Source organism: Zalophus californianus, chromosome 8, assembly GCF_009762305.2.
Source record: "Zalophus californianus isolate mZalCal1 chromosome 8, mZalCal1.pri.v2, whole genome shotgun sequence".
NCBI classification, from domain to species: Eukaryota; Metazoa; Chordata; class Mammalia; order Carnivora; family Otariidae; genus Zalophus; species Zalophus californianus.
The window spans coordinates 112109332-112252357 of record NC_045602.1 but is presented as its reverse complement, the minus strand read 5'-3'; the positions used below and the strand labels follow the sequence as shown (position 1 = coordinate 112252357).

The 143026-nt window shown below is 47.1% G+C and overlaps 3 protein-coding genes and 1 long non-coding RNA gene across 7 annotated transcripts; 3 read left to right on the top strand and 1 right to left on the bottom strand.

Moving 5' to 3' along the window:
* The first annotated feature begins 27450 nt into the window (after positions 1 to 27450).
* On the top strand, positions 27451 to 49113 carry LOC113937760. The gene is made up of 3 exons (XR_003524708.2): positions 27451 to 27576; positions 34803 to 35023; positions 45247 to 49113. It is a non-coding gene; the product is annotated as an uncharacterized LOC113937760 (long non-coding RNA).
* An 11729-nt stretch (positions 49114 to 60842) lies between these two features.
* PSMF1 (proteasome inhibitor subunit 1) lies at positions 60843 to 105718 on the top strand. Of its 3 annotated transcripts, none has more exons than XM_027622231.2 (8): positions 60843 to 60995; positions 62635 to 62778; positions 69655 to 69807; positions 72028 to 72110; positions 83236 to 83421; positions 102044 to 102097; positions 102777 to 102935; positions 103465 to 105718. In XM_027622231.2, the coding sequence occupies exons 1-8, from the start codon at positions 60990 to 60992 to the stop codon at positions 103514 to 103516; spliced, it is 837 nt and encodes a 278-aa protein (XP_027478032.1). In that variant the 5' UTR covers positions 60843 to 60989; the 3' UTR covers positions 103517 to 105718. The 3 variants fall into 3 exon arrangements, with proteins under 3 accessions (XP_027478032.1, XP_027478033.1, XP_027478034.1); XM_027622232.1 differs by lacking the exon at positions 60843 to 60995 and adding an exon at positions 62377 to 62530; XM_027622233.1 differs by lacking the exon at positions 60843 to 60995 and having other exon boundaries at positions 62648 to 62778; positions 69659 to 69807.
* A 9936-nt stretch (positions 105719 to 115654) lies between these two features.
* On the bottom strand, positions 115655 to 121170 carry TMEM74B (transmembrane protein 74B). Of its 2 annotated transcripts, none has more exons than XM_027623079.1 (2): positions 121066 to 121170; positions 115655 to 117097 (listed from the first exon to the last, which is right to left on the bottom strand). In XM_027623079.1, the coding sequence occupies exon 2, from the start codon at positions 117054 to 117056 to the stop codon at positions 116355 to 116357; it is 702 nt and encodes a 233-aa protein (XP_027478880.1). In that variant the 5' UTR covers positions 117057 to 117097; positions 121066 to 121170; the 3' UTR covers positions 115655 to 116354. The 2 variants fall into 2 exon arrangements, with proteins under 2 accessions (XP_027478880.1, XP_027478881.1); XM_027623080.1 differs by lacking the exon at positions 121066 to 121170 and adding an exon at positions 120820 to 120897.
* Positions 121171 to 122163: 993 nt separating this feature from the next.
* On the top strand, positions 122164 to 140253 carry C8H20orf202 (chromosome 8 C20orf202 homolog). Its single transcript, XM_027623021.1, has 3 exons — positions 122164 to 123757; positions 134706 to 134821; positions 138876 to 140253. The coding sequence occupies exons 1-3, from the start codon at positions 123658 to 123660 to the stop codon at positions 139107 to 139109; spliced, it is 450 nt and encodes a 149-aa protein (XP_027478822.1). The 5' UTR covers positions 122164 to 123657; the 3' UTR covers positions 139110 to 140253.
* The last annotated feature ends 2773 nt before the right edge of the window (positions 140254 to 143026 follow it).

The window sequence follows — 143026 nt, the reverse complement described above, 5'->3', positions numbered from 1 at the left end:
TCTGTGGAGCATTCTCTCTTCTCCCGAATTATCTTATCTGTAGGTCTTTGTCTTCGAAGTGATTCTCCAGATAATTTTCTGCCTGTGGGTGAGGAGAGGGCATAAGACCACCCAATGATATTCTGGAACCAAACCAGCAAATGCAACTAAGGATCTCACCTTCTCTGGGCCCTATCTGCTCTTAGAGCCTCTTTGGTTCTCCCTTTGCTGGCCTGGTTGGGACAGGGGCTATTGGCAGACTGGGCAGAATAGGAGTCAGGGACCTGGGACCTGGAGGTTTGGTGCTCCCTGTATGGACTTCCAGACCAACCCCCTGTTCCATCCCCGTCGCACTAACACCTTCTGTGATAGCTGGTATTTGCCACTTTTGAGCCTTTCAGGCAAATCAGCTTGTTTCTTTTTGCATCTATCCACCCACAGAGCACTTTGGTTTGATGCTATTCCTCTCTGCTAAGCCACTGGCCGTTTCTTCATCTACTTCCTTTCTCTGTAAACTGTGGTTCAGGGTTATAATATCTCTCAGTTTTCTTAAAGACAGAGTTTGTGTTTCCGTTTCTTGTTTTAGGGAGATTTTTTTCACAAGAGAGGGGAGGAGAAATGCCTTTTGTTTGCCATCTTAAAAATACCATTTCATTAGTGTTTCAGATGGGAAAAGCACCCTTATATGGAGCAGAAGTGTGTCAGCAATGAGGGCTTCCTGACTCTCACTGGACAGCTTGTGCTATAAGCCAGACGGCTTTGTGTTCTGCTTTTACAAAGGTGTTTGATTCACTTAATAAAACAGCAAATCACATACTAAGGAAAATACAGAGAAGTCATTGTGGGCCAGGCACAGGGAAAGGCAGTGCAGGAGGCCCTGGCAAAAGACCCCAGAAGGAAAAGAGGGGTGATGGCACAAAGCCAGTCGGTCTCTGCAGTGGCAGAAGCACCACTGTCCCCACAGCTTGCCCCTCCTTACCTGCGGGTCACTGCTCAGACATCACGTCCTCAGAGAGACTCGCGCCTACCCATCACTCACTACCTATGAACTCTGTTTCGGCTGTCCCCATCTGACTGCCGGCTGATGGGCTTCTATTGACTCACTCATCTTCAGTGTCTTTCTAGAATGTGAGCTCCATGGCGGGAGGGAGTTTTTCTTTTACCCTTCTATACGCCCAGCACCTAGTACAGTGCCTGGTACATTAGTAGAGGCTCAATAAAACGTTTTTAAATGAACGGATGCACAAAGGAAGGAGTGTGTGAGCGCTCAGGTTTCTACAAGAAGGCAGGAGTCCTGAGGAGAGGTGGAAGCCGAGGTGGGGTAAGAGAGCCTTGCAGGCCCAGGCAGTGGGCTTGAGTTGCCAACCATGGTGGGTCCCATTCTTGAGGAACCATAGCTGCTTCCCTTCTAATAATTCCCTCCATGGAGGTCAGGGGGCTATGAGAAAGGGAAAGAACACAAGGTCCCTTTATTCGGGGGAGTGGATTCCATCCCGAGACAAATTGTTACCTCCAAGGCCATCAGCCACCCAGCCAGCCTATCAACATGGCCTCCCTCTCAAGGATGTGGGCACAGGCCTGGCCAGAGCTGAAATTGCCCTGGAAACTATTCTTCCCTTTAATTAACAGGGAGAGCAACCAAGCCTCCTAATGGAGTGGGGTATGGAGTGGGGGTAGGGTCAACTTCATAAAGTCCCCAAAGCATCAAGGCCTCCTTGTTTATTTCCCCGAAAATGTTCCCCTTTCCCCAGAACAGGGTGGGGGCCTAGTGGGCCGCAGGCAGGGAAAAAGCTTTAACCTCCAGCCTGCTCAGCTCAGCATGTCACAGTTTGACTTGCATTTTTTTAATAATTGCAAACTTAATGAAAAAATAACCTCACCCCAAAACACAGCGGGGACTCATGGCCAGTAGTTGGTGGGGGCCCCCGGCAGCTGTGAGGACAAGACGCAAAGGGTAGAGGAGCCACTGGAAGACAGCGGATGCCCTTCATCTGGAGACTCTCTCTCTCCAGAGCCAGGCTTGGCTCCCCATTGCCTTTGGTATCATGCCCAACTGTCTCGGCCTAGCTCTTAGAGCTGATTTTCTGCAGGTCTTACGTGAAGGACTCTGGGACCTGGAGGGGAGAGGACATGGTCAGGTAGCGTGCTGTGTGAGAGCTGATGCAGGTAGTGGCACGGATGGGTTGGGATGAGTTCTGAGAATGTTGGAGGGAAGTAAGAAGATGGTCTTCCTACAATCTGAGGCCCTGGCTGGGTATGCCCCACGTGTCCGGCACGTGGAAACAGGCATTGTGATTATCCCTTTTTACGTCCCAGGCCTGGAACCCAAGCCTGTCTGGCTTTTAACTTACACGTTACCTGGCTTTTAACTTACACATAAGTGAGGTGGGGATTGAAATCAGCACAACTACTAGCAACAGCCATGGATGGCAGGCCTGCTCAGTTCCAGACACTGTGCTGAGTCCTTTGCTCTTTTTATCTTTATGATAACTCTCTGGGGTAGGTGGTGTACTTGGCCCATTTTACAAATGAGGGAAAGAGTGTTGGTCCAAAGTTTTGCAGTCAGGAAATGTCCTGTGCTCTTATCCTCTGCGCATCATACTCTGCAGTGAGTGGGGTCTGAAATGAGTTTTGTGAGCTCAAGAGCAGAGACTTTGTCTTCTTCGCTTGTGGGTCCCCAGGGCTGAGGACAGAGTTTAGGATATAGTGAATGTTCAATAAATGGTTGTGGAGTGAATAAATGAAGGTATATGGACCTAGAGGTAATTTCCAAAGAAACCACCCCATTCTCCCTTCCCCATTCCAGATGACCTCCATTTACCTGGAAGTGAACAATGTGTAAAGGGGCTCCAGAAGCTGGGATGAGAAATAGGACTTGATTTAAAGGACAGTAGGGAGACACAGTAGGTTCTTGTGAAAGGGAGTTCCAAATGATGGGGGTGACTTTTTTCCTGTGCTTCCATGAATTCCAAGGGTTAGTCAAGGTCAATGAAACTTTGCATAGAAAGTCAGGTTATCTCCAGGGGTCTGTGTGTATTGAGGGCAGAGATGGGGACTTCTTAGGGCTTGTGGGTCCCAAAATTGTCATGCTTTTTGGATTGGTGGCTGAGAGTGCCAGGATTGAGCCAGCCAGGCTCCTCGGCTTGCCCTGTAAATTCCCATGATCCTGGGGCAAGAACACCAAAACACGTATGTCCACAGCCAGCCTCTAGCGTCAGCATATCACAAATCCATCGAACAATGGATTCTTTGAAACTTTTAACCCTGGAGCCTTGGAGGCTCAGAAACACCCACCTCAGACTCTGAGACAATAGAAACTTTCCGAACTAGAATAATAGTAGGAGTGAAATATTTATTGAGTGCTTGCTATGCTCCAAGCAGTTTAAATATTAATTCATTTGGTCCTTGCAACCGTTCCATGAGGTAGTAACTGTCATGCTCCCACCTTTGCACATGTGGAAATCGAGGCACCAGAAGTTCGTATAACTGGCCCAAGGTCATCCAGTTAATAGGGGTGGGGCTGCCAGTAGATGAATCCAGGCCATCTGACTCCAGAGGACACTGCCCTGCTTCAGACGCGAATATCACTGAGGCTCAGAATCACAGGAAGTTACATGGGCAGGATATTAGAGACACTGAATCATAAAATCAGAGCACTTTAGAACCCATCGTTGTTGACTTGTCAAATTCTGCACTCATAAAATCCAGGCATCTTAGAATTATGGAATTCTAAACTCTTGGGGGTTCAAGTCAGAGAAGTTTGGATTCTGGGATATTAGACCTACAGGAAGGTTAGCAACCCAAGGTCCTTCCTTTCCTATGGCAGCCAGGGAAACTGAGGCCCACAGGGAGGAAGGGAGGTATTCAGTAGAGACAGAGACTGGAGGACTGGGTGCTGGCTTTTGGCGAGAGAAATTTGAAGGAACAAAGAAAGGCCCCAGGTGGGCAGGGATCTGTTTGTGAAGAGCAGTCAGTGGGTTTAATGCGGCCAAGAAACTTGCTCACATTATGCTACCCTGTAGGTTTCTGCCTCCTCTCTTCCCCTCCGATGCTTTCCTCGGAACCTGCCCTTGCCAGGCTCTGTATCCTGTTTATACTGCCAACAAATTGAATTTTCAGAAGTTAGCTTCCTAGAAACCAGCTTAATACATTGGAGGTTTTCTTTGCTTGCACCCTGTTTCTTGGTGAGATGCCTGCTCTCCAGGAGCCCAGAGGGAGCCCATAGAGGTTTGGTACACTCACATCAGCAACCCAGAAGGGAGGGGGATAGGAACCACGGAGCAGGTACGCGGGGGCACGGACAGACCCAGGAGCAGGAAGAGAGATGGAGTGTCCCAAGGCAGGACGTGACAGGGGCTCCATGCTTCTCAGACCACACCTGGGAATGTCTGTCCTAAGTGGGGGTCCTTGATCTCTCAGAGACATCAGCCAATGGGATTTGTTCAGACAAGGGCTGGGGAGAGATGGGAAGCGCATGCACTGTAGGTCTTTAGCCTGGAGCAGATGGGCAGGAGGCAGGAAACTTAGCTTCCCAGGTGCCGCCCCCCTTAAAGGCAGAGGAAAGGTCAGTGGAAGCCTCAGGGGCAAACCTATAACTGAAGGATGGAACTACTGGAGAAGATTTGGCTTCCATCAAAAGCAGTTGTTCTCGGGGATCCTGGGTGCCTCAGTTGGTTAAGTGTCAGACTCTTGATTTCAGCTCAAGTCATGATCTCAGGGTTGCGAGATTGAACCCCGTGTTGAGCCCTTCCATAGGTGTGGAGCCCGCTTGAGGATTCTCTCTCTCTCCCTCTGCCCCTGCCTCCCTCTCTAAAAAAAAAAAAAGAAAGAAGAAAAATAAAAAACAGTGGGTCTTGAAATACAGTCTGGAATCCCTGGGGTCCCATGACCAATCCAGGGGGTCTCCAGGTGACATTATCATATTTCATAATAATACTAAGACATCATGTACATTTTCACTCCCAATAGGATTTTCCAAAGTTGATATGACATGTGATAGCGCCTTCACTCTGAAAACAATGAAAAAAATTAATGCGAAAAAAATTCATGATGAGCAAAATGTCAAAATTTTAAATAAAGACAAGATCAATATTGTTAATTTTTCCTTTTGCCTCAGGCTCCCATGTGGATTTTTCAAAATATTATTTTAAAATATTTATTTCGATTACTGAGATTTGGGGGTTCCCCTCCAAATGTATCCTCATTTAGCTCTCCCTAATCCTGGCTCTGGATGTAATCAACACGAATAGAAGCTCTTTGGGGTCCTCAACAGTTTTTAAGGGTGTAGAGTGATCCAGAGACCAAAATGTTTGAGAATCCCTGGTCAATGGGACCACATTACTTCAGTTCGAACTACCCAACAGTGAAAGAGATTATATTTTGAGGCACTGAGTTCTCATGACAAGGTGTGTGCAAACAGATGGAAAGAATCAGGCATGGAGAAAAGGGACAAGTGTCCAGCATCTCTCGTCTGGATGCCTCCAGCAGCTGTTCGTGGGCCTCCTGTTGCCCCATCACCCCCAGTGGCCAAAGAATCTTCTCATTTCCAAACCTGACGTCTCCGGATGGTTTCCCATCACACTCTGAGCAAGAACCAAATTCTTTTCTATGGTCAGTGTGGCCCCAGCCCATCTCCCATTCCAGGCCCTGAGGGGCCTCTAGCTCCAAGCTCCACACCGGCCTCTTTCCAGTTCCTCAACATGCCAAATCCTTTCCCACCTCAGGGCTTTTGCACATGATGTTCCCTTCCTGGGAATACCCTTCTCTTCACTCTTTTGGTAACCATTCCTTTCATCCTCTCCAGTTTGGTTGTCACTTCTTCAGGGGGAGCCTATCCTGACCACCCCATCGAAAGCAGGATTTCTCTAGCATCATCTCTCAACCTCGTTTGTTTCCTTCACAGACATCATCACCATCTGTTTTATCTTTATTTGTTGGCATGGATGGTTGACATCCCTTCTTCCCATGAGACCATGAGCTCCTCCAGGGCAAGAAGCCTGACTGTCCTGACGGTGGGTCCCAGCATCTGACATAGCACCTGGCATGGCGAAGGCCCTTGAGAAATATTTATTGAGCAAATAAACCAATTCATCATGAATGAATGAATGAGTAAATGAATAAATGACGAACAGTTGCCTGGGCACTCACCAGGAAGCCCAAGGCAACACAGATGGCTGGAAACATCAGTAATCAACGCTGGATGGTGTCTGATGAAGCCTTAAGTGTTATGTGTTTGTCCACCACCCACGAGCCCTAATCAAGTGGGAGGAGAGTGACTGGACTGGCTGGAACCTGGATGAGTTGAAGAATGAATACAAACCTCTGGGTCTTTGCTAAGGCAGTTGCCCTTGCCTGGATGCCATCCTATCTTTCTCTGATGATTCATATTTTATTCAACGTCAGGGCTAAGCTCAAATAGTCCTATCTCCTGAGGCTCTTCCCTGACTCCCCTTCCATCAGAATAAATCACTCCTTGCTCTGAGTGTTCTTTTGTTAGGATGACAACGCTTGTCTATTACCCTGATTTGGAAACATTAGCTTATAGATGTCCTGATAGCCTAGATATCATTGTCCCATTTTAGAGATGAAAAAAGTAAAGGCCAGGGAAGAGTTTACATTTTAGTAGAGGAGACTCACTCTAGGCCAGAAAAACAGATCCATATTACATTGGAGGTGATAAGAGCTATGGTAAAAAATCTTGTAGGGGAAGCGGATAAGGGAAGCCTCTCTTCCCTACTGATAAGATCAGTAGCTGTAGGTTCAGATTCCAGCTAAATTTCAGTTAACTGTTATCCCAGCATTTAGGTAGCCTTTACTTGCAGGATGTCAGCCCCATGGGGGCAGGGACCGTGTCTGTTTATTCACTGTCTGCCCCAGCACCTAGAACAGTGCCCAGCACACAGTAGGTGCTCAGTATTGGTGCAGGGTGAATGAAGGGCTCTCTGTGCACCGGGCATTATACATGTACTATGTCACCTCATCTCATTGGTCAGTGAGGATTATCACCTGAGTTTTATGAATAAAGCAGCTGGGACGACAGCAAAATTAAAGACTAACACACCCACGAACACGCAGCTAGCAAGTGGTGGATTCAGAGCTGGACCCTGATTCAGGGCAGTCTGTCCTACATCTTGGCCATGACCTCACACGGTCTTACTCCGCGTGCTGTGTGGCCAGGGCATGTCCCTCCTCTCTGAGCCTCAGTTTAGCTTCTAAATAGTACCCTTGACACCGGGTTTCCATGAAAGTTCAAACCCTGCAGGGCTCCTAGGCCCCCATCTGGCGCTCACTCACACCTCTGCTCAGGTGGCCCATTTTCCTCTGATATCGTATCAGCCATCACGATACAAAAGGGCAGAGAATCAAAGTTTCCAAGCGGACAAACCTCCTATGATTTCTGGAAGGTCTGGGGAAACTTGATCGGTTATGGAGGTTGCAGAGAAGAAGGTCTGGGGGTGAAGTGTAAAAGCGGGTGCCCCTGCCTATGCGAGTTGATTCATAAACTGCCTTCCTCATCTCTTAGGAGGGGTTGCATAGCAACTAGTGTTTGGGGGGAACCCCGAGGCTCAGGCACTATGCTAAGAGCTCTGCAGCACCACTTGTTGATTCCTCCCAGCCCCATTATACAGTTGGCGCCACTGAGGCCCAGGAAGTGAAGGGACTCGTCCAAGAAACAGAGTCAAGTGAGGGCCCCAAAGCCAGCACCCCCAATCACTGTAACCAATCACCATGGAACTAGGGAGGGCCAGAAGACAAGGGCAGGAAGAAGGCGGGAATGTTCCAGAGACCCAGGACAGGGCTGCCCAGCTTTGCTCAGGCCAGTGCCCCACCCTCTGCTTCTGGCCTTCCTTTCCATCTCCCACCCCGCCACTGCCAGGGTTCCTGCACCGTCTTCCCTGTTTAGGAGTTCTGGAACTCCCGCCCCAAATGCCTGTTATCTTCCCTTGGTTCTTGAGATCCCAGTTCAGAGCCTCATTCAGGAGAGTTCTCAGGCCAGAGGGAGGGAGGGAGGGCGGGAGGGTGGGAATGGGGAACACAAAACTGGGATGACATACAAAGGATTTGCAGTAAAACCTCAGCTGATCCCACAGGAGCTCTGGAGCTGAGATGGCCCCTCGGAGTTGTCCCCAGCTGAGGGGTGGAGCCGAGTATTTGTACTGCACATCAACCAGGGACCTCCCCTGGGAAAGGCTGTGTCTTTGGGCAGGCAATTCCCTGCAGCTGAAGACAGTTCCCAGCTGGAAGCCATCAGCAGCCGAAATTCCCATCAGGGGGAGTGGGTGGCCGACTGGGATCCGGGCAGAGCCCCTGGCATCCACTCCACCTGCCCACCATCATCTGGCAGCAAGGATTGTACCTTTAGCAGGTTCCACCGACGGCACTGTTTACCTTTCAGGCACCTCCCGACACATACACATACAAATGTACAAACTGAGGCTCAGTGAAATGAAGAGCTTGCCCAGAGTTGCATGCCTGGAGAATGCTGCAGTTGGGATTCTAACCCAACCCAAGTAGGACCCCGGGATCTTCCCATTGCCCCTTTTAAGAATTCCTTCCTTTAACCCAACTCAGCTCTGGATCCCTGGAGTCCAAGTTCCTGCGCCTAAGGAGCTTATAGTCCAGTGGGGAAGCCAAGCAATCTAATGTCTTGCAGTAAGTATCGTGAGGAGAGGTGACCTGGGCAAGGGCAGTGCCGGGTAGGGGGGATGGCAATTTCTGCCCAGGGAGCCAGGGAAAGGAGGCAAGTTCAGCCAAGTAGAGAGGGGCCGGCCACAGGGACCTACATGACAAGCCCTGCCCCTCCAGGAATATTTGCAAGGTGAATGAATGCAGGCATAGATGAATGGAAGGTTGGATGAATGGATGGATGGAAAATGGATGGATGGAAAAATGGATGCCTGCTAGAAGAGGGTGGATTGAAAGATCCAGACAGGAGGCAGGGAGACCAGGGAGGAGTCTAGAGCAACTGTCCAGGGGGAGAGAGTGGGACGTAATTCTGCAGGGAACATGGAGCTGGAGCAATGAGAGAGAAATCGGACGTGAATCCTACAGGATTCTACCGGCACCATCTCTCAAAATTCCATCCATGTCTTCACCTCCATGCCCTGCGTGTATCCCTTTCTTTCCCCTCTGTATCTCCCCCTCCTGCTCATTTCCCCTGGCTGCCCCAGCCCTGCTTCCTCTGGGAAGTCTCCCTGACACCGTGGTTCTCCCTTACCCCGAGACATCACTTCCCATTGCCCTCACAGTTTAATCTTCCATTCGGAGAGGGCTGTGTGCAAATCCCTGCTCTGCAGCTCCTGACATCACGACTATGGGGAACCACTGAACACCCCGGAGCAGGGGTGTGATGTGATGAAGGTGGAGCCGCACACCCGGCTCAGGTAGGGTCTCTCTGCCCCCATATCACCCACTCATTAGCCCTCTGAAGGCAGCACCTGACCGTAAAAATCAAGGCATGGAGCTCGGATAATTGGAAACAGGAACAACATCTCTGGGGATGGTCCCTGAATTCTCACGGAGCAGAGTATGCAAGCCCTCACAGAGAGGCTTGCAAAAGTCCTCAATTAAAGATACCATCAGAACAAAAATTCTCTGACACAAAAGGGTTTGAACACCATCAGAACCCCAAATCCAGGGAACCAGGCCTCCCCAAATGTGCAGCACAAAACCACATGAGGCCTGAGGACGACAAGGCCCGATCCTTCACGTGCTGCCCACGCGAGCAATGCTATCCTGCCACTAACAGGCACTGGGCTTGTATCAGTTGACCCCTCCGGTTGTGGGCAAACCTCTTGTGCAAAAAGGGGATTTGCTGGACCAGAGAGCCCAGGCTGGAACTTCAGATGGGGCAGGGTCTAAGGACCCCAATGATATCATTGGAAGTTTCTCTCCATTTTTCTGCTCAGCATCCTTCAGAGTTGGCTTCATGGCCAGGGTCCCCGTGGAGGCAAGATGGCAGCATCAGGCCACCCACCCACCCTGAACCAATCTCTGTGGCCAAGGAGTACAACACCCTGATTGGCTAAGGCCTAGGGAGTGTCCCCTAGGTGGCACTGACCAAAGAGCGGGAAAAGGTTCTCCAAACAGAAACTGAAGGGGGAATGAATTCTGGGGTAGTAAGCAACGAATGTCTACCCACTGTGTTTGAGGCAGCTATTGTTTGCTATGCCAATTTATGGAGGAGGAACCAGACTCAGAAAGGTGAAATCATGCTCACAGTTAGGAAGGGGCAAAGGCTGACTTCGAGCCCAGCTCCGTTGGGCACCAGAGTTCAAACTCTGAAGTGCTTCCCAGGCAACATCTGCTCGAACTCGGACTTGGTGCAGCATAACTACGAGGAGGATGCCATTCCCAGGACGCCTTCCGGGACACCCTCTCGGACAGCCTGACACTTGGCAGCATGGACTTTAATTAAAATCACGCTCAGAGCAAACTCATCTGGGACTATCTGGGGAGATAGAAAGCAGCCTGTGTGCATGACCTCACATCAGCTGGGCCTGGAGGAAGAAAACACTCCGACCTCACAGGGCTTCGTGGGGGTTATTCTGAATAATGGGAAGTAACATTTATTAAGCACTTTCTTCACGGCAGGCATGATTCTAGGTCCTTTGTGTGTCTTCTTCAATCTTTTCAGCAGCCCTGTGAGGTTGGTGCTGTTATTAATCCCCACTGTGGTTGTATGGAAACTGGGGCACCACGTGGCCTTAGCTCAGAGGAAGTGCTCAGTCAGTGCTGCTGTTTATCATTAGCATCAGAGGATCTTTAAGCCTCGGATTCTGTGGGTCTCTCCAGGACTCAATTTCCCCATCCCCAGCTCTTGCCATGTCTCAGAAACCACTGTTTCTACCACGTCGTGGAACCAGCACATTCTATTCCCTTTCTTTTCCCTTCTTCTCGCTGCACTCAGAGAAACAAAGGCCAGAGTTTGGAAAAGGCTCATCCTGTACTTAGACTTATGGGATTACACTTTAGTGACCGGGGGGGCTGTCCATTTAGGTGCCAAAGACAGCAGGGTTCTAGGAATATTGCTGACTTTGGAGCCAGCTAGATCTGAATTCTAATCTTGATACTCCTACCACAGATTGTGAGGTGAAAAATGCCTCCAGGAGTTGTGCAATGTACAACCTTCACAACTTTATGTGGTGACCCAGCCAAATGTCCCTGTCTGTAAAATAAGAAGTATGGGGGCTATCTCAAAGAGCTGCTGAAAAAAATGGAATGAGACAACGTTTGTAAAGTGTTTAGCATAAAGCCTACATAAAGTAGGTGCTCAAAAATAAAGATAATTATAACATTGCATGAAATTGTCTAAGGTCACAAAGGCAGAGCTCAGATTCAAGCCTAAGTCTGATAGCGAGCAAACTAATACTTTTGGTTACGTACTTGTCATCACATGACAAAAAGCCTGAAAGGAATGGAATGAATGATTTACTTATCTCTGTTATAGTCCAAGGTACACAATTGATACCAGATAGATCTTGGATAACCCAAGTTGTGTTGGAAGGACAAATAGATGGGGGTGTGTGTGGATGGATGAAAAGGATGGATGGACAGACAATGAATGAATGGGGAGTAGATGGATGCGTAGGTGGAAGGATGGATGGATGCTAGATTATTGGCTGAGGGAAGGGCAAATTGGTAGATGGTTAGATGGAAGGATGGATGTGTGGATAAGTGGGCAGATACTTGAATGCTTGGTTGGGTAAATGAGTGGGTCAATGGAAGAATGGGTAGGTAGCTAGAAGGGAAGATGCTAGAATATGCTGAGATAAGCACAGGCAGCAAGTATCTCTTGCCTTCTGGCTACCTCCCCTGAGTTGTCTTTTCCAGTGGAAAATTGAAAATCATGGGCCCTGGGAAGACATTTCCCTGTGTGGTCTGTTAATAGAGGCCCAGAAAGGCCAGCCAAGGCTGAAAGCTCACCCCCTACCAGGACCCTGTTATTAGCCATGCTCCCCTACCCTGGCCCTTGGGTGGAAGTATGGGCTGGTGGCCACTGAGGAGCTGGGCCCACCCAGGCCCCTCATTAAGCCTTATTAAGCCCTCAGAGTGGGAGGAAGAAGGGGAGGGGACATTTCTCCCAAAGGTCAGCAGTGGGAAAAAGAAGGTACAGATGTACTCTGGGGTGGTCGTCTACTCTTGAGCCGTGAGGAATGTGGAAGTTTCCTTGGGCCAACCTGCTCCAACTCCATCTTGCAGGCTGGGAAACCAAGGCCCACACAGGAGAGAAGAGGGACACGCCCAGAAGTCAAGACGGAGCCACACTCAAACTGAGGTCTCCCGACTCACAGACTGTAGCCTAGCCTTGCCCTGAAATCTGCAGCCTTAAGATTGACATTGGAGATGGAAAGGAATTGGCATGAGTGGGGCTCCTACATATGCTAAGCCCCTGGGCCAAGCATTTCCTGTTCATGAAGCCCCCGGTCTCCTCTGTGTCCCCACTGGTAAAATGGAAACTACTTGTCCTTTCATTGATTCAACAAGTGCTCATTAAATATCTACTCTGGCCAAACACTGATGTAGGTGCCAAGAATACGGTGTTAACTAGCTAAACAACGTTTCCACCCTCACGGAGCTTACGTTCTAGGAGGGGATGGAGATAATAAACAAGCAGATAAATAAAATGTACTATGAAGACAATCAAATAGGGATATGAGGGTCCACGGGGTGGCTCAGTCAGTTAAGCGTCTGACTCTTGATTTCAGCTCAGGTCGTGATCTCAGGGTTGTGGAATCGAGCCTCGCATGGGACTCTGCACTGGATGTGGAGCCTGCTTAAGATTCTCTCTCCCTCTCCCCCTGCCCCTACTCCTATCTAAAAAAAAATTAGGGATATGAGATGTAGAGTAATGGAAAGAACATTTTTTTGGATGGGATGGTTGGGGAGGCAGGGCCTGTCTGAGAAGTTGCCCATGGCCAAGGTAGTCAAGTGTCTATAAAATCCATGCTCCCCTTTGCTGGTATATGGTTGGAGTTGCCCAGGCAGGGCTAACATTTCCCACCCCTCTCTGCATCCAGGGGTGGCCATCCCTGCCAATGAGATGGGAGTGGAAGTGGTAAGTGCTCCTTCCAAACCTAGGCTTTCAGATGTGGATGAGCTTCCCCCATGCTTTCCTTTTCCCCTGGCTGAAAGCAAGGGACAAAAAGGCTCTGGGATGGAAGAGCCTGGATCCCTGCATCACCACATGGAGGAGAGCCACATTGCTCTGACACAACCACTACGTAAGTAAGAAATACACTCTTAGTGTACTGGAGCCATTGCACATTTCAGGGTCTTTTTGTTACAGCACTTTAGCCTAACTGAGGGCATACGGTGAAATTTGAACTGAGACCCTAAAGACCACGTGGCAAAATGGGTTAGGGTATCACAGACTGGGAAAATGGCAAGTGGAAAACTCTCAAGGCAGGACTGGATATCAGTGTGGCAAGAGTGAATGAAGAGGTGAAATGTGCAGGCAGTGGCCTCAGTCAGGAGTCCAGATTTTAGGGGACGCCACTGTGGGTGGGACCATAAGCAAGGGAGAGATAGAAAATGGTGCCCATTTTTTTTAAAGATTTTATTATTTATTTGACAGAGAGAGGGAGAAAGAGTGTACAAGCAGGGGGAGCAGCAGAGGGAGTGGGAGAAGCAGGCTCTCTGTTGAGCAGGGAGCCTGATGCGGGGGTCCATCCCAGGACCCTGGGATCATGACCTGAGCCAAAGGCAGACACTTCACCGACTGAGCGACTGGGGTGCCCTTGGTGTGCATTTTGAAAAAGATATCCCTGGCTGAAGTGCAGAGATGAGCTGGAGGGAGGCAGGAGTGGACCTGGGAGCAGACAGAGGCTGAGGCAGTCATGGCAGATGATGGGGGCCTGGATGTGGCTGGGGGCAAGAGAGAGGGAGTCAAAGGAATTGATTTAGTGTACATTTTGGAGGACTTGCTGATGGGTTGGTTGTGGAGGGCAAAATAAATTAAATAACCCACAAGCCAGTAAACAAAATCTAATGCAGAAGCCAATATGTATTAATAGACACTTAGAGGGTATTTTTCCAGCTCACAACCTCCTCTCCTGAGAACCTCCCACCCATGGGAACTCTGCTTAGTTCATCATCTGGCCCCTCCCCCTGTTGCTGAATAGATCAGAGTTGAGCTCATAATTGGGGCTCAGCCAATCAGATACCAGGGCTCTGTCCTTGATTGAGACCCTGGGGAGATGTGTCTAGTTGCTGAGGAAGAATGCTCCCCATCCACCCATCTCAGAGGAAAGGAAGCATGTAGCTGCAAATAGTCAATCCCCCTCCACCCTGGCTGAATTGCCACCAGCCAAGCATGGACTGGCTACCTTGCGCAGACCCTTGGCCTGGCAGTGCAAGAATGGGTCCAGACTTCTGGACCCCAGGCTGGAAGGCATGACCACTGGGTTCTGTCCATGTGTGGACAGAGGGAAGGGTGATGGAGCTTCTGTTACCCTGTTTGTCAAGTGGCTTTCCGTGGTAGATTGTATTTTCCAAAAATGGCCACAATATTTCTTTTCCCACATGCTTTTCAAGAACCCTGCCACTCTCCTCCACCAAGAGGCAGCGTCTGTCTGGCCGGCCTGCAGGTCCTAGAGCCTACCTGGGTTCTTTCCCCTTGGTTTCTTCATCTGTAGCATGAGGATGACAGTAATAGTACCTCCCTCCTATTGTTCTGTCCGGATCACAGGAGTTAACTCACCTAAGCACTTAGAACGGTGCTGGGCACGTGATAAATGTGAGCTGATTTTAAAGTAGGGGCAACAGCTACAGAGCCCTTGACCAGTGCATGGGCTAGGCACCCAACTGGTACTTGGTAAATGGTCAGGATCTCTCTTCACTTGCTTACTCCGCAACTTGTATCATCACCCAACATGGGATTTATCTGCTTATGTGATTATTGTCCCCTTCCTCCACCAGGAGGTGAGCAGCATAAGGACAGGGATTCTGTCTGCTTTCTTCCCTGCTTTATCCCCAGTGCCCAGCACATAGTAGGTGCTCAGTGAATATTTGTTGACTGAATGCATTCCTAATCTAATTTTTAGTTCTGTGCTTGGCTCCAAGCAGGTGTTCAAGAAATGCTCGTCCTCCTCACCCCTGCCAGCTTCTCCATCCTGCCAGCCCCTTTTCCACCTGCTCTAGGAAGCCCTCCAGGGCCTCACAGCACCCACTGATGGCCCCGTGGCTCTAGGGTCTTAGCTGCCCCCGACCAAGTTCTCCACTGGCCTCCTCAGCCCACCTCTCACGTGCTTTGCCCTATCTGTTGAGCAAATGCTCTCCTTCTTCCCCAGCCCTCCTACCCAGCATGTGGCATGCCCGAATGTGGGGACTAGAACCAGCCCAGAGAGGAACCCCAGCCTCCCTGTCCCCCCCATGCCCCAGGCCAGGCACACTCTTGCCCCTGGACAGACTGCGACGATTTTCCACATTGCTGAGGCCAGATGCCACTGGACCCTCCCCGCCCCCGCCCCCCCAGCTGCAGGGCCTGCCATCCCACTAGGGCCAGAGCCATCCCCCATGCGTGATTCCAACATCTGTAATACTTTCCCTTCTCCTGTGGACCTCCTCCTCCAAATTCCTCCAGCTTCATTATTAGTATATATAAAAAATAAAAAAATTAAGCTGTCTTAATCATTTTCCATATTAGCTGACAGCCGGCTCCCATATGCCTGGGAATAAGACCATTTCTCCTGAGCCCCCCTCTGCTTTTCCAAAATAACTAACCCCGAACAAGGCCCAGTTGTCAAAAACCCTCCGTGTTGGAGACTCGACAGCCCTGTCTCCTCGGGGTCCTGTCTGGCTGGTGTGGCCTGCGTCAGAACAAAGGATGGAGGTTCTCTCATGTCCCCAACAAGCACAGACCTCAGGGCTGGGCTGCTCGGGGTTCAAGTCGGCATGACCACTCAGCAGCTGGAAGCCTCCATTTTTGCTTTGTCTGTTTTGTCCAGCCCAGAAAAGGAAAGGGTGCGAATTCTGGAGCAGACAGCTTGGCGTTCCAACTCCAGCTTCACCATTTTCCAGCTGTGCAACCTCTGGCAATCCAGTTAACCTCTCTGAGCCTCAGTTTCCTCTTCTGTAAAACCACAGGAATGATAACAGCAGCTTCTCAGTGTTGTGATGAGGGGTCAAGATGACTATGATGACAACAGTTATGCTCCTAACAGTTACTAGCCATACATCTTCTGCCATCTGCCAGGCACGGAGCCGGGCTCCTACCGGCATCCCTGCATGCAGTCTACACAACAACCCGCCTTACAGACAGGGAACAGAGAGGCTGAGAGAGTGCAAATCTTCCCCGGAGACCACACAGCAGGGAAATGGAGGATCTGGATTCTAAGGCAGGCATCCTGACCCCAGCCCCTACATCTTCTGGTCCTCTCCCAGGGCTGGCCCTCTGTAGATGCTCCCTGACCGCTTGACCCCCTCCCACCCAGCTTCGCCTTGTCTTTCTCTCTCTTGTCCTTCAACCTGAGCACCAGGGATTGACAGCTCTGCTGTACCTTGTCTCGCTCCCCTCCCCTCCGTCCCTGCCCCTTCACTGCTAGGCTGTGGGCATCAGGAGGGTGGGTAGGGGCCCGGACCCATGGGCGGCTAACTCAGGAAGGGACAGCTCCACTCAGGCCACTCATCAGCATCCCCTGGGGGTGCTTAAAAGCATGGAGACCCATGCCCCATCCTTGGGGTTGAAGAGCAGGATGTTCTGGGTTGAACTTGCACTGAAAGAGAAGTCCCAAGCCAGAAGGTGATATACTGTTTTTCCTACCTCAAGCTTGAAAATCATTTTTGTTTTTGCTCACGATGAACCAGACTGCTTTTTTTCTTGACAAAAAATATGATGAGTCAGTTCATAATAGAAGCCCCCAGTATAGCTCCTAGAATGTATCCAAAATAGCTCAGACAGAAGTTGGCTACAATATTAGAATAGTCATATTGATATTGACATGTCATAAAGACTTCCAATATTTCTTCTACACCCTTGATCCACAGCCCCGTGGTTCTAGTTTCTCCACATGAAGAATTCTTTCTGAGCCAGGTACTTTGCATATATAATTCTTCATCCTTCCTACAGCCCCATGAGGGAGGTCTCATTTATCTCCATTTTACAGATGAGGAAATCAAGGTTTGAGGTGGTTAAATAGATGATCTGTAAGAGTCGTACCTGGATTGAACCCAAATCCCAGAGCTGCAGTTATGTTCTTGCTAACACAGCCTCTGCATGGTTCTCCAGGAGGCCCCTGGTCCCCCCAGGAAACTACCCCATCCCACGGTCCTGACCCTTATTTGTGTGAACCCTCCCTCCTGAGCCAGGCTGGCCTCCGCCTGGAGAGGCAACATCGTGCCCGGCTGCCTGGGCTCAAATCCCAGCTCAGCCACTCACTCACCATGACAACTCCGACAAGTCCTGTACCTCCTCAGCTTCTACTTCCGCCTTCGTTCAGTAGAAATACCGTCTCCCACCTTTTAGAACTGTTCTATGGATTGAAGCCATTGAAGTGGCTAGAATTGTTTTACTTCTAGGTCCCTATGTGGGGCAGGTAGAGTAGGTGCTCAAACTTGGAACAACAAAGACAAGAGACGGGAAAGAAATATGACAAAATGTTGGCAATAGATCCCTCCGGGGATGTGATTATGGGTGATCCTGTCTTCTTTGTGATTTTTTTTTCCCCAGACTCTCAGGCTGAAAGAATATTATACGGTTTCCCTTATGCGGTGACGCCATGAGCTATGAGATTCACTGTCAACTGAATAGCATTTTTTTCAGAGGGAAGAAGGAAATGCGACCATATGGAATTGTAAGACTTCTCCCAGTTTTAGAAAAGTTCGAGTCTATGGAGGAAGGTGTCCTAGAATCAAGGAAATACATGTGTAACCAAGTAATCAAAGTGGGGGTGGTCTGCAGGGGAGGATAAAGTTTATTTTTAAAAGAAGAGAATACATCACTTTCCAGAACCCTGGCACGTCAGCTTAATCCCACCAGCACACACCTGACTCACTTGAGCCCCATCCCTGTGCTACTAACCCAGCATCTCTGGGCTGGGACCTGGGGATCTGTGTTTTGTGCTAACAGGGCAGATCCTGGGAACTGTGTTGGAAAAAAATCTCCCCTTCCTCCACTTTCTGTCTCCATCTTATAGATGGGAAATCTGAGGCCCCTGAGAGGAGTCATTAAGACCCTCTTGCATGAATGGTACTAGCAGCCAATCCCCCCCACCCCAAAGGGTCTTTCTCACCCCCTGTCCCCAGTCCTACCTTCCCCCCCCCCGCCCCCCGCAACCACCACCACCATTGCTCTGCCTTGAGCTATTTCTTCCCTTCTCCCTAAGGGAGTGTCCCCTGTTCTTCATTAGGAGACTCTGGGTATTTTTGTCTCTTTGAGTACAGTATTCTATTGCCAGCAAATAATTTTAAATAGAAAAAACATGCCCCCAATTAAACTGGAAAACAGAAAATAAATAGGGAAGGAGTGAGTTGAGCATCTGCCTGCTCTCTTGATGAGGAGAGTGGGCCCTGAGCCTTCTTTCCCACATCTCTGAAATGGGATCACAGCATCTACCTCCCGGGTGCAGTGCGGACCAGATGAGAAATGCACGCAACACTTTTCTGCACAGAGCATCTGTGCTCATCCCCCAGGTTTACCAGTTGCTTGCTCTTTGGATTTTGAGATGAGCAGGTGAGGAAAACATCAAGGGACGCAAAGTCCTCCACTTGACGTTCCCCAATCATTATGTAGAGTCCTCTTGTTTTTCATTTTTATGGGAAGGAGCTTAGAAAATGTGCTATTGGTATCTAACCCCAAATTTACATACATAATTAGGGTCTGACTGCGTTCAGAGAAGGACCTTGCCTGCTGATGCCTGCACGATTATATCCTTCAGTCTAGAGTGGCTTACATTTATATCTATTTAAATAGCCATTTCCCAATCAAGAGCCATTTTAAAACATGCCATCAAGAGGTCAACTGTTCACAGCTCAGAGTGACCTTCCAAAAGCCTAACACAGACCCCATGTTCCTCCAGCTCCAAAACTTTCCAACACTCCCCACTGTCTACAAAGCATAGCTAACACCCTCGGCCTCAGAACCTCAGAGCACCCCCAGGACAGCCTCAGAGCCCCCACCCCACCCCCATGAAGGGTTTCAAATTTCAGGTTTTACCTTCCTCCCATCCCCTGCCCTCCCACCACACAGAGCTGCCCCTCAGCCCCAGACAGACATCCCGCCCTTTCTTCCCCCAGGTGGGAGTCAGGGGCGGAGTTAGGGGTAATCATAGGCTTTACTCAGCTGCACTTTTGTTGCTGGTCAGAGTGAGAGCCTCCCTTGTTTTATTATTTGTCTCTTTCATGTCCCATCCCTGCTATCATCTTCCCACACCTTGGCACCCCCTGTAACACACCTGGTAAATGTCACTAAATATGCACATGTCCTTGGAGAACACATGATGTCGTGTTCTGTGTGTATGTTTTTAATTTACATAAATGCTATTAATATCATTGTTTCTTGTCTTTTCCACTCAATACTGTTTTAAGATCTAGTCTCCATGTATGGTGCTTCTAACTCCTAATAGTCTGCCACAGTGAGCCTCCTCCAAGCTGGACCCGCCTCTCCCCTTGGGGTTGGAAGCCTGCAATACCACTAACTCCAGGAAATAAACCTCTGGACACTTGTCATGCGAAAGAACTTAACAGCTTCTGCTTATCACATAAGCCAGTCACTGTTTAGTGACAAGTGGCAGCTGGTTTATTTTTTTTTTTTAAAGATTTTGTTTATTTATTTGACAGAGAGAGAGACAGCGAGAGAGGGAACACAAGCAGGTGGAGTGGGAGAGGGAGAATCGGGCTTCCCGCTGACCAGGGAGCCCGATGCGATGCGGGGCTCGATCCCAGGACCCTGGGATCATGACCTGAGCCGAAGGCAGACAATTAACGACTGAGCCACCCAGGCGCCCCGCAAGCTGGTTTAAACAGTAAGGACGAAGAGCGTACATTTAGATGTTCGTTAGCGGCCGCTGCTAATTAAATGCCACTTTCTGTCCATCTTAGCAACTCCACACCCCCAGCCTCCCGCCTGTAGCAGCTCCAGGGAAAGCGTGCCTGTAATAGTCAGGGGTGGCTGCCGCTACAGTCTTTGCCCATTTCCTTGATGGGGGGCCCTGGTTTGGTCCTGTCTTCAGCTCCCTCCCCAGATGCACCTGTTTCAGAGGACGTGGGCTCCAGGCTCAGGAGGTGAACATTGGTTGAAGGCAGTGTTTCTCAACCTTTTTTTTTTTTTTTAATTTTTGTCCTCCTCAGGAGGCTTTTAGACATATTTCCTCCTAATTGTGCCCCATGACATTTTAATACGACAAATATACCATGTATATGTTCGTGCCCTTTAGAGGACCACAAGCCACTGTAGCGTCTGTGATGTTTTTCAATCACCTCCACCAAATTTTCACCCTCTTGGGGGAGATATTGCCCTGATGGGGACTGTATCAGCTGGGGCAATTTTCCTGGCCTGTGATTGGCTAGAACATGGGCAGGTGAGGTCAATGTAGAAAATAGATGTGAGATCCACAACGGAAGAAACAGTTCCTTTTCCACCTTTGATCTTATCATGGCTGGGTGTGATGCCTGGATCTGCAGCAACTATCTTGTGACTGTGAGGACAAGGTTGATGTGCTTCAGGTGGCCAAATAGGACACCAGAACCTAGACCATCAATCATATCACTGAACAAAGGAACCATCCCTGATGATGCCCTAGCCATGAACTCCCTGTTATGTGAGGTAGTACATCTTCTCTTGTTCAAGCCTGTCCAGCTGTTTTGTTGTTGGTTTTGCTTTATTTTGTAATTGCAGCCGAAGGCATCCTAACAGATTTCTGTTCTCTTTACCATAAATTCTAGTGAATATCCAGAGGCAGAAGCTCACTGACATTGATGGGCCAAGAACCCATCCCCAAACTCACCATGTAGCAGGCTTGAGTCCTGTAGGTAGGAAGGGGTTAACCACACTTGGACCTAGAGTGGGGAATGTTCCTCAGAGGGAGAACAGGAAGGTGTTTCCCAAAGGGCTCATGAATGCTGAGAGGGTTCCACACCCACACTGCCCCTTCTTCATGAAGTACCCTCTGGTGCCCCAGCCCTGCTCCCATCCCCCAGCCCCCATATTCGTCTTAATGCAGCTCACAGCTGTTTCCCCTGGAAGCTCTCCCCAAGGCCCAGTTGAAGTTATCCCTTCTCCTCTAGTGGTGTCTCATGGGGCATTTGGCCTTGGGGTACCAAGGAAGAAGAGGACAAGATTCCCATCCTCAAGGATGTCACAGTCCAGGAGAGGAAGCAAGACTCACAGGCATTCATTCAATACACATTTATTAGGACCTTCTCCACGCCAGTTCTCAAGGTACAGAGATCAGTAAGATATTCCTTCTCAAAGAAAGAGGAAGTTCCCCAGGGACAGACAGAGAAAGAACAAATAAGGAAAATGTATAATGAGGTGCAGAAGCCACCCCCACTGATTGCTCTGATTAGGAAGAAATGACAAGATGCCTTAGACAGTCTTGGCCCCAAGGGGTGCACTGGTTGTGTAGATACCAGGCAACATGGCACCATTTCCTAGGGGTGGGGGCAGGGCAGGTGCAGTGGATGCCTTTGCAGCCTGACTGAGGCCCCCCTTCGCCTCACCCCGGGTTTGCAGAGCTCCTGCACAGGGCCCTGCTTGCATAAGGAAACCTGGATCTTCTGGAAAGGAGATTGGGAGGAGCCAACACCTGACGTGGTGGGGATCTGAGCAGGCAAACACTAAGAGTTTGGGGCGGAGGAGTTGTTTATTAGGAACCAACATTTGTGGAAGAAAGGGAGGAGAAGAAGGACCAAGCAGCAGGCCCAATACAGCCTTGGGCAGCCCAGCGAGGAAGTCAGGAGAAAGAATTGCCCTTCGGTGTGCCCCAAAAGGGGCCCAAGTGTCTAGATCTTTAGTCCCACCCTGCTCATCCAGCAGGTGATGGCTGTGCCAGGGAGGCATGACCTCCATCAAAGCTGCCGACCCTGAAGGGGTGACACTGAAGTCTCCCTGTGGGTCCCTCAGGCTCAGCCTCAGTTCTGAGAGCCACCATTCTCAGGGCCCCTTCTTTGTTGCACACCACACTAACCAGTACAATTAGGGAGACCCGTTCTGGGGGCCCAGTGTGGCCCAAACTAAGGTCTAGAGAAACCCCCAGAACAGGCAAGTGGTTTTGCATGTTTTTTTTTTTTTTTTTCAAATGTGAAGCTAAATCTTTAAGTTTGAGACCGACTGAGAAACCTCGGATAGAAAACAGTACTGAACAAGGAAAGCAGACAGGGTGCACGGAATTCTTGCTCATTGCCCGCCACGGTCACAAAGAATGGGCAGAACTTCGTGTGTTCATGTGGAAGACTCCACCATTTTTTGTCTCACAGCAAAGGGCATGGATCCAGGAAAAGGTGAGAAATTAGGAACAATAGTGTAATTGCCATGACACACAGATGTTTTCTAGGACACGCCAACCCTTCCAACTTCAGCCCATGACCCTTCCTCGCTGGCCCACCATGCTCAGTGCCCATCCTCCAACCTTCAGTCCTTTACAGCTTTTCAGTCTTTTGAATACACGACCCCCTCTTGCCTCAAATACTCCTTTCCCTCCCTGACTTCTATTGCAGCTGACATGTCGCTTCCTCAGAGAGCCCTGCGCCTCTGCAAACAGATTTGCATGGACATAGGCTTTGCCTCCAGGAGGTAGTGATTCCAGACACAAGCGTGGATGGGCGAGCCCGTGAACCCAATCTAACCCCAGCCCCGCCTCTCACTGCTGTGAGACCCTCGGAAAGTCTGGTCTCCTCATTCCTCCTTTTTCTCTTCTGCCAACAGTCGGTAAGAACCCCCATCTGGATCAGTTAGGAATGCTTGCAGCTGCAAACAGCAGAAGCCCCAACCAATAGTTGCTTAAACAATATCTCACAAACAAGAAGCCTGAAAGCAGGAAGCACCAAGGCCGGCTTCCTGGCACAGTCGTGTGACGAAGGACCCAAGTGCTCCTACGTTCTCTCTCTCTCTCCCCTCCTTCCCTTCTCCCTCCCCATCTCCCTCATCCCGCTACATCCACTGTGCCATTAATTATTTGCCTTTTGTCCAAAAACTTGTTGCCTTGTGATCTAAAGGTGAGCTCCAAGCATCACGTTCATGTTCAAAGCTAGAAGAAAGCTTTGAAAGGTGAGATGCCCTCTCTGGACCCGGCTCACGTGCCTGTCTCTTTTATCTGGAAACGATGTCTTTCTGGGAACCCTCCCAGCTGCTTCCCCTTACATCCCACTGGGCAGTCATGTGCCACATTGCCACCCCAGCAGGCAAGGAAAGGGGGAATGCCAGTAGGAGGCGTCTATCTTCAGCCTCCCCGGTGGGAGGGAGCAAAGGGGAAGAGATAAGAATTGGCTCCTGGATAATTAACCTGCAGTGTCTCCCTTTCTACTTCATGGAGTGTTTGTGAAAACTTACTTCGCTGGGAGCACCCTGAAGGCCACAGCGTGTCAGACTAATGACATGCAAAAGACAGCAATCTGTCTTTATTGTTATTTATAACCTGTTAAAATAAATCGATATTGGAAGAGATCGATAATACTTCGCATTTAACTACAGACTTTTCTAAGGGGAGGAGAGAAGCAAACAGTAAGCACAGCCCAGATCCCAGAACCATGGCGATGCCTCACCTGCAAGTCCATCTCCTCCCTGGCACCTCTTCAATCCAGCTGAAACAGCCTCGCCAAACCACCCAGGATCTCCTTGCTGCCAGATCCTGTGCTCCTTTTCCTAGCCTTATATTTATTTGAATCCCCCGCAGCATCCGTGATATTTCATTTGACCAGTTGGCCACTCCCTCCTCCGTAGGATCCTAGCTGCTCCTCCAGCTGGCAGACCGACTCAGGTCTCACACCTGTGCTCTTCTCTTTCTTCCCCCACCCCGCCCACCCATCCCCAGGCTTCTCAAATCTTTGGGTGCATCGGCATCACCGGAAGCACTTGTTGATGCACAGATGACCGGGTCTCACCCTCATGGTCTGTGATGAAACCTGAATATCTATATTTCTTTTTTTTTTTTTTAATTTTATTTATTTACTTGAGAGAGAGAGAGCACATGAGAGGGGGGAGGGTCAGAGGGAGAGACAGACTCCCTGTTGAGCAGGGAGCCCAATGCGGGACTCGATCCCGGGACTCCAGGATCATGACCTGAGCCAAAGGCAGTCGCTTAACTGACTGAGCCACCCAGGCACCCTGTATTTCTTTTTTTTATTATGTTCAATTAGCCAATGTATAATACATCATTAGTTTTTGATGTAGTGTCCAACGATTCATTAGTTGCGTATAACACCCAGTGCTGAGTATCTGTATTTCTAACAAATTTCAGGTGATGTGATGCTGCTGGCCCTGGGATCGCACCCAGAGAACCACTCACAGTCTCAACCAGTGTTCAGGGCCCTGGCTCTCAGCGTTGGCTGCATGTTGGAATCACCAAGGAAGCCTTAAAATGCTGACGCCTGGGCCCCATCCCCCAGAGATTGAACCGTCTGCATTATATCCTGGGCAGTTTATAAACCTCCACAGGTGCTTCCAATGTGCACCTGAAGTTGTGAGCCACTGGTTTGAATACTACCCGCATGCTGACGACTCCTAAATTCATTTCCCTTTCCTAGACTTGGCCTTGAGTTCCTGCCCAATTAGTCACTCAGTATCTCCACCTGGCTGACACACGGCATCTCAGCCTGGAAACATCAAAAGTTGGAAGTCTGGATCTTTGTTTCCAAACGTGCTTCTTCTCTATCTTTCCCCTCTCAACAGACAGCAACTACACCCCTCTAGTTGCTCAGGCTACAAACCTTGGAGTTTACCTTGACTTCTGTCTCCCCGTCCAGTCCCACGTATAATCCTTCAGCATATCCTGCTGGGCCCACATCCACAACACAGCCCCCAATTCTCCTCTCCACCTGCACTGCTAATACCTGGCCCCGGACGCCATCCTCCCTGGCTGGCCCCCGTCGCATCCTGACCTTCCCCCTGCTTCCACTCTGTGCTCACCTATCAATGCCCTCTCCACAGAGTGGCCAGAATCATCTCGGCAAATCATAAACCAGACCATAGTACGTCTCTATTTAAAGTCCAGCAAAATGTCTCCTCACCCTGGCATGAAATCTCAACTCCGGCTTCCTTCTCAAACTGATCGATTCCACTCTCTCCCTGGCTTAGGGGCTCCAACCATCCTGGCCTGCCTTCTCTCAAACGCACCCCATTCTTTCTTGCATTTGCTCTTCTACTCACTTGGACATCTGCATCCCTGGGTCTCGGCGCGGCCAGCGACTTCTCACCTTCCTGTCTAAGTGTCACCTCCCCCCAAACAATAACCCTGTGTCCCCTGTTTTTCTTTATTGCACTCCATACCCTTCTTAGTACCTATGAGTCTGCAATTATTAGATTTATGTATTTACTGGTTTATTGAATTTCCCACTAGACTGTGAGCTTCTTGAGGGCAGGAACTGCATCTGTCATGTTCACAACTGGGGCCTCATGAGCCCGGAAGAGGGAGGGAGACATGATGGGTGTCCAAGACATATTTGAGAAGGGAGGAGAGAGAGAAATGGGAGAAGAAAGAAGGTCTGGGGATACTCAGAGCCCATGAACTACCCACCACACTGGCCTTGCTTCTGCCAGAATCTGCTGACAGATTACATCTCAAGTCTCCAGCTTGGAAGCTCAGAACTGCTTCTACTAGAGAGAATGTGCAGGCAGCTGAACCAAAGTGTGAAAATGTCTATAAGTTCCTCGGCAATCACAGTTTTGTTACTCCTTTAGCCCTGGTGTGGGCACAGACCCAGGCCCCAAGGGGATGTTCAGTAAATGTTTCACGAATGATTTGAATAGCATTTACCTGAAAGAATTCCAAGATAGTCTTGTCTCAGTTTCCCCATTAAAGGGGGCAAGCAGTTCTGATACCCCCTTCCACAGAGCTGCTGCTAACCTAAGGACTCCATCCTAGAAGAAAAGACTGGCAGTCACCTGAGCTTGATGGGGGTCATTAGCTGCCCTTGCTGCATCCGCAGCCCTCAGTTTCCCAGGCGACCCCAGTGGACCAGCCTGTCCCAGCAACCGGTGCATATGTTCAGTTATGAGTACTCTACAGAAGGATGTCTAACTAACTGCCTTTGCTAGCACATAGTTAATCCCCCAGGGGGCTTCCTCTAATTAAAACCAAAACTGAAATTATAACTGTGCCAAAGCATATGCACATGGTGCCACTTAAAAGGGACAGATTTACAAGGTGTTAACAATTCCAGAGGCAGCCCTGCTTCAACATCAGGTGCTACAAATCATCAAAATTGGAACCAAACGAATCACTGGGGCTCGAGATACAACATCCAGTGAGGGCTGCTGGGTAGTTCTAAGAAATTTATGAGGATTATTTGAAACACACTAAATAATATTCCTGCCACAGGGCCTTTGCACTTATGATGTATACTTAAAGATTATGGCATTTAATCCATTGCATTTTTGTCCTGACACTCAAATTATCTCATCTTTGGCCAATAAAAAACACTTTAAGTTGGATCTTGAGTCCTTTGGACATCTCTGCACTAGTCTTTATATCTAGCAACATTTCTATGTAGTATGACAAAATATTCCAGGCTTTTCTTACTCTCAGACTCCAAACTCTTTCTCCAAAGAGTCCTGGTTTCTTTTAATAGGAAATGATATTTCAAGACCATGATCTGGATGCTAAGGATGTTCATCGCTAGTGGGCTGGTCATTATTTCTAGGCCTCGTTAGTGGACAGAGCTACAACATAGTATGTAAAATAATTCGTGAGTACTTTCGAACTCAGAACTCAGGTTGTTTAACTTCTTTCCAATGTATGTGTATCTTTTCTCTCACCCACAGAATTGTAGTTCTCAGCGTCTTGGGGGATAATAGCAGTAGTCCACAATTAGTCATTTGCTTGATCCCATGCTAAACACACAGCAATCTTAGGTTAATAATGCTAACACTGTCATCATTAACTATAATCACTAAGAGTAGATTACAATTTTTTGCATAAACACTCATATTCCCCTCCCCATTTTAAAGTTTACATTATCAGATACAAAAGCCAGATACTGAAGTCAATACTATATTTCTTTCTTCCAAGAAACATCCAGTCTTAGTTCCGCAAATAAGTATCATTAATGCTCTCCACTAGTTTTTTGTTTTGTTTTGTTTTGTTTTTGACATCTCTCTATTCATTTTTGTTGTCCCAGGCTCATTTTCTAATGGATTCTTCAGGAAAGGCTCATGGAAACAATGTTGTCAGAGTTCTTGCATGTTGAGAACACTCTGTGCCCTTTGTGTTTGAAAGTTGGTTTTAATGGATACAAAAACTTCTGTCATCATTTTCTTGCCTCCAGTATTCTAAATTCATTGTACTGTTTCCTTCTACTGTAAAGTAGTGCTTTCAAAAAAAAAATCTGATGACAATCCAATGTTCTTTCTTTATGCAAGGGCTCTTTTTGCCTGGATACCCTTTATTTTTCTTTAAAGTAATTTTACTGGACTATATCTTGGTCAATCGAGGTCAATGTTGTCAGGTATGTGGTGTTCTCTTTCAATACATAATTTCAAATTTGTTTCTTGCTTCAAGAAGGCTTTCTTGAGTTGTGGTTTTTATTGTTTATTCTGTTTTTTTTTTTTTCCCCTTTGATTCTTTTAGGTATTCCTGTTATCCATATAATGTATCTTCTTGGCCTACCAATATCTGTCACTGTCTCTTGAGGTGGTTTTTTTTTTTAATGTTTGTCTTCAATTCTTTTTTATTGTTTAAGAACTTTCTCCATTTCCACTTTCTCTTTCTCTTAAAGTATTATTTATTGTGCTGATTCACTCTACCCTAGTTTATTTTAATGGTGTTCTTTTTATTTCTAAATACAATTTCCGAGTTTTTCCTCAAGTCTTTTAGCTCGACTGGAAGTAATACATTGCAGCTCTAGTCTACTTTATGAAGGCTTTCAGCATCTGTAGGGATATTATTGTCCACATTCTTTTGTTTTTCCAATAACTTAGGTATGGGATTTGACCTTGATACTTTTCTGAGCCTCAATTTTATGTTAAATTAGTTTAAAGGGGGACATTTAGAATGCATGCACTGTTTGGGGGAAGCTTTTAGAGCTTCCTCTTTTGCTGTTTTTATGCAATGTCCCAAAATACCGTGGCTTGCTTTCTGAGATACTTGGGTTCTCATCCCCTCCCCCACTCAAGTCAAGGCCTTTCTTCTTCATCTGTATCATCTCAATCCTGCTCAATTTTCTATACCTGTTGGCTTTGGGGTTTCTCCTACTTTCAAGTCGGCCAGAAACAGGTTGCTTTCCTCAGCTTCCTCCAGCACAGACTTGATATCCCACAGATTTTGTGGCTGTCGATGGTTTCCCCACAGTGTGCTTATGCTTGGAGTTGAAGGGAATTTTGTTACTTAGTTTTACTATAAATGTTACCTATGGATTATGGTTTGCTATCCACCTATCTGCTCTGTTTTTATGCCAGGGTTGGGGGGTGGTTAAGAAGATCCAAACACTAGGCATCTATCATTGCTGCTATCTTTCCAGAATTTTCCAGGACATTTTTAATTTAGATTTTAATTTAGTTTTTAATTTAGATCAAATTCAAATCTGAGTATTTAATGCGAGGCTATAAGGTAAGACATCAAAAACAGGGGACAGTACTAGTAGAGTGCTGCTGTTAGTGGTGGGGTTAATGTCTTTGAACACAGAATTTTAAATATTTAAGTAGTTGTCAACATTTAACAATAGTAAGATTTCAAACACAAAGTCAGATTTCTGGCTTCTCTGGAAAACCTGCAAGTTTGAGGGGCACCTGGGTGGCTCAGTCGGTTGAGTGTCTGCCTTTGGCTCAGGTCATGACCCCAAGGTCCTGGGATCAAGCCTTGCATAGGGCTCCCTGCTCAGTGGGGAGCCTGCTTCTCCCTCTCCCTCTGCCTGCTTGTGCTTACTCTCTCTCTCTCACTCTGTCTCTCAAATAAAATAAAATAAAATAAAATAAAATAAATCTGAAGTTCTGGATACACTGGGCCTACATTTCAACATGGCAACAGTGGGCTGGACTGCAGAGTGGGGACCCCATTCAGGGGGTGTGTGTGCTCACCAGGGGGCCACAGCCCAATTCCAGCTGGCTTTGCTTTGTATTATCTGCTTGGCCCTATAGGTTTTTGAATTTGCAACCCCTGAACTATGGGGACTCTGGGTATATTAACTTCCTGATAACGAAGTACCACGAACTGGGTGGCCAGCTTAGAACAATAAATATTTGTGGCCTCGCAGTTCTGAAAAGCAAGGCATCAGTAGGGTCATGCTCCCTCTGAAGGTGTCAGGGTAAGATCTGTTCCAGTCTTCTCTTTTGGATTCTGGTAGTTACCTGGCTTGTGGCAGCAAATTCCAGTCTTCACACAGTGTTCCACCCATGTGCATGTCTGGGTCCAAATTGCCCCCTTTTATAAGGACACTGGTCATATTAGATTAGGGCCCACCCTACTCTAGCACCACCCCGTCCTAACCTGACTACATCTGCAACAATCCTACTTCCAGATAAGTTCACCTTCTGAAATACTTAGGGTTAGGACTTCAACATAGGATTTTGTAGGGTGGGAGGGGGGTAGTAGGGGGGTAGACATATAATTCAAGCCATAACACTGAGGCCTCAGGAAAAACTCAAACCGAAGCCCATGCCTTTCCAAGTATCTGCAAGAGAAACACATTTGTACTGAGAGGGATAACACACTGACTTTCTTCAAGGCAGTTTTAGGGTCCCTAATCAGCCTGTTGCTAAACCACATGGGGAGAAATCTCCAAATGAAACTGGCGAGGGAAGAAGAGCAGGCAGACATGAGCAGCCCCCTTTTCCAAAGAAGTCTGAGCCCACACCAGCCCACAATGCAAAATAACCTCACTTTACTTACTTTCCTTACATACAGAGACTGGCCCCTTGAGTCAAAGCCAGAAAGGCATGGGATCCAGTCAAGGTCACACAGAGAGATGGGGAAAGCTGGACCCTCCTGGATCCAATTCACAGTCCAGAGACATCACGTAATATGAATCAGCTTCGAAGTATGAATTCTAGAAGGGAGCTGTGGCAGGCGCATTCCTAGACGGACCCATGACCTTGTCAATGTTTGTTTCAAACAATTCCCTCTCTCCCAAGTTGAGCGCCCAGCTGAACTGCCTAGATGTGCCCTTGACTGCAGTGGGATGCAATGCCAAGGTACTGTATCACCACGGTGTGGTTTGGGCCAGATCCACCAACATCTGCATTTTTATCGATTCCATATTTTTCTTTAGATTCCTGTTTTTTCTTTACACAAATAAATATCTTAAAATGTATTTACTTAAGGAAATATTAAAAATAAAAAATAAAATAATAAGAAATCAGATCACACCTCTAAGTCAGAAAGGCAGTATCTATCTCTTTCTATGACTAGCAGAGACCTGTAAAAACAAACGCTCTGAAAACTAAACAACATTATTAAACCCTTGCCCAATCCTCTTGCCTGTCTGAAAAGCTCAGACCTGAGTTCGTTCTTTGTTAAAAGATTAGCAAGTATTGCAGAGGAGTTGACGAGTACTGGTGCCTGAGTATTGGTGCCTAACAGAGTATTGGCGCCTAACTGAGACTTTGTCCTCAAAGTTATTAGGACTGATGAAGAACTGGAAGTGGAATAACACTCTCCCTGGGTGATTCAGTGCTTTTCAGAGTCCTGAGTCCTGCCTAGGGCACCTTGGGTCCACCCATGGTGCTTCATCCACACTTGAGGGAACACTGACACCATGGGGAAAGACCTGGAAGAATTCTTGGTTGCCATTAAGTCTCTTCCCTGTACCGGTGAGCAGTTGGTGCGTAAGAGCCACACCAAAGCTCGGTGGCTTGAAACATTTATTATTGTATCTCATGCATCTGTGGGTCAGCTGGGACTCTGTTCGTTTTGGCTGGGCTTGACCATGTGACTGTGGGCTGGCTGGGACTTGGCTCAAGGCTGGGCTTGGCCAGGGCACATTAGCTGGGGCAGCACAGCCCCACGTTTCTCACTTTACCCCTGTGGGAGCCCAGATGCTTCCTCATCCTCATCGTGATGGCAAAAACACAAGGCAGCAGGTGGAAGCGTGAGAGGCTTCATAAAACTCAGGCACACTGTCATTTCTGCCTCACTTTATTGACCAAAACAAGTCACCTGGCTGAGTGCAGCATTACCTCTTTTGTGGGAGGAACTGCAAAGGACGTAGATACAGGGAGAGGTAAAAAACTGGGACCAGCAATGCATTCTCCCACAGTAATGCAACTGCATTGTTTTACAAATTTCTCTATTTGTAAGACAATGACATTGGACTATATTAGCTTTTCAGCTCTTTCACCCTAAGGGACTCTTTTTATTTTTCTTCTACAAGGTCCAAATTGTGAAAGATTTTTATGTCTGTTGTAAACTGCCTTTATTAAGGTATAATTTCTTTTAGGCTTTTTGAAATAGTACTATCTTCTGGGACATCAGTTTTGAAAACACTGGATTAGATACCCTTTAAGTATCTAACATTCCACATATCCAAGAGTCTGCAAATTTATTAAGCAATTATTCTAAGATTCTATGCTTTTAAAATATTCAAGATGCTAGTATTTTTTGTTATATACGTCTAGGATTCAACAGTTGGCCAATGAAACTACATTTCCAAAGAATCTGTGTTTATACTTCTAAGAGTCTCTGAATTTGCTTCCAAGATTCAAAGACTATGTATGCTGATACTAATACATCTTAGGATTTTAAATGAAGGATTTTTCCCCTGCACTATCATACTCTTTGTCCTATTTCCTCATATCAGATAAAGTCTGTTTTAGTGAATGGTCCACGTGCACTTGAAAAGAATGTGCATTATGCTGTTTTGGGGTAGAGTATTCTGTAAATATCAATTAGATGCTATTGTTTGATGGTGTTGTTCAGTTCTGTCTTCTTGCTAATTTTGTCTGCTAATTCTATTGATTACTGAGAGAGGAGTATCGAATTCTTCAACAATAATTGTGAATTTGTCTATTTCACCTTTCAGTTCTGTCAATTTTCATTTCCTATGTATATTTTGAAAGCTTCATTTATTTATTTGAGAGAAAGAGCACAAGCCGGTGAGGAGAGGTGTGCAGAGGGAGAGGGAGAGAGAATCTCAAGCAGACTCTGTGCAGAGTGTGGAGCCAGACATCGGGCTCCATCTCAAAACCCTGAGATCACAATCTGAGTCAAAACCGTGAGTTGGACGCTTAACCAACTGCACCACCCAGGCACTCCTCACTTCCTATATTATAAAGTTCTTTCTTTTAGGTGCTTACACACTTTAGGATTGTTTTGTCTTCCTTAGCAAATAGACCCATTTATCATTATTTAATGTTTCTCTTTCTCCCTAGTGATTTGCTTTGCTCTGCAGTTCTCTTTGACATAATATAGTTACTCCAGCTTTCTTGTGATTATTGTTGCCACGGTATATCATTTTTCATCCTTTCAAATTTAACCTACCCCTGTCACTATATTTGCAATGAGTTACTTATTAGACATCATATAGTTGGGTCATGTTTGGGTGTTTAATCTATTTTGGCCATCTCTGACTTTTGTTTGGTATGTTTAGACCATTTATGTTCAGTGTATTTATTGATAGGTTTGGACTTACACCTACCATTTTATTGTTTGTTTTCTATTTGTTTCCTCTATTTTTCATTCCATATTTCTTCCTTTTCTGACTACTTTTTGGGTTATTTGAATGTTTTCCATATTCCATTTTAACCTATCTATTGTGCTTTTATTGTATTTCTTTGTATGGTTCTTTTTAGTGGCTGTTCTATTGATTGCAACATATATACTTACTTGTCACCATCTATTTAGACCCAATATTTTATCACATCAAATGGAATATAGATACCTTTCCATTTATATGACTGTTTACCCTTCTTCCTTTATGTTACAGTTGTCTTGTACATCACATCTACATACATTGAAATTTCTAACAGACAATGATCAGGCAAATTTTCACTGTTACATGTCCATATATTTTAAAGAACTCAAGAGGAAAAAAAATAGTTCATTATTTTTACCCAGATATTTACCATTTATGACCCATTATTACCATTTATGTTGCTCTTTGTTCCTGATCTTTTAAATTCCCTTCTGTTTGAAGAACTTCCTTTAGTAGTTCTCTTAAAGCAGCTTTGATGGCTATGAATTCTCTGGTTTTTTGTGTTTTTTTTCACCTGAGAATGTCTTTATTTCACTTTCATTCCTGGACGATATTTTTGCTGGATATAGAACTCTGCATTGACAGTTCTTTTGTTTCAGCACCTTAAATGTCTTCTTCCACTTTCTTCTCACCTCCATGGCTTTTGATGTAAAATCTGCAGCCAAACTGTGGGGGGAAAGTATTATAGGGGGTGTCAGTTAATAAAAATAGTGTGTTATTTTTCTGGATTTTATATTGCTTGTGGTATTTATCAGCTTTTTAAAATTTGTGATTTATTTTCATTTTCTTCTCTCATTCTAAAGAAATATTCACATTCCTACCTAAATGTATATTCATAATTTTCTCTTCTTTTTCTTAAGGAGGGTCACCCAAAATGGTAAAAGCTTTAGACCTCACCCAGACTAGATTGAGCCCTGCTTCCACTCTCCTCCTGCACACTTCACCTCTTCAAGGACATGTCAGGGTCAAAAAAAAGACAGGAGTTGGCTGAGTCCTAGCCAGATCCCTCCTTCTTATCATAGTACAGGAAAATTCTTCAGGAGGTGCCTAGAGAGACGGGTTACCTCTCATTAATTCCCACAGGTCAGAGAATTGAGCTGAATCAGGCACCTGAAGGTGGCACAAGTGAAGCATCAAAAGCCGAGAGTCCTGGCTAAAAATCAGAATGAAGAGGGCATAGCAGGGGCAGAGAGCATGGCTGTAGGACTAGATGTTCCCTCCCATGCTGGGATTATATAAGCCCCTCCAGGATTTAGACAAACCCAACAGGGAAGAACATTAAACTGACTGAGATTTCAACCTCAGTCTCTATTCCTCCTCCTTCTCCTCTCTCATGTCTGCCCAGCCATCTAGGTTTTCCTGCTATTTCTCCCATGACAGGCCAAGCACATTCCAGCCTGGCCCCAGGGCCTTTGCTCTTCCCATTCCCTCACCCAGATGGACCCTTCTTCCCTGGTTCTTCATGGGCCTCACTCCCTCATGTCTTCCAGGTCTCTGCATAAAGGCTGCTTTGTCAGGACATGTTCTCTGACCACCCTGTATAAAAAAACACTCTTTCTCCATCACTACCTATCCCTTACCTGTGCTTGATCTTTTTTCAGAGCATTTATCACCACTTTTGACATTCTATCATATATTTATTTGTTAATTTGTTTTTCATCTGTCTCTTCCACTAGAATATAACTTAACCTCCATAGTGGCAGAGATTTTTATCTGACATGTCATGGTTATATTCCTACCACCTAAAAAAAAAAAAAAAAGGAAAAGAAAAGAGAAAATACTTGGTACATAGAGGCTCTTGATAGACATTTGCTGAATGAATTAACTAATCAATTAAGTGTCTGCTAGTTGTAGGAATGGAAGCTGATAAATTTAAGTTTGTGTAAGGAAAAATAGTTATATTTACTGGAATTTGTACCTGGCTCATCTATGCTTAGTGCTAAGATAGATTGGCTTTTTAAGAGTCTTTCTGTGTATAAGATTCTATAATCTGCCCTGTATTTGTTTACAAATTTCTATAATCTGTGATTCTCTGTGTCTGAGTCAAGGATCCTGGAAATCCTCGCGTTGGTGGCTCTGGACAGCTCACCCTGAAATATAAAGCCAGATCTTAATGACTGCAAGATGTACAGGAGAAGCTGAGGGCACCCAGCCTGATTTCACACAGCAGTTCCAGCTTGGAGGGATAATTGGAAAGATTATCACCAGGAAATTGTTTACAGGACAAGCAAGCTCCAGACATAGCCATCACCACCCCCAGCTCCTGCTGGTTTGTATTTCACATAAGTGGTTTTCTGAGCAGAGAAAAGGGTAGAACCCAGCCTAGTTTGGTGGGTTTCTGTAGCTCCAGGGACAAAAAGGGGGTACCCACAGAGGTCAAGGATATCCAGGCCATCACAGGAGGGGAAAAGATACTGAGATCTTGGGTGGCCCTACAAAGCAGTTGGATGGTTCTGGTTCAGGATCAGCACACCCATATGCCCACAGGGACCAGGCAGGTAACCTAAACAAGCAAAGACAGCTAGATGGGAGCCTAGGCAGACAGGACATCCATATCCCTTTTCAAAAGGGCAGCTCGGACCAGTTTTTGCCCAACAGACATGCTAGTGTAACCAGATTTTCTGATTTCTCATTAAAAACCAGAAATCCAAATTTGTATTGGAAATCTCCTAATTTTAAATGTTGCAGAATCAAAAAATTTTAAAGCACTATTTTCTAGTTAATATTTCCACGTAAAAAACCACTCCAAATTTCGTGACGTAAAGCAACCATTTTATTATGTCCGTGGGTTCTCTGTGTCAGACATCTGGACAGGGCACAGTGGGGATAGCTTACTCTGCTCCATGGTGTCCAGGGCTTCAGCTGGGAAGACTCACATGGCTGGGGCTAGAATCATCTGGGGGCTTCTCTGCTCACATATCTGGTGCTTGGGCTGGGATGATTCAGAGGCCGGGCTCAGCTGGGATTGTCCACTGGAGTGCCTACACATGGCTTCTCCATGTGGCCTGGGCTTCTCCCATCATGTGGCTGGTTCGAGTATCCAGAGAGGGAGCACTGCAAATCCAGACAGTGAGCACTGCAGGAGAACCAGGCAGAAGGGATCTAGCCTCTAGTCCCATAGGGTCACTTCTACCATACTCTACTGGGCAAAGCAGCCACAGACCCACCCAGATTCAAGGGGCAGGACACACAGACCCCCAACTCTAGGTGGGAGGAGAGTCAAAGAGTTTGCAGGCATTTATAAAAGCACCACGCACTGTGTGGCCATGCCAGATGGGTCTGCAGGCTGGATTTGACCAGCACATTGCCAGCAGCCTGACCCAGAACACATTCTCAGCATGGCTGAAGCATTTGCTTCCTCACTGACCCAAAGCCTCAGCCATTTGCCCTTTCTCTTCCTCTCTGGAAGGTCTTTCTTTAAGTCCTTGGACCTAGAAGGCTGATCCTACTCTTTTTCTAGGCAATATGACATAAGAGCCTCTGGTGGGCCCAAGTGCTCCCAAGGGGGAAATATCTTCCTTTCTGATCACCCTCTGAAAGGTAATCCCAGGGGAACTGCACAGAAATGGGTATGCAATGAAGAAGCAAACATGGACTTCCTGCCAAGCACTGTACACTTGGCCTCTTTACAGCCATTCTTTTTTTTAAAAAAAGATTTTATTTATTTATTTATTTTTGCGGGGGAGAGGCAGAGAGCAAGGGAATCTCAAGACTCCCCGCTGAGCATGGAACCTAATGCGGGGCTCCATCTCACAAGCCTGATGACCTGAGTTGGACGGACGCTTAACCAACTGAGCCACCCAGGCACCCCTTTTTGCATCCATTCTTTCATGTAATACTCACAATGAGCTTGCAAAGCAACTGCTCCCATTTAAGAGATGAGCAAACTGAGTTTCGCAGAAAGTACAGAACTTGCCCAGAGTCACTCAGGCAAGTCAGTGTGTTCACACTAGATGGAGCCATGGGGTTGACTCTGAAGCAAAGAAGTGTGGGGCAAAGGAAGACCAGCCTGCTTAGAGTGGAGGAGGAGGGTTAGAGAGGAAGGGGGTAGGCCAAGTAGGGCCAGATTTTGAAGAGCCTTGTGAGCCCCACAAAGAACCCTCAACTTGATGAGTTGGGCAGTAGGGAGCCATTCAAGGGTCTTGAGTTGAGGGGTGACTATACTGATTAAGGCCAGTGACGATGCACTGTCCTGTCTGTAATTCCTTACAGAGTGTTTTATTTTGCAGATCTTCTTTTCCATGAATTTCCTCATTTGATTCCCACCCATGTGGTTAGGCTCCCTGTTTGCCAAATAAGTAAGCAAAGTAAGGGTCTCTGAAATTACAATATGCCAAAAGTATGAGCAGCAAAGCCAACTGGAATGCAGGCCACCCCAGTCAGTGGGGCAGTGGGGACTGCCTGGTAACAGGGGGCAGGGGACAGCTGCCATTCTGGCCCCCTAGCATCACTCCCCCTCACTCCATCTTTTCCTTGTGGGATCTTTCCCTCCCGCCTCCAACTCTAAAAGATTTTAGTGGACTGTCAGTTTTACGGTCCTCTAGGGGGTAAGCACAAGGCCAGCCTGGCCAATCAGAGTACTTCTCAGGGATTACCATGGATGCTAGTGGAAAGACAGTCTCAGTATTTTCTTGAAGGTTGCCAACGGTGGGGCTCATGTAAGCCCAGAGCCTCAGGCAACCAGCTTTACTGGCATATGGGGAATTCCCCCTTGAGAATGAAGCCAGCAGAGAGGACAGCCGGGCTGAGAGGCAGAGGGAGAGAGACCACCCCTGTGGCACCAGTGAGAGCCCCCAGATCCAGCGAAGCCTGACTCCCAATTGTGAGAGCCACTCTGATTTTCTCTTCTGTCGCTTGCACCCAAAGCAGCCCTGACACACAAATTTAGGGGTAAGACAGACTTGGGTTCTCTTTCTCTGTTTCTTCACCTGTGAAATGGGAATAATCAAAATACCAAATTTACAGTTTCTGGAGTTAAATATACTTCATAAACTATGAGGGAGCAAAAAAAAAAAGGAAAGAAAAGAAAAGAAAAAGAGACAAGAAGACAAGGGAAAATTATGATGAAAAGGAATAAAAATTACTGCCATCTGCAAATGCTACAATTATTCTCACAGAATAAGAGAGTTCAGTGAAGTTGCTGGATAGCTGATCAAGATTCACACATCGATAGTGTCTCGATATACCATCAGAGACAAATTTTATTTTATTTTATCTTACGTATTTTTTTAAGATTTTATTTATTTATTTGTCAGAGAGAGAGCACAAAAGCAGGGCGAGCAGCAGGCAGAGGGAGAAGCAGACTCCCTGCTGAGCAGGGAGCCCGATGTGGGGCTCGATCCCAGGACCCTGGGATCATGACCTGAGCTGAAGGCAGATGCTTAACCGACCGAGCCACCCAGGTGTCCCAGTGACAACTTTTATAATATATATTTTTTAAAAGACTTCGTTCACTCTAGCCACAAAAATCTCTAAGATTGCCAGGAATAAATCTAACAGGAGATGTACAAAAACTCTATGGAGAAACTTATAAATCTGTAGAGGAAACACACAATGGTCTATATAAGTGCTGAAATGTACCAAATTCACAGATGGGAAGGCTCAGTGTGATATGTGATAAATATGGCGATTCCTTCCCCAGTTTAATTTATAAGTGTAATGCAATTTTAGTTAAAATCCCAACAGAGTTTTTCACTAAACTTGACAATTAGATGGTAAAATCCATGTTGGGGAATAAAAGACCAGAAATGCTAAGCCTAAAAATGTAGGACTTGTCCTTTAAGACATCAAGATGCATTCACTCTAAGGTTACAGTAATGAAACCATGAAACACCAAATACAGGTTCATTGAATGTCTTTCTGGATTAGCAAACAATCCAAATCAGGCAGTATTTTAAAATAGGGAGGCTACTTCCAGAATGACAGAGTGGACACTGGGCTTTTTTGTTCCCAAAGCTCTCTCTGCAAGACGATTATTCTTCCTGTGCCATTGACATCAGGCCTAGCCATGTGACTTACTTTCGCCGATAAGATGTGATCTTGAATGATGTAATGCCACTTCTGAGCAGAAGCTTTAAAAGCCATCCCATATTTCCAGTGTGGGTATTTCCCTCTTCCACCAAAGCAGCATAACCCAAATAGGGTCACTGGTTCCCAAAAGGAAGACCACGAGGCCAGAACTGCAGCCAATCCTGGAATGTAGGATGGGGGAGAAATAGACATTTATTGTTGTAAGCCAGAGAGATTTGAGGTTTGTTTGTTACCTCAGCATAATTTAGAGAAGCTGACTAATACAGAAATATAACCTAATGGGTTGATAAAATACTGCAATTTTTATCCTTTGTCAGAGTATAAATGGCCAATTTTTGTAATTAGTACATTGACGCTTTACATTGGTTTCTCATTGTTCTGCTAAATAGGAGCATTCCTCAAATTATTCACAAGGATGTATATAGTTAAAAGCATTTTTTAAAAAACAAGTTTGGGGAAATGCTGTAAGCCACTGTCTTCCCAGATGAGATCCATCCTTCATATTAGCATATTAAAGACTGCAAAATCCTGCAGGAGAGAAAACTTTACTAACTCAGTGTTTCCCCACATCATTTGGTGATAGAACCCTTAGTCTGACTTTTAACATATCATGAGAGTTTGGGATAAGGTTTTTCTCAAAATGATTTTCTCTCTTTGCTGTTACGTATTTAACACTAGGTGCTTTATATGCATTATATCATTTACATCTCTTAACCTCTGTGAGAGAGGCATCATTATTCCCATTTTATAGCTGACAAAATGAAGGTTCAAAGAGATAAACTGACTTGCTCAGAGAACACACAGTAAAAATAATAGGGAAGCTAGGGCTTGAATTCAAGTCTGGCAACAAAGACTGAGCTCTCAACCCACCTGATTTTCTCTTGCCTCCAAAATCACCTCCTGGCTTCTGAAGCTAACGCTGAAGGGCCCTTATCAGCTCTGATACCTACCCAATCCAATCTAAATCTTCATTTTGACCTGACCACACCTTCTCATGCTCTGTGTACCTCCTGCCTGACTATTCCTTTCTCACTCAGGGCCTTCCTTCCTGCTACCATCCTTACACCTCTTCTCCATCCTTTAGCTTTCTTTAAGGTTTAGCTCATGACCCCTCCTCCAAGAAGCCTTCCTTGACTACTTCTCTCCACAATGAATTCTCTCTGACTTTATATGAATAGGTGGTAAAGCAGAACATTTCCCTGGGATGCAAATTCTCAGCCACCCCCTCAGACCTACTGAATCAAAAACTCTGAGGATAGGACCCAGCTATCTTGGTTTTAACAAGCTATCCCGGTAAGATTGCTGATTCACTTCGAAGTTGGAGAACCACTGGTCTAAGCCGACTATGTTGGTTTTTTTTTTTCCTTCTGACAAACAATTAGCTTAGGAAAAGACACTGGACAAAATTCTGGACAAAGATGTGAGGGGAATGGGGTTTCTAGGAACTACCCTCATTCTTAATAAGAAACATAGGATGAACTGTTGTACCCATTAACAGGCTTTTGGTTTCAAGCAATAGAAAATTCAGCTAGCAGGGGCTTAAATGAAAGGGGTTTTATTCTCATTTTCAAAAATTCTAGAGATAGGGCGCCTGGGTGGCTCAGTTGGTTAAGCGACTGCCTTCGGCTCAGGTCATGATCCTGGAGTCCCGGGATCGAGTCCCGCATCGGACTCCCTGCTCAGCAGGGAGTCTGCTTCTCCCTCTGACCCTCTGACCCTCTTCCCTCTTCCCTCTCGTGCTCTCTATCTCTCACTCTCTCTCTCAAATAAATTTCAAAAATCTTAAAAAAAAAATTCTAGAGATAGACAGGGGGCTAGCATTGGTTTGATGGTTCAGCAAGATGTGTTATTCTCTTGGCATGTCTCTCTGAACACAGAATGGCTGCCACAACTCAAGTGTCACATCATAATCAGGTGGGAGGAAGAAGTGGGGAAGGCCGTTGAAGCAATGTGTGTCCCTTTTACCAGGACAGTAGAGGCTTCGTGTTTGTCTCATTGGCTAGAACTGGCCACATGCGCCCCTCTGGCAGCAAGGGAGGCTGGGAAAGTAGGTGTTTCGTTTTTCCAAGCTCTATAATGAAGGCTTATAGGGGACGAGCAAATCCACATTGTCTTCTAGCTAAGTTGAGTTCTAGCTTCCTGACAGGAAGCGTTACCAGCTTCTTCCTCAGTAGTTGGGGGATTAATAAAATGGTTCAGGGTCAGCTCACAAACGAAATGAGGCTCCACCACAGTTGGTATGGATTTTTCCAACACGTCTTTCCTCTTCTCTTCTCTTAACTGTCTTCTTGCTTTTTATAGAATCGTTCCTACTGGAATATCAGAGGGAGAGGCCTTTAGAATGTTCCAAAAGATGAGAAAAGGTAGAGCCATTTAGGTTCAGTGAGGGAGACTGGTCTGTCACTTCCATGCTGCCATTTCCATGCTGTGTGACCTTGGGCAGGTCACTCCACCTCTCTGAGCCTCAGTTTCTATATCTGTGAAATGGAGCTAATGAGAGCCTCTACCTCCCTCTGGGGAGGTTATGAGGATGAAATGAGGTCAACTATATAAAGCAACAAGCTCAGTGCCTGGTACTAAGGTAGGTGCTTAGTGAACTGGTGCCTGTTATTATCATTATCAATCATTTCAGCACATGCCTGTTGTGGAGTAGAAGAGGTTGCCGTTTAGACATCAGGGCATGGAAAATTAGTGGACGGTCCTCTGATTACTCCTCCTTGGACAAAATGCCAAACTAAATTCTCATTAGCATGTCAGTCAATTCGCATGTCAGGGAGCTTCATAGAAGCCTGGAAGCGATACCCTTGAGTGTAGGGGGGAAAAATGCCTCCCCGACCTTTATCAGAAGCTCAAGCCTAGTGGGGGAGGGGAGGTCGGTGGCTGTCCTCCCTCTCAGGACGGAGGTGGCCAGCATTCCGAGCTGCCCTCCGCACTTCCTGACATTTGTGGTTTAATCAAGCCCCATTAATCCCTCCCAGTTTCAAAGCCCGGCACACAGGAACCACAAACTCCCACAGCCTCTGACGGGAATCGTGTGGCTAAAGCCAAGGGGAACTCTTTGAAAGGTAATTAGTGTCCTTTGAATCCAGGGCCCTTTGATTTTGCTTCCTGGCTTTAAACGGTCGCAGGAGATTTTGCAGCATGGGGGAAAACAAAAAGGCAGCAGCAAGAGCTCCTGATGCCGGGCCTTCTGCTGCCTCTGGAGTCCCATGTCGCACAAGCAGCCTGAAAGAGGACACTTGCAGACATGGCCAAGGGTGGCTGAGTTGTTGAGTGGTACCAGGAGCCATTCACTCATTCATTCATTCATTCATTCGGGCTCACACACTGTGCCAGGCACCATGTTAAACACAGGATGCACGGTTTTCCCTCCTTTGTTCATTTACTTGTATCTCTGTGGCAGACACCGAGTTCCGGCCTGGGGCTATACGCTTATTGTCCAGCAGGAGAGACAGACAATAAACAAGTCAGTAAATAAAAATAATTGCCTATGAGAATAAAGTACCAATAAAGAACTAAATAAGCTGTGTGTTCATTGAGAGCAGAGCGGAGGGAGCGGCTTTACGATGGGTAGTAAAGGCAGGCAGGCCATGCTGAAGAGAAAACAGTACCAGTGGGCACCGTGACACCAGGGACCCAGTTATGTAATACAGGGCTGTAGGGTATGATGTATTGGTAAAGGTGCGTGCTGGTTGCCATGGCAACCCATGGGCCCGTGATCTGCTCTGTTTGAGGAAAGCTTACAGAAGCTTTCCTAAGGAAAGAAGTCAGTACAGGCTAGGTAGTGCTGTTATTGCAGCTCCGGAGTCCTAAACCGCAAGGCAGACTTTTTGTTTTTTACTCAACACATCTAAAAATGGCATGCCTGCGGCTTTGCTCACACCACCGTCCTCACTCCAGGGTCTAGTTGCCGTGGCAGAGGGAAGACACAGTTCTGGAAAGTCTTGAACCTGCTGTTAAATGCTCCAGCCTGGAAAAGACATGTGTTGTGTGTACCCACAACTCATTGACCAGATCTTGTCACATGGCTCCAACCCAATCACAAGGGGGCCAAGAAGTACCATCCCACATCGTATCCAGGACAACCAAGCGGGTCTGGTGAGTAGTGTTAGGGACAACTTCAGTGGGTAGCTGTGGACTAAGCCTTGTGGCAGAGTAGCAGGACGTGCAAATGGCAGACAGAGGGAACAGAATGTGCAAATGCACAGGGGCCTAAAATAATCTGGAGTGTTCAGGTAGCTAGGGCACTGGCAGGGCTGGAGATAGAGGAGGAAACGTGGTCACAAAACCCTATGTGATGAGTATTGTTATTGTCTCTAGTTTCGAGATGAGAGAATTGAGGACACAGCAGATGAGTGGTGGGGTTGGTAGTTAAAACCAGCTGGTCCAGTGGTGCCTGAGTGGCTCAGTCAGTTAAGCATCTGACTGTTGGTTTCAGCTCAGGTCATGATCTCAGTGTTCTGGGATTGAGCCCCCTACCGTGCTTAGCTCAGAGTCTGCTTGTCCCTCTCCCTCTGCTCCTCCCCCTGCTTTCTCTTGTGCTCTTTCTCCCGCAAATAAAATTTTAAAAAATCTTTAAAAAAACTTAAAAAAAAAAGCTGGTCTGATCTCAAGGTCTGAACGCTTCATCTCTCCACCATCTTGTCTTTAAGGTAGGCAGTGCCAGATTACAAAAGATCTTCAATGCCAAACTAAGGAGACTGGTCTCCACAGGCAAGGTGGTAACATTTACACGGTGTAGTGATCATAGTTGTTTAAAAGACATATATGTGGGGGGCCTGGGTTGTTCAATCAGTTGAGCGTCTGACTCTCAGGTCATGACCTCGGGGTTGTGAGATAGAGTCGGGCTCCATGCTGGGCGTGGAGCCTGCTTAAGATTCTCTCTCTCCTTCTACCCCTTGCCCACTCATGTGCACACTGTCTCTCTCTCTCAAAAAAATAAAATAAAGTACATATATGTTATGTTCATTTTAAATATACAGAAATATTCTTCTCTCCTAATAAGAAATGTGCTCCCCTTGATTCTTCTTAAAATGAGAGGCTCTCTTAAGGTATCTGCTCTTTGCCCTCTTTTAATATAGAGGAGGTTGCAGCGAAGTATTTCTCTACAGTAAGGACACAAGCCAAGGATTATTATTCTTTTAAAGATTTATTTATTTATTTTTGAGAGAGAGAGAGAGAGAGAGAGAGAGAGAGGGAGAGAAAGAGTGTGAGCAGGGGAAGGGAAAGAATCTCAAGCAGACTCCCTGCTGAGTGCAGAGCTGATGTGGGGCTGGATCTCACAACCCTGAGATCACGACCTGAGCCAAAATCAAGAGCCAGACACTTAACCGACTGAGCCACCCAGGCACCCCAGGTCAAGGATTATTATTAATCATCACTAAAGCCCAGTTTCCCTGTCATAGATCAATAAAGGATGGTGAGAAATGTGGTAAGCTAGAAAGAATCCTGCCCCATGCAAAGAGGGAAGTTATTATTCACCACCATCCTGTTGTTACACATGTGGGGGACAATTTAGATATTTTAGATATTTTGTGAAATCTCCAAATTTAAAAATATTGACATAAAGCATGGTGCAAGCCTAAGAAAATACATTTATAGATCAGTATGCTCATGAGAGCATGAGTTTGCATCTTCCGCATGGTAGCCAGCCTCCAAGATGGCCCCGGGGATCCCACCTCCTGGTATTTACTCTCTTGTGTCATCTTTCCTACACTGAATCAGGGCCAGTCTGTTTGATCCATAGAATATGGCAGAGGTCACAATTTGTGGCTTCTGAATCCAGCCCATAAAGGCATTGAGATTCTACCTTGTTCTCTCGATCTTGTTCTCCTCTTTGGGGATAGCAGCTATCATGCGTGAAAACACTCAAGCTATCCTGGGTTGCCCATGTAAAGCAGAACTGAGTCCTCCAGCATATAACCAGAACCAACTGGCCAGCCACACAAGTGAACCTTCTTGGATGAGAATCCTTCAGCCCCAGTCAAGGCTTCGGATGAGTGCAGCCCCAGCCAATACCTAACTGGAACCTCCAGAAAGACCCAGAGCCAAAACCATGGGCCAGAATCACGTGGCCAAGCTGCTCCCAGATTCCTGACCCATAGAAACCACGAGAGATAATAAAAGATTACTGTAGTGTTAATCCAGGGGTTGACAAACTTTTTCTGTAAAAAGCCAAAGAGTAAGTATTTTAGTCTGTGTGACCCATATACATCGTCTCTATGTAAACTATTCAACTCTGCAGAAGCAGCCATAGAGCATATGTAAATGAATGAGTGTGGCTGTGTTCTGATAAAACTTTATTTACCAAAACAAGCAATGGGCCAAATTTGGCCTGAGGACTAAGGACTGAGGTTTGCATACCTCTGTCTTAAGCCAATTTGTTTTGTGATTTGTTGTGCCATAATATGTAATTAACCAGTTCCCTGAATTTGTGAATTACCTGAATACTTCACATTTTAGGTAAAGCACACTGTTGGTGATTTGGAGGCTGGATTAAAAAGAAGCTCCTGGCAGGGGAGAAATGGTCCCAGGAAGAGCTGATGATCTCAGGCTTAGGTAAGAAGATGTACGGACCCACGTGATAACATAGATGTCTTTTGTTCTTCCTGCCAATCAACATCGCAAGAAGATGTTAAAGCCATAATGCAGACCATTCCCTTTAATTCTCCCTGTACTGTCTAGTACTGACCTTGAACTAGCTCAAAAATGAGCAGATGGGTCCTCCCCAGTGCTGTGAGGAGCATGCAGAACCAGCACAGGGCAAGCTCCTAAGCTGGTAACAAGGATGCCAATGCCAATGGTGCCATGAGCCCCAAATAAAGAAGCTTTCTGTGAAGACAAGGAACACTATCAGTCACCCAGTCTCTCTGCCCCTTCCATGTGCCCTCAGCAGACTGTTCCTCACAGCCCCCTGAAGACCCAATTCCTGCCCTGCTGGGTTGTAAGGTTGCAGCTGGGCCAGGCACCGCCTGGGAGAGACCTGACCCGAGTGGAATAGGGCAGCAGGGGAGCGAGATGCTCGGGAGCTGGTGCAGGCTGGGGGTCAGGGAGGGGTAGAATCAAGGACAGAGAAATAAAGAAGAGAGGAGAAAGAGAAGGAAAGGGGAGGGAAGAGAGAATCAAATCTAGGAAAAGCTAGATACAAAGGTCAAACAATGTCATCAGACTCTGGCCTCTCTCTTGGTCCATCCGTGTGGATCCCCTTCTCCAGCAACCTAGGTAGTTTTGGGTTCCAGAGCCACACAAAGGAGAGACAGTCTCCAGCAATCCCAGCTGCAGTTTCGGGACTCACTCGAATTGGCTCTCAGGTCACATGCCCACATGCCCAAACCAATCACTGGGGCCCTAAGTCAGTTTGGCGTAGGTCCAGAGCCCCACGCCCAACCCTCCTGGAGTGAAGACAATCAGGGCGTTTGCCAGGAGAAAGGGGAATGACTGCTGGGAAGATAAATGCTCCCTTAGAGTTTGCTGAACAGTCAAAACTTCCTGATCCCTTCCTCGTGCAAAAGGGGAGATCAGGCTGAGAGAGGAAAGAGGCGCCTGTACTTGCAGTTTGTCAGGGGTGTTATGGGCTGAATGTTCGTGTCCCCCGCCCCAAATCCACATGTGAAGCCCTACCCCCTAATGTGATGGTATTAGGAATGGGGCTTTTGTGGGGGAGGTGGTAATTAGGTTCAGATGAAGTCATGAGGGGGAAGCCCCCATGATGGGATTAGTGTTCTGGCCGGAAGAGGAGAAGAACAGAGTCCTGTCTCTGCCATGTGAGGACACAGAAAGAAGGCAGCCCTCTGCAAACCAAGAAGCGAGTCCTCCCCAGACACTGATCTGCCAGCACCTTGACCTTGGACTTGCCAGCATCCAGAACTGTGAGAAATAAATGTTTGCTATTATAGCCCCCTGGACTAGGGTATTTGTTTGGTGATAGCAGCCCAAGCACACTGAGACAGTGACAAAGTCTGGGCATGGTTCTTGGCCTTACCCTCTGGCAACTGCCTCCTGAGGGGCAAGGCCGGAGAAGCCAGACCCCGAGGGAGTTGATGGGGTTCTAAGGCCACCAGGGAAGATTTCCAGAGTGGGTGGGGGGATTGTGGAGGTCTTGGAGCAAGGGCTCAAAGTGTGGGCAGAGTCTCTCGGAGGAGCAGGGAGGAGGCCATGGAACAGTTCTCCCTTTGAGGACCCAACAGTCGGGTGGGGGAGTAAGACAGGTGGATGGTGGTTGCCACAGAATGTGATCAGGACATTGTAGGAGAAAGCACCGTAGGGGAGGGTGGGGGTCCAAGCACAGCCTCTTGGCCAGAGTGGGGAGGTGGTGGAGGTTTCCTGGTGGCAGTGATGTTTGAGATGAATTTTGCAAGTTGAGCTAAGAAGAGAGAGAAGGCCTTTTGTGGTGATGAAATCATGGACAAAAACACAGAAGCACAATAGCTTGGGATACAGTCGTAGAACAGAAATAACGGGATGTGCCAAAGAGATGTAGGTGATGAGGCTGGGATGTCAGCAGGCTCAGATGTTGACCAGAGCCCCGACATTATTCCTTCACTCTGGGGGCACGGGGACAGAGGAGGGCAGGGGAGGATTGTAAGATGGGCGGTGGCCATTCATAAATATGCAAGTGGCCTTGATCTTGGGAGGGCTGGGGGTGGCACAAGGGTATAAATGAGGACTTCTGGTGAGAGGGGGCAGGGGCCACTCAACTCAAACCATCTTGGCCCAAAGCGCTGTTTGGGAAGAATCTTGCAGCTACTCACACTATCAGTCCAAACTGTGTGAAACATCTGTGGGGAGGGGACCGTTGTAACTTGGCTTTTTCTTTCTGCAAGACAGTTGGGCAATATGAACTAAAGCCTAAAACCTAGAAATTCCACTTCTGGGAATTTTCCCTAAGAAAAGCAGTAAAGATGAGGGCAAAGATTTAGCTTCGAGGATGTTCATTGCAACACTGTTTATAGGGAAATAACTGGAAATGATCCAAATGTCCAACACCAAGAGCTGCCCTATCGAGTGACTGGAAGTCTGACGATGGGCTGTGCTTTGGTCATTTGCTCTGCTGCTGTGGTCAGAATTGACAATTTCCAGATGCCTGTCCCTGGGCCAAGGCGGCTCTGTGAAAAGTGGCTGCTGGTGGATGGCAAAATCAGAAACACGGAGACAACAGCAAGATGTCCATCAAACTTTGTTTTTTCTGTAACATTGTCTCCTCTCTACCTCTTTGGCTTGAGGATGATAATGAACGTTCACTTTTTTCTTTTTTCTAAACTTCACCGAAAGTCTAATTAACAGGGACATAAACAAATGGGGGCTTATTTTTTTCACACTAAAAGAAGTCTGGAGATAGAGGCCACTGGGCAAGTGTCAGTGCTCTCACAGTGCGAAGCAGGGAGGAGTCTCTGTGATTCTCTCGCGCTTCGCTTCACGCTCCCGAGAAGGCTGCCTCTGGTCTTGGTAGGAAGCGTAAGGATGAGATACTACCAATGACATTTTCCCTTTTACAGGAAAGCAAAAGCTTACCTAAACATTTCCTGAGGACCACTTCTGTCTTATTGGCTAAACTAGGTCATGGGACTGCCCTTAGCTGCAAGGGAAATACGAAATCTGCCAAAAGGAAATGGGGTTACCGTGTTGATGAATTGCCTGGGACTGAATACATGACCCCTTCAAACAAAACCAAGAAGGAAGGGGTGGGGGGCAGGCTAGAAGTAATAAGAGGGCAGCTCAGCCATGCCTGCCACATTTGATGGGAAGAGAGTTGGCAGCCCTAGATCCGTGCCGCCTCGTTTTCGGAAAGTGGAATTTACTGGTCCTCGAAATGCTGAACACTGGGAACCTTTGGAACAAAGGACTGGTTTTCAAACCAGATTCCTTTGTGGCCCGGAGTTACTTAGGGGCTGCTGTTAGGGCAAGAACATGGCAAGAAGGGGTGAAAGTAGCTCTACATCTTCCTTCAACCCAAGAGCTGCCATTTTATCTGAGCATAATACAAGCATCCATGTAAAGTTCCACTTGGTGTACATGTGTCTACATGTGTTTATCTGTACATATGTATGTATATGTAAAAATGTGTGTTTATCTTTATGCATGTATATATAAGCATTTAGATAGATGGATGGATAGGTTGATTGATTGATTGATTGATAGATCTAGAAAGATACATAGCAATGGTATGATCTTAAGAGGGCTGGAGGTGGCAGACTGGTGACCACTAGAGCCCAAGTCAGTGTTTAAAATCTCTTTGACTTTATGGGGCGCCTGCGTGGCTTAAGCGTCCGCCTTCGGCTTGGGTCATGGTCCCAGGGTCCTGGGATCGAGCCCCACATCGGGCTCCCTGCTCGGCGGGAAGCCTACTTCTCCCTCTCCCATTCCCCCTGCTTATGTTCCCTCTCTCGCTGTCTCTCTTTCTCTGTCAAAAAAAAATAAAATAAAATCTCTTTGACTTTTGAATGTCTTTACACTGGCTGCAAACTCTGTATTACTCTACAGATTCAAACATTTCCTGACATTTTTAAATATCATAATTCCCATATTTATATTAATCTTCATATAAATTAATTCACCCAACTCACACATTTATATTGATTTTAATGTCACTCGAGTCACACATTTTTATTAATTTTAGTGCCATCCAATTCACATTTATATTAACTGTCCAGGCGCCTGTGCATTCCATCCGGGACCCCCCTCCAACACACCGGGGCGGTAACAGTGGCTCTCTCTGGGTCATGGGTCATTTTTAATTTTTCCTTTTTCCTGGTCTGGCCTGTCTAATTTTGCTAAAATAAACAGACATGGCTTTTGTAATAAGGGGGAAAGACGCCATTTTAATTAAAAAATAATAACAATGTGGCCTGTGATCCTGAGGGCTGTTTGGGCCGCGCTCCACAGGCTCCCACTGAGCCTGGCTCTTCTGGGCTGTGCCTGCCTCTGCTCAACCTCAACAGTGTCGCCAAGAGAGAGACTGGGGTCCCGGCCTCGCCCTGTCAGTGAGGTTTTCCGCAGGGGTGTGAGCAGGAGTGGGGGGCTGGACAACCTCCGAAGAATGGGCCCCTCCTGGAAGACCTTAGAAAGCCAGTCGGGGTCTGAGGCCCTTTCAAACGCTGAACTCCAGTGCGGGGACACAGTTCCTGCAAATGCCAACGGCTTCGTGATGGCTGAGCCTGTTGATAGATATACTGCTTCCCACTAATGTGGCATTATCACCACACAGTTCCACCCTCAGCTCCTGCAAACCACCAGGACCCCATCTGGTTTAAATCTCTTCTCATTACAACCTAAAAAAAAAAAAATTAAAGCTGAAATCTAAGCCACCACTTTGACACTCTGTATCTCATCCTCCTTTCTTCCTTGGCTTTTCTTGGTCCTCCTCTCTTGCTCTTTTTCTCAACCAGGCACATGAATTTAGAAACTGCCCAACCCATTTTACAGATGAGGACACTGAGGCCCAGGGTGGAGCAGTGACTCTATCACACAACTTCTTACCGACCTGGCAAGCAGCTGGAGGCCCCCAGTTTCCTTACCTGCAAGGCAGGATGGTGCTGACACACACACCCCCCACCGCCTTCCCCCTTCACCTGCGAGGGGAGACCCTACCCTGTTAGAAGATACTATTGTTACTGTCTTTCCAGTCCTTCCTCCCAAATAAATTGTGGATGATGCTACAATTAGAAATCAGGGGAAGCAAGTTCTAGGAAGAGCTAATTCGGCCAACCACCAACTAGAAGCCCTGGAAGGAGAGAGGCAGCAGCCTTGAGATGAGCCCTTCCTGCTCCCCCATTCTGTGAACTGCTTGTCTGGGTGTGTTGTCCTTTTTGAAACTGGTTCATCTTTTTCTTCACGAATGGAGGCACTCTTTATACGTTCCAGTGAGCAAGTCTTTTGTTGGTTGTTCATAAAGCAAATATAGCTTCTCTTGCTCTGTGGCTTACCTTCTCACTTTCTTAGTAGTATCTTTGGATGAAAGACATTCCCAAATTTAATAAAGCCCAATTTATCACTATTTTTCATTATGGTTAGTATTTTTCTGAAGTGTTTGAAGAAACCTAGCCTAACCCAAGCTTGTGAGGATATTTACCTATTGTTTTATTTATCATTTTAATTTTCACATTTGATTTCATAAACCACTTGGAATTTTTTGTATGATGTTAAGAATCAATATTTCATTTTCTTCCCCAGCTCCATATTCAGTTGACCTACCGCCATTTATTGAAAAGTACATGTCTTTGGGGCGCCTGGGCGGCTCAGTCGTTGAGCATCTGCCTTCGGCTCGGGTCATGATCTCAGGGTCCTGGGATCGAGCCCCACATCAGGCTCCCTGCTCTGCGGGAGGCCTGCTTCTCCCTCTCCCGCTCCCCCTGCTTGTGTTCCCTCTCTCGCTGTGTCTCTTGCTCTCAAATAAAATCTTTAAAAAAAAGAGAGAGAGAAGAAAAGCACATGTATTTATAGTATACCCTGTATTCCACTGTCACTTCTGTCCTGAATCAAGTATCACATATGTGTGGGTCTGTTTCCAGCCTCCACTCATTCCATTGGTCTCTTTCTACTAAAACTATGTTGTTCTGATTTCTGGTCCCATAATACATTAACATAATACGTCCTGATACCTGCTAGAGTAAATTTTCCTTTCTTCTTCAAGACTTTATTGGTTACTCATGGCTGTTTGGATTTTCATGTAAATTTTAGTATGAGCTTGACACTTTTCACTAATAATAATAATAATAAAGGAAAGAAAGAAAGATTTCTTGGAATTTTGATTGAGATTGCATTGCATTTGTAGATCATGCTGAACACACATGAACATGGATTCTACCCATTTTAGGAATGAGAAAATTGAATTTCATTTTAGTAATGAAGTGTGACCCAGGCATTTCTGAAACAAGGATGATCACAAGCCCTGGAGGGGACATACTGTCAGGAATAACTCTTGCGGGGGGTGACTGGAAACTTGGCAAGAGTAGTCCTACGCTCAGTTTGGGAAGAGAAACAGCATTGGCCAGAGGAAGGAACACTGAGGGCAGAGGAAGATGGACTTTCCAGGTCCCTGTGCCTCCACAGAGCAGGAAGCAGCGCCTTTGGCTCATCACCTGCCCCCCTGAGGCTCAGTTCTCTAACTTTGTGGAGCTGATGAACCTAGTCTAACCTTATAGTGTTGGTTTGCAGTTCAAGCGAGATCATGGGGGTGTTCATTCATTCATTCATCCACTCACTCAACAAATGGGTATATTGAATTCCAACTGTACGTTAGGAGTGCCAGGTGAATTAGACGAATCATCCGCTCACTTAGAGGGGGGAAAGAGACAAAATAATGAGGTGATAAAAAAAAATCATAGTAATGATCAAGGGTTATAATTGCCTTGTGGTGGGTGGGGCAGCAGCTTTAGAAAAAGATTTGAGAATGCTTTATAAAGGGGCGGCACACACTTGAGAATCATTCTTATTCTGCTCCCCTCCCCCATTTTTTCTTCTCTAACAAGTAGAGGTCAAAGTAAGACAAATTATAGTTAATTTTGCCCCCAACCCACTACGTTTGGTAAAAAAAAAAAAATTTGTAAGATAAAAACAGCTAATGTTTCATGAGCTTACCCTGTGTCTGGCACTGTTCTAACATTTTTTTATTAAGAGATAATTCACATTAAAAGATACTCACATAATCACATAAAATTCACCTTTTTAAAAAGTGTACAATTCAGTGGTTTATGCAACGATTGGCACAACCTAATTCCAGAGCATTTTTATCACCCTAAAAAACCCCCATCACCATGAGTGAACCCTAATGTGAACTCTGGCCTTTGGGTGATAATGTTGTGACAGCGTAGCTTCACTGATTGTGACAAATGTACCACTCTGGTGTGGGGTTTTGAAAGAGGAGGAGGCTGCATTTATGCCGGGGAATGGGGCACATGGGCAATCTCTGTACCTTCTGCACAGTTTTGCTGTGAGCCTAAAACTGCTCTAAAAAATAAAGCCTATTTTGTAAAAGGGAAAAAAAGAAACCCCATCCCCATTAGCAGTCACTCCCTCACTCCCTACTGCCCCTCTTCCCAGCCTCTGGCAACTACTCGTCTGTTCTCTGTTTCTAAGGATTTGACTATTCTGGACAATTCTTATAAATTGAATACAATATATGCCTTTTCAGTCTGGCTTTTTTCACCTAACATTTTCAAGGTTCATTCGTGTGATCTAATGTATTAGTACTTCATTCTTTTTTGGTGGCTGAATAACATTCTGTTGGATGGATATAACACATTTTGTTTATCCATTTATCAGTTGATAGACATTTGGGTTGTTTCCACTTTGGGGTTATTGTGAATACTACCGCTATGGACACTCATGTACAAGTTTTAGTGTGAATATGTTTTCGGTTCCTTTGAGTATATACCTAGGATTGGAATTCATGGATTACATGGTAACTCTACATTTAACTTTTTGAAGAACTACCAAATTACTTTGTAAAGGGGTGACATCATTTTACATTCCCACCAGCAATGTATGAGAGTTTTAATTTCTTTACATTTTTTGCCATCAATTGTTACTGTCCACTTTTTTATTTGACCCATCCTAATGGGTGTGAAGTGCTATCTCATTGTGGCTTTGATTTGCATTGCCTTGATGACTAATGGATGTTGAGCATCTTTTCATGTGTTTATTTGTATATGTTCTTTGGAAAAATGTCTATGCAAGTCCTTTGGCCATTTTTAAATTGAGCTATGTGGGTTTTTTTTATTGTTCAGTTATAAAAGTCCTGTATATGTTCTGGATAATATAACCATACCAGACAAATGATTTGCGAATATTTTCTACCATTTTGTGAGTGGTCTTTTCACTTTCTTGGTAGTGTTTTTGAATTACAAAAGTTTTAAATTTTTGCTTTGGCTTCTTGTGCTTTAGATGTCACATCTAAGAAATCAACTTACTCCTAAATTTTTTTCTAAGACTTTTCTAGGGCTAGTTCTTAGATTTAAGCCTTTGATCTGTTTTTAGTTCATTAATATATATGGATCGAGATAGAGATCCACCTCCATTCTACCTGGATATTCTGTTGTCCCGGTACCATTTGTTGAAAAAACTCTTCTTTCCCCCCTTGAATTATCTTGGCACCTTTGTCAAAAATCAATTGCCCATAAATATATGGCTTTATTTCTGGTCTCTGAATTCTACTCTAGTGATCCATATGCCTGTCCTCACACCAGTACCACACAGTTTTTATTGCATTGTAGATTTTGAAACAGGGAAGTGTGGACCCTCCAATATTGTCCTTACTTTCAAGATTATTTTTACTATTCTGGGTCCCTTGCATTTCCATATAATTTTAGGATCAGCTTACCAATATCTTCAAAATCATCAGCTGGGAAAATTTTGATAGGGACTGCAATCAATCTGTAGATCAATTGGGGGAGTATTACCAATATTATATCTTCTAATATACGAACACAGGATGTCTTTCCATTTATTTCGATCTTTAATTTCTTTCAATGATGTCTTCTCATTTTCAGTGTACAAGTATTTCTTGAAGGTCAGATTTGCTAACAACAAATTCCCTCAGGCTTTGTTTATCTGGGAATGTCTTAATTTTTCTTTCATTTTTTTAAAAGGTTGTTTTTATTTATTTGAGAGAGAGAGAGAGAAAGTGAGAGTGGGGAGGGGCAGAGGGAGAGGGTGAGAGAGAATCTCAAGGAGACTCATGAGTGAGGAGCCCAAGGCAGGGACCCTGAGATCACGACCTGAGTTGAAATCAAGAGTTGGGCGCTCAACTGACTGAGCCACCCAGGCACCCCCTCTCTTTCACTTTTTAAGGATAGTTTTGCTGGATGTAGAATGCTTGATTGACAGTCTTTTTTTCCCAGTGCTTTTAATATCTCATCTCACTGCCTTCTGAGCTCATTGGTTTCTAAGGAGAAATCAGCTGTGAACTTGTTGAGGATCCTTGTCCCTGATGAGTCACTTCTCTTTAGCTGTTTTGATTCTTGCTTTGTCTTTGACCTTCAGCAGTTTGATTATGATGTGTCTAGGTGTGGATCTCTAAGTTCATCCTACTTGGAATTTGTTGAGCCCCTTGGATGTTTAGATTCATGTTTTTCATCAAATTATTTCTTCAAATATTCTGACTCTCTCTCTCCTTTCCTTCTTGGATGCGTGTTATGCACACAATGTTATGCTTGATGATGTGCCATAAGTCTCTGAGGCTCTGTTCATTTTTCTCCATTCTTCAGACTGCATCATCTCAGTTGACCTGACTCCAAGTTCGGTGATTCTTTTCCTACTGACTGTCATTTGCTGAGTCCCTCTTGTGAATTTTTCATTTCCGTGATTGTACTTTTCAACTCCAAAATTTCCATTTGGCTCTATTTATATAATTTCTCTCTCTTATAATTCTCTATTTGGTGAGACATCATTCTTACTTACCTTTACTTCTTTCCACATGGCTTCCTTTGGCTCTTCGAATGTATTTAAAATAGTGTATTTAAAGTCTTTGTCTGGGCTTCAAGCCTGTTGTCTGGGCTTTGTTGAGGACAGTTTCCATTGTTTTTCTCCTGGATAGGGACCATGGTTTCTTATTTCTTTCCATGTCTCATAATTTTTTTGTTGAAAAAATGGGACATTTTACGTGCCATAATGTGGTGACTCTGGAAGTCAGATTCTCTCTATCCCCAGGGTTTGTTGTTGCTGCTGTTTGTTCTAGTGACTTCTGAGTGAATTCTCTAAAGTCTGTATTCTTTTGCATGCGGGACTGAAATCCCTGTTCAGTTACCTTAGTGGTCAGCAAATGGTTGGGCAGAGATGACCTTAAGCGCCAAGAATGGGTAAGTCTCCCAGTCTTTGCTGAGGGGCAGTCTGTGCATGTTGGGGCATGCTCCCAGCGCTCAGGCCAAGCGCTGGATAACTCTGCCTTCGCCTTTACTTCCTGCTTGTGCCCAGGCCTAAGGCTAGCCAGAAGGGAGAGCTTAGGACTTTCTCAGATATTTCCTACACAGTTGCACAGTCCTAGGTGCACGGAGCCCTACACATACATACGCATGTCCTTCCAGATTCCCAGGAATATGTCAGAGCTTTTTACATCCCCCTATGGACACTCCATTCCTCAGCTTTTCTTTTTAAGCCTTTTGGTTAGCCCAGGTAAGCCTTTTGTTTCCTGCCAAATGTTATCCACCACCTCAGGCTGCCCCAAAGTTAAACAATTGCCTCTAAATGGTTTTTGTCAAATGCCCCCAGGAGGAAAAGCTTTTTGCTTTTTCAGGGTCAGGTCAGATAAAGACAGCCTTGCAAGTGGAGTCTTCCAGGGAACCATAAGACAGGACAAATAACGACAATCCTCTGGGAATGAGGCTTTGAAGGAGATCCTGTGGCTGCCAGGCTGCTGGATCCTAACTAAGTCTACCATGGGGTTGGGGGTGGGGAGAGGGGGAAGAAAGGTCACTTCTTAATAAGATTTAGCCACTTTCCTTGAATAAATGCTTCCTTGATTGCTGTGAGCCTTTGATTAATTTCAAGAATTCTGAAAATGTTGATTCTGATAATTTTTGCCCATGTTGTCAGTGCTTTTATAGAAGAGAGAATTTTCAGAAGCCCGACACTACCACTTTTACTTTTCTAAACCTTTTGCAGATAGCACCTAATTTAATTTTGGCCACAACTATGAGGTAAGTATTGTTATTATCATTACTTTTATTTTATGTGTGAGGAATCTGAGGCACAGAGAGGTGAAGGGACTTGCTCAAGGGCACACAGCCAACAACTCGTGAAGCCAGGATTTTAGGTGACCCCTTTCTGACCTCAACTCTAGCCTCCCCCCTCCCTTCCTAGGCTCTGGACACACATGTTGGGCACACTCCCACCTCAGGGCCTTTGCACTTACTGTCCCATCTGTCTGGGACTTCCTCCTAGCTCGCTTGCTCACCTCCTCCAGGTCTTTGCTCAAATGTCTCTTGTCAGGGAGATCTTCTGCGTCCTCCCACGGCAAAATATGCCTGCCTCACTCCTATCCCCTTTTTCTCCTCATTTCACTTGTCTCCTTAGGACAGACAATTTTGTTACATAAGCCAATAAATTGGTTTTTTTTTTTTTTTTTTGTCCAAACCAGTTTGCACTGGGTTTTCCTTCCTTTGCACACCAAGCATCCTAAGTACTGCGTCCCTGATGAAGACTTGACAGTGAAACCCTCTGAAGACAGGGGCCCCTCCCTTAGCTCCACCAAAGGACTTGGCAGAAAGCTGGGTGCATGGGAGGCCCTGACCCAGAGCAGAACAACCTGCCTTGCAGCTGTCACAGGTATGCTCCAAGAGGACAGCTGTGTGCAGGACAGCAGCTAGGCCGTGGGTAGGCAGAGGGAAAACGTTGATTCTGATGAGCTGGCCTGGGCCTCATCCTTCCCAGTTTTGCCAACCTGGAGTTTGACCCAGCAATTGGAAAACATCTTTTTTTTTTTTCCTTGTTAAAGTCCAGCCAGGGCCGGCCCTTTCTACCAGGCTTGTGAGCAAGGTGGAAACTATGGTGGTTCTGGCCAGGCTGAGGTTTGCATGTCAGAGGCTGGACTGTATCCCTGCCACATCCCTGGCCGTCAGTGTCCCTGACTGCCATACTCATGCCACCTGCTCACCAGGCCATTCCCAGAGTTGCTCTGGCCTGGCCAGCTGGGCAGCCGTGGAGCACCCCACGGAGCGGAGAGACTGGGAGGTGGCATTCAGAAGTCAGCAGATCCAGCCCTCCTGGGGAGATGGACAGACAGGTCAGCAAGGGGAGGCTCGGGTCACACAGGTGTTCAACAGCATCACAGGGCTTGCGAGGCCAGACCGACCAGGGTTTTAACCCAGTTTCCATTCACTGGGCAAGTGCGACCAACTTTGTGAGCCTGGGTCCCCTCATCAGAGGTTACAGTGGTCTGTTCTGTATCGAGCTGTGAGGAGAATGAACTGAGGGTCTGATCCACCCCACGCATGAGGCCCCATCTAGACTGAACTCCACCAGCTTGTGTCACCTACACGACAACCCTGAGAGGCCAGACAGTGAGTGACCCCATTTTACAGATGAGGACACTGATCCCAGAAGAGCTGAGAAGCGCTGCACTTGCCAGGATGAGAAACTGGGCCTGGAATGTCTGGGCCAAAATGGGCCGCAGAGAAAGGAGTAGATCCTCCCGCGGTCTGATTCTCGCCCTGTTCATTGTCTTTGAGCTATTTTGCTCCTCTTTAGTGAGTAACTCATCAGCATGCAAACTCTGTCTTGTCTGGTAGAATTCACTTCCCTCCCTTTTGTGGAGAAACTAGCTTTGCCTCCATTTCTAATTCACTTCTTTTAGTCCATACGAATTTGTGCCTTTTTGATTTTTTCTTTGAACCGGTTCTAACATCTGTCTGATTCCCTCATTGTTTAACAAGTAAAATAAAGTCTTTAACACATGTTCCCTTCCAGATATGTATGAAAATCAGGATTTTACCTTTTTCTGAAAAGGACCTTTAACAGGGCTGTAGAAATCAATGCCAGATCCTTCTGGCAATAGTCCTGTAAATCGACCTTCCCATTGCCCCTTGCTTACCTCCAGTGCTCAGGATTCAGTGCTGCCATGGGCATTTTCTAGATGATGCTCCTATGGGACACTACTTATTACCCTTCACTTTACAAATGAGGAAATTAGGGCTCAGAGAGGCAGAGCAACCTAGCCCAGGTTACACAGCTAAAGCCAACCCTTTCTTCCTCTGAAGCTGTGTGTGTGTGTGTGTGTGTGTGTGTGTGTGTGTGTGTGTGTGTGTGTGTGTCCTGCCTACTTGACTACATTGTAACTCCAGCTCCAGGTGGAGTCCAAAGAATACATTTGGAAATGGCCCGGTGTGTGTTGGGGGTCCAGGTGGTGCTGGGGTTGAAAAGCAGGTTCCAGAGGCCTTGGCAGGTCGCTCAGTCTCAAGGGAACGAAGCTGCGGCATTATAGTTGGTGGTGTCTTTGACTCCTCCAAACCCGAAAGAATGGCCCAGGCCTCTGCCCCTTCTGACATCTCCCTACTAAGAAACGTGCCCAAAGTCAAACCACTTGTAAGTGCTAGAGCCAGGACTTGAACCCAAGAAGTCTGACCTTGCACGCTGAGGTCTTCAACATCTGGACAGAAACCCAAGTTTGTTCTTCTCAGCTTTGTCACCCTGGGCACGTTATTGAACTCCGCTGAGCTCCTCAACCTCTCACCAAGTAGTTAAGAAAATGGAATTGGAGAACATAAGCCGATGCCAGACACATGGTAAATTCTCAATAAATAGCAGCTGCTTTCTAAGGGTTCATTAGCTCAAATGATGAGCCACCGCTTAGGAGCCCCCGCCCTGGGCCAGGCGCCATGGGAGGTACTTTAGTGACATCATCCCCAGGAATCTTCTGGACAACGCCGCTGGAGACACCATTATAATCCCTACTTGACAATTTGATAAGTCATCTGCCCCAAGTTGCACAGGGAGTAAGCACTGGGACTGAGATATAAACCCAGGTTACCTGACTCCAAGGTCTAGACACTTGTCCATCTGTGCATTTGTTCATTTATTCGTTGATTCAACAAATACTTATTGGGAACCACTAGGTATACCAAGCACTATTCTAAGAGCTGGAGGGGTGGCAATGAACCAAACAGATGCCATCCCTGCACTCATGAAGCTAATGCTCTAGTTAGGGGAGCAATAGGCAAAGCTTCTGGCCTCTCAAGATGAGGCTGGTCACCCCTGCCATCTGCCACACCAGGTGGGGCAAGGGCCTGATGGGACTTTGGGGCTGGGACTAGACGTGGCTGAGGTGGGGGGCAGGGGAGAGGATCAGGACCAAGTCTGAGAAAGGATGGATACAAAGATGTCTTCGAGAAGGAGAATGGCCTCAGAAAGGAGCAGAGCAGACCCTCTGACCGCTGGGACTGGGGTTCCCCGAGGACAGTCTCCCCTTGGGGTCAACAGTGCACAGAGCTACAAGCAGGCATTTCCGTGCGTGAAAATTCTGACCACACTGAGGACACAGCCTGCTGTGGGGTCCCCAGTCTAAGGCTCCCCTGAACCTACCCTTAGAAAGAGGACAAGGGAGATAAGCCCCTCCTCACCCTGCCTGGCTTCCCTAGGTGGGCATTTGGGTGGGCCCGGGCGCCCTCTTGTGGCTTCTCTTGTCTCTGCATGGGCCCCCCTCGTGTCCCTGTGGTTGGAGAGGCTTCCCATGCTTAGACCATTTCTCTGTCCCCAGCCTAAACCCTTTCCCCTCCCTGTTCCTTCCCTCCTTCCCAGGCTCCAACTGAAGTCTGAAAAACTCAGTCACAGCTCTCTCACTTTCTCCTGTGCAGACCTCAGAACCTTGAGATTCTCCTGCAAACCCCTTCAATGCTATCTCGGGGCACAGCCATGTGGCGATGTAGTGTATAGACATACTATGGGGTTCAAATCCTGACTGCATCACTTAGGAGCAATTGTACAACCTTACTGTGCCTTACTCTTCTCACTTTAAAAATGAGGGTCATAATAGTTTCTACCTTAAAGAGTTATGGGAATTAAGTAAGATAGTATTGGTCAATTTGTCTGTCAAAGCCTCAATACCATCCCCATCCTGCCTGCCTTTTTCCAGAATGCCTTGTCGGCAGGATTCCCCGGGTTAGATCCAGGCAATGGGAGGCAGCAGAAGCACCTTATTGCTTCTCCAATAGCCGTGGATCCAGAGTTTCTTTTCAGTTTTGCAGCCTCTGCAGATTTTCCCCTGAATACTGCCTTAGGACAAGAGGCAGCTGTGATCATTGCTGGTGCTCTCCTGCAGTTCCTGCAACTCTCTGAAAGCTAGAGGCAGCTTTCCCTAATCTTTACATTGCAACCCATCCGATGGGTTCCCGTACTGAACACTATTAATGATGGAGGGCTTCCTGGAGGAGGTGAGGTTGTTAGAATGACGCTAGGCCAAAAAAGCAGAAGGCTTCCAGTGCTGAATAATTCCATCTCAGTGCCCATTTGGGCCCTGCCCCTCCGCTCACCTCCTCACAGTTTCCAGGGAGACAGTTTCCAGGGAGCTTGGAATCCTCACATTGCTGTCACTTGGCAACCAGGAGTTGGTGGCTGCAGCCACCTCCCATGTTCCTTTCAACATCCTGGGCCCTCACCCTTACCTCTGGCATGGGCTCTGCACTGCCCAGGTAGCGAGGGCCCAGCTGGGGAAGCCCCTTCTACCTGCTTCCTTTCTCAGCCAATCACAGGCCTCACAGGGACAAGTGAGACTCCTGTTGATGGTGGTAAGTGGCCAGAAAGTGCTGGGTGGACCAGGGGCAGGACACAGACAACCCTCTGACCCCAGAGGACCCTCTCTTTTATTCTCATCCATGGAGGACCCTGGAGTTCATGGGTGGACGGAACACAGTACTGGCCCAAAGGGCACACAGCCTAGTGCGAGGAACAGAGCTTACCTCATTCTCGTGATACACAGGTGCTGGAAACTACGCCATGCTGCCCGCTGGGCCACAGACTAGCAAGGCGCGGCTCACCCTTGGGGGTGGGGGTGGGGGAGCTGCGGAATAGCAGAGGCCATGGTGTCCACTTCACTCCTTAGCAGTCATTTCTAAGCACCAAAGGCCACTTCCTCTAAACTCGGCAATTCTCTACCTGAGGGCTTTTCATGCCCCCGGAAGCAGCCCTCAACCAGGGAGTGAGTGCAAAAAACCACCTTAATTCTCTCATCCTCAGTTGGGACAAGTCTGGGAAATGTGTCTCCCAGAGTTGCTGGTCAGGGCTGAGCCCAGGTGCCCAGAGGTACCTGGCTTGATCACATAACATCTACTGGTCACTTCCTAGTCTCCCTTCCCTCACCCTCTTGCTGCTATTTCCTGGAATCAGCTCCCAAATAAACCACTCAAATCCCTGTCTCGTGTTGGCTTCTGAGGGAAGACTAATGCAGGGATGATGATGTATTATAGGGAACCAAAGTTCTGTGAGACTCAAGCTATAATTGTATGCAAAGCAGTGACTGAACCAAGGGAAGGGTGGGGGAGCTCTCTGCCCAGGTGCAGGCAATGAGGGGGTGTCTTGGCTGTAAAAAAGTTAAAAGCAGTAATAAAACTGGCCAGTCTGCTTTTTATTATAAACCAGCCATTCTGTTAAGCTTCAATTATAAAATTCTCCTCCCCATTGAGGCGATGTCCCGTGCCTGCTCCTTGGCACCCCACTAATGCCAACTGCACTGCTCCCCTTGCTGTCCCGTGCCTGCTCCTTGGCACCCCACTAATGCCAACTGCACTGAGGACAGAGAAATTGTGGGCAGAGGAGATGGGGGAAGGTCTCACTCAGGAGGCAGCACTGATCCCTTCATCACACAGGACTAGCCGCATTTCACACCTTCATGACTTTGCGTGGGCCAGTCCCTTCTACGGGAATACTTTTGTGCCTCATTTCCCTCCCACTCTTCCATTACGGTTCAGTGCCGTTGGGCATCCCTCCCTGACTCCTAGCCTGAATTAGATGCCGCCTCTGGGCTTGCACGGACCTCCAAGTGCCCCTATGTCATCCCGTTCTGCGGATGGTAAGTCTGTGGCTCAGAACAAGGTGGCCTCTCCTCGCGACCTAATTTAACATCCGGTCTGTGGCGCTCCCTCCAGCTACCTGGAAAAAAGAGATTTCCGCTTTAAAGAGCCCCGCCCCGCCGGCGAGCGGCCTGCTGGAACCTTTAAGTGCCCCGCTCCAGTTTCCAGCCGGCGCATTCGCGCTACTGAGCCGGCGCTTGGAGCTACTTCCGACGGCCGCGCTCCGCCCCCGGGCGTCTCCATTTTGGCCGCAGGTGGGGACTAGGCCTGGGCGGGCGGAGTAGCGGAGGGTAGTCCTCCGCAGTCGCAGGGCCCAGTCGGCTCACGGCACTGTCTCCCTTCCTTCCTCCGCCCGCAGGAGCCGGGGGCGCCCATGGCGGGCTTGGAGGTACTGTACGCGTCGGCGGCGCCGGCCATCACCTGCGCGCAGGACGCGCTCATCTGCTTTCTGCACTGGGAGGTGGTGACGCACGGCTACTACGTCTTGGGTGTCGGCGACCAGGTACTCCAGAGAGCCGGCCCGGGGCCGGGGTGGTGGGGGTGAGGTGTCTTCTGCCCGGATCCAGGGACCGGAGCTCCGGGCCAGAGCGCCTGACGCTCCCCCGCCCGCGTCCCGGCCCTGGGGCTCCTGGCACCTTCGGTTTGGTGTGCGGGTCGGGGAGCTGCTCTGCTGGCCAGGCCCAGCGCCCCTCACAACACAGCTGGGGCAACATGATTTGGAAACCCAAGGACAGAAGCTCGCTTCAGCACAGCCTCGCAGTCTCCCAGGCCAGGATCGTGTGGACCTGACCCTGAGACGGGAGCGCTCCCCGTGAGCACTTCTCACCTGCCTGAACTCCGCCGAGCTCCTTCCCACACAGCGGCGAGGGTGGTACTCAATATTGTATTCGGGCCTCCACCGGATAATCTGAATCCAAGCACGCTTATACGGGTGATCTTTGATCTGTTCAGCCGCCCTCAGGGACCCTTTCATTACTCCTCAGCACGGGCCCAGAGAGCACACACACCTTTCACCTTTTACTGAAGGGCCCAGTGCAGCCCACTCACCGCTGTCATCCCCAGCTCAGGTTCTGGGAAACAGCCACTATGCCGCACCCCCCTCCCCACAGGTACACCCCTGCACCCTGGATCTGAGAGCCAGGTAAGGTTACCTCCCCAACTGCTGCCCCTACAGGGTCAGCCCCTATAGGGTCAGCCCCTCCCGCTCTCCCATCCTCAGGCTGTGCTTCTTAGAGCGGGGGACCTTGTCGTCACACCCACAGAGCCCCAGGACTACTGGGCCCTGCCTACTGCGTAATTCTTTGGGAGAGCCTTTGGTCATCTTCCCTGCCCTGTCCCTGTGACTGTCACCCTTTACATCATCCTGCACATTAGCTTCCTGGGAGAACTGGGCCTGGCCCCCTTTCTGCCCCTTCAGTTCTCTTCTACTTCATCAGAGAAAATATCCTCCCAGCCACACACCCCACATACACATGGGATTCCCAGCCTGACCCTCACTGTTGCCTTCTGACCCTCAACCTACATCAGCTCTGGGGAGTAGGGCATCTCACCCCTTGAATCTCTTGTGATGAGATTTTAACCTTACTCTCATTTCTAAGTGCTTCAGTTCTAACTTCCTAATCCTTAGTTTCTCAGACGTACATCCAGCGTCTTAAGTTTTCCTCTCCTGACACAGAGCTTTTTTTTTTTTTTTTTAAACTTATTTATTTATTTATTTATTTATTCATGAGAGACAGAGAGACAGAGAGAGAGAGGCAGAGGGAGAAACAGGCTCCCAAGGAGCAGGGAGCCCGATGCGGGACTCGATCCCAGGACCCTGGGATCATGACCTGAGCTGAAGGCAGACGCTCAACCATCTGAGCCACCCAGGCGCCCTTTTTTTTTTTTTTTTTTAAAGATTTTATTTACTTATTTGATAGACAGAGACAGCGAGAGAGGGAACACAAGCAGAGGGAGTGGGAGAGGGAGAAGCAGGCCTCCCGCTGAGCAGGGAGCCCGATGCGGGGCTCGATCCCAGGACCCTGGGACCACGACCTGAGCCGAAGGCAGACGCTTAACGACTGAGCCACCCAGGCACCCCCTGACACAGAGCTTTAAGGATCCCTCCTCAAACACAGTTTACACATCCCGAGCCCTGAGAGCCAGGCACTCCCTTCCATTCCCTGCTGCCCCATTCCTTTGTCCTTTAGAGCAGTGAGCAAGACCACCACCTCCTCTCACACTTAATGCCCACCAACAGGAGTCACGTCAGGACAAGAGCTGTCATGGATGTCTGGCTCTTCCCCCCACCCCCTCCGTCCCAGACCTCAAGTATCTCACAGGAACCCCAGCTACACCCTTAGCATCCCCCATCCCCACCCCTCTCCAGGCTCACACATACTTGTTCCCTCATGTGGAATCTAGGACTGGATATAAGGCTGGAAAAGAAGGGGACTCACATACACACCTGGAGGCAGGAACCACATTTTCCTCCTGGATAGCTCTGTTCTTGGCCTTTCTGTCCATCCTGCAGTACATTCCACTTACCCTGCCTTTCAGCATCTCAGGCCTTGGAATCCGGTACAGATGGGGTCTCCACCCACGAGTATTGGGCTCCCGCTCCAGTGTATAGTGTCCCCGACAGAAACTTTATGTTTCCTCACTTGCCCCACTTCACCTTTCCAGTCCTGAATGACTCTTTCACTTGCCCCTGTCATTTCATTTCAGCTTTGCCTGGGACGTCCAGGAAGCTGATGTGTAGAATGGCGTGGAGTGCAGTGGAATTGGAGACGGGAGGAAGACTTACTTGGTCCAAGGGCCTCGTCTGTGGGCCCTCAGTTACCCCCGCTCCTTGCCCTGTCCGTCAGATCTAATGTGTCTGCCCTGTTCTCTGCCCCTCCTCATGGACCTCACCTTGTTTACTCCCAGCTGGCTATTTCTGCTCTGACACAGTCAGACTCTCTCGCCCAGAACAGGAACTTGTTACCGAGGGCCTGTGCCACTCCCTCTCTTCTCCTCGCTTCGCAGGACATACCACCACTACATACAGATCTGCTCTCACCACTCGTCCCTTCACACACCTCTCCGCAGCTCTGAATTCTGACAGTTTAGGGACATCAGTTCATATAGGTCATTGCCTCCTTTGGCATCATCCCCTTGCCAAATACTCTAGGCCCCGGTTTTTCAGGTGAAATGTGCAGAAGGAATACAATCTCACTTTAATACAGGTTTAAAAAGAAAAAAAAGATCCTTGCCTGATTCCTAAAGGTCCATCTAATTCCACTCTTCGTGGTGCCACCTGTTGAGATCATGCAGGCCAGAAAAAGATGCCGGCCCCAGACGTCACGCAGGAGGCCAGGGAGAATGGGGGGGGAGGATTTTGAAACGCACTGCCCACTGTCCACGTGTCCGCCCCAGCGCTGAATCACGCATGCCCTCTGGGGCCGGGTGTTTGTACTGCTCTGTGGTGTGTCTTTTTGCTTCTGTGCCCTTCCGCTGAAGTGCTACTCAAGCCCGGGTTGCGCTTGTCCTCCGCTGACTTATGCTGCTGAGTCAACTTCCATGGGAGTAGAAGCCCTTTAGAAAGGCATCTATTAGTTTATTTAAGAGAGGGTTTAATTTTCTGGCCTGGGACCCACAGACTCCGCTGAGACCAAGAGTGTTTGCCACGCTCAGAGGATGTTTATGTTGCCTCTCCAGCCACCTCCTTGTAGGGCTGATAAGGAGAGAGGAAGGTCCCAAAAGTGTATGCTTCATCATACGGTATATTGACAGTTAAATAGAAAGCTAAATAGTCTGTTTTTCTCCTTGGTTTTATCTCCTGTCGTGCAGGGCAGTTGTGTATGTAAAACTCGGTTAGAAGAGCAGTGAGGCCACTGGCTTCAATAAAAATCCAACATTTGAATTTGGATTACTTTTTTGGAGTTAGTACCATTCCTCCTAAGAGCTTTACGGAGGTGTCAAGTGGGTTAGGTGGCAAGGGGTTAGAGATGGCTATAGGTAACAGGTTCGGGAATTTTCTTTTCTTTCGTAGGAATCTAAAGGTTATGACAAAAGAGAGGAAATGCCCCAAATGATCTCTTTGTGTTTCTTTGAGTGCATTTTAGCCCAGAGACCCGGGGATGAACTCATGGCCACTGAGGAATGCTTCTAGCTCCAGGATGTTGCCTAAGTGGACAACTATCCTTATTTTCTTGGGGCCAGTCTAGTGGATCTGGCTGGGAAAAACCTCCAGCCATAGACCAAGCAGCCAGAAGCTCTGAATGCCAAACCCAGCTCTGCATCTGACTTACTGTGACCTTAGGCAATTCTCAGCCCCTCTGAGGCCTTAAATTTTTCATCTGAGGGTATTAAACTACACAGCCATATGCTTTGGCTACTTTCCAGTTGCAGCTTTCTGGGGGGCCTGATATTTGATGTCAGGGCCAAAACACAGTTGAAATGCCAAATCTGGCCTGATATCACCAGGGCCAGTCCCTCTTGGTCCCACCTCTTTTCCCCATATCAGGGCAGCCCTTGGGCTTGGACCATCAGTTCCCCTGCAACAAGAGGTATCAGCCTCATCAGACCCCAGGGTTCTCTCTTGCCCTAGAAGCCAGAGTCTGTGGAAGAGTGAGCAGACCAAATTACCATATTCCAAGAAAAAATTATGGTGGGTTAAATGCTGTATGTGGAGGATATACATATAAATTCAAAAGCCTCTGACAGAGCAAAGATAAAGGCACGTTATCAAAATCTTAGCTTCCAAAGTAAACCTTAAATCCACTAAACCTGTTACAGGAAATGTACCCAGTTGGAGGTGAGGGATTGTTTCTCTTTCTCACTTGGCAGACTGGTTTGATTCGTTTCATTTTTGTTTTTCGTCACTCTCCTTTCTTTGCTTCAGGCTTGTGAGTTTCCTTGTCATCCAGCCAGCTTTTAAACCATGCCAGTTGCAACATCTTGAATTGTGTTTGGGACCACTTCCCCCGTTGGATTCCTGAGCACCAAGCGGGTGACCAAACAGGAGAGACCCACGATTCTTTGCTCTTGGCCTCCCATTGTCCTTGATGTGTGTAAGGGCTGCAGTGCTGGACCTTTGTCTTTGCTATTGTTCTTCATCTTTGCTCCAGTTCCTCCCACCATATTCTTCTGAGTGCAGAGCTTCCCAATCCACTTGTTCCGTGTTTAGCCATATAAATCGGTATCTATGAAAAAATATATAGATTACTTTTGTGTGTTTTAAAAAAATTTTTACATAAATGGTACCAGGCTGTGAATTTTCATTTTTTCTTAGCTTCTGTTAAGTTTTTTATGTATATATAAATTTTTTTTTAAGTAGGCTCCAAGCGCAACACAGGGCTTGAACTCATGACCCTGAGATCAAGAGATCAAGACCTGAGCTGAAATCAGGAGTTGGGCACCCAATAGACTAAGCCATGCAAGCGCCCCTTAAGTTATTTTTTTAAGTTATATTTTAAGTTTTATTTTTTACCTTTATCTGTGATGCTACAATTTGATCCAGTTTGTTCCTTCTAACTCCTATGTAGTATTCCACTGTGAGCATATTTTTTCATTTCACCTTCATGTTGGTGTTCATGACAAGGTTGTGATGAAGATCCCTTGTGAGGTCCCCTGTGCCTTTGAGCACAGAGTTTCCTCCAGGAATGGAGGTTTGGGGTCACAGGGTGTCTGTCCACTTACTTCGGTGCACACCACATGCTGCCAGACGGCTTTCCAGAGGGTTTACAGCAGTGCAAGTGGCCACCTGCAGTGTCTGAGGGTCCCCATTGCCCCCACACCCGCATGAACAAAAATGGAGAAATGGGTAATACTGGTGTGATGGGTGTAACGTGGAACCTCATCGTTTCAACCTGCACTTGTCTGAGTGTTGGTAAAGTTGAACAGCCCCCTATATACTGTTACCTGCTCTTTCTTTTGCTTGTTCATATCTTTTGCCAGTTTTTCAAGTGGGTTCCCAATTTTTATTGTTCATTTTCCAGGCATTCCCTTAATGTGCTAGTCACTCATTCTTTTTCATCTGTAGCCATGGCAAACATCTTGTAGCCTGTGGCTGCCTGTTAATGTTGCCATGTCTGTTGTTGAACAGAAGCTTCCAATTTGGAACAGTCTCAAAGACAATCCTTTTCTTCTTTTGTGGATCTTAAGAAATCTTTCCCCACCTAGAAATCACTCTGTTACTTTTTCCTATAGTTGAAAACTGATTTCTCAAACTTGAGTGTGTAGAAGGAAAGCCCTAGGATTGTTTAAAAGGAAAAAGAAGACCTCACACCTCACAGTCATGCATTTTTACACCCACCAGGAGGGCAAAAATATTTAAAATTGGACAGTGACAATGTTGCTGACCACATGGAACTACAAGGACTCTCATACAGTGTTGGTGGAATCCGTACCTCTTTGGAAGGCAGTTTGACTTTATCTTACAAATTAAAAGTTCTTTTCCCACACATAGGCTATAGAAATGCATCCCCCTGTGTACCAGCAGATGTATACACAAATGTTCATAGCAGCGGCGCTTATAACAGCGGGCCTGTACACAGTCCACATAGGCATCAGCAAGTGAGCGTGTGCCTGGCAGTGTGCTCGAACACCACCCCCCCATATAGTTGTGAACTGTGCTGCACGGAGCGCCGTGTAGTGCACCGTACATGGTTAAATGTGTTGACACAGTGAAATCTCACAATAACTGACAAAAAAGGAAGCGATAAAGGTGATGCCATTTATATAAGTTCAAACACATGTGAAGCAATATATTTTTGGGGTTGTGTGAATAGTAATACAGCAATAAGGAAAAGTAAAGACATTTTAAAAAATACAGAGAAGCGATTACCCATGAGGGGAATAAGAGAGATTCATTAGGAGTACCCTACTTGAGGCTTTGGCAGTGGCGGTGTTCTCTTAAGCAGGTGGCACATAGGTGTCCACTGATGTTTTATCTTGTACATATGCTCCATTTTGTGTGTATGAAAATTGTTCATCATTTCTGTGAAACCACTACAGTAGTCTGGAAGGGAGTACGCTGGAATCTTTATTTTTAGTCAACACTTCAGTGATCCTCTTGCAGATGGTCCAGGTTCTGAACTTAGAAAAACACCGTCTTAGAATTTCACAGTATCCCTTCAGGCGATTGGCAAGGAAATTCTTATCGAACCAAGGCTGCAGATTCTGGACAGGTTCCAGTACTGTGTCACGAAGACAGTCAGCTACAAGGGAGGGAGCACTGGAGCCGGAGTCCAGAGACTAGGTCCCAGACCTCTAACTTGGACATTTTCTTTCTCTTGACCTCCATGTCCTCATCTGTGAAATGAGGAAGTGGGATTAGATTATCCGCAAGGTCCTTCATAGCTCAATGTGTTGAGCTATGAAGATCTTCCTCCTCTCAACCCTGGTGTCTTCTCAGCCAGGTCCCAATGATAAGAAATCAGAACTGCTGCCGGCCGAATGGAATAGCAATAAAGACCTGTATGCCCTCCGGTATGAGTCTAAGGACGGGTCCAGAAAGCTCCTTGTGAAGGCTGTCACCGTGGAGAATAGCATGATCATTAATGTGCTGGTGAGTCTCAGGGACGTGTTGGCATCTGCTGGTGGGAGTGGACATTGGGATCACCTTTGTGCAGCCCGTTTAACAGTACAGATCAAGAGCCTTAAATGTTTATGAGGACTTCACCCAGTGACCCTACTTTTGGAACCAAGACAGGAGTCCTCCATATAGAAAAGCTTTGTGCTCAAAGCTGTTCACCTTCTGGTATTATCAAGGGAGGGACTTCATCACAGGGGAATAATTACGTAATTTAGGGTAAATCCTTTCGGTGACAACAGGGTTGGAAAGAAGCTTACTGTAGGCCAAGGGGCTATTTTAGTTCTTTAGATAAGCCTAGCTCCCTGCTATCCTGGCGCCCTTACAGTTCTCATTTCCAGGGATGGAAAACTCTTCCCCGCACCGTGGACTGCCTCACACACACCCTCCTCCCTTCAGCCCCTGCTGATTCCTTCTCATTTTTCACTTCCTCAAAAAGTATAGTCCTGACTACCTACTCTCACCTGTCAGAAAAATCTAAATTATGCCTCCCTACATTCATCATTTTACTTCTTTGCTGGTCCTTACCACAATTATGTACTTAGTGGTCCTTTGGTTTGATGTTTGTCTTCTGCCACTGGACTGTAAGCACCCCAAGGGCAAGGACTCTCTTGTTACGTTTGCCCTGGTTGTCCCTGTGTGCTCATATAAAAGTCGCATGCAGTCTGTATCGCACTGTACCTGGCTGTTTTCACTCAATATCTTTTGGAGGTCTTTACATGGGAATGCATATAGATATACCTTATTCGTTTTAACTACTATGTAGTATTCTGTAATACCGTAATTTATCCCTTTCTGGTTTTTTTCCCTTTATTTAAATTCAGTTTAGTTAACATATACTGTATTATTAGTTTCAAGGGTAGAATTCAGTGGTTTATCACTTGTATATAACAGTCAGTGCTCATTACATCACGTGCCCTCCTTAATGCCCATCACCCAGTTACCCCATCCGCCCACCGACCTCCCCTCCAGCAACCCTCAGTTTGTTCCCTAGAGTTAAGAGTTCTTATGGTTTGCCTCCCTCTCTGCTTTTATCTTATTTTTCCTTCTCTTTCCTTGTGTTCATCTTCCCCCTTTCCGTTTTGACGAACATTTACATCTTGTATCAGAGTTCTTAGTTATAAATAACAGAATTCCCTCAAGTTAGTTAAACAGATTTGGTTTATTAAAAGAACTGGGATAGCCATTGAATTGTTGGAAGGGCTAGAGAAACAGGTTCAAGGCAGGGCTTTCAAGACAGTGCCTCAAAACCACACCATGGAAACCGCTGCTGCTGCCACCACTCAGGCATGAGGTGCTGGCTTAGGCTGCAGGCCCTGGAGCCCCTTCTCATGAGCCGTTGATGCCTCTGCTGCTACCCTCGTCAGCAAGATGTCTGCCCCTTGCTGGGCCTGCTTTTCCATGTTGCCCACCTCCCAAGTCAGAGACGTGTGGCCATTTGGCACCTCAGTGACATGCCCGTGCCCAGACTACAAAAGAGCCTGGGAAGTAGGTTTACTGGGCTCTGCCTGAGAAAGGCAGTATTTCTAAATCAGAGCAGTCCCCAAGCATCAGAAGGTTATTTCGCTAAATCAGTCAGAGAAAGACAAGTATCATATGATCTCACTGATAGGAGGAATTCTTAATCTCAGGAAACAAACTGAGGGTTGCTGGAGTGGTGGGGGGGCGGTGGGAGGGATGGGGTGGCTGGGTGATGGATATTGGGGAGGGTATGTGCTATGGTGAGCACTGTGAATTGTGTGAGACTGATGAATCACAGACCTGTACCTCTGAAACAAATAATACATTTTATATTAAAAAAAAAAAGTAGGAAGAGAAAAATGAAGGGGGGAAATCGGAGGGGGAGACGAACCATGAGAGACTATGGACTATGAGAAACAAACAGGGTTTTAGAGGGGAGGGGGGTGGGGGGATGGGTTAGCTCGGTGATGGGTATTAAAGAGGGCATGTATTGCATGGAGCACTGGGTGTTATGCAAATAATGAATCACAGAACACTACGTCAAAAAGTAATGATGTATGGTGACTAACATAATAAAATTAAGTCTTAAAAAAAAAAGGGTATTTTGCATATTATAGACATTCCCGGTGTGTTTCTTTGTGCATGTATAGTTCTTTAACTTGAATATTTAATTGTTATTCTCCCATTAGTCCAGAAATATCCCCAGTTTCTTGTTTTCTGTTTTCGTTTTTCTAGGAAAGTGGGTCACAGCAGGTATCAGATTTGACCCTGAATTTGGATGATTATATCGATTCAGAACACCTGGCTGACTTCCACAGGTACTAAGTGATGGCTTTTCCCTGGGAAAAAGAAGAGAGAAACAATGGAATGGGGTGGAGAAGCCCAGAGAATCAAGAAAGGTTAATAGAATGCTCTTTGTCTCCTGGGCATGGTCACTTCCAGTACTGTGTCATGAAGGCAGTCAGCTACAAAGGAGGGAGCACTGGAGCTGGAGTCCAGACCCTAGGTCCCAGACCTCTAACTTGGACATTTTCTTTCTCTTGACTTCCATGTCCTCATCTGTGAAATAAGGAAGTGGGATTAGATTATCTGCAAGGTCTAAATTCTCTTTTCTGTTCTTAATTTATTTTAAGAGAAGATTCACATGGGAAATACCACATGAAGTAGAACGATGTAAGCAAGAGTCCATAAGTGTTGCAGTGGCTCCAGGGGAGGGGGGGGGGGTCAGGCCGGTGAGGTCAGTCCTAGTAGGCTCCTGGAGAAAAGGTGTACCTAATCTGGTCTCCACCTCAACTTTTTCTTTTAAATGGACTTCAGTTTTTAGAGCAGTTTTAGGTTAACAGCAAAATCAAACAGCTAGTGCAGAGAGTTCCCATGAACACCTTCCCCTCCAGCCACCCCCACACAGCCTCCACTATCAGCATCCTGTACATTGGTTGTAATGGAAGTACCTGCGTGGGTACACATTCTCACCCAGATTCCATAGTTTATATTCAGGTTCACTATTGGCAGTGTGGGAGTATGTTTACCTTTTTATTTTTTTAAGATTGTATTTATTTATTTGAGATAGAGTGAGCAAGAGAGCACAAGGGGGGGGTGGGGGCCAGATGGAGAGGGAGAAGCAGGCTCCCCACTGAGCAGGAAGACCAAAATGATGCCGGCTTAATCCCAGGACCCTCGGATCATGACCTGAGCTGAAGGCAGACACTTAACCAACTGAGCCACCCAGGAGCCTCAAGTATGTTTATGTTTGGAAGAACCTGCCATACTGTCTTCCATAGTGGCAGCACGATTTTACATTCCCACCAGCAATGTATGAGAGTTCCTGTTGCTCCACATCTTGGTCAGCATTTGGTGGTGTTAGTTTTTCAGATTTGGTCATTCTGATAAGGGTGTAGTAGTATCTTGTTTTAATTTACAGTTCCCAAATGACATACAACTGGAGCATCTTTTCATATGCTTATTTTCCATCTGCATATCTTCTTAGATGAGGTGTTTGTTAAGGTCTCTGGCCCATGGTTGGTTGAGTTTTAAGAGTTCTCTGTATATTTTGGGTAACAATCTTTTATCATATGTGTTTTGCCAGGATTTTCTCCCAGTCTGGCTTATTTTCTCATTCTCTTGACTTTTTATTTTGAAATTTGCTACGCCACAGAGAAGATGGTTTGCTAAAAATATGAGGTGAATACCCATATACCTATCACTTAGGTTTACCAGTTTTTAACATTTTGCCACATTTGCTTAATTTTTCTGTGTCTGTTCTTTGAACCACCTGAGAATTATCTCCAGACTTTGTGAATCTCACCTCTAAATATTTCAGCAGTATCTCCTTGTTCATACGAGGGCATCCTCCTATATAATCTTAACATAGTTCTCACACTCGGGAAATGTAGAGCAGATGCAGGAGTATCATTTAATACACAGTCCATGTTGATATTTCTGCAGTCATCCTGGAGTGTCCTTTTTAGCTAGTGTTTTGGTTTTTCATTTGCGGGTTCTTTCTTACCCAACCAAAGATCCCATATCGCCTTTATTTTCATGGCTCTTTAATTCCATTTAATCCAGAACAGTTTCCTAGATGTTTGTTTTCCACGGCTTTGGTGTTTTTGAAGGTCAGTTATCATGTAGAATGTTCAGATTGTTTCCTAGTGATCAGATTAGGTTATTTGCTCATCATTTGATTCAGACTGAACATTTTTGACAAGAGCATTACATAGGTGAGGCTGTGTTCTCCTCAGTGTCTCACATCAGGTGCAGATGTCTGTCTCGTTGATTGATCACTTGGTGGTGTCTGCCAGCTTCCTCTCTAGTAAGGGCATCTGTTTTCCTTTGTGTTTAATAAGTGATCTGTGGGATTATACCAGCAGACCATGAGTACTCTGAGACTCATGAGACTTCTAGCAGTCTTTCATCCAGCAGTCTTGGCATCTATCGATGATTCTCGCCTGAGTCTGTTATTACAGAGATGAATGTAAGACAGTAACTTTCTATCTTAATCATTCTTTCTACATTTATGAACACTTTTTTACAAAAAAAGTTTTCTATTCTTCCTGTCCCTTTTATTTTTTAAAATACCAGTGTAGACTTAAAGATTCTTTTGTATCCTAAGTTATGGTCCGTTTCTGTTGTTCTTTGGATGCTTAAGTTCTTCCACAGTTGACCAGTGGGAACCCTTTTAGGCTGCCTCCTTTGTCCTTTTGACATGTCCCCATCATTTGTAGAGTGTTTCATAACGTTCTAACACAGTAAGATGTTCTAGCCTCACCTTGTACTTTTTTTTGCCCCTGCCTTGAAGTCAGCTGGTTTTCTAAGGAGCCATGATTTCTGTTAGTGGGGAATCATATTTAAAAAACAAAATCTGGGCCCCGAATGTGCTCATTAATACCAAGGATGCCATTGCTTCTAGGCCCTTTCAGTGAGTGAATAGAGCTTAGAATCTTCCCTTAAAGTCTTTTCTTAAATTTTAAACTGATGCTTTCGTTTTTAATCTAACACCATGGGATTCTTACTCTTTTATTCTGTACTTTAGCTCTCTTCAACATATCTACTCATTTGTTTGATCCTAAAATACACACATAGTTTCTGACCTGCTACATCAGTATCAACGAAGAATAAATCAAACAAATAAAGTTTCACATACAATTTCTTTCCAATTCTTTTTGTTCAGCTGTGTCCCACTGAGGATGTATATAGTCAGGGTATTATGTTCAGAGGGTACTTAGGTGAATGCTTCTTTCTCCACAAGTGTAATGAAATTGTTACATGGTTAGGCCCAATTATTCCCATTTTATTCCATTGTAAGACTTTTTTGCCATCCTCATTGACCTCCTTGATTTTAGAGGAAGCCTGGCAGCGGTGTAAATTCACAGTCAGAACTGCCTAGAAACCCTGTTGCATTTTATTATATCTAATCAGGAATAACCATTTGAACCCACTCCACTCCTCTCAGACTTGCAAACCATCTGCCTCCATGATTGAGGCCACCCCTTTGTCTCTGCCCCTCTTCCGTGCAGTCTGTATATGAGGAGATCCCTACTTTTACTCCAGCTCCCCACCCTTCAGTTGATTTCCCACATAGTAGTCAGACCAGCCTTTTTAAAACGTAGTCATGGTTAAAACCCTGGCTTGAAATCCTTCAGTGATACCACCTCACATACATTAGGATGGCTAATATCAAAAAAACAAAAACAGAAAATAACAGGTGTTGTCCAGGATGTGGACAGATTGGAATCCTTGTGCAGGGTTGGTGAAAATATAAAATGGTGCAGCCACTATGGAAAATAGTGTTGTGGTTCCTCACAAAATTAAATTACCATATGATCCAAGAATTGTGCTTCTGGGCATATACCCAGTAGCATTGAAAGCAGGGTCCAGAATAGATATTTGTATACTCACATTTATAGAAGCATTATTCACAATAGCTAGAAGGTGGAAGCCATGTAGGTATCCATGAATACCTAGAACAGGTGAATGGATAAACAAAATGTAGTATATATGTACAGTGGTATACATACGATGTGGTCTATACCTACAGTTATTCAGCTTTAAAAAGGAAGGAAAAGCTGGACATATGCTTCCACATGGAATAACCTTGAGGACATTATGCTAAGCAAAATAAACCACTCACAAGCAGACAAACACTTTATGATTCCACTTAGATGAGATACCTATAGTAGTCAGATTCATAGAGATAGAAAGTAAAATAGTGGATGCCAGGGCTGGGAAAATGGAGAATGGGGCGTTATTATTTACTGGGTACAGAGTTTCAGTTTTGCAAGATGGAGAGTTCAGAAGATGGGTGGTGGTGGTGGTGGTGATTATGCAATAATCTGCATATTTAACACCACTGAGCTATACACTTAACAAATGGTTATGTTGGTAAATTTTATATGTATTTTCCCACAATTAAAAAAATTTTTTTAATCTGAAAAATAGTCAGAACCCTCCAGTGAATGTTGTGTGCTCTTAGGATAAAGAACAAAATCCTTGATGAGGCCTAAAGCCTAACCCCTGCAACCCTGTCCCATACCACTTCCCCCTTAGTTGCTATGCCTGGGTCACGGGCCACCATGCCCCACCCCCTTCAGATCTCTCCCCCGTGCCTAGAGCACTCTCCCTGATCTCCTCACACAATCAACTCCTGTTCTTCCTTCAGTTCCCATTGAAACATCAGTTCCTCAGAAAAGCCTCTCCTGCCCCCCCCACCATGTTTGAGGTTTCATAACACCGTTTTAAGCATTTAATAAGTGGGTATTTTATGATTAGAGATGGTCTTCCCCACCCTGGCCTGTGATCTCCTTGAGGGCAGGGCCTGGGCCTGTTCTGCATATGGTGGGCAGTGGAATGAGTGCAGTGAGGCCAGCCCAGGGAGCAGCCCGAGCTGCTGTTCCGGGTGCTGCCCACTCCATGACCCCTGCACCCCTAAAGTGGGTAAGGAAAGGACGGAGCCTTTCTCTTGACTTCTTCGTTCTGGAATTGTATTGCAAGAGAAGGTGATGAAACCTGTGGAAGAACCCAGGTCCTGTACTAGGCTCTACATGCTCATTATAGCATTTAGTTCCCTTAGCAGTACTGAGAGAAACGGTGAGTGTCTCCATTTATTTATTTATTTATTTAGTACATTTGTTGGGGTTTTGTCCTGGGGGAGTGTTTTGTTTTTTTGATGACTGAAATGCGGGACCAACAGTACTACCTCAGGGTGTTCTGAGAACAAAACAAGATGTCAGCCCAGAGTGCTCAGGGCTGGTGCAGCAGCTCTTAGTAAACATACAAAGGGAAAAATATCTCATCACCGGGCACCATCTCCATGGAAACTGAGGCTCTCAGAACTGGGGTATGGATCTGCCTCCTGATCCATACCTGACCTGATGGTCCTCCCTCCCTGCTCCATCGTACTGCCAGCAACACTGAACTGCATGTCTCTAGTCACCTTCCCCCATCCAGCCCTCCTTGTTAGGTCATCATGGCATGTCTCATCCACACTAGGTGGGAATTTGTGCCCCTCGGTGAGCAAACTGATTTGCTAAGGAGTATAAACCCGTTGCTTTCTGCCCTGCCCCTTCTGGTTCTGCCCTTGCAGGATGACAGGCTATAGCTGTCTTTTGCTGCTACCAAAATGGCAGTGCTACTAAGGCTTAGAAATTGTGCAAGAACTTCAGACTTGAGTTCTGCAGGTAAACACATATCCTACATAGGAGATCAGAGGCCTTCCAGCTGTATCACACACAGCTCATCTGATTGAAAGGAAAGAGGATTTAGATTTACCCCTTCCGCCCAACTTGGTCAGGGAAGCAGCAGGGTCCCCAGAGTTCTGTGTTCTGAGCAAGAACCTGATTGTTGTAGGGATGTAGAGACCATAGGCCCTTAGATCTTCCAAGCCATTGCACGTGTTACACTTCTGAATCACGGAACTCTTTCTTCACAGTGTTCTTTAGGATTGACATATTAAATTAGAGTAAAATTGCTCTGGTGGAAAGGGTAAGGGCAGGAAATTGAAGTCCCTGGGCTTTCTCTCTCACTCTCCTTGGGCCCCCTTCTATGTGAGCGAAAACTTGAAAGCACTGATCTAGTATTCTCAGTTTATCTTATGGTTATATAATAAAAATGTATTTTTTAATTAAACTTTTTATTTTGAGGGGCACCTGGGTGGCTCAGTTTGTTAAGGGTCCAACTCTTGATCTCAGCTCAGGTCTTGATCTTAGGGTCATGAGTTCAAGCCCAGTGTTGAGCTCCATGCTGGCCGTGGAGCCTACTTAAAAATTAAAACAAAAAATTTTATTCTGAGATAATTGTAGTCTTAAATGCAGTTGTAAGAAATAATACAGAGATTCTTTGTATCCCTTATACATTTTACCTCAGTGATCACATTGTACAAAACTGTACTAGATATTATAGCCAGGATATTGACATTGATAAAATGATACAGAAACTTTTTAACATCTAAGGATCCCTCTTTTTTTTTTTTCTTTTTTAGAGAGGGTTGGGAGAGACAAGGGGACAGGGAAAGAGAGAATCTCAAGCAGGCATGGAGCCAGATGCGAGGCTCGATCTCACAGCCCTGTGATCATGACCTGGGCCAAAGTCAAGAGTCAGATGTTTAACCTGACTGAGACACTCAGCTGCCCCCATAAGGATCCCTCTTGATGCCCTTTTATTGCCACACCCACTGTCCCTCCCCATCACTAACCCCCTGGCAACCACTTATTCTCCATCTCTAAAATCTTCTTATTTCCAGAATGTTAAGGGACACCTGGGTGGTTCAGTTGGTTAAGCGTCTGCCTTCAGCTAAGGTCATGATCCCAGGGCTCTAGGATCAAGTCCCACATTGAGCTCCCTGCTCTGACGGGATCTTGCTTCACCCCCTGCCTGCCACTCCCCGTTTGTGCATTCTCCCTCATGCTCTCTCTCTCTGACAAATAAATAAAATCTTTAAAAAAAAAAAAATCTCTGCCTTAAAAAAAAAAGTAAATGGAATCATACAATATGTAAGCTTAAGCTAATGGGATTGGCTCTTCTCACTCAGTATAATGCTGTTGTCATCCATCTGAGTTGTTGCATGCATCAATAGTTTGTTCCATTGTAAAGGTGAGTAGTAGTTCATGGTATGGGTGTACCACTCCTTGAAGGATATCTAGTTGTTTCCAGTTGTTTGCTATTACAAGTAAAGGTGCTATGGACATTCAGGTACAGGCCTTAGTGTGAACATAATTCTCATTTCTCTGTGATAAATGCCCAAGAGCACAATGGCAGTTGCATGTTTAGTTTTTTTAAGAGACTGCCAAATGATTTTCCAGAGTGTCTGTACTGTTTTACATGTCCACCACCAGTGTATGAGTGATAACATTTCTCTGCATCTTCACCAGCATTTGGTGTTGTCACTCTTTTTCATTTTAGTTACTCTCATAGATATGTAGTATTATTTCCTCATGGTTTTAATTTGTATTGCCCTAATGGCTAATGATGTTGAGCATCTTTCCATGTGTATATTTGCCATCTGTGTATCTTCTTTGGCAAAGTGTCTGTGTCTTTTGCCCATTTTCTAATTGGATTGTTTGAGTTCTTTTACTGTTGTATATTTGAGAGTTCTTTATATATTTTAGATGCAAGTCCTTTCTTAGATGATGGCTTATAAATGTTTTCTCCCAGCCTGTAGTTTGTTTCTTCATTCTCTTAACAGGGTCTTTCACAAAGTTTTTAATTTTCATAGTATTTATCAATTTTATGGATCATGCTTTTGGTGTCAAGAATGCTTTGCCTAGCTCTAGAGCCCCAAGATTTTCTCTTACGTTTTTTCCTAAGCTTTTTATAGTTTTATATTTTACATTTAAGTCTGTGGTCTATTTTAAGTTAATTTTTATATATAAGGTGTGAGGTTTAGACAGAGATTCATTTCCTTGCCAATGGATGTCCAATTGCGCTCCAACACCATTTGTTCTTCCTTCATTCAGCTGCTTTTGCAACTTTTTCAAAAAGCAGTTGTCTGTACTTATGTGGGCCTGTTTTTAGGTTTTCTGTTTTTTTCCCATTGATCTTTATGTGTGTCCCTCTGCCAGTATCACTCAGTTTTGATTAATGTAGCTACATAGTAGACCTTAAAATTGAGTAGAATGATTCCTCCCACTTATCTTGTCAAGATAGTCTGAGCTATTCTAGGGCCCATGCCTTTCTGTACTAACTTTAGGATAAGCTTGTGTATGTCAATAAAAACTTGCTGGGAGTTGCATTAAGCCTATAGATCATTAAACCTATAATGGGGAAAATTGACATTTTTACTATGAACACGGTATCTCCGTTTATAAGTCTTACTTGAATTCTTTCATCATCATTTTGTAATTTTCAGCATGTAGATCCTGAACATGTTTTTGCTGTTTCTTTTCTGGAGGAGGGGGGTGATTATAAATTGTGTTCTGCTCTTAGTTTTGATTTTCAAATATTCATTGTTAGTATATAGAAATGCAGTTTATTTTTGTGTGTTGATCTTTTATGCGGTCACCTTGCTGAACTCATTGTTCTTGGAGGTTTTTTTGTAGATTTCTTGGGAATTTCAAGGTAGACTATCATGTCATCTGCAAAAAGGGAAGTTTTATTCTTTTCTTTCTAATCTTTATATTTTTTCTTCTTTCTTATTTATTGCTTTATTGCAATGACTAGAACTTCAGTGTTATGTTATTTGAGAGTGGTGAGAAAGAACATCCTTGCCATGTTCCCAGTCTGAGGCAAAGTATTCAATCTTTCGTTATTTTTAATGTTATTTTCATTCAAATTCTGACTTTATTTACTGGATTTGTAACTAATAGGTGTTCTGAAAACTTACTTAGTTAATGGTTGTGAAGGACTTAGGACAGTGCCTGTCACATAGTAAGTGCTCAGTAAATATTAGTTATTGTATCATTATTGCTCCGTATATATGTGTTCCAAAACTCAGTATTTAAGGTCCCAAGAACATACCACCTAAACCATTTGGGAATACAATCCATATTTGCCACTTTTACCTGTTTGGTGTCTTCCCAGTTAAAGGGAAACAAACTTAATTTGTAAGACTTTTACCTCTATTCCCGTTCCAGTAAACCTTAAAAGGGGGAAAAAAGTCATAGCTCAGCTTTTGTTCCCTCCTTTCCTACTCCCAGGTCTCTCCCTCCCACTTAGCTTCAGAAATATCCTCTAGTCAACTCAGGTCTTTCATTATTAAGTATATTATTGTGGGGTTTTTTTTTTTAAGGTTTTTATTTATTTATTTGACATAGAGAGGGCGCACACAAGCAGGGGGAGCAACTGACAGAGGGAGAGGGAGAAGCAGGCTCCCTGCTGAGCAGAGAGGCCGACGTGGGGCTCGATCCCATGACCTGGAGATCATGACCCAAGCCGAAGGCAGACACTTAACCAACTGAGCCTCCCAGGCACCCCTCTTAAGTATTTTGTTAACTGTAGGTTTTTGTAGGTGTTCTTTATGAAGCTCAAGAGGTTCCCTTCTTTTCCTAGTTTGTTGAGAGTTTTTATCATGAATGGATTTGCATGTTGGACTTTGTCAGATGCATTTTCTGCATCAGTTGGTAGGCTCATACGATTTTTCTTAGCTTATTGATATGGTAGGGATTTGTGAATAGTGAACCGGCCTTGCATACCAACAGTGAATCCTGGGGTATATGATTCTTTTTATTATATATTTTTTAATTCAACTTGTTAGTACTTTGTTGAGCATTTGCACATCCAAGTTCATGGGAAATGCATGTCTGTAGTTTTGTTTTTTATGCTCTCTTTTGTCTGGCTTTGATATATATGAGGCAATCCAGGCCTCATAAAATGAGTTAGGAAATGTTTCTTCCTCTCCTGTTTTCTGGAAATAACTGTAAATTGGTGTTAATTCTTCTTTAAGTGTTTGGTAGCATTCTCCACTGAGATCATCTGGCTCTGGAGAGTTCTTGTTTTAGATGCTTAGGTATGAATTTTGTTACTGTAGTAGAACTCTTTAGATTATTTTATTTTGGCTGAGTTGTTAGTTTGTGGTTTTTGAAGAATTGGTCTGTTCTAAGTTGTTGAAGTTACTGTTAGCATTCTCTCACTATCCTTCCAGTGGCAATACATGTGTTGTAATATCCCGTGGCATTCTTGATATTGGTGATTGGTGTCTTCTCTCTTTTTGTGTTTGCCAATCTTGCTAGAAGTTTGTCAATTTTATTCATTTTTTGAAAGAACCAGTTTTTTAATTTAATTTTCTCTCTCATTTTCCTATTTTTCTCTTTTATTGATTTTTATTCTTTATTATTTCCTTACTTCAGCCTTGCTTCTGGTTTAATTTGCTCTTCTTCTAGGTTCTTGAGGTCAGAATTTTGATTATCGATTTCTTTCCTCTTTTCCAATATAAGCATTTAGCGCTATGAAGTTTCCTCTCAACAGTATTTTAGCCATATCCTCACATAGTTTTTTCTAAGATTTTTACATTTATTTTAGGGAGAGAGTGCACAAGTTGCGGGAGGGACAGAAGGAGAGGGAGAGAATCCCAGGCAGATGACCTGCTGAGCTGGGAGCCCAATGCAGGGCTCAATCTCACAACCCTGAGGTATGACCTGAGCCGAAATCAAGAGTCGGCCACTCAACCAACTGATCCACCCAGGCACCTCCATCCCACATATTTTAATATGTTAGGTATTTATTTTTAGTCAGTGCTTTGTATTTTTTTTTTTTTTATGTCTTCCTCTTTGACCTGAGGGTTATCTGGAATTGGGTTGCTTAATTTCCATGTATTTAGAGACTTCTTTCTATTTTGATGTTTAGTATGATTCCATATGGTCAGAGAACATACTCTGTACAGTTTCAGTTTTTTAAGATTTGCTTTTTGGCCCAGGATATGGCTCATTTTAAAACACCAGATTTTTAGGAATTCTAGAGCACCACCCACTCATCGCTACCTCATCCTGCCTCAACACCTCAGCTACAGCTCACAATGCTTGGCTGTCACAGGCAGACAAAAAGAGGCCCAGCGCAGCCTTCTGACGGTTCTGAGTTGGTGACAGAACTGGACCTTGAGCCCCCAAGAGCCCTGCCTACCTGGGCCAGGAACCTGGTTCATCTCCCTAAGAGCCTTGGCCATCCGTGACCCTTCCCATGACACGTGACGAACACACAATGAGACTGAGGATAGGGCTGGGCAGGTACGGAGGAGCAGCCAGTCCAGGCCCTGTGCCCCTGCACCGTCACCTCTTTCTAATGGGGTGGTGAGTGAGGAGGGGCAACTCAGATGCCTAAGAAGCTTAGGCCCAAATCTCGGCGACGACACCGGGCTGTTGCCCCCCTCACGCAGGTCCGCCGGGCGGCCCATTCCCACCCTTGCAAACAGCCCAAGCGCAAAGCCAAGAGCTGTCAGGGCCGCCGTTGCCGCCGCCACAACAGTGTGTACGGGGTTGCCAGCCGGGTGCCAGCAGTTGCCACCTCGTCTCCTTCCTACAGGACCTACAAGAACAGTGAGGAACTTCGGTCTCGCATTGTGTCTGGAATCATCACACCTATCCATGAGCCCTGGGACAAGGCTAGCGTCAGCAGTCCCCACCAGGAGTTTCCACCTGCCACTGCCAGAGAGGTGGACCCCCTCCGAATTCAGCCACGGCACCCACACACGAGCCGGCAGCCTCCCTGGTGAGTACAGAGCCCCCAGCGGGCAGCCGGCCCGTGCTTCTGCCAGATTCTAGCCATAGCCATCCTGCCACCTGGCCCCCTCTCTGGCCTCCATGTGTCTGCAACAGATTGTCAGAGTCTTGGTGGGTGGAGACGTAAGTGGAGCAGAGAGTTCTGGTGCGACTCCTAGTCACCCTAACTACCCAGCTTCTTCGGGTTGCAGGGACCAGGGCTAGGCATTTCAGGGAAATGCAGATGCAGAAGTACCTTCCCAGAGGGGATGTAGGCCAACTGTCTTGCCTGTTTCATTTCATTCACGGTAGTCACCTAACCTCGTTGACAACTTCAGAACTTTTCCAAAACAGCATGGGGTATGAGCATGTCTCATCCAGGATCTTAGCAGGTTAGGGTGGCAGCATCTACGACAGGAGACTCTCGTGCTCTGAGGAAAGAGACAAGAACCAGTGGAAGACCTTAGTCTTTGGCTGAGACAGCGCTTCCCATTGTGGAGTCCCCAGCGTGGTAGTAATTGGGGCCTCGGGGTTCACTGTGGGGCCATAATAAGCACTCAGTAAGTGTTCACTACCACTGTTATTTTATCCTGTTTTGCAGTTTTGTATCTTTGATTAGTTAAAAAAAAATGGGAAATCAATTTATTACAATAAATAACAATTGGTACGTCTCTTTGGCACTCTTCGGAAATCCTATGGGGAGGTTGAATAATAAAAAGTAGTTGAAGGGTTGGGAACAGCTTGTCTGATCTAACCTTATTTTATAGACAGGAACAGAGGTAAGATGACCTGCCTGAGGTCACCAGCCACTAATAAAGAGGCAGGGCCAGGGCTGCAGTTCAAGTGTCAAATCCCACTGCAGTGCTCTGCTGTGATGTAGCCAGAATATGGTGGCGAGACTGAAGAACAAGCGCTGGACAGCAATCAAGGGGGTTGGGGTGGATTTTTACACTTTAAGTAGATAGTAATTCTCAGCTCTTTCAGACTCACTGCCCATGTCAAAACAAATATTCTGTGAAATCTCGTTTACTTCTCTTGAGATGAAATTCACAGATAATCTAATTGAATGCACACTTCAAAAGGAATCAGTATAAAGTCCTAACTATAATATAAATGAGAAATAGAGAGTAATTAGTAAGATAATGTCTATTTGATTGTGTAGATGACTGAGCACAGTTACACTGGAAAATTTAGTCAGACATTTGCACTTGTATATGGAATTATGTTGAATTTGACAATAACAGAAGCTGGCATATACAGATGTATTGGAGCAAAACTCAGATAGTATAAACTGTATTGCTGTTACTAACATGACTTTTCAGAAATGATGACCAGTTCTTAGGAGAATGGCAAACAAAATATTAGATGGACAGTGTCTCATTAGATTTGGGTAATTTATGAAGTCTTTACGCCTCCCTGAATACCTAACAAGACTTTCGAAAGTTGTGTGGGATGCAGGTCATTCTTCTAATGTAGAATTCATTATGTAGAACGTGCAGAGTCTCTGGCATCTGCCTCAGGTGCTGTGAGGACCCTCCAACCAGGTGGCAAGCAAAAATCCCCCCAGGGCTTCCACAGTGGCACCTGGAGGCTCTGCCACCCTAACTGGGAATCAGGCCTGGAGTTTATAATTATGAAGATTAAAATTCCTAGCCTTGGAAGAACCGAAAGAATCAAAAATAACCATGTCACAACTTCTCCTGAAATAACGTACCTAGGCACAAATCGTCAATGTTTGCTAAAACCCTTAGGTAATAGGTTGATGGAGAACTGTATAATGAATAGATCAGACTGCTAGCACCTGAGCCCATAGATCAATCTTAACACTAAAAATGGGATAGCCAGACATTAAGTGTCTTCAAATATGATGCAATCGTAATTACACAGCAGCCTGGATGTAGATATAACTCCCAGATTAAAAGAAGCATGAAGGATAGAAGAATGAGTTAAATAGACACATGAGGATACACGTATTCCAGCCAAAACTGGAACATGAAAATTTTTTACGGGATAAGTTAACCCTGTTTTCGTTTTCAAATAAATGAATGGCATGAGGAAAAAAGGGAGAGTGGGGCTGTTATTAAAAGAGTTATGTCAACTAAATACAGTGTTGGACCTTGTTTGGATCTGTGAAGCCCTGATACCAAAACCAAAGACCTCACAAGAGAACTACAAACCAGTATCCCTTTTGAATACAGATTTTAAAATCCTCAACAAAATACTGGCAAAACAAATCCAGCAACGTAGAAAAAGGATTATATACCATGACCAAAAGAAATTTATCCCAGAAATGGTTGGTTTTACATCTGAAAATAAGTTAGTGTAACCTACCACATAAATAGAACAAAGGACAAAAACCACATGTTCATTTCAATAGAGAAAAAGCATTTGACAAAATCCAACACCCTTTCATGATAAAAGGATTTAGCAATAGGAGTTACTTAATAAATAGCATCTGCAGAAAGCCCACAGCTAATATCCTACTTAATGGAGAAAAACCAAATGCTTTCCCCCCTAAGATCAGGAAGAAGACAAGAATGTCTGCTCTTGTTACTTTTATACAACATCATACTTGAGATTCTAGCCAGGACAATCACTCGAGAAAAAGGAAAAGTATCTAGATTAAAAAGGAAGATGTAAAACAAACTGTTTGCCAATTACATGAGATCCTCATATGGGATATCTGAAGGAATCCTCTAAAAAAACTTTTAAAATAAACAAGTTCAGCAATGTCGCAGGATACACGATCAAAAAAACAAAAATCAATTGTATTTATGTTAGCAATGAACAATCTGAAAATTAAGGAAATGATCCCATTTATAATAACCCCCAAAGAAAAAACACTTAAGAATAAATTGAACAGAAGTTAACTTGTACACTGAAAACTAACAAAACATTTTTGAAAGAAATTAAGATCTAAATAATGGAAAGACATTCTGTGTTCATAGATAGGTAGGCTTAATATGGGCAGTATTCTCCAAATTGATCTACATATTTAATGCAATCCCAATCCCAGAGTTTCTTGTTCGCAGGTTTTTTGTTTTCTGGGGTTTTTGTTTTTGTTTTCAGAAATTGTCAAGCTGATCCTAAAATTCATATGGAAATGCAAGAGAACCAGAATAACTAAAGCAATTTTGAAAAAGAAAAAAAGAAGACTCACACTTTCCAATTTCAAAACTTACTACAAAGCTACAGTAATCAAGACAGTGTGGTACTAGAATAAGGATAGACATATAAAGCCAAGGGAATAGAATTAAGATCCAGAAATAAACCCGTACATCCATGGGCAATTGATTTCAACAAGTGTGCCAAGATAATTCAATGGGGAAACAATAGTCCTTTCAAATGATGCTGGAACAACTCTATATCCACAGGCAAAAGAATGCAGCTGGACCCCTTCCTCACACAGAAATTGACTTAAAATGGATCATAGACCTAGGCATAAGAGAACTATAACACTCCTAGAAGAAAACAGGAATAAATCTTCATGACCTTGACAGTAGTGTCTTAGATACAACACCAAAAGTACAAAGTGGACTTTGTCAAAATGAAAACCTTTTGTGCATCAAAGGACAGTCAAGAAAGTGAAAAGATAACCCACAGAATGGGAGAGAGCATTTACAAATCATAGTTGATAATAGACTTGTATTCAGAATGCATAACCCTCACAACTCAGTAATAAAAAGACAACCCAATTTATAAATGGTTCTACTGGCCCATGAGCATGTGAAAAGATGCTCAACATCATTAATCATTAGGGAAATGGAACTCCAAACCACAGTGAAATAGTACTTGTTTGTGCACATGATCACGTACAACTTCTGTACGTGAATGTCCATGGTATTATTCATACTAGCCAAAAAGTGGAAACAACCTAAATATCCATCAGCCGATGATCCAATATACAAAGTGACACGTGCATACAGTTGAATGTTATTCAGCAGTAAAAAGATGAAGTACTGATGGATGTCACAACCTGTGTGAGCCTTGAAAACATTTTACTAAGCGAGAGGAGCTACATATTGTATGATTTTATGTGAATTGTCCAGAATAGGCAAATCCATAGAGACAGAAAGTAGATTAGTCATTTCCAGGAACTGAGGTGGAGGGATTGGTGGGCATGAATAGGGAATGACTGCTAGCGGGTACAGGGTTTCTTCTTGGGGTGCAGAAAATATTCTAACTAGAATATTTGCACACTCTGTGAACATCTAAAGACCATTGCACTGTATATTTTAACTGGATGAATTTTATAATATGTGAAATATATCTCAATAAACTGTAAAAGAAAAAAAAAAAGGTCCCAGCCTTGGCTTTATTGGAAATGTGAACATACAGCAATAGAAATGAGGCCTCTGGGTTCAGACTATAAGAGATTGCTCATGATTGAGACTTTGATGTCTTTCCTTCAACTAGAGAATAGTTTGTTAGTACCTAGGTGGTATTTTATGGGTTCATCATCATACCGGCAGAAGTGATTTATTTAAAATTAGCTGCTGAATGCTTTCCCCCTTAGAAACAAGGCATAGGTATGCACTCTTCACCACTCTTATTCAGCATGGTACTGAACATTTTGCTACCACATTAAGACAAGAAATAAAAGGGATACAGATAAGAGAGGAAGAAATAAAACAGTTCATGTTTGCAGATGACATAATGGTCCAGATAGGAAATCCCAAGGAATCTACCAAATAATAGCAGTAACAACAGTAATAGTAATGAGTTCGGCAAGGGTCCCAGCCCAGGGCTCAGAACGAATGTGAGCTGGTAACGCAAATGGGATCACAGATTTAAATGTGAAACCTAATGCTACAACACCATAGAACTCAGAGGAGAAAATCTTCTGAATCTAGGGCTTGCTGAAGCGTTCGCAGGACACTAAAAGCACAATCTTTAACAGAAAGACATGGTTAAATTGTTCTTCATCAAAATTAAAAATGTTTTGCTCTATGAAAGACCCTGTTAAGAGAATGAGAACATAAACTACAGACTGGGAGAAAATGTTTACAAACCACACTCCTGACAGAGCAGTCATATCTAGAAAGATCTAGAACACTCAAAACTCTACAGGTTAAAAAAAAAAAAAACAATTAGAAAATAGGATGAGGATGTGAAGAGATAGCACACTAAAAGGATACACAGATGGCACACAGCACATGAAAAGGTATTCAGCGCCATTAGGGAAATGGAAATTAAACAATGAAATCCTTCATTGGCTAAAATTAAAAATAGAAATGATACCAAATGCTGAGAGGGTGCAGAGAAACTCAATGTCTTATCCATTGCTGGTGGGAATGTAAAATGGTACAGCCATTCAAGAACATTGGCAGTTTCCTAAGCAAACACTTCCTAGTAAGATCTAGAAATTGTCCTCCTCTGTGTTTATCTTAGAGAAACAAAAATTATGCCCACGCAGAGGCCTGTAGACAGATGTTCATAGTAGCTTTATTTGTAATAGCCAAAAACTGGAAGCGATCCAGATGTCCCTGAGTTGGTGAGTGGGTAAGCACACTTACCCCATGGACTACTACTCAGCAATGTAAAGGAGCGAACTCTTGATGCACACATTAATGATGGACCTCAGGGTCATCGTGCTGAGGGAAAAAAAGCCAATTCTAAAAGGTCCCATACTATACGATTCCACTTACACAACACTTTCAAAATAACAGTATTAATAGATGTGCTAAACAGATTAGTGTTTGCCAGAGGTTAGGGAAGGGGCAGGCTGTAGGTGTGATTATAAAGGTGGGGGAGGTAGCATGAGGGAGCTTTGGTGGTATAACTTGGAGAAAACTGGGTGAAGGGTACACAGGATTTCTCTGCACTATTTTTCCAACTTCCTATGACTCTAATTATTTTAAAATAAGTATTTAAAAATGTAGATGCTAACGAGTCACTTAGGTTCTTAAGTTCACAGTATTTCTTGAGCTCACTAGGTGTGAGGCACTAGATCCAGCCTTGGGTGCTTCGAGAAGACCAGTGACGCCATCTTCTCCTGCTGCCATCTCATCCGGGAGGGCCAGTGTCCTAGGGAGCACATGCAGGGGGAGCCTGAACCACGCTTGGTGTTCAGGGAAGGCTTCCCCAAGAAGGGGCTGACCTCTCCGCAGGCTCCTAAAGAATGCGGAGTATGCATCAGTCAGTGAAGAGTAGGGTAGGAGGGGTGTTCCAGCATTGAAGGCCTGACCTGTGCAGAGCCCCAGAAGGTTAGGAAGTGGTTAGAGCCAAGTGCAGTGGTGGAGGCAGGGAGGGGGGCGGTAGTAAGGCAGAAAGCTAAAACTCGTTGTTTCAGCATACCACTCTTAGCACGTGGGACTCGGTCCCTTTTTACCACCACCCCACCCGCCTCCCCCATATCAAGGAGAGAGTATTGTATGGCGGTCTAGAGCACAGGCTTTGGAAGTTGATCAGCTAGATTCAAACCCTGACGTAGCTTTACCTGTCCCTCGGTGAACACATCTAGCCTGGGAGCACCTTGGTCTCCTCATCTGCACCTTGAGAATTATTATGCCTGTCTCAGAGCTCTCTCAGGATGTGGTGTGTCGAGTTCATTGCTGAGAATATAGTAAAGGTTTGATAAGATCCCATTCAGGTAGCAGGTCGAGATCAAAACCAGACTGAAGGTGAAATGAGTGGAGGGTTCTCCCAAAGACAGAACCTTTGACTGTGCTTTTTTTTTTTTTTAAAGATTTTATTTATTTGAGAGAGAGAATGAGATAGAGAGAGAGCATGAGAGGGGAAAGGGTCAGAGGGAGAAGCAGACTTCCTGCTGAGCAGGGAGCCCGATGTGGGACTCGATCCCGGGACTCCAGGATCATGACCTGAGCCGAAGGCAGTCGCTTAACCAACTGAGCCACCCAGGCGCCCTTGACTGTGCTTTTAAAGACCTAGCCTCTTCCCCCAGAAAAGGATTTGATGCAGTAGAGCCACTTAGGTGTGAGAGTATGGACCTGGAGGTTGTGTTGGGTGACTGCATTTAGGCCCAGCCCCTTATGAACATTGTCCCTTTATCATCGACATTGTCTGCGCTTATCAAGGAGAGAGGTAGCTGCCGTTTCTTGGCTGGTGGCGGTGTTGACCGCTGAAGCAGGTGCTTTCATTTATGGTGGCTCATCTTCCAGACAGGCCTGTGAGAAGATCAGTAGCATCCCCTCTTTACACAGGCAGAGACGGCGGATAAAGACGTAGCGTAACTGCCCAGCGTTACCCAACTGTGAGGGTGAAGACTGGGCCCTGTGCTCTGCCTACGCTCTCCCCACTGCACCCTTCAGTTTTAGTTCATGTAATAATCAGTTTGTGTGCAAGTTCAGTATAGTGAGTGCACACGGAGTGTGGAGAAAAATCCATCGCCTTGCCCTCCCTCAATTAGGTCTTTCTCAAGCCAGTCTGTCTCCCAGGACTAGGGCACTGAACTACATGAGATGGTTGGAGAAGAGGCGAATGCTTAGGAGGCTTTTTGTCAGCCACTCACCCCCCCCCCTCCACCCCCCGTCCTCGCCAGCCCCTTCCTCTGTCAGCACAGATGTCTGTAATGACACCGATTCCTTTATTAGAGCCCCCCCCACCACCAAGTTGCCAGGCAACCAGCACTCACACTTTCACCTTTTTGTTTTTTCCTCAAATGTAGGATTTGGGGGTGGGGCCTGAGGGCAGGAAGGAGGGAAAAAGAGCAGCATGGGAGCCGGCCCATCTGGCTGCTGCGGGGTGTTCATTAGCCCATCACTGAACAGCCGAGGCTTGTACGCTGAGTGGGAAATAGCCTCCGCCTCCTTCCGGAGGACACGGCCCTGTGTCTCACCGCTCGCCTTCCACACCCCCATCTTGTGTAGCCCACCCCTGGGAACCCCCAAAAGCAAACACATGGGGTGTCCGTCGTCGTGCAGAAAAAGATTTGCTTCCCTAAGTGTGTGGCGATGTGTATCCAGACCTTGTCAAGGGCTACTGGGTCTGATGCTGGCTGCTTCTAGGCCAGGAGTACACGTAGAGAGGACGTTCCATTGTGATGGAGAATTGGGAGTGAAAAGTAGGTCTGTCCTATACTCCTGAGGTCTCTAGGGAAGAATTACTGAAAACAGCCCATCCCTGAGGGAAGGGTTTTTTGTTGTTTTTTTTTTTAAATCTAAGGCTAGCTTTTGTTGTTGTTGTCTTACGATTCTAACCCATTTCCCTCTGAGCCATCTGTCCTCAGTCGGACCGTATGCCCCAAATCCTATTCGCTGTTTTGAAAAACCAGTTTTTCCTACGCTTAACGGGCTTCACTAAAAATAAACCCTTAGATATAGAGCTCTTGTCATTCAAAATTCATTTTCAGCCCCAGTCTGTCTTTACATATTTTTAATGTTTCCAATACTTTGTGTTCTGCATTTTCTTCTTAAAATTTCATAATCTGTTTACTAAAGTGCTAAATACATCTTTTTTAGTATCTGATATTTTATCTTGCCGATATGCTACAGATTGCCCAACCTCCATGGGGTATTTTAAGCGTGTTCAATTTCTCATCTTAAATAGTAAAGCTATATGCGTCTGTACATAGTTTTTTTCTTTTGATTCATTGAGTTATATTTTCCACACCGGCAGATCTCAACATTTTTGGTCTCAGAAACCCTCTTGAACTCTGAATTATTGAGGAAGAATTATTAAATTTTGAATTATTAAAGAGTTCTTGGGGCGCTTAAGTGGCTCAGTCAGTTAAGCGACTGCCTTCGGTTCAGGTCATGATCCCGGAGTCCTGGGATCGAGTCCCGCTCAGGCTTCCTGCTCAGTGAGGAGTCTGCTTCTCCCTCTCCCTCTACTCCTCCCCCCTGTTCATGCTCTCTCTCTCTCTCTCGCTCTCTCTCAAATAATTAAAATCTTTTTTTAAAAAGAAGAGTTCTTGTTTGGGTTCTTATCAATCAATATTTACCATATTAAAAATTACAGCTGAATTTTAAAAATACACGTTTATTCATTCACTTAAAAACAACAATAATAAACCCATCACATGTTAACACAAATAAGAGATTTTTACAAAAATATCTATTTTTTTTCCCAAACACAAAAATTCTGCAAGAAGAATGACTTGTTTCACATTGTGGCAGACCTATTTATCATCAGGCATGGAAGACAATTAGATTCTCATTTCTGCTTCTGCATTTAGTCTGCAGGCAGTGATGTTTTTGTTGAAGCCTTACCAAGACAAGTTATTAGATAAAAGAGAAGAGTAGTTTAATAATGTTTTGAGGGGCGCCTGGGTGGCTCAGTTGGTTGGGCGTCTGACTCTGGATTTCGGCTCAGGTCGTGATCTCAGGGTCTTGGGATCGAGCCCCACGTCAGGCTCTGTGCTCAGTCCAGAGTCTGCTTGAGATTCTCGCTCTTTCTCCCTCTGCCCCTCCCCCTGCTCGCCCACGCTATAAGTAAGTAAGTAAGTAAATATATAAAATCTTAAAAAATAAAAATTAAATCCACTGGTCTGGCATGTCCTTTGAGTGGATCTTTTACCCAGGTATGATATTAGAATAAGGTGTGTTGATCATTTGGGAAATGCTGGTTCACTGAGTTACGCAGATTTGCTAAATGCTGACTCATTTTATTATCCAATATCAAATCACATTAATATTACCAATCTCATCACCGTCAGTCCTGGGAAGCCATCAAATTTGAATACAAACTTCCAAATTGCTAATTTTCACTTGAAAGCTTCAGTTTTAATCATTGGCAACAATGTCAGTTGCTTTCATTGTAGTAACAGGCTCACATTGTTTGGAGTCTACTATGTAGCCCAAGTCTGAATAGCTGTGGTTTGACAATCAGTCATTAAGTAAAAATGGTTTTCCATGAAAAAATGGCCAGTTCAGCTAGCAACTTAACTGCAAAAGTTATTGATAAGTACCATTGTACTTCTGTATGCGGCAGAAGCGCTTTATGCCTGTTTCCCAGTTCATCACACAGAATAGTGAAAAAGAGGTGTGTTCAAAGATGGCAGTTTTAGAGCACTTGGTAATTTTTTGCTACTTTATCAAGGACATTCTCAAGCGACACTAGATGTGCGTAGCGCGTGGCTGGCGAGGGAGGGCACACCGACAGCTAGTTCAGGGCCACTGCTTGGATTCATGCTAAGGCTTCAGTGGTTTTGCTCACCACTGCTTTTGTACCATCAGTGCAAATTCAACACAGTGAAAAAAAGGCCATAGCTTCTAAGATGAAATAGCTTTGATCTCATGGACCTCCTGAAACGAGTTTCAGGGGACCTCCAGGATTCTATGGAGGACATTTTGCATCCTTTCTTTTTCTTTTTTAAAAATGTTTACGAGCCCTTTTAGATATCCCCTTTTGTTGACGAGTCTTTCAAATCTCTTGCCCAATTTCTCTTTCGTTGTCTTTTTATGATTTGCAGGCATTGTTTATGTATTCTGGATTTAGGTCCTTTGTCAGATAAATGTATTACAAATATTTTCCCTCTGTAGTTTGCCTTTTCACTCTGTCAGTGGTGTTTTTTTAAATTAAAATGTTCTTAATTTGTATGTCATCTAGCTTATCAATGCTTTCTCTTTATGTTTGGTGTTTTTTTGATCTGTTGAGAAATCTTTGCCCTACCCTAAGGTCATGGAGAATTTCTTATATATTTTCTTCTAAAAGCTTTGCTGTTTTACCTTTTATATTTAGATCTGTAACCCATTTGAAATTAATTTTTATGTGTCGTACAAGATAGGTTGATACTTTACTATATTGATATCAGCACCATATTTTGAAAAGAATTATCCTCTACCTATGTCACCTTAATAATTAAATTTTCATTTAATTTCATTAAATTATTAATCATGAAGCTATTATTCCCTGTTCTTAAAATTTGCCCTCATTGCTTTTCCTCTTGGAGCCAAATAGATCTCTTCGGTTTTTTCCATGGATGGCCAAGTTAGTTCAATAATAATTATACAGCCTCTGTTTGTTGAGTGTCAGCTATTCCAAGCAACAAGCTAGGCCTTCATATGTTCTTATTTAATCCTCTCAACCCCATGAGATTGATAAGGGCTAGCCCCGTTACAAGTAAGGAAACTGAGGTTCATCTATAATAAGTAACTTGATCACAACCAGTATAAAGCGGAAATTGTGATATAATAATAGAATATTGGATACCACTTATTGAACTCTTCGTTATGTACCAGGTGTTACACTTTTGTAAACATTCTCATTTGATACTTAAAACAACCTTGAGAAATAGATAGTGTTGTCACATTTCACAGGAGAGAAAGCTAGGGCTTAGGGATTTCAGGACCTCCCCTAAATTACACAGTGGTTAGGTGGTGAAGCCAGAATTTGAACTTGGGTCTAACTCTAAAACCTTTACTTTGACCTTCTCACAATCTGTTATTCCCAAGTAGGTCTAAGTGTTGCTTGTATGTCAGGCACTGTACTGGGCACTGGGAATACATGACGAGGTATGGACTCAGCCTTCAAGGAGTTCACAGTCGATCCAGGCTGATGGCCCTATTCGTTCCAGATCATAAGTCTTTTAAAAACAATGATGTATTTCTGAGGTCTGCTAAAGCACAGAGAAGGGTGATTATTCTGAAAGATTGAGTGGTACAAGATAGAAGGAAAGGCCTCACAGAGATAATACCTGATGGGCTAAGTTTTAAGGACTAGTAAAAATTGTGTGGTATTGGGAGTAATTGGCATGTATGGCTGAGGGGACAGTGGGTATAAATGAGGCTGTGAAATCATCTCGTGTGTGTGTGTGTGTGTGTGTGTGTGTGTGTGTGTGTGTGTGTGTGTGTGTGTGTGTGTGTTGGGGCGACAAGGGAGGGAACGGGGGCATTGTATTTCACCTGCACTGGCATATGGAAGGAATAGGGGAATGTAAGGAGCACATCACGAGGGGCGCTGTGTGCTAAGGAGCTAGATTTGATCCTGGGTAATGGGAACCATCAGAACATTTGGGGTAGAAAGTAGTCTGGTTGGGACCCCTTGAACCACTGACTTTTCTTTTGAGGAATCCCAGTTAGGTTCTGACAACTATTAATATTTAGTAAGCCCTTAGTGTGTGCCAAGCAGTTACATTAAGTGTAAATTGTAATCTCTCTTATTCCTCATAATGAGAATGAGATAGGTGCTATTGTTATCTCCATTTTATAGAAAAGAAAACTGAGGCACAGAGAGGTTAATTACCTTACCCAAACCAACACAGCTCATAAACACTGGAGCAGGATTCAGCCCTTAGTATTTCCTCCTTGTAACACACATGTCAGCAATCATTTTGAAAGAAACAATCTTGACTTAGATTGTTCCGAGAACAAAGAGAAAGTAGTGTGATGGAGCTCAGTAAACTGTTGGGGTAGAGAGATGGGTGATGACACTGTAGGGGTAAGCATGGGCCAGGGCATGCAGAGCCTTGGGGGCAAGATCAGAAGCAGTAGGAACCCCTGGGTGTGTTTAACAAAGGAGGGACTTCATACTGTTTACATTTTATTTTTGAATCTCTCTGGCTCCTTTGTAGAGAATGGATCATAAAGGGACAAGAGTAGAAACAGACCAGGTCAGGAGCTGACACAGGCACCCAGGCAAGAAACAGTGGTGGTAGGTAGTAAATGGCAGACAGAGCAGATGATCTTGGGTATATTTGGAAGTATACCTGACAGGACTTGCTGATGGGTTGGCTTAACAAAGGAGAGACAAATCAAGGATGATGCACATGGGGTTTTTTAGCCAAAGTCATTTCTAATTTGGGGTTACCACAGCTAACACCTCAGGGAACATCCTTTCAAACTTAGAGCACATCTCTGAATATTTCCTTAGCATACATTCCTGAAAGTAGAGTTACTCCATTAAGGACTAAGCCTGTTTTTAAGATTTTGATGTTGCCCCGTTGTCCTGAACAGTTGTACTACTTGGCACTCCCACTATATTTTGATGTTTCCCTATCCTTGCCATATTGCTGGAATTAGTCTCCATTTCCTTTCAAATTATTTAGAAAAGCATCATCCCCATAACATTTGTAAACTAATTGAACCCAAATTCAGTTCTTTGTTTTTGTATGACTTGAGGTCTCCTTTCCTCATTGGCTGTTGGCTTAGGGCCTCTCTCTCAGCTCCTGAAGACTTGCGACATCTCTTCTCACGTGGCCTCCTCCATCTTCAAAGCCAGCAATAGTTTGTCAAGCCCTTCTCATGTTTTGACTCTCCCCTTCCACCTTCTCTTCTGCTGCCAACTAGAGAAAGTTTTCTACTTTTTAAGGTCTCATGTGAGTAGATTAGCCCATTCAGATCATCTCCCCTTTGTGAAGTCAGCTGTGCCTTATTACATAAAACAATCACAAGAGTGATTTTTCATCACATACACAGGTTCTGGGGATTAGGTAGCATGGAATTCTGAGCAGGGCCATTTCAAGAAATGTTACCTACCACAGTCTACCCTCTGGCCTCCCAAATGCAAAATACATCTTCCCCTCCCCTAAGGTTCTTAAGAGTCTTACCCATTACTGTATCAGCTCAGTGTCAAATCTTACCTGAATCTCCTCAGCTAGCAGGACCCAATCTCACCTTCTAAATGGTCTTAAGTCAGATGCAGTTGAAGCTCCTGAACACAACTCCTATATAGGACTTTTGACCAGAGAAACAGATTTGCTCCCATCATGCAGTGGTGGGACAAGCAGAGGATAACAGTTACTGATTTCTGACAGGAAAAAATACATGTGCACAAAAATTATTCATTGCACCATTATTTATAGTTGCACAGACCAGAAGCAATACCAGTACCTGCAGTCGAAGATGAAATGTTAAAAATTTGCTTCACTTGAATGAGTATTACTTTGTCATTAAAAATGTCAAAGCAAAGACAGACAACTTGGGAAATACAGGACATAAGTGGAGGAAAACAGTGGGATCTAAAATTATAATATAATTTTATAAAAGCATGTTTATGAAGGAAGACTAGAAAAGAATAGCAAAAAGAATCATTGTGTTTATGGTGACATTTTTCTTAAAATTTGTTAGTATAATTTATGCATATCTTTTTCTTTTTTTTCTTTTAAAAATCTTTGTTCACCTAGCCTAAATGCAATACTTCCCAGCCATTCTCAGTTCCCAGTTCACCCTTGAACTCAGAGGATATCCTCAGGGTGGGGAAAAGGAAAGGGTTAGTGTCCCACTTGCTCAGAGCACTGTAACTGGTGCTCCACATGACCGTGTATACACACTTTTGTCTACACTTCTCAGCATCCCCATGTCCCCGGTCCTAGGTTTCCACACTTAGCAGAACAAAGTAAATAATCCCAGACCACCAAAATTTCCCACCTGAACTTGTACTTTGACAGGCCTAGCCATTTGTGTTCCCCAGACAAGCAAAATCAGGTCACTTGAGAACTTGTGAAAAATGCAGAATCTCAAGTCCCATTCTTGGTCTTCTGTATTAAAATCTGTACTTTAGCAAGATCCTGCATTGATTCATCTGCACGTTACAGTTTGAGTAGAATTGCCGAGGTGGTTCAGACACTGCAGCACATATGTGGTACAGAACTGAAGAGCACTGCAAAAGGCTTTGAAAACAGAACTGACATTGAAACCAGAATTTGGATCCTGAACCCAGCTATGTTGATTGCCTTCTAAAACGAAAATAGCAGGATTCCCCCAGAGCTTCATAACAAATGTTCAGACTTTGCAGGATACAATCCTAAATTACTGGGCATGCAGAGAACCAAGAAAATCTCAACTCACAAAAAGACAACAGATGCCAGCACCGAGATGACACAGATGTTGGAATTATCTGGCAAAGATATAAAGCAGCTATTATAAAAATGCTCCAAGAAGTGAGGGCAAACAGTCTTGAAATGAGGGGAAAAACCAGTCTCAGCAAAGAGATAAGAAGCTATAAAGAAGAACCAAATGGAAATTTTAGAATTGAAAAATAAAATAATCAAAATAACCTCACTGGATGAATGAGTATCATCAGAATGGTTAAATAACAGAAGGAAGAGTGAACTTGAAGATAGAACACTAGAAACTATCCTGTCTCAAGACAGAGGGAAAAAAAAGTTTAAAAATGAAGTTTCAGGGGTTTGTGGGCAAATTATAAAAGGTCTAACATTGGGGTGATCAGAGTCTCAGAAGAAGAGAAAGAGTACAGTACAGAAGAATTATTTGAAGAAAATAATGCCTGAAAACTTCCCAGATCGGGCAAAAGACCTAAACCCACAAATTCAAAAAACTCAGCAAACCCTAAATAGGATAAACCCAAGGAAGTCCATGCGTGGACATGTAATCAAACTGCTTAAAACTAAAGATCAAGAAAAAACCGTGAAAGCAACTAGGAAAAAACAATGACTTGGCTTACAGAAGAATAAGAACTTGAATGTCGATTTCTCATCAGAAATCGTGGACACCAGGAAGAAGTAGATCCATATTCTTAAAGTGTGGAGAAAAAAGAGTTGTTAACCCAGAATTCCGGATCCAGCAAATATTTTGCTTTATTTACGAAGGATATTAAGATATTCTTAGCGAAAGGAAACTAAGAGAATTCTTCAACAGCTCTTCTCAAAAGGAATTGCTAAAGGAAGTTCTTCAGACAGAAGGCAAATGATACCAGATGGAGACTTGGAACATCAGGAATGAAAGAAGAGCAATAGAAAAGGTAATGTCTGGGTAAATATAATTGACTGCTCTCCTCTTGAATTCTCCAAAATATGTTACAGTCGAAAGCAAAAATCACAGCATTTCAGTGTATGTTGGTGTAATGCAGATCAACTCTAGAATAAAGGGAGGAGAATAATGGACCTGTATATGCTGGTACAGTCTCGACCTTCTACTTGAAATGGTAAAATACTGTTTCTAAGCAGACTGAAGAAGTTAAGTATGTATATTCAATCCTTGGAGCAACCACTTGGGAAAAAACTCTACAAAGAGATCTAGTCAGAGACCCTAAAATTAAAAAAAAAAAAAAAAAAAGAGGAAACAGAAGAATGAAAAAACAGAGGGAACAGTTGGAAAACAAATAATAAATAATAGATATAAATCTAAACATCTCACATAAAATCACATTAAATGTAAATGGTCCCAATACATCAGTTAAAAGAGCATGGGTTTTGAAGTTGGGCAGACCTGGGATGAATATTGTATTGGCCACTTACTACTTTTGTGGCCTTCTATAAGAAGCCTTGCTTCGCTGAGCTTCAGTTTCCTCATCTGTAAAATAAGAATAAAAATGATGTATTCAGAGGGCTGCTGTAAAGACAAAATGAGATGATGTATATAAGGAGCTCAGTACATCCATCTGTTAAAAAAGTAGGAGAAATGCATATTTGCTCACTCTATATGCAGAGTATCTTTGAAAGGACATATGAGAAACTGATATCTTAGTCATCTGTAGAAGACCTAGGAGGCTGGGGAACAGAGGTGAGGAGGAGAATTTTTACTTTTCTGGGCCCATAATCTTTTATATGCAATTCTGATTTCAAAAGAGCTCTGGAAACCAAGGGTTTTTTTTCCATAAGACTGGTGCCAAACCTTGTTCAGTAGCAAAACCTGACCTGAAATGAGGAGTGAGTGTTTTTATCTAAGAGGAGAGGGGAGCGCAGAAGGAAGAAATTGTGTGTGGTCAGGACCACCCTCAAATTCCCTAGAGGGGCCCCACTGGAGCTGGGACATATGGTCCCATGGGCCCAGCCACGCTCTTTCGCCTACAGCATTAGTGTGTAACACTCTCCTTCGGTTGATTACCAGATGAAGTAGGAGGGGCTTGATTCCAGAGACCATATACAAAAATTACCTTTCTTTTAAATCCCTGTAGCCTGCCTCATTCAACATTCTGGACTGAGACTATTTTAATGTGGGTTCTGAGCATGCACTTAACGAGTTCACAGAAGTGTGCGTGTGTTACAGTGAGGGTGTGTTAAGTGTTGAGTCAAAGGATATGCTGTGACAATTTCAAGTACCCATTGGTCAGGGTGGGCCCGGCAGCTGCCTTTCCAGCCTCCATTGTTCTCCCTGCCCCACGCTCTGTGGCCCAGGAGAGAGAAAGAGAGAAGGCTGCGTGTTTCAGGAGCAATACGGCTCTGTTCTCCCAGGCATTCTTATAGCCATTAGAAGCTCCTTCTGTTTGCTGATCTGTAGCAGGGCAGGTCACGGGGATAGTAAGTGAGATGTTCGCAACTCTCCAGCACACCTGGGGTATCCGGGGTGGCAGGATGATAACACAGGTCACCAGAAACTTCCACCACCAGCTCCATGAACCATGACTTGGGAACAGTCATCTAGGTCAGGAAAAATTCCTTCCCTTGGAAACCTAGCCACATCTACCTAAATCACAGTATCCTTTCCAGCATATTAGCTAGAACTGGCTGAAGAAACACCTTTTGGATTTTTTTCCCAGTTCTTTAATTAATGGCTCCTCACCTATAAGCATATTTTAGCTGCTGTTTAGCTCCGGAGGTCTGGCAGGAACACCCCACCCCACCCCCAACCTCAGAACTGCCAGGTTCGTATCGCTCGCTAGGACTCCAGGCAGACTCTAGAGCACGCTTTTGCAAATTTTAAATGTTTTTTGTTTTATTATATCCATATCCTTTATAGAAAAAAGCAGGAAAGTATAAAGAAAATCATTTCAGGAGTAAGTTACCACTGTTTACATTTTCAGTGTGCTTCTTTGTAGTTTTATTTATACATACACACCCACACACGCATTTCTCACCATTGATTTCCTGGGCTATTCCTAGGCTGTCCTTTTCCCCCACAGTTAACACTGGAGCATAAGCATCTTTTCATCTCAGTTTGAAACTCTCTAAGAACATTGTCTCCATAATTGCATTTAGGGATATACCATAACGTGCCTAACTGGTCCCTATTTAGGCCAACTCCAGTTCCCTTGATTAAAGTCTCTGTGGTGCTATTTTAATTTGAATGATGTGTTGTTCTTTAAGATGAATACTTAGATATGAAACTGTTGGGTCAAAGAGTCTAAGACTTCTGAAAGACGCACGTTATGGTATGTATGTTAGACAGTATAGAATTGCTCTCCAGAAAGCACGCCCTCGCTTCATGCTTCTAGCTTGTGAATTCCCAGTGAGAGTAAAAATGGGCTCTTGGTGTTGGGGTGGAACACTCTTCGAGGTGACAGTCATTTGTGGCCCTCCAGTGGGCTGCAGTGCGTAAACAGATCTGCGGTGTCTGTGGGAATGAAGTGGCCTCTGCAGAGGCCATCATGGAAAACGGCTGCGGAGCCCTGTTCTAGCTGTATGTGGGCACCCATCTCACTCCAGCCTGGAAGCTTTTAAATCTTGGTCTTGGCGTTCTGGTTTTAGTGTTCGGATATTTTCTGATCTAAAAGTTCTTGGTTCTTTACACGAAGTTTAGGAACTTGAGAAAAATGTAAATAAATAAAATTTTATCTGGAGGATACCATGGTTAATATTTGTACTTTTGACAGTATTGGGATCCTCCTTGGGTTTGCTTTGTGGTCAGCTCTTTTCAGTATTGCCCTTGTAACATTATCAGCGTTAGTCTGTGCTGAAGACCACTTTGAAGTAGCCCTTGTGTTACGGTCTCAGGCGGGGCTCTCCCCTGCCTGGGAGTGGAGTTGTGACCCCACAGGCGTAGGGTTCAAGCCCCTGGGAACCCAGGCGCCCGACTGCTCTGGGACTTGTGGTAATTGCCCCTTGTTTGTTTCAGGTGTGATCCCCTGGGCCCGTTTGCTGTCGGGGGAGAGGACCTGGACCCCTTTGGGTGAGTACTGCTGGGGAGGGGTCAGCAACACAGCCTACTCTTGTGACTTTTCAGCCCCCACTCATCTTCTAATCTTAGAGCTTTCTGTCAGTCTTCCTTTGGGGTGACGGAGGCCGCCGTGGCTGAGAGGCTGCGAAGTCCCCCCACTGTTCCACTCTGCCGTGCCTGGAACCCTGCGGCGAGCTCTGCTGTGGGGGAGGGCTGAGCAAGCCAGGCAGGCAGCTCCTCTGTCACCCGCTGGCCCTGGTGGGGGGGGTCACAGATCACCCTGAGGCCCTCTAAGGAAACCGCAAGAAAGCCAGCATTGTGAATTGTCTCAATGCTACTGCTAGTCCGTAGACCTAAAGTAGTGCCCTGCGGAGCCTTGCGATGGTTCTTCATGGACCTTGGCATTCTGGCACCTGTTCTTGATCAAATTGTCCCCCCTGGATGTAGGACATGGCAGGAATCTCCGTTTTGTGGGTTCAGGGAGCCTGGAGAGCTAAAGGGCCAGGCCGCGTGCCCTTGGTGTTCTTGTTCTTGCCCATTTCTGCTGGCGCTCAGACAACCATCCACCTGTGTCTGCTTGAGCTGTCCACAGTAGCTAGCCCGGGCATTCTTAGTCCGCTCTCCCCTCCTTCGCCTCTTCTCCAGCAACTCCTTGCCATGCCTGCTCACCCATCTTTTCTTCTTGCTTCAGGTGTCGGAGAGGTGGCATGATTGTGGATCCCCTGAGGTCTGGCTTCCCGAGAGCACTCATTGACCCATCCTCAGGCCTCCCAAACCGTCTTCCTCCAGGCGCTGTGCCCCCAGGAGCACGCTTTGACCCCTTTGGACCCATTGGGACCAGCCCATCTGGGTAGGTACTCACGCAGGCATGCTGGGAAGTAGGGCCTGATGGCAGCTCCACCCAGCGTTGCAGGAACGAGGGGTCTGACTGCAGGTGCAGAGGTGCTGTTGGCTCCCTCCGCCACTGCCAAGGGAGTGGGGCCTCCTCCGGGCCCCTGCCTGATGCCTTCCTGGAGCTCTCCATTCCTCGGTGCCCCCCTTCCTCCAGCCCCCCGTTAGGGAGCACTCAGAGGAGGAAGAGCTTCTCACACTTACTGAAGTTTAGTCTGTGTCGGGGACTCGCTGGATCCTAATAGCAACACTCCTGGGTGCATATTACCCTTCACATCCTATAGAAATCAAGGCCCTGAAAGATGAATTAACTTCTCCAAGGTGGGAGAATCAGGATTCAATCCATGGCTGTAGAGCACATGCTCTTCAGCCCCACAAAGTACCGCATCGTTCTGGAGGACAGGCTCCCTCTGCCCTCAGGGCCCATCTGCCTGTGTGCGCTGGCCCCTCCATCACTCCCAACTCACCAGCCCCTCTTTCCATTCCAGACCTAACCCAGACCATCTCCCCCCGCCGGGCTTCGATGACATGTACCTGTGAAGGCCTCAAGAATGTAACAGCCCAGCCTTCCCTCCACTGTCCTGGAGCTGCCGCCGCTGGCCCCATCAGCAACCGTGTTCTTGCGGGCTGGGGGCAAGGGACCCTGCCCATGTGTTTGCGGGCCGGCTGAGATCGCCTCCCCACCCCCTGTCAGAGCCAAGGCACCTGCTGCAGCTCTCCACCTGGCTGCATATAGGTCCCAAAGAGACATCATTGTGTCTTTCTCCCCACCAGCTCCCCCACACTTCTCAAGGGAGACTCCGGCAACATCTCCCCCCGGCCCGATGCTGTCCCAGCTGCAGCGCTATAAGAACAGAACGCATTTTGGATGTTACTATAAGAACCAAATGTCAATACAAAAATCATGTTGCCAGTCTCCCACTGTTCTTTACTGCCCAGCTCCTTCCATTTCTGAGACTCGAGGGTTTAAATCTTTGTGGGGCTAAATGACTCTTCTACCCACGGCCTGTTCTTGCTTCTTAGGCCCCTTCCCGTCATAAATTGCTTTCTTGCTCCTGACATCACTAAGGTGGGTCCCAGTGTGGTTGCAAGGCTGAAAATGAGGGGCTGGAAACCCCATAGGGCCACAAGGATGACTTTCACAAGGGCAGGCACACTGCAGAAAGCCTGCGTCATTCTGAGAAGGGCAGCATCCTCCAGTCCCGCCTGTGCGCACATCCTCCGGTCCGTCTGTGCCTGGACGATGGCAGCCTCTAAGCAGAAGAATAAACAGACCTGAAGGCTGATCTCATTTCTGCCACTGACTTACTGAGCTGACCTGAAGGGCTTTCCCCTCCCAGGGCTTTCTTGTTGCCTTTTAAATCTGAGGGGCCCTTCCTACTCTAAAACATTCTGGTGTCTGCTTCTGTGTGTAGCCACCTCCAGAAATGGGGGCAAAGGAAGGAATGAAGTTTCGAGGCTCTGTATGGCACTTACCTACAGAGTAACTCAGTGCCCCTCGGGGCCCGGACAAGAAGAGCCGAGGAACGTGGGCTCCATCTGGGTATGGTATTGAACTCTGGCAGGAGCAGGGAGCCCAGCCTCTGGACACCAATGGCTGGGGTGGATGGAGTAGCTAGTGAAGCAAGAAAGCACTCAGGAGGGACTTTCACCCCCAGGGAGCCCCAGCCTCTAGAAGCCTGTGGCCTTTGTCCAGGCCCGCCTGACCTCTGGTGTTCTCCGGATCCTTTTCAGCCCGAGGCCTGACAGACGTGGTCAGTGATGAACCCCTGTGCTGGAGTGGAAAGAGCACAATAGAGCACCAGGCTCAGAGGCAAGAGATCAAGGCACTAGTCACTTTCCCTCCACAACTAGCAGTTCATCCATGGGTGGGTCATTTTACTTCTCAGCTCCTTGGGTTCTTTCCCTGTATTAGGGCATACTATTTATGGGCAGAGGGTAGGTTACCAGAGCCTTCCTGAGGTGTGTGCTAATATGCTATAGCCTGGGACTGCCTGTCTGAGTGTGGGTTAGGGGTACACTAAACTGGGGCCTGGGTGGGGGAGGCTAGCATGAGCAGGCTCCCCGGGCATTTCTGGCAGACCCCATCTCAAGCACTGATTCAGTAGAAGACCACCTCACAGCCTTGAGAACATTTCTGCTCTGGAGAGAGACTCAGAGATTGGGCAGAGCTACGAATGCAATCACCAGTCATAGTCTTCTTCCTCAGGGGCCTGCGAATGGGTGGAATGTTTTTGTTTTGGAATTGGTTCATACCTGCTACGGAAAGGACTTGGGGCACTTTGGTCACAGGAGCATCCTTTATTATGAAAGGAAGCATTTAAAGAAACATCACACTAGAAACCATCAGACAAGCGGGGAAAGTGGATCACTTTTAGAACCATGTTTTGAGGAAAAGATGATTGGAACAATAGATTTGCCACGTAGGTTTTCTAGTAGCAAAGGTTGAAAGGATGGTCTTAGACATAATTCTGTTTTCTGAGAACAGAAACTTCATGACTTTCATCTGCAGAATCAGCCATTTTTTGCATGGGTCTTCTTGTATCAAGGACACTGAGGAACACAGACAATGTCTTAGTTGTGTGGGGGGAGGTGAACAGGGCCTTCAGCAGCTTCCACATCATGCTGCCACTTCCCTCCTTCCAGCCATGAGCAGTCCCCAGGCAGCCAGCGGGAATGGTTGCGGGTATGTCTTGTGGAACTCGAAAGGTGGAAGCCTAACAATAAAATCAGCACTCAATACCTGTTACTTTTTTTTTTTTAAATAACAGCTTTATTGAGATACACTTCACATACCCATAAAGTTTACCCTTTTAAAGTGTGTGATTCCGTGGTTTTTAGCATATTCACAGTGTAGTGCATCCATCACCACATTGAATTCCTGAACATTTTTTACCACCTCAAAAAGAAACCCCCGTAACCTATTAACAGTTACCCCCGCCCCAGCCCCCCTCCAACCACTAGTCTGTTTTCTCTCTAAGGATTTGCCTGTTCTGGACAGTTCTCCTAAGTAGAATCACACAACATGTGGCCTTCTGTGTCTGGCTTCTTCCACTTCACGTTTTCAAGATTCATGTCCACGCTGTAGCCGGTGTTAAGTACTGCATTCCTTTTGATGGCTGAAGAATATTCCATTGTATGGATCTATACCACATTTTCTTTATCCACTTAGCAGTTAATGGACAGTTGTTGGGTTGTTTCCGCTTTTTGTCTATGAATAATGCTGCTGTGGACATTTGTGTACAGGTTTTTGTGTAGACCTAGGTTTTCATTTCTCTTGGGTGTATACCTAGGAGTGGAATTGCTTGATTGTGTGGCAATTCAGTTTAACTTTTTGAAGAACTGCTAGATTTTTCCAAAATGGCCGCACCATACCCTGACGGTGGGCATGAAGGTTCTAGTTTTTCCACATCCTCGCCAGTACTTGCTAGTCTTCTCGTGTAGAGCCATCCTAGTAGGTGCGAAGTGGTATCTCATATGGTTTTGTCTTCTGTTTGTTTTTAAAAAAAAGAATTTGACCTAGGCTGAGCAAGACAGAGACCAGAACCCGTCACCCCTGGGGAGAAGAGCATGGCTTTGGTAGGAGCCACCTTCGGGTGACCATGGCTGGTAAGCTACAGAGGGGTTGGTTTGACTTGGAAAGGTTCTGGTCAGGATGTGCTATAGGACGGGTCTTGTCTGTAGGGAAGTTCTCATGACCTTTCCAGGTCTAGTGCAGTTCATGGCACTACTTTTGCTTGGTTTGAAATTTCTCATTTACCCAGTGGCTTACAAGGAAAAGAAACGTTCGATTCCAAATCTTTATCTTATGGTGACCTGCCATAGACCACTTGTCCTACCTCTGGCAGCCCCCGTGTCCCCACCTTTTCTGTTCCTTGCCTTGTTTCCTTCCCACTTCTAGAGCTGGCCCTGTTTCTCTTTGCTTCTGTCTACTCCGTGTCCTGGGTCTGGCTGCACCAGGGCCGGGGTAGAGAGGACTACCGCAGCCACACTTCCCAGCTTGCCTGAGCTTAACAGTCTCCTGTGGTGCTTGCTCAAAGTACACAGTACATCCTGGCCACAACCCACACCTCGATCCGGATTTCTAGGGTCAGGCTTTTAAATCTGTTTTTTATGAGTTCCTCAGATGCTTATGGTCCAGCAAGTTTGAGAACTCCCGAGAAGGAAAGGGAAGACTCTCTATACCCTTGCCACTCAAACCAGCTGCTCCGGCAGCATCACCGGGAACTTGTTAGAAATGCAGAATCCCGGGTTCCACCCCAGACTTAGTAAATGAGAATCTGCATTTTAACAAGTTCACCAGGTGATTCACGTGCACATGAAAAGTTTGAGACGCTCCAGTGTCATGTCTGTATCGCTTCCTTTCACCTGGCTCTCAGGTGCAAAGGATTCAGCCAGTCTTCTCGGTTCATGACACACTATGACTAATGTATGCAAGAACCCCCTCACTTTGTTTTTCAGGTTTTGCCTCCCTACCCATTCCATTCCCTTGCCCCCATGGGTCAATCACATGTGTTTCATGTATGTGTCTAAATATGCATGTACCCTTGTAAGATAGCATACGTTGTATCTTCAAATCATAACAACCATAATGAGGTAGTGTCGTCATTCTCTACATGAGAAAAAGGGGGTTTGAAAAGGTCCAGTAGGCTTGGCTTGCTCAAAGCCAAGCAGGAGTCTGAGCATCAGGCAGGAATGGGTATGACTCACAGACTTCCCTTTGCTGGTGTGTGGCCTTATCTGCAAAGTCAGCCATACCTCTACCTTTAGGATTGTTGCAGGGTCCTACCAAATAGTGTGTCTTATAAACAGACAGTTGGAGCTCAGTGGGTGCCAGTTACTATTACTGAGGCCATACGGATGGATACAGCTGAGGGCTCAGGATAAGGCTGCCCTCCAATGCAAGAAACAAGCATTTATCTGGTGCCCACGGTGTACTCAGTTTTCCTAGTCTCGTGTAGTACTCTAGCCACCCGCAAGGTAAACACTGTTAGCAGCAGTGGTTGCCGTGCTAGGCTTGCCCCTCTAGGGATGGCAGAACCATGATGGGAACCTGGGTCAGCCTGGTTCTCAAGCCAGTGCTCTGTCGTAGAACGGCTGTACCCAGATCCCCACACCCTCTCCAGGGGAGAAGCATGGATCTCTGTGCAAAACCCATTCCTGAAGCTGGAAGTCTCCTTCCCGTCCACGGCCCTCCCCCCTCAGCTAGGCTGAGTGTTAGAGGAAGGGGCCATCCAGGTTCAGCACCCTGGTCAGCACCATCCTTCTGTGCAGCTGCCTCTGGGCCAGGGTAAGCCTAACCATGGTGGCTGCTCTCCAATCCAGGATGGCCCACTCCTGGGGCAGGCAGGCATCCCTAAGAGAAAGGGACCTGGATCTAGGTGTTCTGCTTCCAAGACAGTCCTGCCCTCCCCTCCTTCAGATTAGAATCACAGGAACTCAATTTCATCCTGTAGGCTTCCTGGTTCCCAGGACATAAATTCAAGTGAGAAGCCTATGAAGAAGAGGGGGACAGGCAGAGGGCCTGAGCCATGGTGATCCTGGGCAAGTCCTGCCCCCCTATGGGTTTCCGCATCAGTACAATGGGGTTAAAGGTCGACCTGACTGTCTCTAAGATCCTGCCCATCTGTGAGAATCCATGATTCTAAAGGGGCCATGGGCCTGGCCCAGTTCAGTACTCCACCCACCTCCTGCCCTCCGCCTCTCCCCCATAGAGCTTCCCAACACACTGAAACTACAGGCCTCAAAGTGGCAGCCCACGGCCCAGATCCACCCACCAACATGCTCTTGCCCGCATGTTATTAAATGTAATAAGAGGCATGACGGCATATTATTAAATTTGAGTCTTGACTCTGCTGGGCACCAGCCTGTGTGACCCTGGGCAAGTCACTTAACCTCAGCTTCCTCATCTGTACGATGGAGGTAATGACAGCACCTACTCTGCAAGGTGGTTGTGAAGTTTAAATGAGCTACTAGAGGCAAATGCTTAGAAGAGTGCCTGGCAGAGAGAGAACACGGTATTTCACTTACAAATGGGATGACTGACGTGTGTAATGCGTAACTGGTTCAACGAAAGGTACAAACACAAAGTGTTTTCTGTCATCCAGCTGACCTCTGCCAACGCCCCCTTTCTCATCTCCGCATCTACAGCCCAACCAATAACCACTGATCTCTTTGACTCTCAGACTCGGTCCAGTCCAGTTAGAACTGCAGGTGCAAGAGGTCTCCCCTGATCTCTTTTAGACCTTTGCTGCTCCTCTGTGGTAGAATGAGAAGGAAAACAAAAAAGCGAAATGTCTCTTCACTGGCCTGATGCGGATGGGGTCGGGGGGAGGCGCTCTTGCTCTAGTTCATACTAGGTGATTTGGGCGGGGTTTTTGATGTGGGGTCCCCAGGTAACAGCAGGCATAATTTTGGGGAGGGTGATGAGAGCTTTGTCCTGGACCCTCAGAGAGGATGGGAGCTTCTGTCTACACCAGAGGCTCACAGCCCATCTGCTTCTCAAATTAGTGTGCTGGCTTCACAGCCACCTGTGCCCCGCCACCCACAGTTCCAGCCTCTCCTCCCCTCCCTGCACCAACACTCGGAGCCCCTCCAGCCACAGGGTCCTCCATGTGCCTAGAACACCAGGAGGGAAGGCAGGACTGCCCTTCCTCCCCAACACCACTGTCCCTTCAAGCCAGCACAGGCCACTTCATGGCCTCCCACATCAGAAATTTTCCAGGGCAGAAACAGACCTCATTTCCTCGTTCACAAACACCTCCTGAGTTCCAGAAGATATATCTCAAGCCCTTTCCAGAGTACTCTCTACGTTTTTCATCTGTTCAGTACTGTATCTCCAAACCTAGCAGAGAATTGGAGCTCAAATCTTTATTGAAAGAATGAGTGAAGGATCTCGGATGGCCAGCACTCAGGTGGTCTTCAGGCCTTGCACTTCCAGACTCCAGCCAAGAGGCAGAGGTCGGTCCACTTGTTGAGGGCGTACCCATCTCTCGGGAGTGACTTAGTAAGCCCCGGACAGGGGGCAGGGGGCGGATATCTGGGCCCGGCGGGCGGCATCTCATCAGACACTCCCGTGTCCTCCGTTTTGCCTCACAGTTCTCAGGCCATGGGATAATCCCTATCAGCATCCTTCACCCACAATGTCCAGATACCCAGTTGCTCTTGACCGATCAGGAGCTCTGGCAAGCCTGAGCCCATCCACCACAGGGCACCAGCCAGCCAGAGCTGAAGCAAGCGCCCCTTTAATCCTGCCACCGCTGACCACGGCCTCCTGCTTTCCTTCGTGAATGTCACCTGCTGAGCCCTGCAGGCATGGGCATGTGGGCTCTGCTTTCATCTGTGATGGGAGAGGCTGGGGACTCTCAGGAGGGGAGTCGGGGGTTCAAAGGGAGTCAGCAATAGTAACAACTCACCTGTGGGCCCCTAACCCCCAGGAGTGGCTTCAGTGAAAGAAAGTGTGGACACGAAGAAAGGAGCCAAAGAGGAGGAGGAGAAGAGTTGGGAGAGGGAGGGACATGGCCTTTTCTGAATGTCCTTGACACTAAGTCAGTAGTGGCCCAGATGCCCCAACCCCCGGGAAGAGGTCAGCATGGCAGCCCCTTCTTCCCTTGCCCTCCCTATTCCCCTGGGGCCAGCTTCCCTGCCAGAAGATCCTTCCACTCACTAATCTCCCCCTAGGCCCAGGTGAACAGCAGCCAGCACCTGACCTTGGCAGCTTGAGGGTGCAGAAGGAATGGGCTGATGAGCTGGAGCCTGGAGGTCGAGGTCATGTCCTCTGGCTGTGGCTGGAGACCACAGTCCCATGGGCTGGCCTCCCAGTGCCAGTGTCACCCCTAGGACACATCTGCCATCAGAAGAGACTTCCTGCCACACACATCTGCAGGCGGTCATGATGGTCGGCAGTGAGCTCTCTCCATGTACCAGGCCCCGGGCCCTGCCCTATACAGTGCAAACTCAAAAGAGTCCTCATAACAACTCTGTGAGCTGAGGACTGTGGTCACCCCATGATGACATGCCTGCCCTTCAGCATGCTTCATTGCAACACTCCAGCACAGAACCTCCAGACTCCCTTCCCTCACTTCCCCCTCCCCAGTAAACCCCAGGCTTTGTATGCCACTAAGCCTCTGCTCATGCTGTTCCCCTGCCCAGTATACCCTTCCTGTTCCCTACGTCGGACACTCCTCATATCAGACACTGCCTCCCTATTTAAGATTCCTATTAGTCGTCATCCCTTCCAGGAAAGCCTTTTCTGACCCCAACTCAATCAGATACTTCCTCCGCACACTTGTTTGTGCGTGCATGCGCTTGCGCGCGCGCGCACACACACACACAACCTGATGCGCACTGTCCTGTTTCCCCAGGCAGTCTGTGACTAACTTAGGGGCAGGGGCCATGTGTCCCCACAGTGTCTTGCCCAAGGAAGAATGCTGGTTAGATGCGAATGAATGTGAATAGCTAACTGTATTGGCTTTACAATACAAATTGGCCAAGTGCTTTACAGGTATGCCTTCTGGGGAAGGTGCTGTTATTAGCAGCCTGTTTTACGGTTGAGGAAACAGAGGCTTGGGGACGTCAGACATCCACCAAGCATCCTGGTAATCAGACTCCGGAGCCAGTTCCCGTATACTCTTACTGGATGGGCCATCTCAGTCGACCCCCTCCATGAGGGGCCCTGCCCCCAAACCTCTGAAATCTGAGTAGGGACAAAGCTCAGAAGTGCAAGGCCTCTTGGGAAAAGGAAGGCAGTAATCCTGCCACCTGCAGCACGATTCAGATATCCTGGGCCTTCTCGTTTGCTCCTGGATGACATGACTCAGGAAGATGAATGATCTGGGGAAGAGGGTATTTGGGCCGGAGACAAGAAGATACAGAGGGCCAGGCTCTGGCCATTGGGATGTTGGCTCTCCTTAAAGAATGGGGGTTGGAAGCTGGGGGAGCCTCTTGTTGAAATCCTCCCCAACTCTACTATGCTCCATCCCTAAAGATACCCAACACCTGACCGGTCATCTAACATACCTGCACTAACAAGGAGCTCCACTCCAACCAGGACAAGGTCTCAGCAAGCTTCTCCCTCCCTTAGCTGAAATCTACCTCCTTGGTGACATCAAGGGGAATCTACTCTCTCCCAGAGAAACCAACAGGCCCAGATGGAGGGCATCTCCTTGACTTTGTCAGTGCCACCAACACCCTACTTTCCTCACAGACAGAACCCATAGACAGAACTCCAGCTCCTCTGGCTTCATGATGCCTCCCTCCCCCTCCCTCCTCCTGCCCCTCCAAAGCTCTCCAGACATAGGGAAACATGCTCGTTACTTTGGAATGCCCTCTGCTTGTGTTTCCTGATCTCCTCAGTCCCCAGACAAGGCAGAGTGGAAAGGTTTCCAATTTCATTCTGGAGGACCAGAGAGGCAGTGATTGGCCCATAGGCCCCTTAGGGAAGGGGTGACTTGCAGGACCCAGCTCATCCGGTCCCCAGCCAGGACCACACAGTCTCCTCCCCAAATGCCAGGTGGAAACACTCCACGGACATCTTCCCCCCTCGGACCCACAGGGAAGCAGGAAGGATAGAGACACCACCATCACCTGGACAGGGGAAATTTGACTATTGCTGTGAGGTTAGCATCCTGGGAATTGCAAGGCCTGTGACTTCTGGAGAAAGAGAATACGTTCTCAATAATCCAGGGGTTGCTGTGGCTTGGAGCTGCTTCGAGAGGATGTGTCCTGGCTTCTGAGCTAGGTCAGACAAGAGGAAGTCGTGTGTACGCGTGTGCACAGGCCTGCACATGCATGCACTCGTGCACAAGTATGTGCTCCTGCACGTGTGTAGGTGTAGGTGTGTGCGTGTACCGAGGGGGACGTTTTAAAGAGAACCCCAGAGAATCCCACTATCTCCCTCCCACCCCTAGAGGGGATTCCAGGGGGTGAGGCAGGGGCTGTGGGTCTCTGGGACCCTGCCCAGGGAGGGCCTGGGTGCAGTGCAGCAGGCAGAGGAAGCTTGGGTTACATTCATTCACTGGACACGGAACACCTACCAGGTGTCAAGCACTGTTCTAGCCCTGGGCCCTCCTGTGGCTTGCAATCCAGTGGGGGAGGTGGTGGGAGAGAGAGACAGTAAGTATAAAACACAGCAGTGGTGATGAGTGCTCTGGAGAGAGATAAAGCAGGGAAGGAAACGTGAAAATGAGGTTGTGATGAGGGAAGGGTGCAATTTTAAACAGGCGGTCAGCAGAGGAATCACTGAAAAGGTGGTATGTGAATAAAGCCCCTAAGGAGATGAGCGAGTGGGCCTTGCACATATTAAGGGGAAATGCCTTCCTGGTAGAAGGAGCAGCAAGTACAAAGGCCCTGAGGTGGGGGGGTGTGCCTGGCAGGGTTGAGGAACGGCAAGGAGACAAGTGTGGCTGTAGTGAGCAGAGAGGCAAGGAAGGGGTGAGAAATAAGGTCAGAGAGCCACAGGGGCCGGATCGTGTAGGGTTTCATGGGCCACCATGGGGGACGGACCCACATCTAGGGGGACCTGAATTTATGCAATTTAAGGGGCCGTCCTTTAAAAAAAAATCAAAATTACAAATAAAATTTTGACTCAGGACTTTGGAAGGTGCCTGGGGCAAGTGAAGGGCCTCGACAGTACATCCACTTCTGGTCAGAAGGAGAATTTTGGCTTTTGCCCAGAGTAAGAGGGAGCCATAGGAGGGTTTTGAGCAGCGGAGTGACCTGACCCAATTAAATCTGTCTGGCTGCAAAGTGGGAGATGAACTGGGCACAGAGGGTGGACAGGAGAGAAATTAGAATAGCAATGTGCAATGTGGAGCAGGTAATTGTGGCCGAGGACTGGGCAGGGAGCAGATTCCTAATGTAGAACCAACCAGATGTGCTCATGGGTAGGATGAGAGGTATGAGAGAAGGCGGGCAGGATATGGGCCCCGAGGTTTCAGGTCTAATCCAGTTATCCCTAACTGAAGTGGGGAAGGAGGGATCTTAGTGACTGGACCTCATACCTCTCCTGCTTCGCAGAGAAGACAATAGAGGTGAAGCAGCTTGCCCAAGGTCACAGAGCCCGGTTTCAACGCCAGGTTTACCAACTCCAAAGTGGATATCAAACACACTAGGGAAGCAAGGTTTGGGGGGCCCCAGTAGCATGTCGGGTAGGAGAGGCAGTTCCTGCACGTGAGGCACGTTCCAGTGACCACAGGGTCCCCTGGGACCCCATCACACCTACCCCCCCAAAAAAAACCTACAAAGAAAGTTCTCGGCACCCTGCGCCATGCTCCTCCCTGATTCCTTCCTAAATCTGTTTCCGCCCCACTGGCTGGGAGAGCTCAGCTGTAGTCTTGGGGAAATGTTTTTGGCACCGCTCAAGTTTTCTTAATTTACTGACAAGGTAATCACTGCCTCTAAAGGAGTTTCTGCAGGAAGATGCAAAGCAGGCTTCTCTGGCTTCGAGCAAACCTGGGATTCCCAGGGTTCCACTTCCAACAGATTTAGCCCCTAAGTACAATTCACTGCCTTTAAACTGATAGGCACCGATGGTCCCAGATGCATCTACTCAACAGTTTGGAGTCAAATGAGCCCCCGCCGTCTTGGTAGTCCATATGGCTTGGACCAGTATTTGTATTATCATCACTGTAGGGTTGGAACAGCCCATCATTTGGGATGTTCAACTCGACTTTGTGGTTTACCTAGAACGGCTCCTGTCACTCTGTGCACCCACTCCTCCTCTGGAGCACGGGTGGGGGCAAGAGACACATCAGGGAAGCCCCTGACTTGTGCATCTTTTACCCACTTGAGGCTTTGTTCTTTTCAAACCGCACCCCTTCAACGCCAGGAACGGAACCCCGCAGGCCACGCTGAACAGCCCTTGTCCCCTCCAGTCCTCCCCCAACCCCTCTGCTCCTGGTAAAACCTGCCAGGAGCAGATATTTGATCTGTCCTAGAAGCTGTGCTGTTACATTGCCCAGATGTTCAGCTCGCCGGAGCAAAGGCTCAGGTTACAGCTAATCAGGACTGCTCTAGCCTACAGACCCCATTCCCACCCTACCCTCTACCTCCAAAGAACAGTTAGGATCCAGGGCCCACCTGGCCAACTGAGATGGAGTGAGTAGGACCTGCGTGGGGTCAGGGGGCTCATGGAAATGACCCCTTTAGAGTCTTCACACCAGTGGGGCCTAGAAGGCACGTACTCTCCAAGGCCCCTAGGGCCGTTCACACTGGGCCGTTCACACTGGGCAATGCCTCCCCCAGTCCTCAAGCACCTTTATCTCCCTGCCCCCTAGGGCCCACTTCCTTTCCTTGTCAGTAGTTTGAGTCTGGACTGAGCCTACAAACATGCCACAGGAAAAAACGGAACACACAGTGGTCAATAGGAGCTTCCAGGCCACCAGAACGTGCCTGATTTCTCCCCACATACACTGGGGCTCGCTTTACTGCTAAGGGGGAGAAGGGAGATTACAAATTCAGCATTAAAAAATTTTTTTCCTGCTACCTGAATAAGGTGAGGCCCAGAGACATAATATTGAGAAGGGGGAGGTATTGGAAGCCCACATCATGTCCACGGAAATACAACAAAGCCCTCACCCTTTCTTGTATGAAAGAGCCCTCTTGTCTGTGCACTTGACCTTGCAAGATAATGTGGACTTGAACCCAGCCTAACCGGGGGACTTAGGGGGCTCTTTGGCAGGACTGTGTGGGCTGCTACATGTATGACAGTGGGGGCCACCAGAGCCGGGCCAGAAAATGGCACCGAGAATGGTGAGCAGCTGCCGGACACCCTCCCTTCCTGTAGGAGTGGCCAGAAGCAGAGATTTACTGGGCTCCCAGTCCTAAGGCAGAACTGGAGGGGCCCCAGGGATCATCCAGTCCAACCCTCTCACTTCCCAGGCAGGGGGACTGAGGCCTGGAAAGGGGATGGTCACCTCAGTGCAGATTTCTCCTCTCGTCAGGAAGCCACCTCCCAACAGACGGTCAGGGCTGAAAGGGGGTCCCTCCAAGGTCGCCCAACACCCACACTTGGCTGATGAGGACCGCAGAGATCCCGGAATTCCCCAAGGCATGAGGAACAGGATGGGCAGCCTTTCAAAGGGCTCTCAATCCTCGGAAATGCCAAGAAACCTCATCCTCCAAGGGCAGTGGTTTCCAAACTTTTGTATTTTTAGCAGCAGAAGCCATCCTCCAAACAAACCTTAGGCAAAACCTCAATCTGCAAACAGATCAGGGGGCCGCTCTCCCACGTGCCACCTGGGCCTGGCCCTGGCCCTGGCCCTGGGACTCCCCCCTTCCAGCACCCACCCAAGGCTCCTTCCGCAGGGCCCTCCGCGGAGCTCAGTCTGCAACCCCAGGCTCTTGGGGGCCCAAGCAGCCACACAGGGTGGGCTCTTACTTAAGACCCTTGGAGGGTGTGGCTGGTCTCTGAGACCTGGACAACTTCGTTCTCCACCAGGGCCTGGCCCCCGTCCCCACTGAGCTGCCTCATGCGCAGGTTAATGGAGCCGTAGGTCTTCCTGGAGCCCCTGCCGGGGACGAAGGTGGGCCGGCGGTACAGCCCGCCCTCGCACAGGGAGACTGTCAGCAGCACTGACAGAAGCATGCCGCCCGCGGTGAGCAGCCCCAGGCCCGCGATGATGCACTTGTCCAGGTGGGAGCCCAGGCGGGCATAGTACATCTCTAGCCGCTCCATCTCCCGTGCTGTCACTGTGTCAGGGTTGACGCGGGCCTCACGTGGGATGGCGTATGCTGTCACCACCAGGAGGATCCCACTCACCAGAAAAACGAGAGCAGAAACAAAGCCATAATCCACTGGGCGGCTCACGGGCTCTAGGCCTGGCCCCTCTTCTGAACGCAGGGATAGATCGTCCCGCTGGGACCGGGGCCGTGAGGGGACCCCCCCTCCGGGGGGGCTGGGGGATCTGCCCAGTCTGGTGTCCCCCGGGTTCTGGAAATGGGTCTCGCGCTCCTCTGAGGAAAAGCAGACATTCTCCACACCCTCCCTGGGCAGAGCCGCCGGGCCCAGAGGAGCTGGTCTCCTTGGGATCTGGGGGCCATTGCGCAGTGTCTTCAGTTCCAGACCGGGGGGAGATGCCATTGGGAAGGAGGGCCCCCGCTCATCCCTTGGCCCCTTGGCAGCTATAAGAGAAAAGAGAAAGTCAGTCGAGTTTAACAAACCTCTACCAGGAGCCTGCTGGTGCCGGACCTCATGCTCGGCCCGGAGCGATGTGAGGGTGGCCAGGCATAGTTCCCACCTGGGGGAGCCTGCCAGATGGAGGTGGAGATAGATGGGGAATCAGACAATGACAGAGTGGTGCCATCCAATCCAGGCCAGGACCCTGCTTCACCACTGGCTGGCACACGGCTTTGGGCAATTTACTTATCCTCTCTGGCCTCAGTTTCCCTGTCTATTAAGTGACAATAACACTACTCCTCCCTACTTAATGGGACTGGCATAGGAATTGAGATCATCCATACAAAGGACTCAGAACAGTAGGTGCTCAGTAAGTTATCATTCGGACAGTGGACATCAGGTTCAAATCCCAGCTTCACCACTCGAACTTGGACAAGCGATGTGACCCCTCCAGATTCAATGTTCTCATCTGTTAAATGGGAGTAAGTGAAATGCCTCCTTCCTAGGGTTGATGCGGGGATTTCATAAAATAATGTGAGGCCGCAGCCAGTTCAATTAATGGCCACTGTCATGATGAAAGGAGGGTGACTGCGGGCACGGGGAGGGGCAGAGGTGAGGACGATGGTGTGGGGACAAAGAGGAGAAAGTCAAGGAAGTTTCTAGGAGTCGGTGGCATTTGAACCAGACCTCCGAGGATGAGTGGGAAATCCCCCAGCTGGGAGGGGCTGGGGAGGTGGGGGGCAAGGGCATTCTAGAGAGGGGTGCCTCAGAGGCCAGCGGGGACCAGCTTTCAAAGGACTCTGGAAGCCAGGCCAAGGAGCCAGGGAGGCAAGGTGTGGGCGCAGAGAGGGCTGATCTGCCTAGGTTTCAGGAAGCTCTCTCGGGCTCCTTCCGGCACGGAAGACAGGATTGGAAGGAGGAGAGCGGAGGTCAGGGGTCCAGGGAGGGATCTGCTGTGGTCAGGGGTGGAGGGATGGTGGCTGAGAGGGCAAAGAGGAAGGAGCCCATTTGAGAGCCGTGACTGAGGTCAAAGCCGAATGCCTTTATGGAAGTAGAAGATGGCGGGGGGGGGGGGGGGGGGGGACCTGGATGGGAACCACGGAAGGGGAGCTGAGGCGGCAGGGGGAAGGGGGCAGTGTCTGCTCAAAGAGGAGATACCCCACCCAAGTATCCGGACACACCTACCCACACCCAGACGGCACACGTGCATTCCCGCCAGAGAATGCCAGTTTCAGCCAATGGACCATATTTGGCTTGTCGAAGTTTTGCTTTTTTGCTGTTTTTGGTCTGTTCACTTGTTTTTGAAGTAGTTGCCCAATATATAAAAAGCAAAAGATTTTACATTTTAAACTCTGGATTCCTGGCTTCGCTTGCAAAATGGAAGAATCTGGCCAACATAGGCCCTCATTCCCTCACAACCACCCTCAGCTAGAGTGGATGATGCGTCCTCCCTTTGGTAGATCCAGTGCTGCCCCCGCTCCCAGCTCCCACCTCAGGCCCCTTTCCCACCTGGCATCTAGAACTCCTGACCTTCTCTGTACACACCGACATCCTGGGGGCACACATACCCAGGGCCCAGGCACACAGACCCAAGTCCCCGTGCTTACAGAGACCCCCAGATACAGAGTGGCTCGCACACCCTGGTTATGTCTACACACACATATACAAGTGATTCTAGATGTTTCTCTGCATTCCCACACCTGAGTGTATTCTCCTGTGTTCTGTGTGTGTGCGTGCATGCGTGTGTGTGTGAGAGAGCGAGAGAAAGAATATGAGCAAATGAAGTGCAAATGAATGGAACGAATGAATGAATGAAACTCAGAGAGCCTCAGTGCAAGAAGGCACGTTCTTCAATCTTTCTGATCTTCCCTCCAACGTGGACTTTGCAGCAGATACCTCCTCTTAGCACACGCAGGGCCTTTCATGTGAGTACAAAGCCTGTTTCCACTTACAACCCATTCCTACCACCACGTCCCTCTTTCCCGAGTTCCAATTTAATAAACGTTTGCTGAGCACCCGCCCGCCCTATAGCAGGCACTTCATTCGGGAGTCTCTCCTGTAACCTTTACCAGCCCCATGAGCAGGAATTAGTATCTCTGCTTTACAAACCATGGCAGGACCCCTGGCATGCATGTGGGGGCCAGAGTTGAATACGGTTTCCCTAAGAATTGTTATCACCTACAAACCTGCAAACCCGCATTCTCTGCACCTGTGGCATCATTCCACCCTCCCTCCCTGGCTCTTCCAGCCCCCACTGGTAGACTCTACTTTGTCCCACTGTTTAAGACCACAGTGAGCAGCTTGAGGGCAGGATGTGTCTGAATTCCGTCTGGGTCCCAGACCGCTTGCTTGGAACACAGCCGGCCCTCAGGAAGGGCTTGGCAACCGGCCCAGGCAGACAATCCCTCTCCCAACCCGGGGCAGCGGGCAACCTACTCAGAGCCAGGCTCTGCCCAGGCTGTCCTCACTTTCCAGTAAATGGAGAGGAGAGGTATGGTGTGCTCTGCTGCCTGGCTTTTCTACTCGTGGCACCGAAAGCATTTTCCTGAGTGCCACCACAAACAGGGAGGGGTGGTGACCATTCCTGCCCAATGGGTGTCCAGATGTGCACCCCTCCACCCAGATCTTCAGAACCCTCCACAGAACTCAGCTCCTGGAGTGGCCCAAAGACCTCCCCTCCCAGACCAGCATGCTGATGCCTCCATATCCCAAGGAAACTCAGGACACCCAAATTCTGGGAGCAGGGCTTTCTTTCACCTAGCAGGAACCCAAAACTTTTTCTTAGGATGCCAGAGTTAGGAAAAGGGCAGAGAAAAAAGAGGCTCCCTGTCACCCAGAGTTGTGATGTCTCCACACAGATTCAGAGATCCCCACCAGTCCCCACCAGTTATACAAGGGCATGCCCAATTACCTGCCCCCCCACACACACACACAAGCAGAAACAAACTGACAAAGACGCTGGTGTCCACTGCTCACCGCACCAGTAACACTCCAATCACTCATTTCATCTGCAGTCCAACAGGACCCGAAAGACACAGCCCAGATCCACACGCACACCCCCAGGAACCTTTACCACAGGCAGCGCCCAGACATGGGAAGCCGCGCAGTGTGACCCCAAGATCCGCAGACCACGCTGGGACTCACACCCCGGGAAGGGGCAGAGCTGGTTACGCACACACAGTGAACTACCCCCCCGCCCCGGACGACACCCACCGAGACCCGCCTGGGGCCCAGCACCCCACCCCACCCCACACCCCGCGCGCACTAACACGCGGGGAGACAGACGCACAGCGGCCGTGGGTGAAGCTTCACAAAACCCCATCCATACACACACGCACGAGTTGTACACAAAGCCTCGGGGCGCGCACAAACGCACACGCAGGTCCACGCTGTTATACCCAAAGTTCCGCGCAGAAAACCCCAGCACCCCGGCTGCCCGCCGCACCGCGCGCCCGCCTGCCCGCAGCTCACACCCCCTGTTCCTGCCCTTGACCACAAACGCGGCGGGGCCGGCCCAGGCCGGAGCCGGCCGGGCGGCGCCGGTAGCAGGGCGGCCAGGCGGCCCAGGGAGGCCCGACTCCTCGCGGACTCCCGTGCGCCCGGGTTCCCCTCGCCGCGTGTCCTTCGGCCGGGCCGCGAGGTCAGGCTAGCTCTCCCTTGCCGGCCCTCCGCGCCCGGGGCCCTCGGCCTCCTGCCGGCCCCCGCCGTTCCCGGTCCGCGTGCGTACCTGCGCGGGGCCTCCCTCCCCGTCTCCGCGCGCGGGAGACGCGGGTGCCGGCGGCCCGCGGCCCGGGGCAGGGGCGCGTCCTCCCCGGGCGCCCGCCCGCCTCCCCGCACCGGCGCCCGCCCGCCCGCCGGTGTCTCCGCTGCGGCGCAGCCCGGACGCGCGCGGGCCCGGCCGCCACCGCCTCGCCCTCCCCGGCTCCCGCCCCCTCCCCGGCCCGGCCCGGAGCCGCTGCGGAGGCGCACGTACCTGCTCGCGCCGCGCGGGGCTCTACGGCGGCGGCCGCTGGGGGCTCCGAGGAGGGAGGGGCAGGGGCGGGGGCCGGGGAGCTCCGAGCGCCGCCGATCGAGCTCCGCCCGCGGCCGGCGAGGGCGCCCGGAGAGTTAGCGCGGGGAGGGACCGGGAGGAGGGTAGCAGGCTGGGTGTCGTGCCGGCGGGGGATCGGGCTCCTGCCCCTCCCCGTCCCCGGAGGGCTTATCTGTTTCGCCAGCGCCCCAGCTCGGGGAATTGAAGCTCTGAGCCCGCGGGGCCGGGTGCAGGGGCGGGGCGCGGGGGTGGGTGCTGAGGGCGACCCCTCCCCCGCCGCCTGCCTCCCCCCCTCCCCCCCCAAATCCCCCGCTGGGATGTCCCTGCCGCACGGAGCCGCGTCGCTCCCTCCGCCCCCACCCCCTCCAACACGCACAGCCCCCAGGTGGGACCCGAGTCCTCTCCCAGGTCCTTAGATCGGGACAGTCTTCCCAGGCGCGAGCGGCTCCGTGGCTCAAGGGCGCCACCTGAAGGCTGAAAGGAAGCTTCTGACGAACACCCCCCCCCTCCCTTTCCCGGCTCTTCTTTGTGGGACAGTGGGGTGTACAGTCCAAGGTGGGTGTTCTCTTGGGGAATTGCCAATGGCTGCACACATGGTCGCCCTCCAAGGCCCCGCTGCAGTGCCTCCTCCCCTGGGAAGCCTACCTCGGGCCCCTTCAGCTGGGCTGGCCCTTTGCCTGCATTATCGCTCTGATCTCTGAAAGTTATTTTCTTTGCGGGTCAGCCTCCCTCATCCGACTGGCCGCTCCTGGAGGCCAGCGCAGTGTGCGAGGATGAAAGGTGGGTAGGCGCTCACTGTTTCTTTCCTTTGCAGGGCCCAGATTAAGGTGGAATCAGGGGAGGTGCCCGGAGCGCAAAAGTGAGGGTGACACTCCGTCTCTGGAGGCCCAGGACCAGCCTCGAGAGAAGTTCGGTCCGAAGATCATGGGGTTTCCACGAAGACTGGGAGGCCAGCTCACTTGCTTGTCCTCAGCTAAGTCATCTCACCTTTGTGAGCCTCAGCGTTCACCTCTGTCGGTGGGATCATGAAAATGCGGGCCCTGGGGGCTTTCAGAAGACCAGCCGGGTCCGGCCACCTGGAAGGGTAGGCAGAAGAGGGTGCCCTGTCCTGGCTCCTCAGCCACCTCATGGAAGAGCCTGACACGTCCTGCTCCGAAGGCCTGTGCCGTCCTTGTCAACCAGGATGGCCTGGAAACCGGGTGCCTGCGCCTTTGAGGCTGGAGTGCTGGAGCCCTGGGTGGCACCTCGGGGGTGGGGAGGCTTCAGTCTCTCCCTGCCTTCAGAGGCTGGCCTCTTGCTCAGGACTTTGAGGGGAAGCTAGCTGTGACCCCAGGCTCCCGTGTGCCTGCCGGCACTGCCACTCCCAGCCGTATGTCACCTGGAGCCCAGCTTCTCATCTGTGAAATGGACGTAGTAGGGGCTCCGGTGATTGGCTGAGACCTCTGTGTAAAGCGCTCCCTGTTCCCTCCGGAGTGCGCAGTCCTGCTTCAGAGCCTTTGCCTGTGCTGTTCCTTCTTCCCGGGACAATCTTCTGCCTGATATCCCCAGCGCTCGCTCCTGTCCTTCCTTCAAGGCCTTGGTCAGATGCCCCCTTCTTGGAGACACCTTCCCAGACCATCCTTTTAAAACTAGCAGTGTCCCAACACCCTTTACTCCTATTCATCCTTTGGATGAATTTTTTTCCATAGCATTTATCAAACTCCTGACATGACTGTGTATGCACACAGGTTAGTATACACATGTACATTTCCTCTGAATTTTTCTCCATAGCATTTATCAACTCCTGTGTATGCACACAGGTTAGTATACGCATGTACATTTCCTCTGAATTTTTCTCCATTGCATTTATCAACTCCTGTGTATGCACACAGGTTAGTATACGCATGTACATTTCCTCTGAATTTTTCTCCATTGCATTTATCAACTCCTGTGTATGCACACAGGTTAGTATACACATGTACATTTCCTCTGAATTTTTCTCCATAGCATTTATCAACTCCTGACATGAGCTTATTTCTTTGTTTTTGTCACGCCCACTAAAAAGTAAGTACCAAGAGGCAGAAGCTTTTCCTGTCTCCCTCCCTTCTGTATCCCCAGAGACTAGAAAAGGGGCCAACCCATAGAAGGCCCTTGATAAATATTTATTAACTGGGGAATGAAGCAAATGAGCCAATATTTACTGAGCACCTGTCATACACTGGTTAACTAGGTAAACTGCAGCCCTACCTTTAAGAAGCTCGTATTCTAGTGGGAGGAAGGGGCGAGAAAATGTAACACTGCTTCTGCAGTAAAGGCCATAAAGCAAAAGTATGCAGTGCTGTGCCGAGACTGCGGCAGGGTGCTGACCTAGTCCGGGGGATGGGGATGGCTCCCCTGCCCAAGCAAGGATTGGGCTGAGGTCCAAAGGATGAATAGGGGCAGCCAGATAAAGAGGGCAGGGAAAAGAGGCCTACCCAGCAGAGGGACTGGCATGCGCAAAGACCCTGGGAGAGAAGGACTGTGTGAGGCTTGGCAGAGGTGGCTGCGTGGAGGAACATGGGAGGAGATGAGACTGGACTGTCGGCAAGCCAGGTGGCTGCAGAGCTCGCCACGGAGTTTGTTCTTACCCACAGAGCCGTGGGAGCCACTGATGCGTGTGAGTAAAGGGTTAACAAAACCTCTTCCGCTTTTGCATGAGAATTTGACCTTTGGTTAACTATCTAGCTCTGTTTCCTTGGAAACAGATAAACATATGTCCACTATGTTACTAGGCAACATTGCTATAATAAAAATGACCCCTGAGGAAGAGACTGGAATGATCCATATGGTAATTGATTAGAAGCGGAGATATCAGGGTTGCCTGGGTGGCTCAGACGGTTAAGTGGTTAAGCGTCTGACTTCAGCTCAGGTCAAGATCTCAGGGTCCTGGGATCTAGCCCTCCACTGGGCTCCCTGCTCAGCAAGGAGTCTGCTTGTTCCTCTCCCTCCCCTTCAGCCCCTCCCCCTGCTTGTGCTCTCTCTCTCTCTCTCTCTCTCTCTCTCTCAGATAAATAAAAATCTTAAAAAAAAAAAAACTGGAGATATCAGTATGAACTCATGTTTAGCTTAATTTAAATGCAGAAGATTACATACAGAAATATTTATAGATATGTGTATGCACACAGGTTAGTATACACATGTACATTTCCTTTCTCTATCAGCTCAGAGAGCCTAGACAATGATACTGGACAGCAGCAAGCACACGTGGTATCCAAACTTGGTTTCTAATACCATCCACCAACACAAGAAACCAGGGAGAAACAGCTGATTCTGGAACTGGAGCAGGACATATACAAGATGAGCATGGAGTGCCTTAGGGTTCCAGGAAGGAAGGAAGTCCTCCAATACACACACACACACGCACGCATGCACACGCACGCACACACGCACGCACGCACACACACAGGAGGATGGAGGTGTGTCAAAGGCCATCGGGAGCACCTGAAAGAGCTTTCAAAAGCTGGACAATTTTGGGCAAATAAAATAATATTGGATTGTAACCTAAAGTATGATAAATGAAAAAGAGGGGGAGAAAAGATAAATCTCCCATGCATAATTCCAAATATATAGATACTTCATCCTCAAGGAGAGGGGAACAATAACTCCCCAGTTCTTAACAGTGGGCTGAGCATAGTGATCTTCAGGGAGCACAGTATGAAGAGGGAGTAACTTTACAAGGAGAGATACGTGACAAACCTGACTACCTCAGCCACGTGGTCAAGGTCAACATCAACAGTCAGATTATGTTGATAGCATGTACCCTTGATAGGCTATCATGAGGACGGCACTTTACCTCTGTGGTCTTCCTCCCAAAACCCACAACCCCAGTCTAATTATGAGATAAACATCATACAAATCCCAATTGAGGGATATTATACAAAATGCCTGACCAGTTCTCCTCAAGACTGTCAAGGTCATCAAAAACAGGGCAAGTCTGAGAAACTGTCACAGCCAAGAGGAGCCTAAAGGGACGTGACAACTAAATGTAGTGTGGTATCCCCAGTGGGATCCTGGACAGAAAAAGGACATTAGGTAAATACTAAGGAACTCTGAATAAGTAGGGCTTTAGCTAATAATAATGTATCCATTTTGGTTCATTAATTGTAACAAATGTCCTGTACTAACGTAAGATGTTAATAATAGGGGAAACTGGGTGCCAGGTCTATGGGAACTCTCTGTACTACCTTCCCAATTTTTCTATAAATCTAGAATTGTTCTAAAAAATAATTTTTTAAAAAACAAGGATCGAGAGATTGGTAACCTACATCTGGACTGGAAGGAACAATAAATACCTGGTGGAAAATCATACTTTGGGCTACCTGAGCACGGTGACTCATGTAACTGGGCAGGTCCAAAGATGTGGGCTCCCATGGGGCATGAAGCTTTTAAGCTAGGGTGGCTCCTGCACCCACTGATGGGATCCCATCTCCTTGAACCCGTGCTTTACTCTGCTGGCCAGCAGGAAGGACCCCCCCCTGAGAGAAGTGCCTGGTGCTAGCATTCATTGAGGGCCATGCTAGCAAGCTAAGGTTCCTGTCCTATAGCCTTCAGAGTAGGTCAACGCCAAGTGTGGCTTATGGTCATCTGTTGAGTGTGAGTGTATAGTTGAACCTGAGGAGACCCCTCGTGCACACTGCAGTGGGTGATAAGCAGGGGAGTGATGTGATCAGATGTGCATTTTGCAAACGTTCTCTCTTTAGCTGCTCCCAGGTACAAGGGGACAAGAGAAAAACAGAGACCATTTGGGAGGTTATCGTGGTCATGTTGGCAAAAGCCACAAGCCTTCAATCAATTTCCTGCTTGTGCATCTATCCGGTGATGTCTGAGTCTGTGTGCGTGTGTGTGAGAGAGAGAGAGAGAGAGAGAGAGAGCTCATACTCTTCTAGAACATTAGAGCATCACTTAATCCAGAATTTTCCAAGAGTAATGATGCATAACATGATTTTAGTTGTTATACAGATAAATGTGCTTTGGTTATATATTGCTGCATAACACGCCACCCCAAAACTTAACAGCCTAAAAGAAAATCACCATTTATTTGCTCAGTTTGCAGTTTGGGCTGGACTCACCGGGGACAGCTCAGTTCTGCTCTCCACGGCATCAGCTGGAGTGGTCCATAGTGCTGGGAGTTGGCTGGAAAACCTCAGACATGGCCATGTATCTGGGACCTGGTTCTCACTGTCAGTTGTCAGCTGGGTTTTTCTGTTTTCTTCCACGTGGTCTCTAGGTAATTAGCTTGGGCTTCCTCACACAATGATGGTCTTGAGGTGGTCAGAGTCTTTATATAGCACTCAACTTTCCCCAGGATACAAAAGAAGGAGCTGTGGGAGCTTCTTAAAGCTGGGGCTTGACGGGCGCCTGGAGGGCTCAGTCAGTTAAGCATCCGACTTTTGATTTCGGCTCAGGTCATGATCTCAGGGTTGTGAGATGGAGCCCTGTGTTGGGCTCCGTGCTCATCACAGGGTCTGCTTGGGATTCTTTCTCTCCCTCTCCCTCTGACCCTCCCCCTGCTCTCTCTCTCTCTCTAAAATAAATAAATAAGGGGCGCCTGGGTGGCGAGGTCGTTAAGCATCTGCCTTTGGCTCAGGTCATGCTCCCAGGGTGCTGGGATCGAGCCCCACATCAGGCTCCCTGCTCAGCGGGAAGCCCGCTTCTCCCTCTCCCACTCCCCCTGCTTGTGTTCCCTCTTTTGCTGTGTCTCTCTCTGTCAAATAAATAAATAAAATCTTTTAAAAAATAAATAAAATAAAATAAATAAAATCTTTAAGAAAAAAAAAAGGCTGGGGGTTGAAACAGGCATAGTGTCACTTCTGCTGCATTCTGTTGCTTTACTGCAGGTCACAGTTCAGTCCAGATTCAAGGGGAGGGGTCTACATAAGGGTATGAACAACCAGAGGCCTGGGTCTCTGGGGACCGTAACAGTCTCCCACCCTCTAGCGTATATATACACACACACCTATATGTATATATGTATTTATTTTAATGATTATTTATTTTAATGTATTTTAGAAAAACATATAACTAGCTCGTGAAATCAGAGATATCATGGATAATATTGCTTAGAGTGAGAGAGAAAACTATATGAATCTCTATAAAGTTGGGGCAATGTAATCTGCTGGTTTCCTCTAATATTTCCTCTCCCTTTCTCCCACTGGGATAGAACCCTTGATCAGTAACCTAGCACAGTGCCCTTGAAATAAGGATTCCATTTCCCAGCCTCCCTTGCAGTTAGGTGTGACCAAGTATAACAGTAAGCCGTTAGACTGACAGAGGAGGTGGTGTGTGGGCAAAATGTATTGAGTGTTCTTAAAGGAAGGGGATATGTTCTCCTTCTCTTCTTTTGTTATTCCTGCTGCCAGGATGCAGACCTGATGGCTGGAGCTTGTGCAGCCATCTTGGACCATGAGGTGGAAGCATGTTAGGATGGAGGAGCAACAAAATTGAAGGAATCTGGATCCCAGATGACCACGGGACAACCAGCTTAGGATAGTTTCCCATACTTTTATTTGTGAGAGAAATAAACTCCTATGTTATATAAGCTACTATTACTTGGGATTTTCCGTCACTCAGAGGAACTATTCCTATCTAATATGGTCAGTTTAAAGACAAACATAAGTAAATCAAAGTAGAGGTGGTAGGCAAAAATTGAGAAAGAGGTACGTGAGTGGCTGAAGTTTGAAAAATACAGATCCAATCTACCCCCCTGTATTCCAAGTGAGAAAACTCTGGAAACAGTGTGTCCAGGAGGGCGATATGAAAGAATAACCCAGGTAAGATTGAGGTTTTGCTACATGAAGGAGGATGGAGAAAGGAAAAGTGTTCCTGGAAGGGGTAACAACACTTAAACAGAGATGAAGTAATAGTAACAAATTGTGTGTTTATTTGACAAACACTTATATAAACTTCCCCATATGCCAGACACTATTCTAAGTGCTTTACCAATATTAGCCGACTTAATCACCTTAACCACCTTATCATATAGGTGCTATTAGCCCCATTTTAAGCTGAGGAAACTGAGGCACAGAGAAGTTAATTACTCGCCCACAGTCAGACCTCGGATTCAAATCCAAACCTCAGGAGCACCTGGGTGGCTCAGTCGGTTAAGTGTCCAACTCTTGGTTCCGGCTCAGGTCATGATCTCAGGGTCATGATCTTACGGTCATGAGATCAAGCTCTCCGTCAAACTCAAGGCTCAGCACAGAATCTGCTTGAGATTCTCTTCTCCCACCCCCTCTACTTCTCTCACCACCCCCCACCACCACCACTCTGGAGTGAGCGTGCACTCTCCTCTCTCTCTAAAATAAATAAATAAATAAATAAATAAATAAAACCTTCAAAAAAAAAAAAAAATCCAAACCTCAGCTCAGCGCCCATAACCACCATGCTGGGTCCCATCATAATTTTCAAAGCACATGTAAAATTTCTGAGTTATTGACATTATTCCCATTTTTACATTTGGAAAAATTGAGTGCCAAAGAGAAAAGAGATTGATGTATGGCTACAGTGAGGGTTAGTAGAAGTGCAAGCAGAGCCAAGGGCCTTTGACTTCCAGGCTGATTCGGGGACGTCAGGCAGACCTAAATTTCCAGCACTGATCGGCCACACGCCCGCTGTCCCCCACCCCATTCACTTTCATCTGTCTCTGGGCATCCTGCTGAGTTCTGGTGTTTGGGTATGTTCACTTGTTTTATATTTACCCTCGGGTCCCAACCTGGCTCATCTGGTTTTCCTGGCGCTCTGATGCTCTTATGGAGAGGCTCTAATGTCACGGTAACAGGACATGGTTCAGGGATTAGAGGAAATGAATTGGCACAGGGTTCCCTGGATTTAAAGCACCCCCTGGGAGATGGTGGGCGCACGAAGAAAGGAGGTGGCGGCTTGCTGGAGTCCCTCCCATGTGCCACCTCTCCCCATGCTGCACACCACGTGGGTTAGCTCCCCTACGCCCATGACAGCTTAGTCACGTGCAGCTCATCCCCCAGGGGAGGGAACTGGAGCTGCCTCAGAGTCACATCCATGTCTAACTGGGGTCCAGGACATTCTTCCCATTGTCCCATTTGGCTTCACCAGAGTCTCTACCGCCTCATCGGGGGCAGGGGCTACACCTGTCTGACCTAGGATGTAGGACTGTGTACTGGATACCTGGCCGAGGACAGGTATGTGTAGGACACCTGTGTACCACGGGGCTAGTGCACCGTGGACAGGACGCTCACGTGTAGCACAGGTGGGCTCAGAAAGAGGTGCGTGGGACTCGTGTGTACAGGGCACGTGAGGATAGGGCTTGTTGTAGGTTCGGTTCCCCCAGAAGTAGACGTGAGACAAGAATTTGAGGGCAAGTGGCTTTTTCGGGAGGTGGTCCCAGGAAGCACAGTAGAGGAGTGGGAAGGCGAGGCCGAAAAGGGAAGGCCTCCCACACACTGCAGGTGCACTGACGAGCATGTGACTGCTGTGGGCACCTGGGCCCCATCCTGCTGGATTCCTGAGAGCCAAGGGAAAGGAGGTATTCATTCACCCACTGGCCCCTGTTTGTCATTGCTGAGGGCTACTCCTGTGCTCCAGCCCGTCCTCTGCATGGGTCAAGCGTGTTTCCTAAGCAGAGAGTCAGATGTGCTTTGCAGTAGGAGGCCTGGACACATATGGAGAAGGTGGGTGTTGAGGGGCTATGGATGGGGCTCTCGCAGCATTCGCTACAGAATACAGGGGTATGGGGCAGGTGCTCAGGACCTACAAGTGCAGAGATGCAGGGCAGGGGAGCAGACAAGTGATTGGATTACTGGCCTTGTTGTCTGGGCTGAAGGGGGGCCTGCTGAAAGGGGATAAGCAGCCACAGAAGGAGAGGTGGTGTTGGGCCCCCCCATGCCAGCTGGACTCCATCCTTGTGCCCCCTGTGGTTGGTGTGTTAGTGTGTGCTTGCACACTTACACACGGGAGGCTGGGAGGGCTCAAGCCTGTCACAATGCAGAGGCTTCTCTCTGCTAAACTTCCACCTCACTTGTATTTTGAGAAGTGGCGATGAGGGCAAAGGTGCTCAGGGTACAAGAAGGGACAGCACCAGAGGCTGGGTAGGACCCTAGACTAGGAGTCAGACATGGAGGCAGAACTAAGTGACATCTCTGAGCCCACTTGCCCCATCCAAGAGATGGGAATAACTCTGCCCATGTGCCTCAGGGCAGGTCACCTATGATTCTTGCCTCCTGGGTTCCCTCTCTGCCCAGTGAACATCATGGACATCCTGTCTCTGCTATGGACTTCACAGAGCTGTTGTGAGGAACAGATCAGGTCATGAACAAGAAAACATGTGGGAGAAAATAAAATATATGGGGGGACTGGATTACGGAAAGGGCCTGAGTGGGGAAAATCAAGGAGCCTGGCTTCTGCTGCTGGCTCTGCTGCTGTATTTTTAGGACATTGGCTTGACACCTGTAATAGAGTCCCAAAACAATAGTGTTTTCAATAAAACAGAACTTATTTCTCCCTCACGTTAAAGTATACTTGGCAGTTAAGGCTGGCGTGGTGGCTTCACCAATCACAAGAGACCCAGGTTCCTTCTATCTTGTTGCTCTGCCATCTTCCCCCTTGTGGCCCAAGATGGCTGCTCCACCTCCAGCCCTTCTGTCTATGTTCCAATCAGCAGAAGGAGGACAAGGGGAAGGGGCAGGAACCCTTCTCCTTCCTTTTAAAAGCACAACCCAGAAATTGGTCACATCACTTCCATTCATATCCCATCAGCCAGGATTTAATCACATGGCCACACCTACCTGCAAGGGAGTCTGGGAATGTAGTCTTTTGCCATGTGTGAAAGGGCGAAGAGATATTGAGGGACAACCTGCAATTTTTTCCACAGTTGCTGACTTGTGTGGGCAATTCACATCTGCAGTGGAGCCATAGTTTCTTTGTTTGCAAATTCATTCATTCATTATAATATAATATAATGTAATATAATATAATATAAAATATAGTATATTTATATATAATATAATAATATATAAAATAATATAATAATATCATATATAATTATTTAATATATACATTATATAGTATATAGTATATTTTGGCATATATATTATATGACACATATGTATTATATGTTTTGGCATATATATTATATAATATAACATATATTATATATATATGCCATGCTTGTAGTATAAAGAACGATCTTTGAACCACTTGATTGCCAATGGATCCTCTCACTAGCTGGACCATAGGCCCCAGAGGTCTGGTGTGAGGTCTGTCTTGCTCACCACTGTATACCTGCAGCATCCAGTGTAGGGACTGACACGCAGAAGCCATGTTATTAGCTGCCCATGGATGATGAATGGATGGCTGTTCTGGCTTTTGTATTTGGTGAGGACATCTTTCTTCACTCAAGGGTTTAAGTTTTTCCCTTTTCAGGCCTCCTGGCTCCACCACCCCGTATCCCTGTGTGCCAAGCCTTGCTGAGCCTGTGAAGTATAAAATGTGCTGTGAGCCAGAGTCTTGAGAGTGGGATTAAAAATAAATGAAATGGCATGAAAACAAGTTAACCACAAGCAATGGCTTTCCAGGGTAATTAGGCATCAGTGGTAGAGGCAAGGACAGAGCGCAGACTCTAACTGCCAAGAGTTCCTATCAACACCACTACTGTGTCAGGCAGAGAATGCACTGGGCCTGGCTTGAGCCTTTCCATGACCCTCCATTCCTGGGAGACATCAAGCAAGACCGTCCCGGTCAGGGACAGGTCAGGGAGGACAGGTTCTAGTTCCAGCCCTGCTGCTCACCTGCTGGGTGGATCCTAGGAAAATCCTTGCCCCTTTGAGCCTCAGTCTCTTCATCTGTGAAAGAGGTTAATAATAGGATCTATCTATTATCAACTATCAAGCACGGAAAACAAGGGTACCCACCTTATGGGCAGAAGTAAGCACCCTTAGCATCTCTGCAATTTTTTCACCGTGTGCCAGGCTCAAAGAAATACCAGAGGGTTGGGGCGCCTGGGTGGCTCAGTCGGTTAAGTGTCTGCCTTCAATTCAGGTCATGATCCTAGGGTCCTGGGATGGAGCCCCGTGTCAGGCTCCTGGCCCAGCAGGGAGCCTGCTTCTCCCTTTCCCTCTGCCCCTCCTCTCTGCCTGTTCTCTCTCTCTCTGTCAAATAAATGAATAAAATCTTAAAAAAAAAAAAAAGAAAGAAATACCAGAGGGTTGTTCTTTAAGCAATTAGGTTCGAACAACTTAATAGTAGTTTGCCCAGCACCCAGCATATGTCATTGTACCTCCCTCAAAATTGTAAAATATTTTGCAGTGTCTCTGTGAGTTTTCTGCAGGGCCTCGGGGGTGCCAGGGCACATGGTTTGGGAACTGCAGCCCTAAGGTTTTGAGGCTGAAACAGGGTTATGTATGTTGGGGGCTTAGCATGATGCCTGGTCTAGAGTAGGTCAATAAATGTTGGTGGTCCTAAATTATCCTTCAACTGTCATTCTGAAATCAGCATCTCTCTCGTTCTTTCTGCGTCTCCCACCAACGCCACGGCAATTCCTTCTGCCTCGGGCTCCTGCCACCTCCTGGTTTCTGCTTGCCACCTTCCCCCTGGGCCCCTCCACACCCAGGGCCCCTCCTCACCAAACTTCCTTCCGGGTCTAGAGTTGGGGTTCCCACTTCTCCACTCCTCCCTGACTCCACATGCTGGCAGGATCTCTTTGCGGGCAGAGTGGGTGTCCCTGCCTCTTCACTTTGGGCTGGGCCACGTGATTCTCTCTGTCCAGTGGTACCTGGCAAAGTGACAGCGCGGCAGTCTTGAGTCTCGGCCGTAAGAGGCGTTGCAAGGTTTCACTTGCTCTCCCATCCTTTGCCACTGGCAAGAGAAAAACCCGCTTAGTGATTCCAGTGGCCCACGGAGCAGGCTCAGAGCTGCAGGCTCAGAGCTGCACCCTTGCAGACCATCCCAGTCAAGAGCGAAAAGAAGTGATTGGTGTTGGAAGGTATGGCATTTTGGAGAGCTGTGTCACACAGTGTTCCGTGACAATCTGACCTCTCCATCGGTGGCAAATTCCCCTTCTCTGAGAGAAAACCTGATTGAGTCATTTGGTCACCACGCAGGACCCAGCTCTTTTCATACCGTTTCATACCTGCAAACTGTCCTGTCCTGTCCGCAGACAGCTGCCTCGGGCTGCGGCACCCACCTCTGACCCAGACAATTGCCCTGTAATTACAGGGTCATGGGACACACAGCCTGGCGACTTGCCTGGAAGAAATCATTTCTGGCCCCTGTGGTTAGGAGGTGTGTGAATGTGGCAGACAAGAGTTTCTTGGACCCTCTCTGGTTCTAAAGAGTGACCGCAGAACCAGGAGAAATTGCACCTAAAATTTTCTCTGCATGTGGCAGAATACATCTCAGGCTGTAAACCCCGGGGCACAAGAAAGGTGACATTTCTTACAACTCAATTTGGTAACTGTTTTGAGTCTCATTCTACCTAAGATGGAAAAGATGAGGCCCAAGTTCACATAGGAAGTTTGGTAGAGCTGGGGGTTAGATCCCAGGTGTCCTGGCTTCCAGTAGGGACCCCTTTTCTTGCCTGGTGGATCACGGGCTTGCCAGGAGCCCCAGGTCCCGCCTTCAAGACAGTGGAGGCCCCCCTCCCCATCACTCAGGCTGTGTGCCTCCTCACTCCACTGAGTGCCTGCTGGGGAGAATTCTGCACAGCACTTTCCTCCCGCTGCATCCCGGTCTGCCTCCCTAGGTCCTCTACCCACCGCCCTAGCTCTGAATCCAGGACTACTCTAAAGGTACACTCTTTTTTTCTTTAATTTATAAACATTTGCTTTCATTTTTACTTCTATGAATTTGATTTAGTTCTTTTTTGAATCTGCCTTTTTTAGTAATCTTTTCTGTTTTTTATTCCTTTTTGTAATGAATTTAATTCTTTCCAAAATACTTTGTTGTTACCTTCATCTGAAGTTGTTGGGAGAAGAGGGGCCTAACCCTGCTGTTGACCGTGTCTGCTAACTCTCACTTATGGTGGCTGGTTCCCTTGTAATTCTGAATTCTGAATTCCTCTGTAGGGGAGCTTTGGCTCTGGGCAGCTTGTGCAGCCTGGGTTGAGGGCAAGTCCCTCCAAAATGGGTTGAGTTGGTTTTGCTGGTCCCCTCAGCTCTTTGTCTGGGATCACCGTGTTAGTTCTTAGTTTGGGGTTCCTAGTTCATGTGGCTAGAATAAATTATTTTAAACCCCATGTGAGAATATATCTTATTTATTTCCATCATAATATTAATTTGATTATTGTTTGTTTCCATCCACTCCCATGTCCTCCAGAAAAGTGGGACCTATGTCTCTCTGATTTGGGGTCATATCCCCAGCGCCTAGAGCAGAACTTTGGCACATGGCAGACACTCAATAAGTGTTAACTGAAAGAAACAACTAAAAAATACCCACTTGATAGTGTGTTGTGAAGAATAAATGGTGTGTCTGTAAGCTTGTGTTTGCCCAATTAAAAATGAGGTTTTATTGTCTCACATAACAGGCCGATGCTGTTGGTGATGCTGTGACTCAGTGGTTTCTAATGTCTCTGCAATTTTTTTGGTCTTTGTCTTAAGGTGGCAAGATGATTACTGTAGCTCCAGGCATCACATCCACGTTCCAGGCCAAAGGAAGGAGAAGAAAGTTGGAGTTTAGGGGGAGCTTCATTGACATTTTTCCTTTTATCAGGAAGGTAAGTTTCCCTAGAAGTCTAACAGCAAATTTCTGCTTTGATCTCCTTTTCTAGAAATGGGTCGCAAGGACACCCCAGAAGCTAGGGAACCTGGAAAGTGACTCTATGGAGAGGTGAGGAAGGAGGGAGGGGATTAGGGACACAGGTGCAGTATCTGCCCCAAATGGGGTCCTATCTATGTAAGGCACTTGGAGAAAACTAAGCCTTCAGAAAGGGACAACTATTCTCATAATTATTAATTCATAATTCATAATATATTGATAATTATTATCATTGAAAGCTTTACAGTCACTATGATCCTGTTGGCATCAGACTTTGGACTCTGGAACCCCTGGGTACTGAAGTGCCCATACCCCAGTGGTCTCCCTCCCTCCCTCCTTATTCTGTTCAGAACACTGAAGCCCTTTAAAAAAAAAAAAAGCCAACTACATTTTTCCAACGTAAGCCACGTCCTGCTCTCATTTACTCCATCCTCAGTGACTTAGCCAGACCCTGCTCCCTGCCGGAAGCAGGTAGGAGAGACTGTACAAATCAAAGGTCCCTCGGGCCCATCAGCAGGTTAGTGTCAACATTCCCTCCAAGGACGCTGCGATGAAAACAGAAGAGCCAACCCCAAGTCTTGGGCAGACCCTGGAGTGGCTGCGAAAGGAGCTGGTAAGGATTTGCATTTCTTTTCACCTGATGACTCCATCCCATATCTTCTCAGATTCCCTGGGACCCCCTCGCAGGAGCCCCCTGGCTGGGGCAGAGGCTGCAGCTAGGGTGTAGGTCCTGCGGGCTCCCCCCACCCACCTCCGATACCAGCCGTAAAGGGCACAATCGCTGTCTCGGGTGCCTGGATAAGTAGGTCGTGGCCTACATACGAGGAGGCTCTGGGTGCAGTGCCGGCCAGACTGGCCTTAGAATTACACCGAGTCTTGGGAGTGTGCCCAGCTCTGTACTGTGTGGCCCCTGCCAGCGACTTTACTTCTGTGAGCCTCAGTTTCCTTACCATACAATGGGGGATGATAATGGTACCAACATTGCTGGGGCTATTGTACTAGTTTGGGAAGGAGACAAGTGTAATCCACTTTGTGTCTGCTTGGCTGTCACCACTGTTGCCCAGCACACCCACTGTCCTGGCCCCGACCCTCTAGAAAGCAGAAGCCCACACAAGGATTGGGGTCCTAATGATTTATTTGGAGATGCAGCTCAGAGCAGTGAGAGCAAAGGAAACAGGGAGCGGTGGCAAAGGGCGATGCTATGAGAGATGACTCCCCTTGTCACCAAGCAGGCCACCACTTTGCAAGGGGCCTCGAGAGGCCCAGTGCTCTCTCAGCAGCTGGTTTTCTTGGCTGCAGGCTTCTCTGCAGGAGGGCAAGGGGAGCTGCACCCTGGGGGGAGGGAAGAAGTGGAACTCAGCCTGCCCAGCTCACTGCTGTCTCCTGTTTGCTGTGGTAAAGATCCACTCTGGAGGCATTAACTCTCCTGAATTTATGGATTATGTTACTTGGTCCCTTGGGGGCTGCTCAAGAAGCCAGGCCTTATGCCCCTCTTTGTGCTGTTTTCTCCAAGTCCAAAAATAGAAGGATGCCCCCAAAGTGCATGCCCCCTCTCTCAGGCAAGAGAGAGAAAGAAGTGGTTCGGGGAACGTCAAAAAGCACCCAAGGTTTGGATCCCAATAGGCCAGCTTCTCAGTCAGGGGAGAGACACATGGGATTATCCAAAAATGACCTTTCTGGGTTGCCAGGTAACAGACCAGCTGGGACCTAATCCTGTCCTCACCCTAGTGGGTAGGGCTGACCCAATAGGGCCTCTCATGGACCAGGGGACTCCAGCAGCAGGAGAGGCAGCTTCTCACGGTCCACAGGGATCCAGAGGCTGGGCAGGGGCCTTCCCTATGCCCCCCTAAACACTGGGCTCCCACACTGAGTCTGCTTGGTGCCTAAACCCAAAAGGCCAATATCCACCTGATAAGGTAACTCTCTCTCACCACATAAAGAGGGAAAACAAGGCAGGGCTGGGGGAAGCCCACCCCGGGCACAGCCTCCAAGGCCCAAGCACCTCCCTCCACATGATGCCAAGAGACGGAACTCTTGAGTCTCCATTTACGGATGCCAGACTTGTAAATTTCCCAGGCGAGCCTGTTTTATCCTTGATCACGTGGAATTTACATGACTCCAAAAGGGCACCTAAGTTCAGCCAAGAGGCTCCATTTGACCGTCAGGGAAGGATCAGTCCTGGACAGTGACTTCATGCAGCAGAAGGAACAAATTGGTAACATGACTACCATGGACAATAGTCCGGTGCTCTCCCCTCCCTTTATGGCCCTTACGTGATGAGGATCATGGAAGCCCCAAAGGTCTGGTGGGATCTAAAAGAGGGGAGAGAACTGCCGCCATCTTGTGACAGGGCAAACCAGCCTGATGACCAAGGGCATTCAGAGGCAGGAAAGAGCTTTCAGTGTGGAACTTGAGCAAACTGAGCCCAGAGCATGCCTTATCACCGCAGGACCTCTCGCCCCATGAGATGGGACACCTCCCTCCTGTGGAAGCCAGTTTGCTCAGGATTCCCGGCCCTCAACTCCAAGGGCATGGAGTCTTCCACCTCCCTTACCCCTGCTTCCCTGCTGGGTGCCTCACTGCGCTCTCCCGAGCATGGACCCAGAGCAGCGCTAAAGGTTGAATGATAAAAATGTGTGGGAGGAAAACCCTAAAATTGAGAACACACAGACTTAAAGTTTTCCCAAGAATTTGGGAAGGCATGGCAAGGGTGGCCCTGCTACTACTCGCACTGCAACCTGGGGAGCCCCAGTGTTCTCAGGAGGTGGTTCTCCCTCCTTCCATCTACTCTCTTGGAAGGACAGCTACTGCTGGAGTGCGGGAGTTGGGCTTTATCTTCACACCTGTGAAGTAATTAGTTTGTCATGAAAATAAAAGGCTATTCTAGCGGAGAAATAATGTTAATAATTATCTCTTAGAGAGACAGACAGATGGGAAGGGATACTGTTCCCAGTGACGCCTCTGGGGGAGCAGACTGAGTTGCGGGAGGTGGGGGATGAGATGCGGGAAACTTCCTCACATGCCCTTTTGTAGCTTCTCAATTTTGTATCATGTGTGAGAATTACCTAGTCAGAAAAGGAAAGTTTTAACGTCTTATTGAGTTATATCTACCAATGTGGACAAAGGAGAAATCTTTAGTGTTTACTTAATGCATTTAAAAAGAACAATAGTAAACTCCTTAATTGTAGAAAACTGCTGGGTTCTCCTATCTGCTTCTGCATGCAATCATATACCATATCATGCATCACGTAGCTTCTGGAAAACTCCACTGTAGGCTCATAAGAGGATGAAAGGGCAGACAATATCTTAGTATTGTAATGAAAGTCGTTTTGACCATCCTGAACCCCTGAAAGGGTTTCTGGGATCCAAGGGTTCCCTGGACCTTACGTTGAAGATCATTGTTCCAAATGGCTCCTGCCTGCCTATAGGGTGCACTCCACTTTGCTTTAACATGAAGTCACTGTCACCTTAATACCTATAAAGTGATTTGTTTGTTGCAGTGAGGATTAAAGCATACAGAGAGGTTGTAAATAAGAATAACATTTGATAATGATGATGATGACGAAGATGATCACAGAGCTTGGTTAGTTGAGCATCTCGTATTTTAAAGATTTATTTATTTATTTGAGAGACAGAGCATGAGTATGGGGGCAGAGGGAGAGGGAGAGAAAGAATCTCAAGCAGACTTCCTGCTGAGCGCAGAGGAGGATGCAGGGCTCAATCCCTTGACCCTGAGATCATGACCTGAGCCCAAATTAAGAGTCTGAGGCCCAACTTACTGAGCCACCCAGGCGCCCCAAGCATCTCGTATGTTAGAGCACGGGCTAACTCATTCAGTCCTCCTAAGGGCCTTGAAAGGTAAGTAATTTGCTTTCCACTTGGCAGATGAAGAAACTGAGGCTTGGGTGGACACGGCTTCTGCGAGCCTGTGGATTTGTCTCCAATGAGACAGTGATGTGGGAATAAGCTTTCTGGGGAACGCCCAGCCCCCTCACACTGATTCTCTCTCCCAGGCTGAGATGCAAGTTCAAGACCAGAGACTCCTGCTCACACTGAGGCATCTTCACAGTGTCCTGCAGGAGCTGCGCACTGAGAGTGCCCCCTGGGAGGACGCCACGTCCAGCAGAGGGACGTCCCCGATCAGAGCTCGAGCAGGCTCGGAAAGCAGGGGCCGCCCCCCCATCTCCTCCCAGGGGCTCGCCCAGCTCCTCCAAGGGACAGACAGCAGACGAAGCTCCCTCCCTTAACTGGTCAGGCCTGACCCCGGTGCTTGAACCCTCCCACCACCTGTCCAAACTTTGTGATGTTGCTGGGGGAGAGCACTACAATGGGAGTCAGGGAGCCAGGGCTCTGGGTTCTTCTCCGCCCTCATCCGCGGCGTGTCCCTAAACCCGTCACTCGACTCCTTTTCTGCTGTTCCTCAGGGTTTTTGGTGAGGCACAAATAAGATATCAGATGCGGACATACTTCTTCAACACTGGCCTCTGGCCAGTGCCATGACAGCAATCCTGCCCTCCGGCATTTCCCTCCAGGAGATCGTCAGGACAAAGAACTCAGTGTGCGCCCAGGATGTTTCGCGTTGCTATGGTGAAAAACAGATTCCCCCGCCCCCCTCAGAGTGACTCCGCAATTCTTCTCTGTCTTCCCCGCACACCTGCCCTTTCCTCTGTCTGAAAGCCATAGGCCACCACGCTGGCGGAGGGATAACCATGTGACCAGGCCTGGCCAATAATAACTCACGATCACCCTAACAACATGATTGGCCCAATAGGGGACCACGTGACTCAACAGAGCAGCCAATCACGGCCCTTCTCTGGGATCCCTCTCTGGATTGTCTTGCCGCTGGAGTTGCAAAGCGGGGGACAGCCAAGGGCCACGTGCCCTGCCAGGTGAAGGACACCTGAGCGCAGTAGGAAAGGAAGAGAGGTAGAGGGAGGGCCACAGAGCTGTGCAGAGAGGAAGGTGCTAGCTCCTTTTAGTCCCTGGTTTCAGGCCCTAGTTTTGTGAGTTACTCCTGCATTCTTTCCATGACAGAAACCAGTAAATCCCACCACCACCATCCTCCACCACATACACCAATTTGGTTTTGCTTAAGCTGACTTGAGGAGGGTTTCCCTCCCGGGCAACCGACACGATCCTGAGGAACGCAATCCAGATGTTCCAAGAAGCAAAGAGGAATGCTGAAGAAAAGGGCATTTCGCTCACTCAGGGTTGGCAACAGCCAGCCCTGCGGCCGCAGACCGAGGTCTGTGATGTGGCAGAACGCTCTGTTGTACGGGGTGCTGGCCTCATCACTTTGACAGATTATATCTGCCTATAAGAAAGACTTTAAATAAGACAGCGGAAAATTTAAAAGTCCTCATGTTGAGATGGCCCAATTCTCGGGGCGCCTAGGTGGCTCAGTCGTTGGGCGTCTGCCTTCGGCTCAGGTCATGATCCCAGGACCATGGGATCGAGCCCCGCATCGGGCTCCCTGCTCGGCGGGAAGCCTGTTTCTCCCTCTCCCACTCCCCCCGCTTGTGTTCCCTCCCTCGCTATGTCTCTCTCTGTCAAATAAATTAAAAAAAAAAAAAAAAGATGGCCCAATTCTTGGTAGGACTTTTTAATTTTGAAAATCCACTTGCATGTTGTTGGAATATCATTCTTATGGCTTTGAAAAAGTAAACCCATTGTATACAGAGGCAAAGGGGGGAAAGTGTGTTATATGTACAATGTTTATAGTCAGACTAACCTGGGATCTTAATACAATATTTGATATAAAAAATACTTGTCTAGCAACAGCTGAATGGGTAAACAAAATGTGGTACATACATAAAATAGAATATCGGTCAGCCTTAAAAAGGAAGGAAATTCTGGCATGTGCTACAACATGGGTGACCCTTGAAGACATGATGCTAAGTGACATGAGCCAGTTACAGAAGGACACTGTATGATTCCATTTACATGAGGCACCTGGAGTAGTCAAATCCGCAGAGACAGAGAGTAGAAGGGTGGCTGCCAGGAGCTTAGGGAGGGGGCAATGGGGTGTTAGTGTCTAAAGGGTACAGAGTTTCAGTTTTGCAAGATGAAAAAAGTTCTACGGATAAATGCTGGTGGTGGTGGTATAACAGTGTGAATATACTTGATGCCACTGAACTGCATGCTTAAAAATGGTTAAAATGGGGGCATCTGAGTGGCTCAGTCGGTTAAGCACCTGCCTTCAGCTCAGGTCATAATCTCGGGGTCCTGGGATGGAGCCCTGCTCAGTGGGAAGTCTGCTTCTCCCTCTTCCTCTGCCCCTCCCCCTGCTCATGTGCACTCTCTCTCTCTCTCTAATGAATAAATAAAATCTTTTAAAAAATGGTTAAAATGGTAACTTTTATGTTGTTATATTTTACCACAATTAAAAATAAATACTTAAAAAAATATCTGTACTGTGATGCTGGGGCTGGAACCCCGAAAACAACATTTCTGTGTTACCAGCTGCTCCGGGTTCAACTTTGAGAGGCTTTGCCAACAAGCAGGGTGAGCCTGGAGGGACACCGCAGGGCTAGAGCAGAGAGAACGAGCTTGCTTCTTTATCTCTGTTCTCTGCAGCTGCCCATGGGCCCCAGTTCCTGGGAGCACCAGCCAGCAGGGCTGCTTCTCACAGGAGCATTTCTCTTCTCAAGGTTCTAGGTCCCTGACCCGAGGGGCCCTTCTCCCAAAGCCAGAGACACCAGCTCCAGATGACTGGAGCCTCCTCCCCTAAAGCCCAGTTGCTGCCCCATCTGGACCTTCTTGGGTGGGTGAGATGTGAGCCCCAGCTGAGCAGAGCTCCCTTCTCAAATTTCTGAAGTTTACTCCCCAGGGCTCCTCCTCTGTTTCTAAATTTTAATAATTTTTACCCTCAGCGCTGGGAGTGGTAAATGCTTCCTGGAAGCACTACCTTCATTATATCTTAGAGTTCTTTTTATAACCCTTCAGTCACCCAGTTAACAACTTTATACCTAGTTAGCAATTCTTTTCTTTTTTTTTTTTTTTTTTAGAGAGCGTGAGGGTGCAAATACGTGGGAGCTGTGGGCAGAGAATCTCAAGCAGACTCCCCTCTGAGCATGGAACCCCAACACAGGGCTCGATCTCATGACTCTAAGGTCATGACCTGAGCCAAAACCAAGAGTTGTATGCTTAACCGACTGAGCCACCCAGGCGCCCCAGCAATTCTTTATGTTAAATTCTCTCCCTTAAATAACGGGGGTGGCTTCTGTCTTCTGCCTGTCTCTGACTGATACAGTTCTGGCTAGTCCTACCAGTGCTGCTGGAATCACTGGTGTCTAAGTCCATGGGTGCACAAGAACAAGAGTTTCTCCAGGGCGTGTAATGGAGGGTTGAATTGGAGGTAGGTGAATGCTCAAGTTTATGAGAAACCCGTTTTCCATGGTGGGCCACTTACACTCCCAAAAGCAGTGCCTCCGAGTCCCTGTTGCTCCACATTCTCACCAACACTTGGTATTATCGGTCTTCATTGTTGCCAAGAGATTGGGTGCAAAATGATATTACATCGTGATCTTAACGTGCATGCTCCTGATTACAAACATGGTTGTTAATCTGAGTTCTCATTCCAGCTCCACCATTAACTTACTTTTTTTTGTTAGGATTTTATTTATTTATTTTTGAGAGAGAGAGAGAGAGAGCATGCACAAGCAGGGGGAGTGGCAGGCAGAGGGTGAAGCAGGCTCCCCACTGATCAAGGAGTCCGATGCAGGACTCCATCCCAGGACCCCAGGATCGTGACCTGAGCTGAAGGCAGATGCTTAACTGACTGAGTCACCCAGGCGTCCCTTCTTACTTTTTTCAATTAGTTACTCAACCTCTCTGAGCCTCAGTTATCTTATCTGAAAAAAAAAAAAAAGGATAATATCTACCTCCTGGGATGATTGTACAGATTAAATGAGATAATGCATAGAAATCACTTGACCCAGCACTGGGCATCAGAAAGGCTAATAAATGGCAACTTTGTCGTTCCTGTCTTGTGATTATGTGCTAATTCATGAAACTGTGACTATTACATTGAGACAAGCTTGTTAGCAAGCATCATGGATCGAGACATCTACCTGGCTGTGCAAAGCAGAAGGACACTGGTCTGCCATGCCCAGTGTCAACCACCAGCACCCACTGCCCCTCCCAGCTTCCCACAGCTGGGCCC

Coding starts and splice junctions, on each gene's coding strand:
- C8H20orf202 (XM_027623021.1), top strand. CDS start 123,658: ATGGGAGGAGATGAGACTGGACTGTCGGCAAGCCAGGTGGCTGCAGAG. Junction 123,758..134,705: donor CGTGGGAGCCACTGATGCGT/GTGAGTAAAGGG, acceptor CTTTGTCTTAAG/GTGGCAAGATGATTACTGTA. Junction 134,822..138,875: donor TTTTTCCTTTTATCAGGAAG/GTAAGTTTCCCT, acceptor TCTCTCTCCCAG/GCTGAGATGCAAGTTCAAGA.
- PSMF1 (XM_027622231.2), top strand. Junction 72,111..83,235: donor CACCTGGCTGACTTCCACAG/GTACTAAGTGAT, acceptor TCCTTCCTACAG/GACCTACAAGAACAGTGAGG. Junction 102,936..103,464: donor ATTGGGACCAGCCCATCTGG/GTAGGTACTCAC, acceptor TTTCCATTCCAG/ACCTAACCCAGACCATCTCC.
- TMEM74B (XM_027623079.1), bottom strand. CDS start 117,056: ATGGCATCTCCCCCCGGTCTGGAACTGAAGACACTGCGCAATGGCCCC.